The sequence below is a fragment of the Mustela lutreola genome, chromosome 2, assembly GCF_030435805.1.
Source record: "Mustela lutreola isolate mMusLut2 chromosome 2, mMusLut2.pri, whole genome shotgun sequence".
In the NCBI taxonomy this organism is placed as follows: domain Eukaryota; kingdom Metazoa; phylum Chordata; class Mammalia; order Carnivora; family Mustelidae; genus Mustela; species Mustela lutreola.
This window is the reverse complement of record NC_081291.1, coordinates 16,413,956-16,555,631: the sequence shown is the minus strand read 5'-3', so window position 1 is coordinate 16,555,631 and position 141,676 is coordinate 16,413,956. Positions and strand designations below refer to the sequence as shown.

Sequence of the window (141,676 nt, the reverse complement as noted above, 5' to 3'; positions counted from 1 at the left end):
CAAGATTGTTAGCAGCAGCTTTATTTGTAATAACCTCAAACTGGAAAACATCCAAAATGTCCTTTAATGAGTGAATGATTCAGCTGTGGTCTGTCCATGCCATGGGGTGCTACTTAGCAATTACTAGGAATGGACCAGTGATACATCCAATTTGGATATGGATCTCAAAGGGGTATCCTGGGGGAGAAGAGGGGGAAGAAAATCTCAAAACATTCTATGCTCTATGATTACATTGGTTTAACATTCTTGAAATGAGAAAATTACAGAGATCGAAAACAAATTAGTGGTTACCAGGAGTGGGGGATTGAAGGCGGGGGGCACTCAGTGTGATTATCCATAGAAGTAGTATTTTTGTGGTTTGTGGTAATGGAACAGTTCTGTATCTTGATTGTCATGATGATTTCAAGAATCCACACTTGCAAAGAAAATGATATCAAAATGTTACATAATTTAAAAAATGATCATAGGGTTGTACCAGAATCAGATTCCTGTTATTGTTATTATACTACAATGACCTACTATGTAACCATTGGAAAAACTGAGTGAAGAGTCCTTGGACTTCTCAGTACTTGCTATTCACTATCTGAAATCTATAATTATTTTACAGTACAAAGGTTTTGAAAAGCTTTTAAAAAGAATAATAGTTTTGGAATCAGGTAGACCTATTTTTTTTTTAATCACCTTCCTTTCCCCCTAAGTTTTAGCCCAAACTTTGTCTTTTTTCTTTACAACTTTTCCACCCTCATACTCAACACTTCACTGGCAACTTCCTCATTGCAAAACGGGACTGAAACTGCTTGGTACTTGTTGCTCCCAACTGATACAGTAAGAGAAAAGAAGAAACGAGCCAAAGATTACACTTTAGAGTGTAATCCAACTCTTTCTCTCCAAACTAGAATGTCTTCAATGGATCCTCATCTTTATGACAAAATTCTCCCTTTGGTTCAACAAATTCTTATAAAGCACCTACTATGCATTAGACAGTGTTGTGGGCACCAGGAATAGACTATTTGGTAGATTTTATTTGGTTGAACAATGAAAAAGCCAAAGTCCCCATCTTCATGGAGCTCCCATTCTACTAGACGGTAGGCATAGGAGACAGACAAGAAACAGAAGAAAATTATAGCAGGGTTAGAGGACAGAGAACAGCAGAGTAAGGGGCCAGAGTGGCAAGCCATCTGATGTGCTTGTCAGAGGAATTGCCTCTGCTTAGACGATGACATTTGGGGCAGAGGCCTGAGGGAAGTGAGGAAGAAAGCCTTACATCTACCCTGGGGAAGAGCGTCCTGGGCAGAGAGAAGAGCAAGCACAGCGGTCAAGGTCAGGATGGAAGTATCCTTGCAGAATAGCAGAGACACAATGTGGCTAGAGCAGGGTTTTGGTTGGGGGGTGCATGGTGGCTGAAGAGGGATGGACTCAGAAAGGTGGTGGGACCAGATCTGGTAGGGCCTGGAAAGGATAAAGGGCAAGCCACAGGAAGCTTCCCATGACTTGACCTTTTCCACCAAGCTCTCCACCTTATACCCTGCAGTCTGTCTGTCCTGTTGTTACCACAAACACCTGTTCCACTCTTGCCTGGCCAAGCAAAGATCCACCTGGACATGCAGTCTTTTGGGAGACTGTCCCTGATACCCATGCTACGTGGGGCACCCTTCCCTGTGCTTTCTTAGTGTTCTACAGCTGGATCCTACAAGACCTCTCATCTCTGGGACAGGGAAATTTCTCTCTAGGCTGGTCACATTTGTGTTCCCAGCCTCTGGTGCGGTGATGGTTAATAACAGACACTCACATGTTAGAATGAGTGACCATTTGGCCCCTCGGGCCTCTCCTGAGCAGATAAGCAGGGCCCTAGTGCATTCCTCTTTTGATCTCAGCAATAGCTCAGTCTGAATCCTTCCTGTGTCCCAAACATCTGTACCTGGCTCTTGGTTCAGACTCCACGTAGCAGGGTGTTGCCCTGGGGAGGAATGGCCCCTATGTATTGGTGCAATTTTGGGGTTTGTTTGTCAAATAAATTTAAGAGGAAGAACAGAAGTTACTGTGTTAATCAATTACTACTTTTCCTCTTTGCTTCTTCCAAATTTTGTGTTCTCATTAGCGTGTGATCCTGTTCTGACTCGATGAATCATCCGAGATTGGATCATTCCTTTATTTCAGCAAAGGCATGAGGATGAAGCATGGGGATGAATGGATCTGTTCATGCACAGCTGTTCAAAATGCATTTTAGATCTTAACATTGTTCATATTTTGACCCCAAAACTTCATTTCTAGATGTAATCCTAAAGAACTAATCAGAAATATTTGTACAAGAATATTCGGTGCTGTGGGGCATCTGGGTGGCGCAGTTGGATCAGCATCCAACTCTTGGTTTTGGCTCAGGTCATTATCTCAGGGTTGTGAGATAGAGCCCCGCATTGGGCTCTGAGCTCAGCAAGGAATCTGCATGAGAATTTCTTTCTCCTTCTGCCTCTGCACCGCCCCTGACTCGCATGTGCACACTCTCTCGCTCTCTCAAATAAATAAATAAAATCTTAAGAAAATAAAGAATAGTCAGTGCTGTGCTAGCATTCATACTGAAAAGTTGGAGACAGCCTAAGTAAGTGCCTGGTTAAGTAAATATGCTGTCCTCATAGGACAAAACTATATGTAATCTTTAAAAATTAGCTTGCATGATTTGGCTATAGAGAAATACGATGCTATGCTAAGTGAGAAACAGTTTGATTTCAATTTTGCCCCTCCCCCTTCACAAGATTGTAAGTGGTTATTGTTAAGTGGTGTTATTATTGGTGAAGTTTTGCTCTTCTTTTTGTTGTAAATCTATAGCAGCCAGGTCTTTTTAAAAAATGACTAATGTTTATTATGAAATATTTCAAGTATTTAAAAATACAGAAAACAATCAAGTTAGAAGAAATGCATTAGGTCTCATTAGAAATGCATTGTGTCTCTCACACAATAAAAAATTAATTCCAGATCCATTTTTGTATGTAAACAGGGAAAGCAAAATGAAGAAACCTTGAGAATAGAGAAGACGCTTTAGGGTCTCAAGAGAGGGAGAACGCTCCTCAACAAAACATGTCTTGTTTAAATATTGCTGCCCAATGAACCAGCCCAAAAACGTAAGAGTGTAACAGCCATTTTTAATTGTCAATGATTCCACAGGTCAGCAGTTTCGGCTGGGCTTAGCTGGGCAGTTCTTACGGTCTTTGCTGGGCTCATGCAGGCAACCATGGCCAGCTGCCAGGTTGGCTGGGAGCCGGTTGTTGGCTGGGGCCACTGGGGTGACAGGGCCATCTATCTCTTTATCCAGTAGGCTAGCTTGGGTTCATTCACATGGCAGCTGGCGGAGCTCCAAGAGGGAGCAGCACCAAAGTCCTCGGTGCTCAGAACAGCCTCAGCATCATCACTTCTGCCATCTTCCTTTGGCCGGGAAGTATGGAGACTCAAGGCTAGAGATAGCTTGTACCTCAACAACAGGAGGAACTGCAAAGCCGCACTGCAAGGACATGAGTACCTACACTGAAAATACTACAGCCATTTATGCAATCTATCAAGAGAAGTAAAAATAAACAGACCATCAAGGGCAAGATGGATACAGTTAGATACATTAAAATTTAAAACTCCTGGATGGAAAAGGGTACCTTGAATGTATGTTACTTTCATAACCTTAAAACAAAGTTAAAATCAAGATTTCAGGATGCTATACCAGACCACATTATTCTAAAAAAAAAAAAAAAAAAAAAAAAAAAAAGCCTGAAGAAAATATCTATGTAAATATTTGAACTTCAAATTGGAGAAATTATTGGATCAATAATGTCATTATATCTGGATACTTTCTCTGCAGATAGGTGTATCACAAGACTAAATGAAATAGTAAAACCCACTTCCTACATTTGAAAAACTTCCTTCCCCAGAAAATTGTTAACCCAGGGTCTATCTACTATACATAAGAAGGAGTGCCTATTTGAAATTGCATTTATCTTTTTTTAAAATTTTTTAATTTTTTTATAAACATAAAATGTATTATTAGCCCCAGGGGTACAGGTCTGTGCATCACCAGGTTTACACACTTCACAGCACTCACCACAGCACACCCCCCCCATGTCCATATGAAATTGCATTTATCTTAATTCTTCTCCTTTCAGATACATTCCCGAACCAATCACCAGAATCTCCAGAGGAAGCTCTCTTTTTTAGAGAAGCAGAAAAATAGAGGGAATGGATATTTTCTGTCTCCAGGAGAGGGAAGAGCAAGGAACTTTGTCAAGGAACAGATGAGATGGAGGGAGCCATGATCTTTTTTCCTCACCTAGTACTGGAGACCCCAACCTCACCTGCTGGTCTGACTCTGGATGCACCCCAAACACCAGACCACCCCATGGCCACTCTGAGGCCAGGTATGAACAATTTGAGATCAGACTGTGTAACGAGTCATCCTAGTGGCTTATGCCCCTTAACAGCGTGGGGAGTGGGGGATGTCCTTGTTTCTCAAGGACGTTTGCACAAATGCACCTCTGCAGCCAAAAGCTGCTGGGTGTGTCTGAATGACTAGAAGGGAAACTTCTGGCTGAGAAATGCAGCCTTGGTCCCAATCTGGTTCATCTCCACAGCAGGGAAAAAAACAGAGAGAGAATGGGGTGGGGGGGGGGGGCAACCAAATCTTCCAGATGCTTCTGTTTCATCTGCCCTCTCTTGAAACCACTGCAGCAGCCAGATTCCTGGAAAGAGCCTGCTTTAGGTTCAGAGACCTCTACGTAAAGAACACAAGTGACTCACCTCTGACTCTGAAGGGCCAACAAAGGGGACAGCTGAGAGCTGATGTGGTCTCTTTACCCAGCTGTGCACAGCCCCTTCCCGACAAAGGGGGATGTGACACTCATCACACCCCCTTGCTACCTGTGGGCCCAGCATTCCGGTGGGGGCCGTGGGGGGGGGGGGGGAGATGGGCAGGTGCCACCTCAGTTGCATATGTCAGGGCCCGGTTTACAGGGATCCTTGGCAGCATTGTGGCTCTAGGCCAGCTGGCCCAGACCAGCGAGCCCTTGAAGCACGGCAGGGAAGGCCTGGGAACAAGGGACGATCTGGTCACTGACCCAGACACAGAGAGCTGCTCCCAGGCACATGGTCCTGTCAGTGCGGGGCCAGAAAGTTGGGGCCCAGGGCTGGCCCTGGGAGGAGTGGGCAGAAAAAAGGGGGTGGGGAGAGAGATTCACCTGTTCAGAAACACACATGCTGGGGAACTGGTCCCAAATTGTCACTGTTCGTACCGCGTCACAGATGGCCTTCGCATCCAGCTGGTGCTCATCAGTGTTGGGGGCTGTGAAAACCCTGCCCGCCCCCCTCCAGAGAGCCTTCTCCACAAGAGTGAGAAGAAAAAGGAAACCATTTTATTATTGAATAGGCATTGAAGTGGATTACAGTGCGGTCCACCACCATTACAAAGCCAGAAAGAGAGCATGCCATTTTCATGGCCACCAAGCAGCCACGATCCATTAAAAACAGGAGTCCAAGGCTCAGGGTAACTGGCCTTCCCACAGGAGGGCCTGACGGCACCTTGTGAATCTCTCATGGTTCACCTGGGTTCACAAGCCCACGGCGGGAGCTGGGGTGCTCTAGCTGATCGTCTCTGCCTCTATGACAAACAGGTGGTTACCCCTTGCTTTATGGTGACAGGCAATGTCTGACCACAGACACTGAGGTTTGCATTTCAAAGAGATGTAAGATACATTAAGCCCTAAATGAGTATGCTGGGGTTTGAAAGCTGGCAAGAAGTTTGCCAATATCGGAGTGTCTGGGTGGCTCAGTGGGTTAAAGCCTCTGCCTTCAGCTCAGGTCATGGTCCCAGGGTCCTGGGATTGAGCCCCACATCAGGCTCCCTGCTCAGCAGGGAGCGTGCTCCCCCCATCTCCCCGCCTGCCTCTCTGCCTACTTGTGATCTCTATCAAATAAATAAATAAAATCTTAAAAAAAAAAAAAAAAAGAAGAAGAAGAAGTTTGCCAATATTTACCTACCTATCAAAGGCACAGGGGGAAGAATTCACAAACACCAGGATCCCCCACCCCACCCCCATCTGCACCCCGGGAACACTCTGTGAAAGGGAAGGGAAGGGTCTCTTTCCCTTTCGGCTACTAGGAAAGGTCAGTTTTAAATTTACCTTTACATGGCTGATGGCAAGGTACTGAGACATGGGTGAGGCACGGGCCTCCTTCCCCCAAGTTCTGGGAGATTTCACAGCCGGCTGCCTTCCGCATTTCCAGAAGCAAATGACTTGCGAAGCATGTGATGACCAACGGCTGACACAGGGGAATTTCTCCGTGAACTGGGAGGTGGGAACTGCTTTCTTACAGGAGAGACGGTTGCCTCTGGTTTGGTTAGCGGTGATGTTTTTTTCCAAGAAAATTGCCAGGTGCAGTTCGGTGTCATCTCTGTGAACAATGTCTACAGTCCTCTGTGGGATCAAGTTGCTGAGATGCTCTGGTGGGGGCTCTGTGGCCCGGAAGTGCCTGGCCAGGTGTGAAACCGACTCTCATCACAGAGCCAGCCTCAGAAAGACCACTCCATGGGCCCTTAGAGGGTCTCTTTCTGTGGGCTCAGAGTCCCCGGGGTGGGGTGTGCTTTTTGACATTTAAGCCATCTCACCTTTCTGCGTGAAGTGTGCAGTCATTTCCAGCAATAGGAAATTGCAGACATTTCTAAAGTGGCTTCTACAAACCACAGACATGCCCCAACCTACCACCTTGAATCATGGGTGTCATGGAGACCACCATGACCAAAGCAGGGGGAAACATACTCTCTCACGGACGTGGGGTGCACCCACCCGCCAACCCAGATAGCCCCTTCCCCAAAAGAAAACAAGCAGATATGACAGCACAGACACTCATAGACCCCAGGGAGATAATATGGCCGTAGGGCTCCAGAAACAAGAGGATGTATTCAGAAGCAGCAGAAAACCATCATTCTGTCCTTGGTTTCTCTGTGTTAATTTCATACCACTTTAAGACCCAATTCAAACACCTCCTCCTCCCTGAAGTCCTCCTGCTTCTCCCAACTCCCAGCCCAGAGCCCGCATTTGACCTCATATATGGCACTCTCATATAGCTGAATAACTGAAGGACAGAGATACATTAACATTTTCCTGACTTCAAAAGCAAGGAATGGTCATTATAGAAACATCTGGAAAAGCAGGAAGAAGAAAATTGAAATCGCACATATTATTCCCCCATCTTGACAGACATTTTCTTTGTCCTGTGCATTTTATAGATACTTAAAAAAAAAAAAAAAAAAAGTAAGAACCAAACTGAATGTATTGCTTTATCAGCTGCTTTTATCCTCTTAATCTTACCATGTGCGTTTTCCTGTGTCCTTCTAAGGCATCATTTTGTTGATTACGAACCACAGTTTATTAGGGGCAATAGAGCAAAGCGATTAAAAGTGTGAGCTCTGGTTTGATTGCCTGAGTTGAAATGCTGGCTCAGTGACCTTAGGCAAATTACTGAATTTCTTTGAGCCCCAGCTTCCTTATCTGTAAAACGGAGATCTTCCTCACAGCAGGTGCCAAGAAGAAAATGAGCACTGCCTACAGTTTTTTTGTACAATATTTATTAGAACATAATATGTGCATTTTATCAGCTTATTAACCTTTATTTTCATAACAACATGAGTGTCCTTTCTCTTTACAAGGAGAGGCTAAGAGAGAAGTGCATCTCTGGAAAACCATGGGTAGGACACAAAGTGGTTTATTGATGACTTATTTTTAATATTGAAAAATCAGGGAAAATATCCAGCAATTAGGAAATAAGTAAATTATGGTATAGTCAACAAACACTCTATAGTTCTTGAAATGATCTCTGTGGATAATTTCCAATGACACGGGATAAATTTTATGATGGACTAGTCAGTGAAGAAAAGCATACAAAATTGTATGTAGCACAAGATTTGGGTGATGTGTAATAACACATGATAATATATTATGGTTGTCAATATGGGAAGAGATTATAGGCAATGCTTGGTTCTTCTTTGTACTTGCTGCGAGTTTGTTTTTATCCTCAATATGTTGGTAGGAAGGGTTTCTACTCTAGAACCTGCCCTTCCCCATCTGCTGCCTTACAGCTGGGGATTTCAGTAATCCTTTTCAGAATCTGTGCACTTACCTTCCCATCCACAGCCTCCAGCACCCCCCACCCCCCACCAACTCCCAGTCATACTATTTCTGGGGGGAGGCCACTTGATGATGTCAAGAATTGTCCAGCTCTGCTTTTGACAGCACTTTGTATAGTAGCATACACTGTGGCATTTTCTCCTTTGTTGGTTTGAGACCTACCCGCAAGTGTACCTCTGTCTGTTTAAAAAAGAAATAAAACAAAATAAAAACCTTTGGTGTTTATTAGATTTGTAGGCAAGGGAGAATTTCAAATCTGTTTCAATTCCCACACCTTCCCTGCCACATCCTATAATTAATATTGGAAAGCCCAGACCCCTCTCACTTCCCTCTTTCAATGAGAAGAATCCCTTTTTAGGTGGCTTTATTTTGTTTGGTTCCCTTTGTGTGTCATAGCTGTTTACACAAGTGTACTAGCCCGAATGGGGTCTTGATTTGACCTATAAATAAACAGGCGCATGAGCAGGCCACTAAGCAGCTTTCTCTTGATTACGATGGGACCTGGTGGGTAGGCCAGCCTAAAGAGTCGGGCCCTTGCTGTGGGTCTAAAAGGTGACCCCCGGTCCGGGGCCGGAAATGATGAAATGCAGTGACATCAATCTGGTTACCTAGAGACCTAGGTTCTAGTTCCATGTCACTTACCTATCAAGTGTGCAACAGGAGGGGTGAGGGGTTCATAATGTCAGTGTCCTCAACTGTAAAATAAGGGGGTTGGCTCTGATGTTTCCTTTGTTTCCTTTCGGGTTTTAAAACTTCATGAGTCTTTCTCTAACAGGAGAGTCAGGGAGCAGGTATGGAGTGGGAGACCGTGTGACATGGAAGAATTTGAAGATCTTAATTGGTTTAGGAGGGTTTCGTTAATAATGCAAGTAACAACTACCACTGATGGGAACCATTTATGTTTCTGGACCAGAAACACTTCTTCTTCTTCTTCTTCTTTTTTAAATTAATTAATTAATTAATTATTCATTATTTTTGTACCACACCCAGTGCTCCATGCGATCCGTGCCCTCTATAATACCCACCACCTGGTACCCCAACCTCCCACCCCCACCTCCCGCCCCTTCAAATCCCTCAGATTGTTTTTCAGAGTCCATAATCAGAAACACTTCTTGCTTGTGGAGTTAATGCTACCAAAGGAGTAATTTTGTCTGGAGTATGGACGAGGAGCTCAGACCAGAAGCACAGAGTCCCAGATTATAGAACACTACTTTGAATTTTTTTCTTTTTTTTTTTTAATTTAATTTTAGGGGCGCCTGGGTGGCTCAGTGGGTTAAAGCCTCTGCCTTTGGCTCAGGTCATGATCTCAGGGTCCTGGGATCAAGCCCCGCATCAGGCTCTCTGCTCAGTAGGGAGCCTGCTTCCCTTCCTCTCTCTCTCTGCCTGCCTCTCTGCCTGCTTGTGACCTCTGTCTGTCAAATAAATGAATAAACAATTTTTTAAATAAATAAAATAATTTTATTTATTTTTTTCAGTGTTCCAAGATTCATTGTTTATGCACCACACCCAGTGTTCCATCCAATACGTGCCCTCCTTAATACCCACCACCAGGCTCACCCATCCCCTCACCCCTCTCCTTTCCAAAACCCTCTGCTTCTCAAGGTCCACAGTCTCTCATGGTTCATCTCCCTCTCCGATTTCCCCCAATTCACTTTTCCTTTCCTTTTCCTAATGTCCTCCCTGTTATTCCTTATGCTCCACAAGTAAGTGAAACCATAAGATAATTGACTTTCTCTGCTGGACTTATTTCTGCTGAGTGAGTGCAATAAATGATTATTAAATACATTAATAGAGGCACGTCCTAATTAGCTATTGCTAAGGTGTGCTAATGTGTAACAAACCACCCCAAATGGTGGCTTACAGCAAAAGTGATCTCGAGTAGCTGGGCTAAGCAAGGTGTTTCTTGCTTTGTCTGTCATGCAGTTGCAGAAAGACAGAGGCCAGGCCAGGATCATCCTGCAAGGTTCTTCATTCACATGTCTAGAGCCTAGGAAGACTGAAATAACCAGAGTTTCAATCTATTCATTCCACCATCTATGGATCTATCCAGCCACTTAAAAATCTAGCGCTTCATTTCTGGATCAATCTACCTACCCACCTGCTTATCTTTCTATGAAGTTTCTCCCCAGAGAGGTTTCAGCACAGCCAGACCTCCTATGGCACATGGAGCCTCAGAGTCAGTGTCCTAAGAGAGACCAGCAGAAACTGCATGACCTTTACTGATCTGACTTTGGAAGTTGCACAGCACCACTCCTGTCACATTCTGTGCATTAAAACAGTCGTAAGAGCTTCCCTAGGTTGCAGAGAAGAGGACACAGACTCTACCCCTTCCTGTGAGGAGCATCACAGGTATTTCAAAACCACCACAACGTACAAGGACGAATTAATCAATATCAACTAATATAACATCAATATTATACATGTACAAAATGAAACCTACAAATTCTGACAATCATGCAAATAATATGCTAACAATGAGGCTGGAAAAAAATTTTTTAAAAATAAACAAAAGCTGGCCTAAAGGGCTAGGATTTACAGCACCAGTGGGGGAGGGGGGTTGAGTGGTGGGGGTGGGCAGGGTGTGGGGTGAGGGTGGAGGCTAGATGCCTCTGCCCACTCTCCAGCTTACACTGAAGCCTGTTGGTCAATGCCTCCTCCACGGGTAGAGAGTGTGCAATCAGCTCTTACTCACAGAAGAAGAAACACTCCCCAGTTACCTCAGTTACAACACCCAGCCTGGTATATGTAAATGATAAAGGCTGCCCCAATCACCATTCACACAGGAAAATAAAAGACAAAGACCAAGGTAAGTAAACAGAATACATGAACCTCAAGGAGGTAGAGCTAAGTAATGGAAGAAAACTTAAGTAAAAACCCCAAACTCTAATGATCCTCATGGAGAGTCAAGATGATACATCCATAACACTAAAACAGTCTATTTAAAAGGAGCCCCAGGGTACCTGGGTGGCTCCATGGGTTAAAGCTTCTGCCTTCGGCTCAGGCCATGATCCTGGGGTCCTGGGATCGAGCCCGGCATCGGGAGCCTGCTTCCTCCTCTCTCTCTGCCTGCCTCTCTGCCTCCCTGTGATCTCTGTCTGTCAAATAAATAAATAAAATCTTTAAAAAAAATAAAAAATAATAGGAGCCCCACTTGGAAACTCAGAGCCTGTTTTAAATCCCTTTGGAGGGGCAGCTGGGTGGCTCAATGGGTTAGGCCTCTGTCTTTGGCTCAGGTCATGATCTCAGGGCCCTGCGATGGACCCCTGAATTGGGCTCTCTGCTCAGCGGGGAGCCTGCTTCCCCCTCTCTCTCTGCCTGCCTCTCTGCCTACTTGTGATCTCTGTCTTTCAAATAAATAAATAAAATCTTTTAAAAAAATCAAAATAAATCCCTTTGGAAATGTACTTTTAAATTATTATAATAAATTTTATATTCTATTAAATAATTTATTATAAAATAATGTGTATTATTTCAAATAAATTTTAATTTTAATTATTTAAGATAATTATTAGCTTCATTATTATAATATACTTCATGCCATTAAAAAAAAAACAAACAATAGAAAGATGACACTGAAACATCAAGAAGATCTTGCAGAATCAATAGTAAAATAACAGTGAAGTGTGTAAACCTGGCGATTCACAGACCTGTACCCCTGGGGATAAAAATATATGTTTATAAAAAATAAAAAATTTTAAAAAATAGTAAAATAATAAAAGGTGGATAATTGGAGAAAAAGAGACAGAAAGGGTCAGCGGAGATGGGCCAACATTTATGGGACAGGGGCTTCAGAGAAGGAGGAAAGTGGAAATGGAGAGCAGAAAATTATCGAAGAAATAATGCCCCAATTGCATTATAATGGGAATAATGCCCCAATGGCATTATTTTCTTCCCAGTGTGGAAGAAAGGCAAATGTTTCAGATGGACGGACCCCAGGGACCCAGCAAAGGGAACAGAGAATGATCCACAGAAACCACCTCGTGGAATTTCACAGCTTGGATAACAAAGATGATCCTAAATACATTCAAGAGAGACAAGAAACAGAAAGCCAACGGAAGAATAAGAACAATACTGGCATTATCCTCAGCAGCAGCACCTGATGTTGGAAGCCAATGGAGCAATGACCTTCAAAGTTCAAAGGAACCATTTTCTACCTACAATTTGACATCTTGCCAGACTGTCCATCCAGAGTAGAGGAGAAATCAACTCTTGCTAGACATACAAGAACTCAGAGAATTAACTCCTGTATATTCTTTTTTTTTTTATGCTTTTGCTATTTTATTTTATTAATTTATTTTTTATTTATTTTCAGCATAACAGTATTCATTATTTTTACATCACACCCAGTGCTCCATGCAATCCGTGCCCTCTCTAATACCCACCACCTGGTACCCCGACCTCACACCCCCCCGCCACTTCAAACCCCTCAGATTGTTTTTCAGAGTCCATAGTCTCTCATGATTCACCTCCCCTTCCAATTTCCCCCAACTCCCTTCTGCTCTCTAACACCCCTTGTCCTCCATGATATTTGTTATGCTCCACAAATAAGTGAAACCATATGATAATTGACTCTCTCTGATTGACGTATTTCACTCAGCATAATCTCTTCCAGTCCCGTCCATGTTGCTACAAAAGTTGGGTATTCGTCCTTTCTGATGGAGGCATAATACTCCATAGTGTATATGCTTTGTGGAAGTAAACAAAATTACTTGATGATGTGTTACCTAAGAAAGAGGAAGACAAGAGAACTTTAAAAAAAAAAAAATTAAACCAGCCTAAAAATACAATTAAAAGAAACTCAAACTTCAGTGCAGATGTGCAGTTGGCTTCACTGGAAGTCCATATATTTAGGAGTACCTAATAAATGATAGAATCAAAGAGGTGGAGGGTATATGTGGTATGAAGAAGGCATGTACTTCTATTGCCAACCAATTAAAAACTTCAGAAAACAGTAAGCTGTGCAAATATATATGTTTTATTTATAATATATAATGTATATATATATCATATGCATTTATATATTAGAATATAATATACATACCTACATCATGGCCCACATTAAAACCGACCCCCTCCAAAATCGTGATTTTGTATAATTGATGGAGTCTAAGAAGACCCACTTGACCTTGACATTGGAACAACCCCTTCTACAGATCTCACCATAACACCTGCTTCTTAGAGAATGGTATTAGCACTATCTTTGTACTTCACATAGTACATTTGTTTCTTCATTGGCTTTCCATGATCAGAATTAACTTATTGACAAAGCATGGGGGACACATTCACTCAAGAGAATGTCTGTTCTATAAACTTGACAAGGCAAAAGAAGGGGGATAAATGAGAGAGGGTGGGCAGCAGAAGAGAGAGAAGAAGTGGACGGAAATAAGGAGTATTTGTTACCTGTCTGACACCGTGAGGAGCCAAGAATTATTACCTGCAATTAGCGGGTCAGTATATATAAAATCATAAGGTTAACCATCAGAAGAAATAAAAATACACACCTATCAATGATTTGGAGGGGGAAGAAGAGGGTTCATAAGTGAATTAAGTTATTCACCTGTGACAGCTGGAAGTCTGTAGACAGTGCTTAAATTTGCCGTGTGAAGCCATGAATGGAGTATGTTATTTCACATTATCAGTCAAGGTAAGTACCCCCCAAATTAGAAATAGAATCAGTGAAAAGAAGTACCAATCAGAAGGAAAAGTAGTAAAGGACTGGGGAAGATTTACTTTTTATAGCATTCTATACTGTTGGAATTTTTATTTCCCACCTGTATTTTAATAATTAAAAAGCAAAATAAAAAAAAAAAAATACCAAAGGATTTGAAAGTAAAAGGCACTGGGTCAAAAAGAGATAGTGTGGATGATTTATTTCCCTCTGTTTTCCAGTAGACTATAATATGGTTTGTATTATTTTCATAATGGAAAAACTCATAAAGAAAAGAGAAAAATAGTTAATACATTATTCTTATCACACGGTGCTTAGAAGTTGCAGGAAATGTCCAGGGGCAGGGTGTTGACCAAACAAAACAATTCACCTGAAGTATTTGTTGTGTGATTCTCAAAGACCATGAAGGCGGGGCTAGCTGTGTGACCTTGGGCAAGTTGCTTGACCTCTCTGGACTTCGGTTGCCCACCGCTGAAACACAGAGGAGCTGGCTTTAGTAGTTCTCAGGTCCTGTTCAGCTCCAGCAGGTTATGAATCGCTGAATCTAGCAACTGTGAGCACTGCCATAGAAATTGTGCGACCCAGGCAATCCCAACTACAAAAATGGCTGGCTTCTACTTTCTGAAATCATTGCGGGACTCTTGCTCACAGGAGTTCCACTTGAAAGCTAAAGCTGTCTCCAGTAGAAATTAAAAGTCCACGCTAATCTTTTTTTTTTTATATATTTTATATATTTATTGGACAGAGAGAGAGAGAGGAGGAAGCAGGCTCCCCGCTGAGCAGAGAGCCCGATGTGGGACTCTATCCCAGGACCCTGAGATCATGACCTGAGCCGAAGGCAGTGGCTTAACCCACTGAGCCACCCAGGCGCCCCAGTCCACGCTAATCTTAACCCTGCTGTGCAAACGGAAAAAAGCCAAAGGCCTCACACACGGAGAACAGATGACATGCCCCTATACCCTGCTAAAGCCCTTGAGAAAACCTGTAATCATTTGGGTTTTGGCCAGCAGCAGAGGGGAAAGCAGTCTTTGTTTTGCAAGAAAAGCAGGAAATGTGTTGAAAGACAAAACCACAGCAGAACTACCACATCAAACTGAAGAGGCAGCCTCGAAACAGGAGGAAATCGGGCACCACAAGAAACGCAGAGGGAGCCAGATCCCGCCGTCATGCCTCCCTGTTTGGCCAGGAGATTGGCATTTTATCCAAAATGAAGTTCTGCCTTTAATACGTTATGAACAACAAAACAGAAACAGAAAGCTTGTAGTGGGCCCAGGCAGCAAGTGGCGGTCCTCTGCTTTCTGTAACTGCAGGAGCTGTGACAAAAGGATACCCACAATCTTGGGTCCACGGTGGGGGCGCCAGCAGCACAGGGAAGCTCTCAGATTGTCCACTTCAGACGGCTGGGTCAGAAACTGCCTTTTACTAAAATCCCCAGGTGATGGCATTTAGGCATTACTGTTTGAGAGGTGCAGACCGGGAAGCTAGCACATGCCTGCCCCTAAAACTGCGGATTTAGCGATGCACAAGGTCAGGTACCCGAGCCCATGGCAACCCTCCAAAGAAGATTTGTTATTTTATCATTGTTATTACTCTATGTACAGATGAGGAAACCCAGGCCAACTTCAGCAGCGCTGGGATTTCCTGAAAGTCTACCCCATGCTCGGAGAGAAGACTTGTCCAAGGTCGGAAGGGAGTCCAGGGCAGAAGAAGCAGGGCTTGAAATCAGGTCTCCTGGAATCCTAGATTCATGTTCTTAACCAGTGCTTTCAGTAACCTCACTAGCACTGGATGCCCTTGAGTGATCCACTCGAAGAGCTGCATGCCGTTGGTAACATGGCAAGAACCAGTTTCCAGAATGCCGTCCTCGGGAGCTTTCTTTCCACCTCTCCCCTGCCCATTTGGGCAGGTATAGATGAGCTAGGAATCCGGCACCAGACGGCGTGACCCTCCCAGGCAGTCAAGTCTGAGTCACAGAAGGGCTGAATGTGACGGCAGCCCCAGAAACAAAGCCTAGAAACGTCTGGGTGGGTGTGTGTGTGTGTGTGTGTGTGTGTGTGTGTGTGTGTGTTTTTAAACAGACGGCCAAGGCTTCTGGGAAGGATGATCTATTTTATGATGCCTTAAGGTTTGGTGTGTGTGTGTGTGTGTGTGTGTGTGTGTGTTTTTAAACAGACGGCCAAGGCTTCTGGGAAGGATGATCTATTTTATGATGCCTTAAGGTTTCAGAATGACTGTGGGCCCCCTCACCTACCTCCTCCAAGCTAATACCATCATCTGTCCTCTGACACCCTTTGGTCTAGAGACAGGAGTTTGGGGTGGAGGTAATAGCAGCTCATAGCACCCTTGCTTTTCAAGAACGTGGGCCCCAGGACAACCCTAGTCAGGGATCCCCAAGCCGGTCATGGTAAGACTTGGGGAAATGGAGGGTTTTCTGGAAAGTCATACATACTTTTCCTGGAAGCAGGGAAGGGACAAGTGGGAGAGCCCAGTGGCAAGCAAGCTTCCCAGCGGATTCATTCTTCAGCCGCGTTTTCTCAGTGACCCTGCATGGAAATCATCTTCTCTATCCACAAGAATGAGATTCAGCTACAAACAACAAGATAAACACTAATAATAGTGGCTTAAGCCAGCGCTTCTCAAACCATCATGGGCACATACACGAATCACCTGAGGATCCTGTTAAAATGCAGATTCTGATCCAAAAGGTCTGGGGCAGGCTCTGAGCTTCAGGATTTCTAACAAGCTCCCAAGGGGATGCCCAAGCTACTGGTCCACAAAGAACACTGCTTCCACAAGATAGAAATTTACACCTCACTTGGGTACAGAACACCTGGGAGGTGACCCCCAGGCTATGGGGGAGCCAAAGCAGCATCAGAGGACTCTGACCTCTCTGTTTTTCCATCTCAGCGTGGGGCTTCCATCCGTCCGATCACCTCGTGATCCCAGAGGGCTGCTGGAGATGCAGCCCACCTATCCGTGCTCCAAGCCAGCAGCAGGAGCACATGGGAGAGGGAAAAGCCAAGCCAGCTTCTCGAAAAGATTTTACTGACAGACCATTCCTTCCTCGTCATCTCTTGGCCACCCTGAGCTGCAGAGAGGCTAAAATTGGGTTTCTTTTCCTAAGAAAGAAGAAGAGAATTGGTAGGGCTGTTGGGCAATTACAATGTCTGTTCCATCTCATCATTTTGAAACCGTAAGGCACAGAAGCAAGTGAACTTAGTAGCCTCTCTGTTCCAGCCGTTACTCTGAGGAGGAGGAAGCCGGACTCCACTGTGCCTTGTCTGGGTGGCCGGTGAGCCCTGGTTAGGAGCCACAGTGAGAATAATTGAAAAAATGCTGGGGCAGCAGAGCAAGAGGGAGGATGAATGGAGCAGAGTGGACTGGACTCTTCTATAGTCTTGCTTCTGAGCATTAGACCTATCTTGTACGCCAAGGGGTTGGCTTTTTCCCCTGGGCCTGACTCCAGCCGCTCTAGGTTCCCCTGGAACAGAATTCCTTTCTGCAGTGTTCTAGCTAGAATCTTCCAACCTCTCTCCCTGCTCAGAAAGAGCACCACTGTGCATGCTCCAGCTGAAGCCAAGGGCTTCACTCTTGGCTCATGCCAAGGACACCGGGCCTCACCCACACCTGGGTGCCTTCTCTTGCTTTGAATAGAACGTCCTCAGTGCTAAAACCTGCCTTAATCACCAGATGCAGTTGCTGCCAATTCCTTGATGCTTTAGGTATTTTTCTTCATTCCCAATGTCCCCTTCAACTGAAACTCCCTGGCCTGTAGCCTGGTCCACCCACCCACCTTGTTCTGGGATGACAGCTGGATGGGGTACCCACCAAGGGGACCAGGAGTGGACACCCCACCATAAACTGCTAGTGGTTCATGACACAACCTGATGCAGAGGGAAATGACCAAACCAAGGAGACAGCATTAGCTAACCCAATCAGAGTCTCTCACCAGGAGGGGGGACATGGAATTATAGGACAGAAAGAGGCAGACGTGTGATGGCCACTGAGTCTGGTTGATAATGCCACCAATTCCTACTGCTCATGTCCCCAGCCACTGGAGCCATTAGGTCTGTATTTCTGGATGTCCAAACTGATTGCATTTCATCTGCTTGCCATCTTGCAAATCCAGAGATTTGCGAGCAAGCCCAGTTGACGTGCTTTTCTATTCACCTAGTGAAAATGACCCATGACCCATGCCACACAAGTTTCTTGTTTTGGTGACTGTCCTGCTGTGCATGTATCCGTTCCTGACTGAAACTGCTCTTCCCACTCAGGAAGCTGTGCTAAACTATTCTCTGTGCAAAGGTCACCACTGATGGGGTCAAGGGTGGGTATCAACCCAAGGGAGCCCAACCATAGGTTTTCTAGTTGTGGCAGCTAGCTTGAAGGCAAAGTGATTTTCTAAATGTAACAGTAGCTCAGCTGCCCAAACCGAAGCCCAATGACATGGCTAAAACAAATGTACATTTACTTTTTTCTCATGTGAAGTCCAAGCTGGTAGGGCTGCTCTATTCTGCAAAGGCGTCAGGGGTCCAGGTTCTTTCTATCTTGTTGCTCTGCCAACTCTGGTGTGGCCCTCACCTGTACTGTCCAAGATGGCTTTCCACAGTGTTTCCACTTTCTGCCAGATGGGAAAGGAAAAATGAGCCAGAGGACATGCCTCTTCCCTTTAAAAGCACAGCCTGGAAGTCACATAGATAACTTTCACTCGTATGAATCACTGGCCAAAATGTAGTCACGTGGCCACATGCAGGTGCAGGGAAGGCTGGGACGTGTTAGTCCTAGGCTAGGCAGCTATGTGTCTGGCTAAAAGCCCAGAACTAGATCATATGAGAAAGAATGAACAGTAGGGGACATCTCCCAGTGTCTGCCAGTCAGACCACCCACCTCTGAGATATGGGGCTGGAGAAACCAGAGACAATTGCCTTCCTAGGAGTAAGAGGAGAGGGAGGGCACATGCAGCCATGAGGTCATGAGAGAAGTCAAGAGCATGGATGGGCCCCAAACCACCTGTGACACCAGACACTGCTGTCCTCTCAGGAAACCCCCTTCTCTCAAGGGATCTGGGACACTCCGAAGTTTCTATTGCGTGTCCAGAATATTCAATCCTGTTGGAGATGAGGTCCAAGCAATGTTGTCATAGTGGTTCCATTCTACAGATGGGAAAATGAAACCCTAGGTTCTTCCTCAGCTGTCCTGGGGCCCCCAGACCTAATTAATCAAAGGAGAAAAGATGCAGCAGAATCTATTTCTTTTGAGCTCTTGATCAATGAGATAGAAACAAACCATTAACACATGATGCTATCTGGCTTCCTCTGTGTGGAAAGTACAGATACAGATCGAGAGGGTCCTGCTTGCTGAGCCCACAGCTCAGGGTGAGTCAGCCGTGTACTGCATCAGTAGCAGAAACGTGAGGCTGGGTGTTCACATGGGCAGAGAGCACCAGACACACGGGCCTCACTGAACCTCCACACTCTGAGGCCTGTCTTGGAGATCACAGATGGGTTAGCCATGGTGTGCACACTGGGGTCAGGGGACGCACAGGAAGGGAAAGTAGGGTAGCGCTGAGGGAGTAGAATTAGTCTCAGGTCCTGGGGGGAGGATATCCCTCCCAGGAGGCAGAATTGGTTTCTGACGAGGATGTCAGAGTGATACCTCGTGAGGCAATACAACCTTTGAAAATAAGAGACCAACATCGCTAATCAGGACTTCATGGCTCTACAACGTGCATGAATTAGATGTGGGCAAGCCCAAAGGTGTGTCCACCCTGTGAACTCCAAGAGTGGACATCTACCTGACACGCGTCCAGAAGCCAACTGCACTGCGATACTGGGGTCTCTGTTTGGGCCTAGATGGTCCCCAACAGCAAGCGCCAGAGGCCTGGCAACATGGGGCTCCCACAAGGAGTGAAAGTTTGGTCCTGTAAAGCAACTGCTGACTGGTGATGGTGGACAAATTAATCAGAAACTTAGCTCAAACCAGTATGAGCTAAAAAGGGAATCTGTGGGCTGCATGACCAAACCACACAGTGCAGCTGGACCCAGGGAGGACCAGATTTAGAGATTCATCTGTTGGGAGGACTTCCTCTCTCCACGTACATCTCTGTCTGTTTGGATGTTATAACAAAATGCCGCAGGCTGGGTACTCTGAACAGCTGGCATCTTGTCTCTCACAGCCCTGGAGGGCGGGAAGTCCAAGATCAAAGCACTGGCATGCTCACTCTGGGTGAGCACCTGCCTCCCGGCTTGTAGACAACCAATTCCTCACCTGCCCTCTCGGGAGCTCCGCTTTGCATGAGTGCGTGATGGCGCAGAGAAAGTAAGCGCTGGGCTCTCCTCTTCCTCTTCCTATAAGGGCACTAATTCCATCTTGGGGGCCCCATCCTCTTGACCTCATCCAAACCTACTTGCCTCCCAAAGGTCCTGCCTCCTAATACGCCAGTCACCTTGGGCATCAGGACTTCAACATGTAAATTTGGTGGACGGGACACAAACCTTCAATGTGTCACAACCTACATCTCCGATTCTCTCTCTGCCACCTGGATTCATTCTCACAAGTTAGCTGACCCCACAAAGCCAATGTCCCCCGGGCAGGCAGCTCTAGACCCAAAACCCAGCCAGGTGGCCATCTTCTCCACCACTGGGCTGAGACAACCGGGAGCTCTCCTGATTGGCTTTGCAGACCAAATGCCCTTTCCTGGCCAAGCACTTTGGCCAAAAGGATGAGGCCCCTGTGATTGGCCGAGATGGGTCACTTGTTCACGTGGTCACTGGCCACAGGAAGGGTTGGAGTGGGGAAGCAGCAGTTTGCGTCTGAAAGGGTGCTTGTCATTGTAGGCACTTCAAGCAACGCATGCGGGTTCCCAAGGGGGCTGGAAGTGGAGGGAGATGAAGTGGGGCATGCAGAGCCCTAGTTAGTGGCCCTGTTGGTGAGTCCATGTGAGATTCCTGGTCGGGGGAGTTGGGGGGGTGTGGCGTGGAGCAGGAGGCTTAGAAATAATTCAGGCCACTTACTTTGCAAGGGGCAGAAATCTATGCCATGGCATCTCGTAAAGCCAGAAAGGCTATTTATTCATTAATATTAATATAGAGGCCCTGGAATCTGCAATTGACTTTAAAATGTTTCAGCACCAAAAGCATGATCCAGTTGGGAGTCTGTGCCATTTCAACTACCTCCTCGAGGAGGCCAATTGTCCCAACCAGGGCAACTCCAGGGGTGGTCATTTGAGTTTAATCAGAAGCCCAGAGGACTCCCACAGTGCTTCAGCTGTGTTTCTGATCAGTGCCAGAGGTGTTGCTAGTTTGCATAATGTATAGAGGGATGCGTTCTCATTGGTGAAGCATGGAAAAACTCCACAAACATGCGGACAGGGTGCTAGAATCTAGTGAGGCTTTCCTCCTTCCCACTTAGGAATGTTGCCCAGGGCCTACACATGTAGCTGCTGATTCTGGAGGGTGTGGGCCAACCTTAGTCTCACCAGGTGGCTGGCCAATCCCACTAGTAGAGAATTACCACATTTGCCTCAGGTGAGACTTTCTTTCATGTGCCCTCTTGTTGAAGCGCCCTAAAGAATGGAGAGTTTGGATTTCATCAAACCCACAGGAGGTGTCATGGTTGATTTGTGCCTACATGTTAATCAGTGTTTGTTTGGAGGGAAGAATTCACTCTGAGACTTGCATTTATGATAACCTGGAGTGTGAGAAGGAGCTGGCCTTTGACTCCTACAATTAATGGTGGCTGCTAATATTAACCAGAGGAACCTCATGGTTGTATGCGACCAAACTGGGAAGTGAGAGGTACGCGTGCGAGCACAGAAGCCCATCAACTTTCATCAGGAAGATCTGTCATCCTTCAAGTCTCAGAGTCCCAGCTGGGCTGGAGTCCAGTGCAGGAATCCAACCCCCAAAGATGTGGAGAAGGGTCTTGGGGACAAGGCAGTGCCCATTCATGGTAAGTGTGGGGGATGAGTAAGCTTCCTTGGGGGAGAGAGAAGGTCTAAGAAATGAGGCCAAGACTGGGCAGCCAGAACTGGAGCATGGCTAGAACCAGATCAAAAGGCTCCAAGGATGTGAGCCTCATGGTCTGGGCTGCAGCCTTCTTAGGAATCTGGCAGAAGGGGACTTGGGGGTGATGTCGGCTGCAGAAAGGGAGAGGCTTCAGAGATGGGGAACCAGGCCAAGCTTGCCAGCCTTCTATCCATTCTTGACACCCTGGAACCACTACAAGGAAATACAGAGAGATTAAAACTCATGATGCTTCAGTCTTTATCAAGAACTTTGAATCATCCCCCTTCATTTTCACTGATCAGCATTTTCAAGGTCATTGCAAAGACTACAAAGCTGGCATGAAAGTTACTTTGAGAAGTTCACTATGCAAAGGGTAGAGAGGGAGATTCTAGCCTGGACTTTGAGCTGCAAATTTTCTGCAGAAGGAAGGAGTTTTTCCAGAACATGAAAGAGGAAGAAGGAGGGTAGGGTTGGGTACTGTGGGCCAAAGGCCAGGGAAGAAGAGAGAACATACCACCATAGCCCAGAGGAAGATTTCAAGGGACTTGCTGGACACATACATATGAGGTTAAGTTTCCCTGGTCCTTCTTTCACCTCACTGAAATCTTGAGCAAATTCCTTGCTGCTCATTAAAATATGTGCTTCTTCTACTTCCCAGTGTTAGAACTGATCTAAGCTGGTTTAGTCACATACAATCATGCAGTTCCTTATGTCAGTACCAACAGCTGTCATTATTTAAAGGAATTGAAAGTCACCTACCGCCCTGTAACCTCATACCAACTCCAAGAGTACCATAAAAGCAAGCGTCAGAATGAATTAAGCCCTGAATGCAGACTTCTTTTTAGCAAACAGGCAATGCTTCCAAGTGCAGGGGGATCATTTGGGGCCACAAAGAGGTGGTGAGAGTACAAGCAGGGACCTCAAGCAAAACATATCCTAGTGAGAAATTACATAAATGGATTTTCTTGTTTTGCTTTCAAAATCCCCATGTGACCTGACTTCCCAACCAGCGAGGATGAAATATGATAAAACATGTGCCTCGTGCACTGTGAAGTATTTGCAGGTATAAATATGGGATGTTGCACCTCCCAAACCAAGGATTTTCCCCCAGAGTGTCTACCAGGAAGATCTACCAAAAAACCCCACTTCCATGAAGATACAAAGGGAGTTGTGGGAGGGACAGGCCTCATCTGCCCAGCTACAGGTGCAGGGATGAAGTCCAGTCCAGCAGGCAGGACTGGGGGTCTACATGGGGTCCAGCCAGCCATGTACCAACAGGGGCAGAACTCAGAGCTCAATGCAGAACACCCCAACATCAGTGATCCTCACAAATCCAAGAAGATGGGCAACATGTAGGAGAACACCTGAGACAACAGTGGGTCATAGGGTTGTAGACAGTGGGTCATAGGGTTGTAGACACTGGTGTGAAATTTTGGAAGAGGAGAGGACTCCAGCCCTGAGCAGGAACTAAAAGTAACAGTAATAAGAGTGGGTTCTGGAGGGACTGAGCCACTGGAGGTAGAGACTAGGCACAGAGAGTGAGAGGAAATCCAGTTACCAGACACCAAGCTCAGGTCAGGACACACTGGCCATACCTGAAGCTTAAGCCTGGGGTGTTGAGGTAAACCTCCTTAAATGCCCCTTCTAAGGTCAGGATTAATCCCAGAAATAGAAGTATTTTAATTAGGATGCACTTGACTACAAGTAATCGGAACCTGAACAAAATGGCTTTGACAATAAGGAGGTTGTTGACTCTCAATATGGGAAGTTCAACAGAGCAGGCCTGGGGCGGACCTCATCCAGCAGCAGCAACTCTACTTTCTGGTGACTTTCTAGACTCTGCCTCCCTTGGGATGGTGGCTTTGTTTGCAGCTTGGTGGCCAAATAGCTCCTGCCATACTTACCTTGGGTGCGGACAGAGCAACACCACAGGGTGAGCTCCCTTTGGAGCCATAAGCCTTGTGGGAAGAGAAGATACCTTAGCAAAATCATTCTCCTGTTAGGAAGAAGAAAGGAGAATGATGTCAGCAACTACCAGAGTTTGCCAAGAGCAGGACGGAGAACAGGTGGTTAGGAGACTGGGATTCCCAGTGCTGCTGTCCCCTCCGACCAGCTATAGGGTCTGGGGCTAGCCACTTCAGCTCTCAAGTCCTCCATTTTCCTCATCTAAAAATAAACTGATTAAACCAAAGAATCTTTAAGACTCTATCCAGCTTTCAATAGTCTTTGATTCTATGAAACAAGTTGTGCAGTACTCAACACAGGCCTTTGAGTATGGGAAATGACTGTTGCCCTTTGTGGAAGATTATACCTTCTAAAAATGGCCACAGAGACTTACGGGACCTTGCCACTCTGCCATCAGGAAATGGAGTCTAGTTCTCATCCCCTTAAATCTGTGATAGCCTGATGGCTCAGTTATACCCAGGGGGCCATGGTAATATATCATTAATGAAATGTGGGAGAAGTGACCCTGATGACCTTCCCAAAAGGCTATGTGGATGCCACTTCTCTCAGAACACTAGCTGCAGAGGAATCCAGTACCATACAAGAAATCCAAAAACCCTGAGACTGCCATGCTGGGGAGGATACATGTAGGAATTCAGCTGAACTTCCAGCCCACAGCCAGCCTCAGCTGCTAGCCGTGTGCATGCCGCCATCTTGGGCATCCAGCCCAACCTGACCTTCAGATGACTGAAGCCTCAGCTGAGATCATATTGCAACCACATGAGAAAACCCACAGGTAAAGGGTCCAGATGAGCCTTTTCGGAATTAAAAAAAAAAAAATCATAAGCAAAATCAAATAGCTGTTGTTCTACACTGCCGTGTTTTGGAGCGATTTATTATGCAGCAATAATAACCAGAATATCCATATGGAGGGGTGAGCATCAGTGAGCCAAAAAAGATTTAGGGTCAACTCCAAGAAGTTGTTTCTGATTGTTGCAAAACATTGACAACATCTAATTTCTTTTTGTGGCTATTTAAGAAAATAGGTGGAGAGATCCTTTGAGAAATGATCTAGCAGAGTCTAGCCAGAAAGTAGTGACAATGGTCCTTCCCATTTATGCAGCCCACTGTAGTTCATAAAGAACATACCAACTCATCTAAGTGTCAGAACTAAAGGCTAAGGCACAATTCAACCACCATCTTGGCCTAGCCTCCCTCCTGGACTTCCTGAGACTGTGACTCACCTGCTTTCATTAGAGAGAACATTAACGGATTAAAAAAAATAAAAAACAAAAAACCTCCCTCTGGTGAGCACCCATATGCAATGAGGACATTGCCAGACACTCTCCTAAGTGTCCCCAAATTGTACCCTCATATGGGACAACAACGAGGGCTGGAGGCCCCTGAGCTATCAAGTTTCCCAGTTGTCCCCCAATCTTTTGCTCCTCATGGAGCTTCATCTAATGGCCTCAGGGTCCAGCCCCAGTAGCCCCCTTTGACAGCTGTTTTCAGCAGCTGCTGCCTTGACTCTTAGCAGGTGCATCCTCTGGTTAATGGTTTTCTTTGCAGTGGGTAAGCAAACAAAACCTCACCATGACTCTGTAAGATGGGCATGGTGGATGTTATTAACACCACTGTAGCATTCAAGATGGCCCCCAGTGGGTCACTGTGGTATTCACACCCTTGAATAGGGTTGACTGGTGTAACAAATAGCATAGTACAGAAATGACAGGGCTTGACTCCACAGGCTAGGTCCTACAAATAGTGCAGCCTCTGTCTTGTTGTCTTAGATTGCTCACTCTGGAAGAACCACCCATCCTGTCAGGAGGACACTCGGGCAGCCCTCATGGCCAGGAACTGGGGGGCTGCCGGCAGCCTTGTATATGAGGCATATTAAAGGCCGGTCCTCCAGCCCCAGTCAAGCCTTCAGGTGACTGTAGCCCCATTGAATATCCAGGCCTCATGCCATGAAAGCTCATGAGCCCAAACTTCCCAGCTGAGTGGAAACCCAATTCCTGAGCCACAGATACTGTGTAAGTTAATCAGTGTTTGTGGTGGAAGGCACTAAGTTTTGAGGGAATTCTTTTTTAAAAGTGATAGATAATTAATATAAACATCAGCTGAGAAACTGAGATGTCCGGCGGCTAGCCCAAGGCGGCACAGCTAGGGCTGCCGCAGAACTCAGGAGAACCGTCATCTCGTGACTGCTGATCTACATGGCACAGGTCCTCTTACAGCTTCATGATTCAGCTCTTCTCTCTGTGGCCCCAGAACTAGGAGAGAGGAAGTTGCAGGCACAGCACAGTGACCCTGGCTAAGCATCCTTGGACCCACACGGCAACTCGACCTGGAATCCAGGGCCCAGGATTCCTGGATTTTTTTCCCCCTTGCATAGGGTGTCTGTGATGAGGAGGACACAAGCCAGCGACAAGGCTGTCTTCTCACTGGGGAAGACGCACACATTCACACCTTGTTCTGGACTTCAGCCCCTACCATAAATACCACTACCCCGACCTATGAGGCTGTAGCTCTGCTGAGTTTTGGGAGAGGAGGCTTGTGCCTCGACTGTGACTCGGGGTTGGGCTCACCTCTCCATTTCCCTGCTGCTGATTCATGTGTCTGCTTTCGAGAAGTCGCCACAGCAAGGGGCATTTTCAGTTCCTATATGAATCACTGGCCATATGATCACCAGTCACCCCTCTGCAGGCAGGACAGATGGGCTATGTGAGCTCTCCATAGTGGCCTGGCCTGGTGGTCATGGGGTCAGCCAGTGGCCCTCTGGCTGGCCGTTTCCCATCCTTCCGGCTGGATTGGATGTATCCCCATCAGATCTACCCTGGCCATTGGATAGGACTGGGATTGGACAAGTCAAGAGGGAAGTTAAGACAAAAGAACAAGGAGGGCTCAGCCATCACAGCTTGTTTTCAGGGTCTCCAATCAGGCCATCAGCTGTATAGAGGGGGCCCTCTATAAGCCCTCAAGTATGGACCAGAGGAGTAGGGTTCCTAGCAGGAAGCAGGAAAATGCTCAGGCCACAGAGAGCAGCCCCTTGGAGTGCAGGAGATGCGCAGGAGGGAACCAGGGAGAGAACCTGAGGTGGTGACATTTCACAGTAAAGGACCTTAAAGGCCCACTGTGCCTGTGTCCCCTTGTGGCATTCAAGGGCCTGCAAGATAGAGAGGAAAAATTAACAGAGTGTAGGACACTCTGCTTCTAATCTAAACGCAAGATTCCATCACTTGGATGATCTTGGAAACGTTGTGGGTCAGTCTGGGCCTCAGTTTCTTCATGAGTCAAGTCAAGCAAATGGTTTTCAAACTGGGTTCCTTAGAACCCGAGGGTTTTGCAGGGCTACCTAGAGTTTGCCTTTGGGAAGGAGCCTTTAAGCCAGGACCGTCCAATAAAAATATAAAATGAGTCACAGATGCAATTTTAAGTTTTTCAGTAGCCACATTTTTTAAAAATCTAAAAATAAATAGGAGAAATTAATTTTAATCTAATGTATCTAAGATACCGTTTCAACATGTAGTCAGTTTACTACATTTATTAGTAGGATGTTTTATATTCTTTTTTTTTTTTTGTACTAACTCTTCAACATTTGGTGTGTAATTTGCACTTAAGCGCGTCTCAGCTCACACCCATCCACATACCCACTGCAAAACACCCAGGGTTGTGTCCTGGGCCTGTGAAGAGGGAGGAATGGAGGCTATAAGAAGCAAAGACTGCCTCCTGGTGGATACAATGGGAAAGTGCATGGAAATGCCCAGAGAAGCCATGTGTTTTGGGGGTGCAGGTGCCTTGGGGGTGAAGGTAGGGGAATCCAGCAGAGGTTGTGAATTCATTTCACCTTTCCTGCACCATGAGATTCCCATGACATCTAGCCAGGGTCTCAATTTCTGGGAAAATGTCTTTGGATTATGAACTAGCACACGGATTACCTTGGTCTGATTTGGGATCATGAACCACGAACATGAGTGAGGGCACTTGGGGAGAGCTCACAGAAATCAGAGAAACAGGACAAGGCCAGACTCCTGAGGAATTTGGAAGTGAGAACTCATGGCCGACCAGCTGCTGGACTATTCTTTCAAGGAATTTTGCTGTGAAGGGGAGGAGCTTCCCAAGGGTGGGGCACAGACTTGTGGGTGTTTTAAGTGGGAAAAAGAATATTTGGAGAACAATAGAGGATGCAGAACAATTGCCCTGATCAGATCAGAGGAAACAGAGACATTCAAGAGACAGAAGAGCAGAGCTGGGTAGGAATAGACCCTGGAGCCAGCTTGGCTGCTTCCCAGCTATGTGATTTTCAACAAGTTAGCTACCTCTCTGTACCTCACGTCCCTTGTCTATATAACATATAGTACCTGCCTCTTGTGTTTGCAGTGAGATAAGCTGTGTTCGAGGTGAGGATTGACATATGTGAAATGTCTAGAACAGATGTAAGAAAGTGCCACATACTAGCTACTGGGATTACAAGAGTTCCTTTAAGGAGCAATATTTTCTGTGAGTGCTCACAAAAAGGTCAGTCTCTTCCCCCGATGAGCGGAAGTTCAAGTGGAATTACGTGGCAAGTTTGAGTATTCTCTACTCAGAAGTGACAGTATTATTTCAATAGAGGGCAGTGGCCAACAGTGAATTCTCTAGCATCTTCAAACTAGAACTGCCAAGAAGTCCAGCTTCCTGACCTGGTGGGAACATTGAGAATCTTTGGGACATTGAGAACCAGGGCGCCCCCCACCCCTCATTTTTACCAATATGGAAGCTTTCCTCCTCCCCAGGGAAATATGTGAACTTACCAGGACTCTCAGTTCTATTTTTTAACTTTGATGTTGATTATCAATGATCTCTTTTTTTTTTCCCCAAAAATAGCGTTTACCATTTGTTGAGACTCTAAGTGGCAACCAATGATCAACATCACACCTAACTCATTGACTCTGTAAGATGCGTGTCTTTTCCATTTTACAGCCGTGGGAGCTGTAGGCTCAAGTGTCCTCCAAACTTGCTTAAATTACATGATTATCTGGAGTAATTGTTTTACTTACAAAATCTGAGCCCCTGGGCAGTGGCTCTCAATCTTGGCTGCATGTGCAGGAGAGGGAGGGATGGAGAAGGGAAGCGACTTTTTAAAACGTCCTGGTGGTCCAGCCCCCCCCCCCTCCAGGCCAATCAACCTGAAATCTCTGGCTGTGAAGCTCAGACATCAGCATTTCCAAACTCCCCCAGTGATTCGGTGTAGCCCAGATTGAAAACCACCAACTCTGAGGATGTGTTCCTGGTTTTGGATCTGACTAGTCCTCAAAATCATGCCTGAAAAATGGGATATATATTTATATTCTTAAAAACCCCAGTGTGCATGCATTTACTTTACCTGAATGACACTGTGCCATAAATATAATCTAGAATACTTTTTTCTACTCAGCCATGAGTACTATTTTTTTCAAACTACAGCCATGTAGCTGTCGTAAATCTATTTCCGGTTGCTGCTTCGCCTTGCTGGATGTGCACGGACCAACATTTTATATATCTACTCCCTAGTGACAGACCCCTAGTTTCTCTCCAATCGTTGTCATCAAACGCCCATCAACCATCCATCTCCCTGCCTGTTTCCTTATGGCAGGTGGCAGATTTTCTCTGGATGAGGACCCCCAGAGTGACACTGGGGTATCAGAGGGTATTTGCAGCCCTAACTCCTCCCAGCTGCTCCTCCAAGTGTTACGTGGGTTCACATTCCCACCAGCCTTGCCCCAAGGGTCCTCACCCTCGTGTGAGGCATCTGGGGTTCTGTTTGGTTTTCTGTTTTGTTTCTTTAATCAACTTCACAGAGATCTATAATTCCCATATGATAAAATGTACTCATGTTAAGTGGACATTTCCACATGTGTATACCGGTACACCAGTATACATGTACACATGTGTGTACACCACCACCAGTCAAGATATGAAACATTCCTGATGCCCCCCCCCAAAAAAGTGCCCTTGTAATGTCCCACCTGCCCAGACAAATCACCCACCCGAGGCCCCCACTGATTTGCCTTCTGGGAGTGTAAATTAGCATAGTCTTTCCCAGAATTTCTATCACTGTAGATTAGTTTTGTATTTCCCAGAGTTTCCCTTGTTTTGCTCAGAATATGTCCCCTTTTGTGATCCTCAGCATACCGTTTGCGAGAGACACAAATATTGTTGCATGTATTAGTAGCTTGTTCCTTCTCATTCCTGACCACTATCCTAGTCCTATGACTCTACCACAATCTGCTGGTCCATTCACTAGCTGATGGACATCTGGTTGTGTCCAGTTTGAGGGTATAATGAAGAAAGCAGCTATGAACCTTTCTGTCCAAGTCCGTGAGTGCGGAGCAGGGCCAGGACCAGGTGGAGGCAGCTAAGGTGCCAAATTTCAGCAGGCACTCGCTCTCAGAATCAGGATGCTGCCTGTTCTGCCCTTGCACAGGTCTGAGAGTGAGAGCCTCCTTAAATATCACACCCTCAGCTCCTTGCTCACCTTACTCTGGTCCTGAAATTGGGGAGCAAAAGTTTTTGTTACACAGCAGGGTTTTTACTGTCAATTAAGAGCTCAAGAGCAAAGCCAGAGTCTGGGTTTCTCCCTGTGTAAGCCAAAAACCCCTACCACGCCTGCCCCACCCCACCCCCATGTAGGTGATGAGCTCACCTGCTGAGCTCATCAAATGGGCAGAACCCCGCCCCTTCCTGCTATCTACCCCATTGGAATTTCTAAGTCACCAGCCTGGAGACCTGCATGTCTAGTACAACAGAAGTGATACACAAATACTATGAAGTTGTAAAACCATGGCTGTGGGCTAAAAATCATTATTGAAGCTTCTAAAGCTGAGCAGGGACAGGATCATCGCTTGTTCTTTTGTTGAACTTGGAAGTAACCGAAGATTCACAGGAAGTTGTAAATATAGCAGAGAGAAATCCTGCCTAATCCTCGTTTTCCACCAATGGCCTCATCTTGCATCGCTACAGTGAGACATCAACGTCAAGGATTTGACACCAGTACGATGTGTGTGGAGTTGTGCTCTGTTGCAGATTGTAGTTGTGTGTCGGTGTGCACATTCCTACAATCACCCCCTCCATCAAGATGCAGACCTGTTCCCTCGTCAAGCCATCCCCATATCGCCTGGCAACCACCGATCTGCTTTCCATCTCTATCATTTTGTCATTTCAAGAACGGTATGCAAATGAGCCTGCACAGCATGTGACCTTTGGAGATTGCAGGGTTTTTTTACTCACTTTAAAACCCCTGAGATCTGTCCAAGAAATTGCATACACCAAAAGCCTGTTCCTTTTTATTACCAAGTAGTAGCCCAGGGCACACAGTCGAGCCATTCACTCACCCCTTAGGAGACATTTTGATTGTTTCCAGTTCGGGGCTCTTAAGAGTTCATCTTCTGTAAATATTCATGTATAGGTTTTTGTGAGAACAGGAGTTTTCATTTCTCCAGGATACATGACCGAGAGTGTGTGTTCAGTTTGGTGAGACTCTTCCATACTCTTCTCCAGAGCGTCCGTGTCCATTCACATTTCCAGCAATGTACGGAAGACCTAGTTTCTCCACATCCCTGCCAGAATTTGATATTGCCACCGTGTTTGCTTTTATCTGTTCTTATAGGTATGTGGTGGTACCTCATCATAGTTTCAAAGTGTATTGCCCTCACGGTTAGTGATGTTAATTGTCTCTTTGTGCTGATGTTTGCTCTCTGTACACCCTCTTCAGTGATGTCTCTTCAAGTCCTTTGCCAATTTTTTACTGAATTGTTTGGGATTTTTTTTACAGCTGACTTTGAGGATCCTATATATATTCTAAATGTATATATTCAGAATCCTTTGTCTCATATGTGGTTTGCAAGTATTTTCTCCCAGTCTGGGGCTTATCTGAACAGGGTCCTTTGCAGAGCAAATGTTTTTCATTTTCATGAAGTCTCATTTATCTGTCTTATTATTACACTTTGGTGTTATGTCTGAGAGCTCTTCACCAAGCTGTAGGTTCCCAAAACCATCTCTGTGTTTTTATAATTTTACATATACATGTACGTCCATAATACATTTTGAGCTAATTTTTGTATAAGGTCCAACATTTAGATTGAGGGTTCTTTCTTTTCTTTTTTCTTTTTCTTTTTCTTTTTCCTTTTCTTTTCCTTTCTTTTCTTTACTTTTTTTTCTTTTTCCCCTATGAATATCCCATTTCTCCAGCACCATTTGTTGAAAAGATGAATTCCTTTTGCTCATTTGTCAAAAAATCAACTAGCCATCTTTGTGAGGGGCTATTTCTGGATTTCCCGTTAGTCTTTGTGTCCACCATTCTGCCAGTAGCACGCAGTCTTGATTATTCTAGCTGCATAGTAAATCCTGAAATAAAATGGGATTTCTTTCCCATTTTGTTCTTCTTCAAAATGTTTGAGCCATTTGACTTCTTTTGCTTTCCATATCCACTTTAGGATAAGCCTATGTATGCCTACAAAAAAATCTTAGGGCATTTTGATAGGAATTGCCTAGTATCTATATCATTTTGGAGAGAATTGACACACTTTTCCTGTGGTGAATCTTCCACCCCATGAACATGGTATGTCACTCCATTTATTTAAGTCTCCTTTGTTTGATTTCATCCACATTTTGTAATTTTCAGGATACAATTTCTGTACACGTTTTGTCGATTTAGGTGCAAATATTTCTTTCTCAAGAGAGAGAAATCGTGGGGTGCCTGGGTGGCTCAGTGGGTTAAGTCTCTGCCTTCGGCTCAGGTCATGATCTCAGGGTTCTGGGATCGAGCCCCGCATCAGGCTCTCTGCTCAGCAGGGAGCCTGCTTCCTCCTCTCTCTCTGCCTGCCTCTCTGCCTACTTGTGATCTCTGTCTGTCAAATAAATAAATAAAATCTTTAAAAGAGAGAGAGAGAGGATCGTAAATGATATTGTACTTTAATTTTGCTTTTGTTGTGTTTATTGTTAGTGTATAAAGATACAAATAATTTTTAGATGTTGACCTCATATCACGCAACTTTCCTAATTCCTTTATTATCTCAGGACTTGTTTCAGTCTTGTTTTGCTTTTGGATATTCTCCAGCATTTTCCATGCAGACCATCATGCCATCTAAAAAATGAGCACAGTGTTCTTTCTTCCCCCTTCCAATCTGTATGCCTTTTATTTTCTTTACTTGCCCTACTGTACTGCCTAGGGCTTCCAGTACTATATTAAGTGTAGTGAAAGCAGACACCTGTCTCATTCCCAATCTTAGTCGAAGCATTCAGTCGTTTACCATTCGTGTGGTGTTGGCCGCTGGTATTTGTTGTAAATATTCTTTATCAACTCAAGAAAGTTGCTCCATCCCTAGTTTTCTGAGAGCTTTATCATGAATAGGTGTTGAATTTTCTCAAATTCTTTCACTGTATCAGTTGTTAGGATCATGTGATTTTTCTTCTTTAGCCTTTTCTATAGTGAATTATACTGATTGAGTGTTGATCCAACCTTCCATCTCTGGAACAAACTCCATAATCTGTTTGTTAATATTTAAAGATTTTTTTCAGTTATATTTATGAGGAATATTGGTGTATAGTTATATTTATGTATCTATTGTACTGTTTTGTCCAGTTTTGGTATCAGAGTAATACTGATCTCACAAAATGAGTTGAGAAATGTCTTTTCTTTTCTGGTAGGGATTATGTAAAATTAGTGTTCATTCTTTACACATTTGGAAGAATTTGCCCTTCAAATTATCTGGACCTGAAAATTTATTTCTAGGATTCTTTAAGTTATAATTTAAATTTCCTTAATAGTTATAGGCTATTCAAGTTATTTGTTTCATGTTGGGTGAGCTATGATAGCCTGCACTATGAAACCAGCCTGCTTCATCTAAGTTGTTTGTAGGGTTTGTTTGTAGGATTTGATTACTATCTTGTGATGTCTGTTCATTTCTGATATTAGACATTATGCATTTCTTTTTTCTTTTTTTTTTTTTTTTTGGTCAGTCTTTCTAAAGAAGTATCACTTTTATTAAACTTCTCAGAGAACAAAACTTTCTGTTTCGTTTCTCAGTTGTTCTTGTGTTTTTTTCAATGTTATTAATTCTGCTCTTTATTTCTTTTCTTCCTTCTATTTACTTTGAGTTTATTTTTGCTTTTCTTTTTCCAGGATCTTAAAATAGCTTAGATTTTTTTTTATGTGAGAGTCTCTCTTTTCCAATGCAAGCAGCTAGAGCTATAAATATCTCTCTCAGTGCTCTATTACTAACTCATTTTTATTCCATCCAGTGAGTTCTTTTTATTTTCCTTGAGACTTCTTTGATCTTCACATTATTTTTAAGTATGCTGTTTCTTTTCCAATAACTCCCTTGATGAAAATTTTCAAGCACAAGAAGTTGGTTTGCTACTTTTATTATATTCTTTTCAGCCATTGATCTCGTAATAAGGTTGTGCTGGAATGAGAGGCATGTCTTCATTACTGAAGGATCCCAGAGCTTTGTCAGCTAACTTGTGTTGACATGGAAACATATATGAACCCCCCACACACACATGAACACACAAACGCACACATGCCCATAGTACACTCATACCCATACCTAATCAGCAGAGCTCATTTTCAAAAACAAGACTAGTATAAGACACCATGGTAAGTGAGAAACAGGAAAAGGAAGCAGTTTAGGGAAAAGGTATCAGGTCAGCATTGCATTTCTAAAAGAACTAGGTCAAACCAGAAACCTCCAACGGAAGTATCAGAAACATGTCAGAGTCTGCGTTGATGGTAGACAAGGTGTATTTCTTGTATATGGGTGATACCTGCCTTCAAAATCTAGCCCCTTCTCCACTCCCCACCATCGCTGTCCCCATCAATGACAGGTCAAGCCAACTTCCTCTGCTTTGAAAAATTGAAAGGAAACCAAGACATTACATTTAATACAACATTGAAATGGAAATTCCAGTAACTAAAGATGTATCAGGGAGAAAGAAAGCTATGTCCTGCAAAACAATTCAGTGTGTGACAGATAATCATGCCCTTCTCGAACGGCCTGCCCTGAGGATATTTATGATTTTATGCAACAGAGGTAAACATATAAGTAAGTCTTTCCCCACCCATCCAATAGCTACTTCTGGTTTCCAGGTTTCATGCTTTCATTCCTTACATTCAGTCTATCTAGAACTTCAAGTGACTGAAGCTTGATTGTACATTTGCATATCTAGCAGTGTCTAGGATACCTCAGCAGCTGAGCCATGAAACTAGATCTCTGGGCTCCAAGCTCCCAATGTGCAGTAAGGGGAGACAACTTCACCTCCCCATACAGACCAAAGGCACCCTATCAATTTAGACCAGGGTTTCTCAACCTTGGTGCTCTTGCCATTTGGGTGATTTTCTTTCATGGGAGTTTGTTCTCTTTGGCAGCGTCCTTGGCCTCCACCTTCTAGATGTCAGTAGCTTCCTCCCAGTTATGCTAACCAAAAATGCCCCCAGACATTGCCAAATTGCTCTCAATGAAAGCCACTAGTTTAGACATATGCCTCCTTTTTACCTGCACTGGATGCTGTACACAGCCATGATGTCTGGTGCCACAGCAGCCAGTTTGCAATCATGAGGAATGATTCTCCAGAGGCACTGAGATAGAAAGGGCCTTGGCTCCTGATGACATTGCTGGGTTGCTACAACTTAGTATTACCTTCCTATGGGAAATTAATAGCCTCCCATTGCTGAAGCCACTTGAGTCGTGTGCTTTGACACTTGCAGCCAAAGGCATCCTAGTGAATCCACTGATCACCTTATCCCTCTGCTTAAGACCTGTCCCTAGTTCTCCATTCAGGATAAATTTCAAAATCCTTAGCTTTCCCTCCCTCTCCTGCCTCATCTCCCATGGCTCCTGCCAGGACACCATTTTCTCCTCTTGAGCCATAATTAGAGTCCTTTGAACCAGTCTTGAGGCTTCCTGTCTCCTGAGTTCTACATGTGCTGGTCTCCAAATGCCATGTTCTTCTTCCTCTTCTCTCTCTGTTCACTTTTACTCACCTTTCCAGACTTAGCCCATGCCATCACCTCCAGGAAGCCTTCCCTGAATCTCCATGTGGTAGTTTTGAAACAAGGACCTCAAATTATTTACCACTTCACCATTTGAAGGGCATCACATGTTTCCTCTGCCAGGGATTTGGACCTCTGGGACTTTTCATACTCTGAGCACCAAAACAGTGTGCTGATTGAATAACCCAGGTGGAGTGTTATTCAGTGACACACAAGGTGATTTTTTTTTAAGTTTTTATTTGAATTACAGTTAGTTAACATACAGTGTAACATTAGTTTCAGCTGTACAATATAGTGATTCGGCACTTCCATACATCACCCGGTTCTCATCACAAGGGCATTCCTAAATCCCCCTCACCTGTTTCCCCTTTTCCCCATCTACCTCCCATCTGGTAACCAGCAATTTATTTGAGCAAAGGGGAAGAGAGAGAGACAGACAGACAGACTTTTGTGGTAAACAGAGCTAAACAGAACTAAATGCATTGGGCAACCCAACTCAACCCAACCAGCTGATCTTGCTCATCTTTCAAGCCGCAAACCCTGACAGCCCTACCTCTTATGCACATACCCTACTCTGTTACTCGTGGTCCAGGATATGCGCTATTACAGAAGCATCCCCCTGTACCTGGCATTCAGCCCCCTTTCCCTGGATAACTTCCACTCATCCCCCTGATCTCCCTTCGACATCACCTCCACTAGGAAGCCTTCCTTGCCTCTCCAAGACTGGTGTGCTCAGACCCTGCCCCTTACATCACACTTAACACACTGCACCCGAATGTCCATCTCCATATCTGTGAGCCCAGGAGCATCTCAAGGGCAGGAAGCAATGTGTTCCTTTTGGAACACCCAGCACCTAGAAAAACCAGGGCTGGGGCCGCTGGGTGGCTCAGCTGGTTAAGTGTCCAACCCTTGATTTCGACTCAGGTCATGATCTCAGGGTTGTGAGATTGAGCCCCGAATCTGGCTCTGCACTATGCATGGAGGCTGCTTGAGATTCCCTCTCTCCCCTTTCCTCTGCCCCTCCTCTACTTGCCCATGTGTTCTCTCTCTTTCTCTATCTCTCAGTTAATTAACTAAACAAATATAGAGAGAATAATGCCAGGGCTGGCTGCAAAAATAAATGCTCATGGCATGATTGGGCCAGAGGTGTTGCTGAATATGTTTTACTCTGGTCCTCCGTTCAGGCATGCATTGAGATCTGACCAGACACTCAAAGTACAGGTTCCTGCCTTGTACATACTGCTACCATTCAGGTAGCTGGAGCCTGCAGCTGCTGAGCACTCTCTGGGCATTGTTTGAAGTACCTAACTCATTTACTTGATTTAATCCTTATTACAAGTCAGTGAAGTTGATGCTGTCACGATCTGCCATGCATACAGGGGAACTGAGGCGACAAAATTACATGGCCCCTGTATCCTGAGGTCTGAGTTTGAACCCTACAGTCCCACTCCAGAGCCCATGATACTAATCTCTACACTTCCTGACTTCCTTCTTCTGACCCACCTAGACACTTGTTACAAATGCAGAGGCCAGACCCGCCCCCCATAAAGAGCTTGTCTCTATAGACCTGAGCAGTGCCATGAGCCCCACATAATGCAATTTCCACACTGACTTCCCACTGAGAAACAATGGCTGTGCCCTGGGAGCATCAAGGAATGTCCAAGACCCGACAAGCTGTGGCCCTGATGTGCCTGTCTTGCTGCATCACAAACACAATCTGTACTTACTCTTCTCCAAACTCTATGACCGCTACCAGGAATGCTGTCACCACCACCACCACCACCACCACCTACCCGTGTGTGTTTAAAGAGCCATGAGGGGGTGAGAAGAGGGTAGACTTCCTGCTCAGAATGAGCTGGCAAGTGCCCCTCACCCCAGGGGCAGCCCCACACAACCCCTTCCAGAGGCCCTGGAGAGGCCAAGAGCCCTCAAGCTTCTTAAATGTCTGTTGAGTCCTTGGTACTACAGAAGACCTTTGGAAGGTTCCATCCAGAACTCCTCACGCTGTCAGAGCACATCCGTCAGGCTCCAGTCCTCTCCCACACCCCATGGCCACCCTCTGAAGCTCCTCATAGACAAATCCTGGTGATTCTAACAGGGCTTTGCTCCACCTGGGACAGGTCCGACAGGGTTGGCCCCAGCCAGCTGCCTACGCTTCCCCACAGTGACAGTGAAACCGTCCAAGGAGGCTCAAGCATGGTCGGGTGGGCACAGCAGGCTTCAAAGGAAAAGGGCCTCCACCCGGGAGTCGGTGATTTCCTTGTCACCCAAGGTCAAAGGGGCCATCTGATGATGGGGCAGGTGACCCAGGACAACACAGCAGTTGGAGCTCTGCCACAGAGCAAGGCAGGTCTGCACTTGGGGGATTTCCAGGCAGTGTTACAAATGGAAGCTAAGTAGAAAAAGTAGCTCTCTGCAAGCCACATCAAAGGTAAGTTGGGGGAGAGTTAGCAAGACTTCTGGTGGTGACAATCCTCGAGGGAAACCCAACAGTGTGGGATGGGTGAAGGTGAGATGGAAAATCAACCTGGGGATTTCCCCCTAACCAATATTATGTATAATGACTCTTGCTTTGTAATGAAGTACCCAGATAGAGAGGCCAGAATAAGAGCTATTTAATTCTATCTCATAATTTTGTGGCTCAAGAATCTGAGAAGGCTTTCTTTGGCATGTGGCTTCAACAGAGACCCCTTGGAACTATTGAGCTAGTCAGCGAGCTTCTCCAGGGCAGCTTTCCTCACAGGTCTTGCCCTCAGCAGAGAAGGCTGGATACCAGATGGCTGAGATCAGTCGGAACTACCAGCATCACACATGCGGCCTCGCCAGCATGGTGGCCCCATGCAGCTGGACTCTGTAGGTGATGGTTCAGGGTGCCCAATGAGAGGGACCAAGCTGGAGGCATCCAGGCTTCTTATAACCTAAACATCCCAGAATGTCACTTCTAGCACATTCTGTGGGTCAAGCAAGTCACCCAGACCAGCCCACATTCAAGGAGAGGGGAATTAGACTTCACCTCTCAATGGAAGGAACCGTAAAACATTTGCAGCCATATTTAATCTCTTATACTACAAAAGCACTAGGAAAGGCTTGCTAGGCTCATTGTGGGGATTTTTACTCCACACATTTGTGGAACTTCTAGTATGTTCCAGGCACTGTTCTAGGCCCTGGAGAGATAGAGACACAAACAAGACAGAAGATGGTCCTTGCCCTCATGGAGAGTATAGTCTAGAATAAAGTCTAGCAAATGGTTACACAGTGCTTGGCATGTGGTAAGCACTCAGTAAATGTTGGCAATTGCATTATGATGATTAAACAAGTCATTATTGGATAAAAATGTTGCAATGAGTAGAGAAATGCCTTGGTACAAAAGAACACAATCAACAAAGAGCCTGACATGTTCAAGAGGGTGAAGTTTAAACCAAGGAGGGGTGGTACTGAACTAGGAGAGAGGGAAGCAAGAGAGTCTTAATGAAGAGGAAGCATCATGCATGGTGGAGTGCAGTGGGCAAGTGCAAGCGTGCATCAAAGGAGTCTAGACTGGGATGGGTTACCCAAGGCTCTGAAGGGGAGTCTACCATTCATCCCTCGAGGTCTGCCTTTCACCTTCTGCCTGCATGGGTACCAAGCCACCCAGCTGGAGACAGTCTGGAAGTTCCCACAGAGAGGTGGGTGGGCCTTCTGAATGCTGTCAGCCTCCTCATCCTGCTCCTTGCCCCAGGCCCTATTATTCCTCCTGAGAGAAGGATGGCCCCATGCCAGACTTAAGACCCTCAGATGGCCCTTGAGCTTCTCCTCCCTTGGAATCTCAAAAGAGGATACCAAGTGAGGATCAGATGTACAGGAGATTTTGGGGGGGGGGGGATGTGAAAGGATAAAGGGAAAGGGAGCAAGGGGTTGGCTGGGAGAGCCCTTAGACCACAATGCAAATGCTTCCAGTGGGAGACAAATGATTTCACTGAACCAGAAGTTGAGATGACCACCTGGCCACTTTGGAATCTTCTTGCCTCTGAGTCAAAAAAGGGCGTTACTGTGCTGGCAGGGTGATTGATCCAGGCCCCCAAGAGGAAACTGATCTACTGCACCAGAGAAGTAAAAAAGAATATGTCTGGAGTACAGGAGATCAGATCCCTTAGGGTGTCTCTTATCATGTATTACCAAGTCCTGTGATTAAAGTCAGTGGGAAACCACAACAACCCAATTCAAACAGAAATGCTAATGGTCCAGGTGTGAGGTATGAAAGTTTGGGTCACCCACCAGGCAAAGAACCACAACCAGCTAAGGGACTCGCTGAGGGCAAAGGGAATATGGAACAAGTAGTAGAAGAATATAGCTGTAAATGCAAGCTGTGCCCATGTGACCAGATACAGAAATGAGAACTATCATTATTATGAATATTTCTTCCTTGTTTCATTATGAATATGTTTATGTACATATATATGTTATATACACATATATTAAGCAAATATTTTTGTTCTCTTCCCTCTCCTGCTCTCTTGTCTGCTAACAGGAGGTGTCATATTAATAATAATTAACTTTACATTGCGTATTCAAGTTACACAGGATCAAGGAAAAGAATGAATATCACCCAAGGACTTTGCAGCCTGTCTGGGGGAAGAGTTCCCATTTTCGCAGCTGTATGCAAGACAGTTGTAAGACGTCAGGTGAAAGTATGACTTTATGCTTATAAATGTATGCACATTTGTCATTACAAATGTATATATCAGTAAGTGTACAACCACCTCACACGTACCTCAATTTTTACCAAAGGAAAAAACTCTGGAGGGGACACTGGTCATGGGTATTTAGGCCTCAGCCCAAAGGAAGTGAAAAACGGCCAAGCACCCTTTCCTCTTTTTTGGTAGAAGTAGGAAAGGAACCTGTACACTGCACGTCCCAGAGAAATGACAGAGTTCTTGACCACTCTGTCCCTGAACGTGGAAATCGGGGAAGTAGTATTTTCTATCTGAAGTCAACTAGCAAACGTGCTCTGTACAGGATGAGATCTGTGGGGACTGAACTCAGAGGATGTCTATAAATAGCAGGACTGGGTGTTTGAGTACCTATTTCTCCTTCCAAGCAAAATGAACCACCAGGTGCGATGCTCAAAATTCTGCTCGCAGAGAGGATTTACCTTCATCCCTGTCATCCGGGGATGTCCCAAAGAGAGATGCCACCATTTATGGGTGGTACCTGCATGTCATGCAGAACCAGCTGTAAACCAGACATGAGGTTTTTTTCTTCTTCATTCAATGGGTCCTAGGGAACTGCTCGTGAGGTCATAGGTGTGTAGCTAGAGAGAGAAGGCAGTGTAGCCAGAATAAATAGGGGCCATGGGCATTTGAGCTAATTCCTCATATGACTTACTTTTGCCTTCAGGGACTGCCTGGGCCTCATCCCATATGTACCCCATCCACTAGATGACTTGGTGAGTCAAACATAGGTAGAAGGATTGCTTCTATCGGCAAAGAAGACTCAGGAGGATTTAGGGATTCTATACCCTCAGCTTCTTTGAGATCTTCCTATATGTCCCCATTCCAATTATCAGAATCCCAGGACATCCCAGCCAATGCCCTCACTTTAACAGAAGACACCTTGTAGTACTGTGGACTTAATTTACATTGTAATTCAAACACTTGCAGGTTGAGAGTTGTTCGGTGTTCAGAAATCTCAGGCTTGTGGCTGTAGGAAATAGAGTTTCTTTAAGGATAGATGCAGAAGGGCACCTGGGTGGCTCAGTGGGTTAAGCCACTGCCTTTGGCTCAGGTCATGATCTCAGGGTCCTGGGATCGAGTCCCGCATCGGGCTCTCTGCTCAGCGGGGAGCCTGCTTCCTCCTCTCTCTCTCTGCCTGCCTCTCTGCCTACTTGTAATCTCTCTCTGTCAAATAAATAAATAAAATCTTTAAAAAAAAAAAAAAGGATAGATACAGAAGTTTTCAGGTCATTTATGCAGAGCTTGAGCTGGTAAACCCAGAGCTCATCCTTTTCTTTGCTCTCTTTCTCATTATATACCTTAGTTTGACTATAATGTCCTAAGATATCAAATACATGATCTCTAAAAACGTCTCCTGTATATGTATCTGATTAAGAGTATACATTAGGGGGCACCTGGGTGGCTCAGTGGGTTAAAGCCTCTGCCTTCAGCTCAGAACGTGATCCCAGGGTCCTGGGATCGAGCCCCACATCAGGCTCTCTGCTCAGCACAGAGCCTGGTTCCCTTCCTCTCTCTCTCTGCCTGCCTTTCTGTACTTGTGATCTCTGTCTGTCAAATAAATAAATAAAATCTTTAAAAAAATAAAAAGAGTATAGATTAGTGGGGCACCTGGGTGGCTCAGTTGGTTAAGCCTCTCATTCTTGATTCTGGCTCAGGGCATGATCTCAGGGTGGTGAGACTGAGCCCTGCATCAGGCTCTGCATCAGGCTCTGCACCGGGCGTAGAGCCTGCTTAAGATTCTCTTTTTCCATCCTCTCCTCCCCCTCCCACTTAGCTACCATTTTCTTGTTGTTTGACTGTGAGCAATTGACTTTACATCTGGGCCCCTCTACTGGCTCATGGGTAAAATCTGAATGTTGATAATGTCTTCTTCAGAGTGTTGCTTGTGACAAGGTCAATACTTGCCAGAATGATAGTGGCTCCCTAAACAGATGTTTCTCTGTGTGTACCCTCCCACTGGATAGGTGAGAGTCCCAATTACCTTAGACACCTTGCAGTTATGGAATCAGAGTCTCCAGAAGGGTGTCTGAGGATCTCTATTTCCTTCTTGCTGGCTTGAGCTCCATGCTCCAGAAGACACCAAGGAATACAACTTAGGAGAAACTCTCTTTTTCCCACTCCAAGTTACAGATGCCTTCGTTACCTCATTTCTTTAGGTCAGTCATTCCAGCTTTTGGCTGATTATCAGCTCCCAAGATTCACCTGAAGAGTCATGTATATAGACTACTGCTTTAGACCGGCCAGCGCTTCCTAGGATGAACCAGGAGAGTTGTGGGTCACTCACCTCCACAGGGAGGAGAAGGCAAGATGTCATCATGACTCGGTATTTGTTATTGCCGACTCAGCAAAAGGGGGACACCCCTGCATGTTATGCTGATAATGAAGACTTGTGGAGAAATTAAAAAAGGAAGATTCTATTGATGTGGCTTCTTGAGAGGCTAAAAATCTCTAGATTGTGACTTCAAGCGAATATAACATGCGTGTAAATGTCCATACTTGATTGTGTTTTTAAAAGGACACTTTAAAAGGGAACACAAGAAATTAATACAAGTGTTTGGGGCATGGGATGGATTGACAGTAAGATTTTTGCACTGCATACATTTGGTTTTTTTAAGCTTTTTCACTATTCATTTGAAAATAATTTCAAACAGAAAAATTGGCAAGCGTAAGAACCATGCAAAGGGGCACTTCCAAACTCTTCTCACAGATTCACCTATTATTAACATTTTATCCCACAGGTGGTATCATGTGCATTCAGTCCAGGCCTTCCTGTCTGAGTTATGTGAAAGGAAACTGTAGAACCTGTTACCCCTACATACTTCAGGGTGCACTTCCAAAGAATGGGAACATCCTCATACATAACCACATTGCACTGATCAACATCAGTAGGCTCTGTGTTAACCTAGCCCTTGTATCTAATCTACTTATGGGTGTACCGGCTTAGTTGGTTGATGCGATCATGTTCTTCATAACACCTTTTCCTCTAGCACAGGATCTCCCAGTCTAGGGCCCCGTGCTGCATTCAGCTGTCATGTCCTTTATCTCCTTTAATCAGGAACTTCCTCAGCCTTCTTCACCTTTCTTGACATTGACATTTTTGAACAATAGAGCTCCCTGCTTTTTAACAGGACATTCCTCATTTAGATCTATCTGATGATTCATCATCTTCAGATTCAGGTCATGCATCCCTGTCTGGATACTACAGGAGCCATGTTGTGTCCTCCTCCGGACATCATATCTGGATGTGATATGACGTCACTTGACGTCCATCTGCCCTTCACTGGGGATGTTAAATCTGATCATTGGGTCAAAGTGTTGTCCGATTTCTCTGCTGTACAACTACTATTGCTGTCTTTGTAACTAATGAGTAGTCTGTGTGGAAACCATTCAGAACCATGCAGATATCCTGTGCCTCATCAAAAATGCCCAATCCATTGGGGAAATTGGAAGGGGAGGTGAACCATGAGAGACTATAGACTCTGAAAAACAACCTGAGGGTCTTGAAGGGGCGGGGGGTGGGAGGATGGGGGAATAAGGTGGTGGGTATTAGGGAGGGCACGTATTGCATGGAGCACTGGGTGTGGTGCAAAAACCATGAATATTGTTACACTGAAAAGAAATTTTTTAAAAAATGGAAAAAAAAATGCCCAATCCTGGAATTAGCCACCATTGGAGGTTCTTCCCTGAATTAGCCTTCTCTCTGATGGCTGTACAGTGATCTTCCAACCCCAACTCCACCTCCACAGTTCCCTACTGACCTCTCCCATAAGCAGAGCCCTCCCCACTCACCTATTTACTTACCTACTTATTATTAATATAGAGGTGTGAATTCCTGTGTTTCTCAATATAGATCTTTGATTTTTTTTTTTAAGATTTTATTTATGTGACAGAGAGAGACACAGCCAGAAAGGGAATGCAAGCAGGGGGAGTGAGAGAGGGAGAAGCAGGCTTCCTGCTGAGCAGGGAGCCCGATGTGGGGCTTAATCCCAGAACCCCGGGATCATGACCTGAGCCAAACTTAATGGTTAAGCCACTTAGACACTTAATGACTGAGCCACCCAGGCACCCCTGGATCTTTGATTTTGATCTGTGATCCACATTAACTCCTGTGACTCTATTGCCTATTCAATGATAATAATAAGACAAATTTAATTTTTAAAAATAACTTTGAGGCACTATTATGCAGTGACATACTGTGACATTCATGGAGTCATGTCTTCCTATAACTCTTGAAGCTAAGACTATTTAATTTCCTCCCAAAGATCTAACTTTGCTTTAGACTGTGGCATAACTAGAGGGACCCCAAGCTCTCTAGCCTCAGTTTCAAATGAGATCATGCTAACCTCAAAATCCAGATTACAATGGCTCTGGCACACACTCTACTCCCCTGCCCCCCAGGACTTCAGAACCATCCTCCCCACCCCCTAAAGACAACTTCAGTTAATGATGAGGTTCCTGAAGTGGTCTCCTGTGTTGTCATCCACAAACTGTGGTGCTCATCCCTTCTAACCCTTCCATGAGATCCTTGGCCTCTATGGCTACTCAAGGTGGCCCTCTTCACCTCCATGACTGAAGATGTTCCCCATGAATGTACCATCCAGTGAGGCCAGGATGCACTTCCAATGGTTCTTAAAGCTTCAAGACCTTTGAGGTACATACGCTTATGCCTGATCTTATGTGGAGGGTCTCAAACAGAATCATCTATCTTATACTTGGCCCAGTTAGATTATAGGAACCAGGGGATCTAGAGTCAGCAGTTCCTGTTACAGAATTTAATTCCTGCCAAGAGTCCCACTCTGATGCTGATGCCAAATACCTCTGCCGATGCTGGTCTCTGCCCTGAATCCCACTTCCCCACAGATGGGTCCAGACTCGAACTGTGGTAACCAGGCCTCTGTCCACTTTGTGCTGTACCTAAGATTGGACTTCCCCTTCTGTCCGTCCAGTCTGCATGAGCTGGAACTCAGTTCCACCTTCGTCCAGCCTGAGAAGTATTTCAGAACTTTCTGTTTAAGGCAAAACCATGACTTCTTTTTCACACTAAAACCAAACATGAGGAATTGTGAACTCCTTAGTTTCAAATTGTGTCTTCATATTTAGGGAATAAACATTGGTTAAACACTTCCTATATGAGTCCTCTTGATAATTACCTACTTTGGCAAAGAGCAATCACACACACCCATAATTGGCCAATAAAGCTGTGGAAAAAAAATGTCTAGCTAAAAATAATATATAGTTTGAATCAAAACAACATGATACTTCTCTACTCCTTTCAAAATGACTAAAACTTTTAAAGCCAGTAACATCCAATTTTGACCAGGTGCATGGAAATGGGGACATCTGTACACTATTGTGGAAATGTAAATAAATACCACCTCCATAGAGGGCAATCTGGCAATATGCACCAAAATGTAAAATTCACATACATTGTCACATACACAAAATGTAAAATTCACATATGACCCAGAAATCCACCACTTCTGAAAAATCCATCCCATAGAAATATCAATACAGTGCATTAAAGGTATAGCTTCAGGGATGTTCCCTGTATCATTGGGATAATTTTAAAACTTGGAAGCAAACCGGGCGTCCGTTGACAGGGAAGTAGGTAAAATATGGCACCACAATGTGGTGGAACGCTTTTCAATTGCTAGAATAAAATGGGCTTGGAAAGATGTTCGTGCCACTTTGCTGGCATAATATGATGGGCATAATATGATCCCATTTTTGTAGAGAAAATCAATACAACCAACAGTGGTTCTTTGAAAATTTTGATACAACCAATAAGTGCCTAGTCAGACTAAGAAAGAGAGGATTCAGATTATTAATATCAGGAACAAAAGAGGAGACATCACCACAAACTACATCAACATTAAAAAGTAATAGGGGAATATTATGAACAGTACTATGCCCACAAATTTGATAACCTATGGACCAATTCCTTCAAATATACAACCTGTCAAAACTCACACAAGAAGAAACAGACAATGTGAATAGGCCTCTATCTACTAAGAAATTGAATCAACAATTAATAACTCTCCAACACAGAAATCACCAGACCAGATGGGCCTGTGGGTGAATTCTACCAAACATTTAAAGAAGAAATTACATCTATTCCCTATAATCTCTTTCAGAAGATAGAAGCAGAAGGAGCACTTCCAAACTCATCCTGTGAGGCCAGCATTATCCTTATATAATTTATCACAAGAATTAAAAATGTATATATAAATGGGTCTTCATCAAAATTAAAGACTTTTGTTTATGAAAGGACACTCTCAACAAATTTAAAAAGTTCTCACAAAATGGGAGAAGTTATTTGCAAATCATATATCTGAGAAGACTCTAGTATCCAGAATATATAAATAATGCTTACAATTTTATAATAAAAAGCCAAATAACCCAAACTTGAGAAAGGGGAAGTTTCTGCATGGACACTTCTCAAGGAAGTACCCAAAGGACCAATAAGCATATGAGAAGATACTTAGCCTTGTTATCCATGAAAGATATGTACATCAAAATCATGGTGAGCTACCATTTCATACTCTGTAATTTAAAAAGGAAAGAAAGAGAGAAAATGAACAAGGATTGGTGAAGAAAGGGGGAAACTGGGGCCCTCATGCACTGTTGGTGGGAAAGCAAAATGGTACAGCTCTGTGAAAAGCAGTCTGGCAGTTCCCCCAGAAAGTTTAAACAGAGTCACCATACACCCCTGTAATTCTACTCTTGGGTATGTAGGCAAGAGAACTGAAAATACATGTCCACACAAAAACTTGTCCATGAATGTTCAGGGTAGCATTATCCATAATAGCCCCAAAGTGGAAACAACCCAAATGTCCCTCAGCTGATGAATGGATAAATGAAATGTGGTGTATCCATACAGTGGAATAGTATTCAACCGCAAAATGGAAGGAAGTAGTGATACATCCCAGAATATGCATGAGCCTTCAAAACATTATACTCAGTGAAAGAGGCTCGTCACCGAAGGTCACGTATTATAAGATTTCACCCAGAAGAAAAGTCCAGAATAGGCAAAACCATAAGGACAGCAAGTAGATTAGTGGTTGCTAGGGAGGATGGAGGGAAATAGGAAAGGGACTGACTGCTAACAAGTATGGGATTTTTCTTGGGGGGGCTGGAAATGTTCCAGAATTGAATAGCAAGGATGCTTGTAAATATTGTGAATATGTTAAACAGTACAGAATTCTACAATTTAAAGTAGTAAATTTTTTGTTCCATGAATGTTATCTCAATTTAAAATCATCATCATTAGGGGTCCTGCGTGGTTCAGTCAGTTAAGCATCTACCTTTGGCTCAAGTGATGGTCCCAGGGTCCTGGGATCAAGCTCCGCATCCACTTCCCTGCTCATCGGAGAGCCTGCTTCTCTCTCTCCCTCTGCTGCTCCCCCTGCTCGTGTGCTCAAGCGCATGCTCGCTCTCTCGCTCTCTCTGTCAAATAAATATATAATAAAATAAAATCGTCATCGCCATCATCATATGTAACTGGTATGCTAATAAATATAAATTTTACTAAAATACAGATGCAACTTTTAAAAAATTTATCCTTTAGGATTCCTTGCAACTCCAAAATTACCTGACCCTTTTCTCAGGGGGACCCAGGGGCCCAGATGACCCTTAAGTTGTGAACCACACCTGCCTTTGGAGATAGGTCAGGTGATCAGCAATGGGGCCGGTTCTGACAGGAAGGCTTGGGTGGGAGTGGGGAGGTTGAGGGTGGGTCAATCCGGGAAGCCAGGAAAGGGAGAGGAGGGATTAGCCAAGGCTCCCTGCCTCCCACTGAGACTAAAGGCAACTGCAACCGTCTTCCCTTTAACCTTCTGGGCAGGGCAGTGTTTCAGTTTCTTGGAGCACAATGTGCAGCAGAGAAGTGCCATTTCTCCCTCAAGACGCATCTAAAGAGGTGTAGATCTAGGTGAGTTCCTTTACAAACACTTCTAACTTGTGTTTTCCTCTGATATTAATAGCATGTACCAGGGGGAGAGCTAGTAAATATGCAGAGTCCTGACCCCTACTTCCAGAGCCTCTGAGGCCCTATTGTCTGCGGATTTCCCTAAATCTGTATTGCTAAAAACCTGGTCCAAGCACTTTGAGTAGACCTATCATGTACATGCTTTTCTTTTTCCTCTGCTGAAGAAAGAAAGTATAGGGGGTTATCTGGTGCCTAGCCTTTAGGTCAGGCATTATGATCAGTGGTTGGATAATTTAGATCTGTGTTTCTCCATCCAGAAGCATATTGTGGACTGGAGGGGTTGAGCAAGCAGAGACAGGGAGGGAGGGCAGTGACAGGCAAAAGGGGACCGGGCTCCTAGAATATAACTCACAGTGGTTTGGGGGTTGGCACCATTTTGCCTTGTGCATCCCCAAGACCTCCCAACCCCAGACCAGAAGCGCCTATGATATTTTGTGTATAGGAATGATTAATCACCAGAAGAGTGAAATAGCTTTTGTAGATGTCCAATATCCCTTTAATTTCTGATTTGCTCAGAATTTACATCATGAATAGGTATGGGGTTCTGTCAAATACTTTTCTGCATTGATTAAAAAGTGTCACGTAGCTTTTGTCTTTATTCTGTCAATATGGTGACAAATTGCTTGATTTTTAAAAAGATTTTACTTTTTTTTCGAAAGAAGAGAGAGAGCAAGTGAATTGAGGAGCAGAGGGATAAGCAGACTTTCTGCTGAGCAGGGACTCCGAAGCTGGGTTCAATCTCAGAACCCTGAGAACATGACCTGACCCAAAAGCAGACGCTTAACCAACTGAGCCACTGAGGTGCCCCAAATTACTTGAGTTTTCAAATGTTAAACCATTCTCATATTTCTGGAATAAACACCACTTTGTCGTTAATATATACTCCTTTTAAAGTAGATTGCTGGATTTGACACGCTAACACTTGGTTAAGGAATTTTTGCGTCTATATTGATGAGTGATGCTGGTTTTGTAGTTTCCTTTATTGTGATGTTTTTGTCTGGTTTTGGTATCAGGATGATGCTGGCCTCCTGAAATGATTTGAGAAGTGTTCTGTACTGTACTTCAGATTGTTTGTAAAAGATTGGTATTATTTCTTCCTTAGAAGTTTGACAGAATGCACGAGAAAAAAATCATCTAGTTCCGGAGTTTTCTTTGTGACAAAGTTTTTTTTTATAGTTAATTAAATTTCTCCAATAAAAGTAGGACTTCACAGATTTGCTGTATCACCTCTTTGTCAGCTTTGGTAGGTTGAATTTTCAAAGAGATGTGTCCATTTTATTTAAGTTGCTGTATCTAATGTAAAATTGATCATAATATTTCTTTGTTAGTCACTTAAATCTACAAGATCTGTAGCAATGCCCATTCTTCCATACCTGCTACCCAGAATTTGTGTCCTCTCTCTTTATGTTCTCAACCTAACTAGAGTTCTATTAACATTTAAAAAAAATTTTTCCAACAACCGGTTTTTCCTCTCTTTTTATTCCCTATTTTTTATTTCTTCTTTTATCTGTATTTCCTTCCTTCTAATTCCTTTGGGTTTAACTTGCTCTTTTGTTCCCCTAGCTTCTGAGTCATTGATTTTAGATCACTAATTTTAGACCTTTCTTTTTTCCAATATAAGCATTGAAAGGTATACATTTCTGAGTATGCTTTGGTTGTGTGCCATGAATTTTGATAGGCGTTATTTTTGTTACTATTTGGTTCCAAATATTTTATAATTAGCCTTTGATTTTTTTTTCCTTTGACTCTGAGTCTTTAGAAATATGTTGTTTTACTTCCAAATTATTTTGGCTTTTCCAGATATCTTATTGTTATTTGTTTCCACTTCCTTTGGGGCCTTTCATTTAGTTTGTCTTTCTTTTCTGAGATCTATCTTTCCATTCATTAGGGATATATTTTCCTTTAGTCCTTTTAGTCAGTCCCTTGAGCACAGTGAAGAGAGTTGCATTTCCATGCTTATTTCATGAATTCCAACATCTGGGTCATCTCAGGGTCAGTTTCTTGATGGGGTTTTTTCCTTTTGAGGGTGGACCACGTTCTCCTATTTCTCCACATGCCGAGTGATGTATTGTAGCCTGATCATTACAGATGCTATGCTGTGCAGACCAGATTCTGTTTTATTCTTTTGAAAAGTAATCATTGTTTTATTTGTTGTTTGTTCTATCACCCAATTAAAGTGGCCAGCTCAGACTCTAAACTCTGCCTCCCATGAAGTAGGCAGCAGCTCAATTTCAGTTCACCGCCTCCACATTCACAGGGGCATTCATGGTTCAGAGGTCAACCAAACATTTGGGCAGAGTAAACACACAGATCCTGAGGTTCTCACTATCTAACCCTTTCCTCTCTGCGATGTCACCTCATCCCCTCTCCAGTGGCTGTGATTGCCCTAAGCTCAGCCCTCTAGTTTTTCAAGACCAAAAAATTGTGACTTTGCTACTGGAATTTTAGCTGCCCCTTATAACCGGCTCCTGCACTGAGGCCAAAGCCAAAAAATGGGAATCCCACCTGTGCCATTCAGTTGCTCTCCTTTTTCAAATGCCTGGTCCCTTCCAGTATTCACCATCTTTTGGTTGCTCAATAGTGCCCAGAGGAAGGTTTGGGGCTTTGGTTTTGGTTTCTTTCCCAGGGTTTATAGCTCTTATCTGTGGAATGGTTGGTCAAATCTTAGCTTACTCAAATATTATTGAGAAATGAAACCCACTTATGTTATCTTTTCCATGGTAAATAATTCAGTACTTGATAGCCAGGCAAAGCAGGAACTAGAAAGTCCTCTTAACAACCCATTCAATCTGCGTTATTCAGGACCACAGATCTGGAAAAAACTAGGTAAAGAGGGAGAAATGGAAGTTGAGTTGATTGGCTATTGGCTCCCTGCCATCCCAGACCAGCCTGAGGACTTTCTTTATTCTGGAGAGTTGAGGAGAAAATGTGAACTCCACTCAACGTAGAGACCTGTGATTATCTTATCTTGGCGATGCAACACAAATCATCAGCCAAGGAAGCCAAACCAGCTTTCTGTTGTTTTGTTCTGTGTTCATGAGATATGTTACAACACTGAGATTTTGTCAAGCTACTTGTTTTTAGTAAATTGCAATAAAAGAGGGACAAGATATCTTCTTTGTCAGGATAAGTCACTTAATTTTGAGAAATTTCTAACCACGCAGCTGGGCTGATGATATTAAGAAGATGGGTCAGCTTACACTGGCCCTAGGTCAGGAGAAGATGAAAGCCAAGCAGCAGACTTTGGGGATCACCTGTATGATATGAGGGGTGCTTATAAGGCTCCATCCCAAAATATCTGCATTTCCAACTCATCACACTACAGGAAATCCCAGACATTTTTACGATTTCTATTTTCCTTCTAAACTATAAGCGTCTTATAGATAGAGACTATTTATTAGTTATGTTTCCACCCAAAAGCCCAGCATCTGTCACAGGGCCTGGCATATGTCAGAAGTCATCAAACACAATTGGATTGAATCAGATGAGCCCCTCTTTAAAATGTAGACTCCCACTTTCTAAATGTCAAAAAAAAAAAAAAAAGAAAGAAAAAGACAAGAAAAGACATGGACAGAATTAAAAGCTAAGAAGCACAACAGGTTGACAGTACCAAAAAGTGCTCTTAAAAATTCATAAGGAAGGGGTGCCTGTGTGGCTTAGCAGGTTAAAGTCTCTGCCTTCGGCTCAGGTCATGACCCCAGGTCTTGGAATCGAGCCCCATATCAGGCTCTCTGCTCTGCAGGGAGCCTGCTTCCTCCTCTCTCTCTCTGCCTGCCTCTGCCTACTTGTAATCTCTGTCTGTCAAATAAATTAATTAAATATTTTTTTTAATTTTTAAAAATTCATAAGGAAAACATTATTAGTCCAAGCAAAAAAATGAACAAAATTCATAAATACTTTCAAAATAAGAAACATAAGTGGACAGTAAACATACAAAAGCTTATGTATTCCTCTTTGGGAATCAAAAGAATACAAAAGAAACCAACTATATGTAATATTTTCAACCATCTTCACTTTGGTGTTTGGAGACATGAATTGACTTACTACCTAAAATAGGACATGTCTGAGACGCCCCCTTTTATTCCTCCCATCCCAAACTAGGTAAGTGAGAAACTTGGGCTGCTTTTCCCTTTCTCCTCCTCCAAGTACAAGACAGGAGAGCTTAGGTTTGGCTCCCGGCTGGGCTCTCCTTCCTGCTTACTGGCTTTATACTGTTGAAAAGGGCACTTCACCAGTCTGAGCCTTGGGTTCCTCTTCTATAAGGTAGGGGTGGCTGTGCCTTACAGACAGTCGCAGGATGGAAGGAGCAGGGGAATAGCCTGTGCTAGTACAGTGTCTGGCTCTTAAGTCACTCCCTCTCCTCTTCCTGGCCTTCAAGTTTCATAGTTTCCCAAACCTCACTAACTCAGAGGATTGAATCAGTGTGACTCAATACAGTTCTCTTAGCTACTCCCCTCCGACAGGGCACTTAGCTTATTGCCATTTGTTTGTCTCTATAAGATGTTCTGTAAACCAAACTCCCATGTGAGGCAGCCTTCTGCTCAGAGAGTTAATCTTCTGTGTTAGCAAGTGTGTGAACCAGCCTGATGCCATCTTGGACAAATCTGCCATGATGACCACTCTGTGACCTGGAGCCCTTTTGAGCACAGTCCCCCCACATACCACCACAATCACCATTCTTTCCTTTCGTCTAACCACTTGCATAATAAATTAACCTTAAGTATATGCTTGGAACATAAAGGTCTTGATCTATTCTGGAGATACAACAATGACAGACAAATATCCTCAAACATTTCCTCCTAGTCATCACCCATTATGCACTCCCCAGCCTCTAGGGCTGCAAAATCAGGTGTAACAGGAGGTCTCAGAGTGCAGAGATACACTCATCTTGCAGCAACCCAAGACACACCTCTGTCCATAAGCCCCTTTAATAAGCCATTTCTTGGCAAACTGGACTTTACTGGCCTTTTTTCTTTGGCCTCATGGCTCCTTTGGCCTTTGGAGGTCACTCTGCATATACTTCCCTTTCAAGGGACATCTGTGTTGGTGACGATTTGGTCTCCCAGAATCTCAGTGTTCATCGTAATCTTGAGGTTATTTCACACCTGAGTTTACATGAGAGATGTTTCCTCCTTTCTTTTTAGACCTGTTTCAAGAGACAGCAAGTTTCCTGAACAATCCTGATATCAGAATTTCTTTACTTTATGGAAGAAAGGAAAGGAGGCAGCAGAGGAAGTAAAGAAGGGAGGGACAGAGGGAGAGACAAAGGGAAGGAGGCAGAGTAAATGCTACTAGATATTTGCTAAATAAATGAAGGAACAATTTGGGGGGGGGGCATTAGCTCTATTTTTTAGATGACAACCTGAGGTTCAGAAAGGTTAGATAGCTTTCCCAGAAATACAGTAATGGGGCTCAAATTTGACCTCAGTTCTTTGACTCCAATTCCATTGCTCTTCCTCATACACCTACGGGAAGAAGGGTCTAGCTTAGTGCTACTCAAATGCCAGTCTCCAAGGAGAAATGGGGTGTATGACAGAATGCAAATGAATGCACCACTTCCTTCATCAGGAGAGCTTTGCTAAGAAAAAAAAAGCCTGCCAAACTAAACAGAATGCTTAGTGACTTACGTGTTCTGGCAAAGTTCCTAGTCACCTTACAGTTAAGTGACCATAGGTAGCTGGACCATGGACCACACACTTCTTATGTAATATGGGTCCTATGGATCCTAACCTAACCATGTGGTCTGAAACTCTACATCTCTGTCATTTCAGATGCTTTCTTTGTCTAGATGGAGCCCTCAGGCACCCCAGAGTCCATCACCCCTTTTGAATATGATCCTCAGAGCTTATTGTGTGAGAACAAGACCTTTACCTTTGCCACCATCAGCACCACCATCCTGTACCTCCTGGTGTTCCTCCTCAGCCTGGTGGGCAACAGCCTGGTGTTGTGGGTCCTAGTGAAGTATGAGAGCCTGGAATCCCTCACCAATGTCTTCATCTTCAACCTGTGCCTCTCAGATCTGGCGTTCTCCTGCTTGTTGCCAGTGTGGATCACGGCGTACCACTGGGGCTGGCTGCTGGGGGACTTCCTCTGCAAGTTCCTCAGCATGATCTTCTCCATCAGCCTCTACAGCAGCATCTTCTTCCTGACCATCATGACTATCCACCGCTACCTGTCGGTGGTGAGGCCCCTCTCATCCCTGCGTGTCCACACCCTCCAGTGCCGTGTGCTGGTGACCATAGCTGTGTGGGCAACCAGCATCCTGTCCTCCATCCCTGATGCTATCTTCCACACAGTGCTTTCTTCACAGTGTCAGTACTCAGAAAGGAAGGGGTTCCTAACCTCGGTCTACCAGCATAATGTCTTCTTCCTGCTCTCCATCGGGATTATCCTGTTCTGCTACGTGGAGATTCTCAAGACCCTGTTCCGCTCTCGGTCCAAACGGCGCCCTCGGACAGTCAGGCTTATATTCACCATCGTGGCAGCCTACTTCCTTAGCTGGGCTCCCTACAACCTGCTCCTGTTTCTGGAGACACTGCTGAAACTTGGGGTCATCCAGAGCTGCGAGTTCAGCCAACAGATGGATTATGCCATGCTCATCTGCCGCAACCTTGCCTTCTCCCACTGCTGCTTCAACCCAGTGCTCTACGTTTTTGTCGGGGTCAAGTTCCGCAGACATCTCAAAAGTCTGCTCCGGCACTTCCGGATCTGCGGGCAGCAGGCAGCCAGCATTCCTCATCACACAGCAGGCTCCTTCAATTACGAGGGTGCCTCCTTCTATTGAAAGGGAGTTCAGTGGTGCCAATGGAGGTAGACAGAGCTGCTGGAGTGGGAGCAAGGAGAAGCAGGGCAGGAAAGGGCATCATGGAGGGCATGCTGGGGAATGCCATGGCCACCTTCCACAAGTAGGTCCTTCATGTCTCCTCTTCTGCAGATAGTGGCAGAAACTGGAAACTGTATATTTCCATCCAGAAAAACATTTCTTGGATTCTGAGTTCATCATCCATTCCTTCATTAATTCATTCCTTCAGACATTGCTTAGTCCAGAAGGCTCTGAAACTTGGAAGGATTCCCAGAAAGGAATCCCTCCAAGGCTTTTTGAGGGTCTGAGGCTCCATGTGTGTGCTAATTGTATAGATGCAGACTGATGGTAGATGGTCTGTCCCCTGCTCACCTGGAGGGTTGTGCCAGCTGACTTTGGAGGGGTTGGCTCTGCACTCCTCTGTGACTGCTGGGTGAGACTGTTTCACTCGGCCAAGATAAGCATATCCTCAAATAAGCAAGTCAGAATGCAATCTGGATCCTGAAGACCCAACTAGACAGGAGATACATTCCATATCATAGCTCTAGTGTATGCCACATGAACTAGCACCTGGATATTCAGCCCATAAATAATCTTTTGTGGAAAGAATGAATGCAGTAAGTGCCACCTTCTGCATGAAGCATTTGTTTGCAGGACATAAAGATAAGGAGATACCATCATGACCCTCTAGGTACCAATAGTCCAGCTCTGAAGGTCCAGAAAACTAAACATCCTCCTCGGCCAAGGCAACCAGGGTGAAGATTCCTACATCTCATCCTCTTTGGATGGATATCGAGCTGATACTTCAGATTCATCAGTTTCCACCTCAGATGTTCTCCATCTGCTTGGCTGATGGCACCAGCTTCCCCCAGCCACCGACACTCCAAACCCACATCATCTCTGAGTCCTGCATTTCCCTTCCCTCCACTCCCACAGCCAAGTCCTGTTGCCTCTGCCTTCCCCATGTCCCCCAGAGCTGTTTCTGTCCATGTTCATTGAATGCCCGTGGTTCCATCCCCAAATGATCTCACTTCCTCAGCATCTTCCACTCCTCACCTCTTTCCCCACAAAGTGTCTTCTGAATGGACACCAGGGTGCTTCGGAACCCTTTGTGGATCCTCACACTATGCAAATAAAGCCCAAACACCTCAGCAAGTCTTTCAGGGCCCCTGCAATCTGGGGCCAATGAACGTTTCCATTGTTATTCCACCTTCTGCCATCCCCCCCATGCAGCTCAGGATCCAACCACACAAAAAACACACCCTTCTCCCATCCTTCCAGACACCCTTCCCCCAGTCTCCTCTGGGTCCCCGTCATGTTGTCCCCAGGGCCTGGAACACCTGTCCTCCTACTCCACTACCTACAAGCCCCAGCTGAAAGGCCAACTCCTCAGGAAGACTTTCCCTATCTGAAAATCAGAAGAGCACTCTCTGGTGTGCTGTGGCACTCCGCTTGTCCCCTCTGAAATAGTATTTGTCACTCTCCACCATGTGTCATAGTTACACTTGTGCATGTCTTATCTTCCCGCCCCATTGGAATGCAGAGTGCCTGAGGTCTTGCACCCCGGGTCCTGCACCCTGCCAAGGGCCCTGGTGTTCTAGCACGATGTATTGAGTGGGAGCAAAGAATGACAACTGTCATTATTTTTCTAATGTATGCATTTGGGGGACCCATGCCTAGGGAACACAGTCGAGCTTTCTTGCCCCAGGCTGCTGGAGTTACAGTAACCCTTCCTCCCTAATCTATGCTCTCAGAGCACCATGCTTATCCTTCTCTTTGGCAACATCTATACTTGACCTTGCTTTTTAGTTAGACGTACACATGCCTGCCTCTCACACTGTCCCATAGCATCACATCTCAGGACATAGATAAAACCCATCTTCAAAATGTTCCCATACCACACAGATCTGGTTCCAACCTGATTTAGCTCTGGAGTGGGGCCTTTGGAAAATCTCCCTAGGTGATTCTGACCTGCACCCCAGTTGGGTATGGTTGGCTGTAAGTCCTTGAAAATGAGAATTCCGGATTCTTCCCACAGTCCCTTGGGCAGGACTTTGCACACAGCAGTCACTCCGTCTATGCCTTTTGAATAAAGTAATTACTGTTCCAGCCTTTGGCTGGCACATAGAGAGCACATAAAGCATTCACCCCTTCAGCTCCAGCTACGGTTTCAATGATGCATTTGCAATTGGGTGGCCAGCCTTAGAAGCATTTTATCTGGCTGGGGAAGACTGAAGGTCTAGTTTTAAAAATTAGACCAGTAACACCTGCTGGAGAGGACTGGGTGGTGCGCCAGTGAAGGACAAAGCTCTCATGGTCTTGCCAACTAATAGGTGGGGACATCACTCAGCACAGATAGAAGAAACAGCAAAAGGAAGGAGACAATGAGTAGTTGTGGGCTCAGAGATAAGTGAATGGACTTCTGGTTAGGATAATCATTCGGTGCCCCTTTCAAACCTAATATTATTAAAATTTTGTTCAACTTTTATTCAGAGGCAGGCTGAGTCCAGGGAGGGGAACGGCAGAGGACTGCAGCTCCAAAACCAAAGCTGCATGTTCTCAACCCCACTCTTCCCAGAAGGCAGGTTTCAGGGTCTTCCCTTACTACCAGAGCATGCCTTTTGAGAGGTTCACTTCTTCATCTCCTTACCCCATCCCATTCCTTCCCAGCAAAAGCTGCTCTGCTAAGTATTTCTTTCAACACATTCAGCCACACCCCTGAGATCCTGTCACTAAATACACTCGTGTCTAACTCCTTACATTTCTAGTGATTTTTGTCATCCCCAAGAGTAGAAAGTGGAGCCTCTTCTCCTAATGTAGTTCCTTGGGAATCTAAGAGCAGAGGCCCAGAGAAGCACAGATGTGAATGGGAAGACAGAGGGACATCCTATCAGAGAGGGAACCATGAGTAAGACTGCCGAAAAATACAATCAGAGAGCTACACATGGGTGGCCACTCTCTACATACCTTGACCACACCCTCGTTGGCCACAACCTTCTGCTTTCCCCCTCTCTCCACCCACAGAACCACGGTTCGACCTCAGCTAGACTCTTGTGGGCCTGTCTCTCCCCCTGTAGTCAATCAAAGTGCCCTGGATACTGGGCTGCAGATCTCCTGCCATGCCTGGCACATAAAACATCCACAGTGGTTCCTAGAAAAGATGTCTTAACGGCATTTCTACCTCCCTGCTCTCTCGGACAAAATCAGGAAGGGAGGAGGAACCTTGCTGGTCTTTGAATGGGAACTTTAAGCCCAGGGCAGCCCCAGACCTCAGATGACTCTAGCCAGAGTAGAAGTTCCTCAAAGGCACAAGCCTCCTGCTGAAACTCTAGAACCTCCCTTGGTGCCCCACAGGGTTTGTGGTTGGTTGAATAAGTGGATTGGAGACCATCTTTTTGGCTTTTTCCTACTTCTGTTTTTTTTTTTTTTTCCTTTCCACACTTGCTTATATTACATCTTCTGGTCAACCCCAGGTACCACCAATGGCTTCCCACGAACTCTTCCCTAGAGTCCATCAGTCCAGACATTGCCTGTTTTGCTGACCTCCTGATAGCTTTTATTTATGGAACCTACCTGGGACAGGACAAGGAGGCCCACGAGTCTGGGAAAACCCAGCAGAAGAGACCCCAAAGCAGACTATCTATCTGAAAAGGCTCTCAGGATCTGAGCCCTGGACCCAAACCCCAAATCTAAGCACTTTTACTGACTCACTGTGACCTTGGGCATCTCAGACCCTCAGTGTCCTCCTCTGTAAAACTGTATAAATGCCAACAACACAAAGGCAGACTACCCACATGATGGAGGTGCACATGAGGTCATACGCATATAAGTAGTTGCTTTGCCAATGATTCAGCTCCAAATAGGAATTACTATTGTAATCATCTCACAAAGACAGAAAGCATCATTGTATCACATGCACAAATAAAAGATTTGCACGGACGCACCTCTGGCTGTGTTCCCCTTATTTCTACCCAAGGTCATTATATAAGACGCCTAAAAATTCTCTGCTTATTGGGGATCTGGGTTAGGATTTAGGGTGCAGGGAGGAATACAGGAGGAGGATTGGAGATAAAGTGTGGAACAAATCTTGTATGGCTCTGGATGGTGGGAAATTGGTTCTTTTAGGCCTTAGGCAAAATTGTCCAGGAGGCCAAGTGTATCTTGAGTGCTCCAGGGCTCATCTCTCTCCTGGCCTGACACCTTAGTTCGCTATCTTCAAGTCCAAGGTTTGTTTGTTTTTTTTTTCCCTATTTTATGACCCATTGTGTCAGAACAAGGACTTTTCAGAGATCACCTTTCCAATCAGAAGGAATGATACACTTCCTGCTGGGAATTTTGGGTATCCTGAAAACTTGGTGGAAGATATTTTGCAGGTTTGGGGGAAGTTTGGGCAGGGGGTAAGGCTTATCCTGAACTCCACTCTCTACCTTGGGGCCAGCCCAGATTTTAGGTCCAAGGTGCCTACAACCCCCTCTCCCACACACCCATCCCCTCCACAAAACAGAGTGTGGCCGGAAGGACTGAAGGACAATAGCAATTTGGTTCCTTGATTTGCACCATATCAGAAAATCAGACTTGAGCATCACTCATGGTTAGAGAAAGGACATGGGCAGTGGATGGGCACTGGAGAGTTGCAAGGATTAGAGATGGGGCCAGAGGTGAGAATGGAGAGGGTATGCAGACCTCCAGAATGTTCCTTGCCACATATGGAGGCCCACTCTGTGTGAAGGCAGCACAAGCCCGTGTTTGTGGCAGGGGGAGGGTATAAGACCACAAAGACAAATTAGCTCTATTCTCAAGTTGGCCAGCCTCTGGTCATTTGGCCTGTTTGGGGAAAGATTTCCATAGTATTACTCTAGGCCTAGGGAATTGCTGGTCCTCTTTCCAGATGACTTGGATGAACCTTCTGGACTCAGAGAAAATTACAAGGCTCAATTGTCCATGCAATTGGGAATGTCCACCTTAAATACGTCACCTTACATGTGTCATTAAAACTATTTCAAAGCACTTTACAACAAACTATGAGAGTTTGGAGAAGTACCCACCTGCATCTTTCTCCTCACTTCGGTTACAATTGGTTCGGCAATCTGCCTCTGATTTTTTCCAAAAGTGAGGATAAAATGAGTTAAAAAAAAAAAAAAAACACTGAACATTACTAATTTCTCAAAGCGTCTTCTGTTTACTTAAAAATTAGAGGAAACCCACAAATACTGGTCTCTATAGGAAATCACACTCACTTTTCTGGCTGGATCTTTAGCAAACCACTTCCCCTCCTTATTTATTCAACATAACTGGAGAGGTTTAAACTCAGTTATCTCTAAGATCCCTTCCTATGATTAAAAAAATGAAGTGTATGGGTGTATAATTTCATAAGTTGCATTTCCATGGGGTTCTTTAGGGTATACAAACCTGTAGCTTCCGGCATGTATGGGTTGAACTGTGTCCTTCTCTTACTCCCCACCAAATTCTTAAGTTTAAGTCCTAATTCTCAGTTCCTCTGAACATGACCTTCTCTGTAAGGGTAGTTACTACATATGTAATGATATAAAGTGAGGCCATATAGGTGAGGGTGAGCCCATAACCCCTTAAGACTGGTGTCCCTATAAAAATGAAAATTTGGACACAGATCCAGACAAAGGGAGAATGCTGTGTGAAGACTGGAGTTATACTATCAGAAGTCAAGAACACCAGAGATCAGCAGCAAGCACTAGAAAACAGGAGAAGCATGGAACAGGCGCTCCCTCGCAGCCTTAGAAGGAGTCAATCCTACAGACACCCTGATCGTAGACTTCTGGCCTGGAGACCTGTTTAAGTCACCTAGTCTCTGGGACTTTCTGAAGGCAGCATAAGCAGGCTAATACAGGGCACTGATCTCCGTGGGTGTGCAGGGAATTCTCGTGCATCTCAGAGCCCCTTGTGAGGTTTCAGTGACTACCCTGCCCACACAGAATATCGCATCTGACCGAAGACGCCCACCGGAGACTGGAAACAGATTTTTACTGAGATCTGTTCGGTGCCCGGCCCAGACATTCTTACATCTCACAAGCACCTTGTAAGGTTTTTGGTTCCCGCTTAAACCAAGGAGGGTATCGGGGCTCAGAGAGGTCACACTCCAACATTCATAGCCCCAGTCACATGGGGTCAGTGCCTGAGGCAAGAGGTCACAGCCCCAAGGATGTAGGGTCACAACTGTAATCCAGTGGGGTAACAGCCTCTGGCACAGGGGTCACACCACTCAGAGGACAAAGAGTCATGGACCTGAGCATGAGTTGTCACAGCCCCAAGGATGTGAGCTCACAACCCTGATCAAGTGGGGACAATGGACTCAAGCACATGGGGTCACGACCCCAGGAACATGGGGTCAAGTCTTCTGGTATGTGGGGTCATGACCTCTTCACTAGGGCCACAACTCTGAACATGTGGGGTTACAGTCCAAATCATGTGGGGTCACAATTGTGAGGATGTGAGGTCACAGTCCTGAGAAAGTCGTATTAAAATCCAACATTATAATCTCTCCCATCCATAACGTGTCACAAAACCCTTCAGACTGTGGTCAGAACGATGACTTTCCAGTTGCCATCTTCCCCCTCATTCCTCTTCCTTTCATAGTTTTATAACAGGAAGAATGGAAATCACTTCCCTGCCACCCCACAAATCAGCTAGCCCATCCATCTAATCGCTGACTTATCTATACCTAGTTAATTTATAAAAGAGCACTAATGACATGCCATACCCTAACCTTAAGTAAGAAATCTATTTGCTTTCCTAGATTTTCCCACCAAGGCAATGCTGGGGCCATAGCAGCTGACTGGACACCACTAGCTAAGTCCTGGGAGATAGAAGATATTTCTAGCTGAATGGTAGGAACAAGGGCAGCTAGAGTTAAGGAAGGACAAGAGACCGGGCTTCAGTCACGGGCTGAAGTACCCCGGGTCCTGTCGCTCTTCTGTCTTGTGTCCACAGCAAACGTCATGAATGAAGAAGGCGTTTTGTTACCTGGAGCCCAGCCTCAAGATGACTCGCAACTTACAAATAGAAAATCGAACGTATAAATAGAAATCGGACTGAGAGTGAGGGAGAAATCAGGGGTGGTAGTTTATTCATAAACACTTAATTTTGAGCACTGAATTCCAATAGGTGCCGGTGTTAGGAAGTGAGGGGATCAAAAGATGCGAAGCCCAGCAATACATGAATGCTTTCCATTTAGCCTGCCCAAGGTATCAAAAATATTATCGTTTCAACTTGTAATCTGCATAAAAGTAGTAACACGCTAGTTCGCATTATGTTTTTCATACTAAGTCTCTGGAAGTCAGGTGTATTTTGCACGTACAGCCCATGTACGATTCAACACGAACTAGCCGCGTTTTAAGTTCTCAAAAGCTGCACGGGCACAACGCTGCTTTCAAGGTGCCACATAGGTGACCTGCGGACACAGGAGCCCGCGGGAACTGCAAGCCTTAAGCGGGAGCCGGTGGGACCGTGCTCCCAGGGGTAGTTGCAAACCTCAGCCCTGCGGAGCAAACGCAGAATCGCAGTCCGCCCGGTTCTGTGGGGTCCGACGGGACTTGTAGGCATCGGCCCTGCAGAGCATGACGGGAGTTGTAGTCCGCGCCCGCCTGCGGCGGCTCTGCGTATCATGGCGGGCCACGGCGCGCTACCGCACTCTTCCGCTGGGCCCCAGAAAGTTTCGCTTCTGCCCAGCCGTGGACCCACGAGCGCGTAAGTGCCGCGGGGGGCCGTCCGGACCTTGGGGGAGCCTGGGCCGCTGTCGTCCCCGGAGCTGAGAACTTCCCTCCGTACGCGGCTTCTCACCTGTTGCCCTCACTGTCCCCGCCCATCCCGGGTCTCCCCGAGACCCCGCCCGAGCCCTTGCCCTTGCCCAGCTGGCCTGGGAGGCACCTCGGGCCGGCGCTTTAACTAACCCTGGAACCCAGGCTGCCTCTGGTGGTCAGTTAGAAAGACAGACCCCCCCCAAACTCCAGGTCCAGGACCTCCGATGGCCGAGGGGCCGCCCCGGAGCCCACCATACGGGAGTCTCAGAACAAGCTTTGGATCCTTTCGTTACAGGAGGACAGGTCCCGGAGTTTCTGCTTGCGTTGTCCGGGAGGCTGCTGACCTTAAAAAGCGAAGTTCCTGACTTCGCTGGGCCGGGACAGCCCAGACCACCTCATTTCGCCCTTCCAAACATAAGGGGACAGTTTGTTCATCCCTTGGCCCATGCTCTTTACCTTGTGTCCAGGTGCAGGACCGTCGAGGTAGCCTCCAGTGATCTTTACTGAAAACACCTGTGGATTTGGGCTTGCGGTGTGGCTGCAGGGGACTTGGGCTAAATAAGAGCCTATTCAGAGCCTAGGGTCGGGGTTGTTGTAGGGGGGAGGGCTGGGTTTTATTTTTGTGTAAGGAAAGCGGGTGCGGTTGACACATTAACCACGTGGCTCCCTGTTACTGCACATGTGTCCGCTGATGCCTCTTTTCATTCTTCAGGGCTCCCACTGGTTGCCCCCTCTAGGAGAAAATAGAGCACTTAAAGAAACTGCTGGTGTTGGCCGCAGGCTCTTTCTCTCTGCTTGTCTCACCGCAGCAGTTTCCTTTCCCATAGAGAAATGGGTCAGGGGCTCTTTGAGGGCAGAGGATCAGGCTGTAATCTTCTCACTGCCCTCCTGCCCCTGCAAGCCCTGTGGTCTCTGTAGCAAGCTTTACTCTCCCGCCATCTGCCTAATGCGGCTTTCCCTGTGTGTTGGTGCTCGGAAAATGCCGTCTCGCTGAGGTGTAATGCTATCTGTGGCTCACACCTTCCCAAGTGGGCCCATGTTGAGTGGCCCCGACTCGACCCTCCCTTCTGTGACAACTACTGTTGATCGGTTACTGAATTCCTTGCCCATTCGTGGGCCATCGTTGTGATCACTCTGGAAATCACGGTTGATTGTCTCAGTGAAGGGACGTGGTCCCTTCCGTGATTACAAGGATCTGAAACGGTTCTTGCTTTAGGAAACACGTTTCCTGCTCCTGTTAATAGTGTTCATCTTTGTGTAGTGCTCCACTTAGCTTTTAAATTGTTTTCAGTATTTTATTAGGAAAACATAAACATTGCAAGATTTGTGTAATGAACATATGCCCACCTGTTAGAAGCCACAAGTTGTATTTGACTTTGATTATTTTTGTAGTTGCTTTGGAGTCTGTCCTCTAGCTGCTTGGATGGTCTTTGCTTCTTGTGGCTGCTTTTAGGGCCCTTTGAGGGTGGACAGAATGACTCCCACAGATGTTTGTGATGAGAGGAGTCACCCCGAACAGATAAGATCAGAGCATCTGGTGACATTGACCCGTATCCGTCACAGAAGCTGTGGGCTGCTGCCTCCAGAACACATAGTAGGTGCCTGAGGAATGGCAGTCCCTCTTCCTTTAGGGGAGAGGTTTGGCTGTGGATAACCTGTACTTTCTGGTGAATCCAAGGACGACTTTGGTGACTCAAGACTGGAAGGTCTTTAAACACGAGGCAGAGGAAGCATGTGGTCTTGCGGTGAAAATCACTGATGGGAGCTCAGAGTTTGGGGCCACGTTCCCCGGAGCAGCCCCAGCACGCACGGCAGGTCAGGTGCATTGACTGGTGCGTTGACTGGTGCCTTGTAACGAGCCGGACGCCACCCGTGAGCAGAGAGGAGTGGAGTTTGGCCTTGTGGGCATCTGCTCATCTCCTGCGGAACGTCACTGTGCTGCTCCAAGGATGAACAATATTCCCTCTTTGTGATCTTGGTGCCAGATTTTTGGAGTTTTTGTTTGTTTGTTTTTGTTTTTAAAGCTTTTGATTGGTATAAGAACCTGTGGTTGAAAATAAATCAGTAGGGTGGATATGGAAATGTCTCCATGGGCCTGGATTTAGCCTCTGGCTGCTTCTAGACATACTGTTTGTCACCGGACTGCCCCATAACACGAGCTCCAGCCCCAGAGCACATGAGCTCATGGCTTTTAGGTGGAGGATGGTGGAGCCGTGCTCAGTGGGCCAGGAGGTGTTTTCCCCTCTTCCACACGTTGGCGCCAGTCAGCCCGATGGTTTGTGTGACCAGCAGTGGTCCTCCCTGTTCACAAGGGGCTTTGTGGCATTTGAAAGACACCAAGTGCCTGCTTCTAGTTTGGCCCGATCCTGTTGGCGGGGATGAGGACGTGTACATCAGCGTGGTTCGGGGCGGATGCTGTGGTCTGGTTCTGGGGCCCCGGGGCAGGTCTGGCTGGCCACCTCAGGAGCCTGGGGTGCTGCGTCTTTGGCCCGGGGCAAGCAACCGAGTTAGGGGAGCCTGTGGAATCCAGAAGAAAAACGTGAGGTGAAAAAGCAATCCAAACAAGCCATTAGCATGCAGGGGGTTAGGCCAAGAGGAGGGTCCCATAGGAGCTCCGGGGTGGGCTGGACAGCTGAACTAGATGTGGTGGTTTCACATGGAGCCAGCAGGATTTCCTCAAGCTGAACCTATAGCCCTGCGGGCTGCTTCCAGGGTGCCTGGAGCCTCGGTCAAGAGCAGGGAGGGGGCACTTAGAAGCCTCCGCCTAAGTTAGCCACTGGGAATGTCTGCTTCTCTCCTTCCCCGCCTCTCCCTTAAGGAAGATAAAGGGTAATCTCCCTACACTGCCCCCGGGGGAAAACCAAAACCAAAAAACAGGGGAAAAAGAAACCCCCACCCAAGATAGGAAAATGTCAAATAACTTCCCCAAGATAGACCGATTTCCTTAAATTGCCTGGTAAGAGTTTGGTGAACTGAATACAGCCCCGGCTCACCCAGTCACGGCACGGTCTTTATCACATTACCGCTTGCTTGTGAGGGAATGGACATTTCACAGGACTAGTCTGATTCCAAAATCCGAGTAGAGTGCAAATAGGCAAGCCTCGGTTCCAGCTGGTGAAAGAGAGGACAGTTTTCTTGCCCATGGCCAAACTCCAGTGTCAGAGCCATCCCGGGTCTGGCTCGGGCTTCCTGTCTGCCGGCATAGCCCCACCCCTGCTCTGTCTGTACCCGGATGCTGCTCTGGTACCCAAGGGCACAGCGGAGCTCAGACCCACTAATACCTCTCCCACCCTGGGGCTGTTCCTGGCCAATGGTTCCAGATCCAAAGGCCCAGGGATGCAGAGAGGGAAGGGCTTTGCGAGGGTTGGGTGAGTGGAGGGAGGTGGCCGGGGGTTATCCTTGTCCGGATATGGGTGAAGGAGGCTTCTGGGTAAGGCTGCCTCAGGCCGGAGCTGAGGGGCACACTTTCTCCCATAGACACACTTAATCTATCCAGTCCCTAACTTACATTATTCCATTCCTTCTTGGGACAATAATTCCGTACTATTTCCACAGTAATGACGATAGACTGTATGTAATTACAACCTGATTTTTTTTTAAAAAAAAGTGTTATTTTAGTGAACATAAAAGTAATTTATGTCCAGGAAAAGAAAATGGAAAAATCAGAGAAATCGAATTTTTTGAAAATTTACCCATATTTCCTACCATAGAAGGATGGTTAGCCCTCTTTACCTGTTGGTACATTTCTATGCCTAAAATTTAGTTTGGTTTGTTGGAGCAAGAGTCTCTGTTTCGGTTTTGTGTGACTGACTCATTCATTCATCAAAGAATTTATCGCGGGTTCTCCATGGGTCCGAGCTGTGCTGGGTGCTGGGGAACTGGTGAATAGCAGTGGCGCTTACAGACAGGTGGGAAGAACAGGTTAAACAAGAAATTACCATACTGGCAAACGGCCACAAACGCGGCAGAAAGGCAGTGGGGCTTAGAATCATGAGTAGAGTAGGATCTGCTGCCTTCTGTGCTCGCTCACTTTTCCTCAAAGCCCTTCTCAGGCATCTAGTGATCTCTTAGTCGCCTGTCAGCTTAGTAGGGCAGATGCTGTCTGTTCTTCCCTCAGGAGCTTGGGTTTCTTCAAGGCCACGGCCCACCAGCCTTGCTCACTCAAGGCTGTAGCCCCAGCCCCTGACTCAGGCCTGCCACTTCCTCGCAAATCCTTCTTACCCGGCTGGCAGTCTCTTAACACGTTTGGGTAGCATGTGCCATTAAGGCCATGGTTAGTGGCCAAAGCATATTCTGTCAGGGATTTAGTTTGTGATCCGTCACTGGCTGGACTGACCCCCCCCCCCCTTGATACTCGGGTCAGGAGAGTCTCCCAAGCATATGGTTTTGGAGCCTGTAATTTTCTCCCAAAAAAAAAAGAAATAGGTGCTCCAGCTGACTTCCCAGGTGTTCGCACACCTGTTCTGGAGACTACCCAGAGTTCCACACAGTCCCTCGCCACCTCCTGGATAGTTTCTCTGGGCCTTCCAGTGGCAAGACCCCAGGTATGGATGTGTGGCTCCTTCCAGAGGAGCTGTCCCCGCTTCCTAAAAAAAGGCAGCTTCCCCCAGGCCCCCAGAGGCAACACCTCCCATCCACAGGTCTCTCGACCCTGCCTTCTTGGACCGGTGGACTGGACCTGGAGCCGGTTCTCTGTATTCCAGAGGCAGTGACCAAGAAGCCTAGAATCATTGGTGAGAGGGCAAGAGCCAAGAAGAGGAGGTTCAAGAAAAGATGGCAGAGGCTCAAGTCTCCCCTCCCTTTATGAAAGGAGATCGCAAGCAAGGAGTGTGTAGGAAAAAGGACCCAGGCATGCAGTTGGTCAACACTTTAATTAGATCTGAGGGGTTGAGTCACCTCCCGAGCCTCTGTTCACGTGTGCTGAGATGTCTGCCTCTGAGCTGGCCTCTTACAGACTCCTGAACACTCTCCTGGGTATCGTCTGGAGGCTCTGCTGAGGGCAGCCTGCCCGGTGACCGCTCCAGGGCTGAGCCAGCAGAACTGCCAGGCCTTGGAGCTGCAGGTACCACCAGCCAAGGGCACCCCGCGCCCCGGAGATGGCAACTGGATAGATGCTGTTGGGTGTGCTGAACCAGGCAAAGGCAAGGGACTCTTCCAGAAAGGCTTTCTGCCCGGGGCTGATCGGAACTGTCTTTGTTCATATTCTTTCTTGGTCTGGGTGGAAGTGGGTGGAAGTCACTGGTCTGCTTGCCCTTGTCTGGGACTGGGGGAGGAGCTCGACTGTATGGTGTGGGGGTTGAGGGGGGCGGGGGAGATGGGGGTACTTCTCAGCTGTTAGGTTAGGAGCAGGTACAGAAAATTCCGAAGACAGAACACAGTTGTCTTCCACGCCCCAAGCCGCCTCCTCCCCTTCGGAGCCTTCTTCCCTTCATGGGACTTGTCAGATGCTGTGCTACTCCTGCCAAGTCGATTTCTGGGCAACATTACAAATCGGAGTCATTAGCGCCAGAGTATAAATAAGTTTACAGGAGTCAGTTGGTGTCTTTGTATCTTAGTTTGGGGCTGAACTGCTCTCTCTATAGTTAGGGCCTCTGGGCAGGTGTAGGAGGAATTTGGCATTTGGGGAAGGTTCTTTGCCTCTAAACTAAGACTAAAGCTGTGACTAGGAACTCAGGCGATAGTGCCAAGTAACAAATAAGAGTTTTTAAAAATGCATTTAGCTCCTTGTGCGCTCTATCAGAATATCGGATGCTTTTAGACATGCCGGATGAGCTGCAATGTAATTTGAGTTGTTCCCCACGCTTTTAGAAAATGAATCTCTCTGGTATTTGAAAGAGCTTGCCAGAGACAGGCGAGGGAGGTTTTGACAGGTCCTGCAGGAAGGACCCTGGGTTCGCGGAGGTGATTTGCTCTTTGGGGGGTCTTGGGAGGTGTGGGAGTCCTGGAGTTATTCCCCTAGTGCCGAAGCAGCTGTGGCCAAGGCGGTGTGGACAGAAGCTCTAAGTGTCTCCTGAGTTAAGAGAGCTGTTTGCTAATGGATTATCTGGATGGGGCTGCTTCTGGCCTGAAGTCTGTGATCTCTGTGATACAATAAGAGATAGATATTTGGTATTTGGCTCAGGTTCCCGCCACAGAGCTTCTGGAACCCTAGGAATTTCCCGAGTAATGGGAGTGTCTTTTGTTATTCATAACAAGCCTCTTTTCACCGCACCTGAGTTTATGCTAATATGGCCACTCGGTGGGCCCCTAGATAGCTTTGGGATGGGGCTGGTTGCCAGAGGAACCAACCACGTGGTTAGAGATTTGGCCCTTTTAGCCCCACCCAGACCTCTGGGAGCAGAGAGGGGCTGAGGATGGAATTAATCTCCAACGGCCCCGTGATTAACCAGCCCTTCCCCTGTAATGAAACCTCCATCAAAAACTCCCCAAGTGATGGGGTTCTGAGGACTTGTGGTTTAGCGAACAGCTGAGGTGCTGGAGGGTGGGGGCCCCTGAAGGCAGGGAAACCCCACACACCTCAGACCAAACCCCCTCCCCGCCCCAAACTCTGCATCTCTTCCCTTTGGCCAGTCCCAAATTGGATCCTTTAAAATAAACTCATCATAGTCGTGTTTTTCCAAGTGTTGGGAGCTGTTCTAGCAAATTATCGAACCCAAAGAGGGGATTGTGGGGACCCCCAATTTATAGCCAGTTGGTCAGAAGTACAGAGAGAAGCAGCCTGGGTCTTGTGACCAGCGCCTGAAGCTAGAACAGTCTCGTGGACAGAGCCCTTGACCTGTGGGGTCTGCCCAAACTCCAGGTAGGTAGTTGTCAGCTTGGAATTGAATTAAAGAACACCCAGTTGGTGTCCGAACTGGTTATCTATGTGGAAGAAAGCCACAGTGTTGGTGTGAGGACCATTGTAGACAAAAAAATCTCTCATCCCTCAAAGGATGAGTTTTATCTCGAGACACAAAGACGTTGACCATGGTGTGCCTTGTTCTGTGCCTTTCAGTGGTTACTAATAACCTCAGACCCGGGAGGAGGGGAGCAAAATGCCAAGAGCCATCCTTCCCATGTCCAGGAAAGTAGCATCCTGACGGTAGCCATGACCTTCCAAGGAAGCTTGATTAACTTCCCGAAGCCCTGTGAGGTGGGGCCCACAGCCGCGGTGGGGAAGGCCACTGGGACCGGTAGCCCCAGCAGCCAGCTTCCTAGGGCGCATTACCTGGGTGGTGACTCAGGCTTTTTGGAAAACCAGCTTGCGTCATCAGCAGCTGGGCCCAGCTCACCCCGTGACCTGGGAACTTGGCATAAGCGGAGCTTATGACTCTGAGGGTCAGAGGGAGGAGGGAGAAGGCCTCCCGGGAGCGTGGGGGACACACGGCCTCCTCCCCAGAGGCCAGCAAGCCTCGAGGATCCCGTTTCTGCCTGTTGAGGCCCATCAGGCCAGGATGCTGCTTTGGTCTGCAGGCCTTGTCTTCATCCTCCCCGGCCTCAGAGAGGGCTGGTTTCCACCGTCGGTGCAGGGCCCTGGTCAGAGCCTGGGTAAGGCGGCTCAGGACCTGTTGCTGGTGTTGCTCCCTGTCCTCTTCCACATGTGTGGGTCTCCCCCAACTCTGAAGTGTGCACACGGACCAGGGGGCTGCTTGTGAGGACTTGGGGGGTGTGGCAGCCACCCCCCCAGGCTCCCCCAGATCTTGCCTTTGTAAGAGTAGCCTGCAAATGGAATCAGCGAGTTTGTACCCTTTCAGGCTGGCTGTTTTCACTCTGCAGAAAGCATTTCTTGCATGGATCCTCAGCCTTTTTCTAGGCCAAGTACCCATCACTTTTTATTCCTGTCTTGGTATGGACCTCTCCTGCCATGTCCAGATAGCTGGATGTTTTTTTTTTCTTCCTGGCCACAGCTCAGCTCCTCCAGGGCTGGACGGTGCCTTGTGTGCCTCTGTGTCCCCAGCCTGCACCTAGTTAGCGCTTGACAGAGTGTGGAACTGGGGCAACTGTGCATTGACAGCGAGGACCCTCGACTCTCTCTACCTCTCCGGGAGGTAGAAGCCCTGCAGATGTCTCTGTAAGGCCCTGGCTGGTCCCTGCTTAGGCTCTGTGCTCAGCCGGTGACCTGGAGAGACGCCCAGGAATGGGCAGGCTGCTTCTCGAAAACCACTCCCACCCTCAGTTTGGTGTCTGTGCTGGGCAGCGTGCTTTCCCTTCCAAGGGGGGCTTTGGAGGGCTCTGGGTGGAGCCCCTGCATCTCTCAGGGCTCCGAGTCAGGAATTCCTGGGAGTGTGGTGTCCGTGTGTGCCTGTCTCATTCCCCCTCCGCCAGAGAAGCCTTCTCTTTGGGCCTTGTTTGCACTGAATCACGGCTGAGTGGCTTTGTTAGTTAAAAATAGGCCTTGGCATATCCGCCCAGTGACAGGCCCTTCTTGCTTCAGGCCCACACTGGAATGCTTATATAAATATTTGGAGGAACTTGAAACCCGGGACCATTTCTATCCCAGAGTCTTCTCTACTGGACTCCTAAAGCAGGAAGGATAATATGGCAGCAAGAAAGTGAGGGCCTGCTTGTGTTGGAAGCACTCAGGGTGGCGGCACATTATTTGGGAGACGCTGGAGGGGGCGGTTCTGAAGCCAGTGGAAGTGGTTGGTCATTTGCAGTAGTGATGGCGGCTCAGGTAGAAATCACAGGGTTTAAATCAGAATGTCCGGGGTTCAAACCACAGTTCTACTTCCTGGGCCATGGCCTTAGACAAGTCACAGGACTTCTCGAACCCCGGGTTCTCCTTTGCACATTATCTACTGCACAAGGGCGATTGTGAGAGTAAAATGATCACCTGTGGCAAGAACCTAACAGGGCCCACACCCAGCACACAGTAGGTCCTCATGTGGTGGTGGTGGCCCCCTTAGCCTAGCTAGCGGTTGTCACTGTTCAGCATTGCACAACCTTGCACCAGCCATCCAAGGAAAGAACTGGAGGTTCTAAAGAGGGGACACAGGAGTGTCCGAGTGCGTCTCCAGACTTCTCCCCAGTGCCACTCGTGTCTTGTCACCTCCATTGGTCTGCAGCCACTACTGTGTCCTTAGATCACTTTAGCAGCTGCCCGAGCAGGGTCGGTAACTCGGGACTCACCAGCTGCAAGAGGACTGTAACCAAGCTTAAAATAGAGTCATGCCCCTTGCTGGACCGAGGGCTGCGCCGGTCCCCAGTGCAAGCCGGGCGGTGTCTACACAGCCAGGCTGAGCTGGACTCCGGGCATCTGCTTCCCCCACCAGGCAAGGCCGGCTTTCCTTGATCCCGAAGCCCCAAGGGCCCTCAGCCTCCTCCCTCCCCCGCCACCCGGCCAGAGGTTACTGACCCAAACAAGCTGGGGGAGGGCACGGGGCCGAGCGTTGGGGAGACAGGGATCTGGTGGTGGCCGGCATGGTGGGCTCAGCGGCCCTCTGCGTGTGGGTTGGGCTGGTTCTGGCCTTGGTGTGTGTGTGTGGTAGTCGGGGTGGGGGGGGGAGCCCTGGACGGCATTTCTAAAGGTGGAAGGAGAGTGAGGCCGTCCTGCCTGAGAGGGTGGAAGAGGAGAGAAGCTCCGAAGCAATGAGTCACACTGTTTGGTTGACCTTGCTGCTTTTTAAGCCCCAACCTGGGTCATTGTGTCTGAATAGAAGCGTGTCAGAAGCCAGCCGAAGAATGCCCACTGAGCAAGGCCCCCACGGAAAGGTTAAGCCCTGCCTATTGAGGGAGGACGCCCAGATGGGGCGACTTTGTGCCCAGAGCGGCGCGCCCCTTCCTGCTGTTGTCACGTCTGTGTCTGTGACTGCCTCCTCCGCGGTCTCCCTCTCCCCTCGTGCAGGTGCCACCATGGAGTCTGACCACTGCTGACCGGACCCAGGCAGGAGGCGCACAGGGGAGAAGGGTGACCCGCACCTGTCGCCATGGCTTCCCCCATGGCAGAGAGCCAGCTCCAGAGAATCATCCGCGATTTGCAAGGTGCTGCGGTTTGAGGGGCGGGAGGCACACGGGGCTCGGGTGTGGGGGAGCTGGGGCCGTGCGCTTCCCGTCGCTCTCTCATCCTTGTCACGTGGGAAGTATGGGAGCCCCAGGACACAGCGCGTGGAAGCATTTGGGGCTCGGGTGTCCATCCCGGGTGAGGCTGGGAGAGCTGGGCCGGTGCTCCTCTCAGGGCGCTGCGAAGCCAATTTGTAAACAAGATCCAGTGCCCTTTTTGGGGTCTGGGTCTGCTTTCAGTGTTTGTGCATATGTGTGTTTTCAAGCCTCCTGTTAAATCTTCAGCTGAATCCTGAGCCCTTGGGCCGTCATGGAGTTGGCTCCTCTGGGGAGGCGTGTTCTCCTTCCTCTGAGCAGAATGACCAGCACCCGTCTTTCTTGTTTTGCTGTCCTCCCTGGTCCTGGCAGGCGGACAGCCTGTGTCCTGTGATGCACTGTGATTCCGGGCCTGCTGCCTCCCGGACTTCCCTGAGCTCAGCAAACCCGCCGAGACTCGGAGCTCTCATCTCGCTGGAGGAGGGCGGGGCAGGGCAGGCTCTCGGGATGCAGAGGAGACTCAGGAGGAGAGTCCAGGGTTCGAGGTCACCCTTCTAGGTGATGTCCCAGGGGTCAGAATTCTGGCAAGTTTCCGGCCCACACCACAGCTCACCAGGGCAGGTCTGTAGGCCTCTGTGGAGCTCCAACACGTTGGCTACCAGACGGTGTGAAGGTGACCTCCTCCTGGGTGTCCCAGCAGTGACAGCGTACTCTCCTGACAGCCTGAAGGTCCAGGTTCCTACCTGCTCAGGTGCAGTCTGTCACAGCCAGGGCCACCAGCCGCTTCTCCTTCTGCAGGTCAGAAGGCGCCAGGATGAAAATCACTCCCAGGCTTAGCTCCCCATGTATATAGCCTCTGGGGCCCTGACCTGCAGATAATCACATGGCATTTCCCAGGCTCCAGGCCCTGTCCTGCACATGCCTTACGGATAACGACTTATGGGGTCCTCACATTTGGTCCGTGAGGTAGGAACCATTACCCCAGTTCTGCAGAGGCAGAAACAGGCACAGAGAGGTTAAGTGACTTGCCTAAGGTCACACACCCAGTCGGGCAGAGCTTGGGTTTACACACATACCAGGTGCCAGAGTCTGCACTCTTAGACCGCACCAGCCTACTTTCCAGCTAAAATATTAGCTGGGTTTTTTTCTTAAGTCTACACATACGGACGCACACACGCATACACACACACACGCCGAGACGGTGAAATGACAGTCTGCCAATCTGAGTTCACCTCTGGCCTTGAGAAATCTCTCCACAGAGTAAGCCCTCTCTCCTGCCTGTCAGTCTCTGGTTCTCCAGCATGACTTTGGGACCCAGAGAGCTTTACTGGGAGGGAAGAGAGAAGAAGAGAGGACCCCTTGCTCACACTCCTGATCCAGGAAGGAAGACATTGTTCAGGTGCCCTTTTCTACCCCACGTCCTGGCTGGTCTGGTCGTCCCCAACATCCCAAAGCCATCTCAATGTCCAGTACCCAGCCCACTGAGCGCTTTGACAGACCGCTTCTACAGGGCCCTTCCCTTGCATCTGTTGGTAACTGTCTTCGTGGGCACACCAGAAATCTCTGGCACAGAGCAAGGGAGTGGCACATCCCTAACTGAGGTGTCCTTGGGCAGTGCTTAGCCTTCAGGTCTCTGCAGGGCAGCCCGCTCATCCTCCTGGTGACAGCAGTGACGACAACCTTGGGGTCAGCTCCTGGCTCCACCTTTTAACCCTGGAAGATGTTGGACAAGTCCCATCACCTCCCCAAGGTCCCATTGCTTAGTTCACATGCTAGATCAGCTTGATAACACCTGCTTCTCAAGACTGTTGACAGACGCAAGTGTATAATTCACAGAGAACTCAGATTATTCATAAGTAACGCATTTGGAACGGCAGAGATTAGAGCTGAAAACTTCATATTTCATACTCAAGGCTCCTTTCAAAATTGCAAGAGTTCCCAGTTCAGGTTATGAGGGTTAACCCCACTGAGGATGGGGGAGGAAGGCTGTGCATCCTCTCTGGTCCCTGACCACCCCCCTGTCCCCAGCTCTTGATGTCAGTTGCAGCAAACACTTCTAGAGGGTGCCACTGGACAGCAGTCAGTTGGTATAAGAATCTGTCCCAAGAGCCTGTCTTCACCATTTGCTGACCTCTGCCAGAGAGGTCAGTGTTGATTAAATTTTAGCAGTTCAGGTTCAGTGTCAGTGCTGGGCAGGTCTGCTTTCCAGCCATGGTTCTAGAGCGCAGGGACGGGTTGCTCCTCTCCTTACGAGCCATCAGAGAGCAAGACGGTTTGGGGCAGCATGCCCCAGCCATCTCAACCGGGGGCGCTCTTCTCAGTGTCTACACCAAACCCAGCTTCTCACTGTCCCTCCGTGCCACAGCAGAAGCTGCGAGTGACAGCCAAGGTGGTTTTCCCTCTATTCTGGACAGGGAGGTCGGTTGTCTTAGAAGTGGAGATGCGGGCTCCGGAATCAGAAAGCCCTGGAGGAACCAGGCTTTGCATTTCAGCTCTGCCTTTTGCATCCCATGGTTTTTGGCCAAGTGCCCTGACCTCTCCCGGAATTCCTTAACGGGATGATGTTATCAGCCTTCACCAGTCTCCAGTTGTACTTTCTCCCCCCACATTTTAACAGCTCTGAAACTGGGATTATCTTAAAACCAGCTGTGTATTGGATTTGTGGAAATACAACCATGCCCACCTCACCAGGGCTGTATTAAAGGAGAAAGACCTGCAGAAGCCTGGCCCCTGCTGGGCACTCAGCTCACGGAAGCAGGTGTCACTGTTGTCATTCTGGGGATTGTTCTCGCTCCTCTTATTTGCACCTTCTGGTCTTCTTGAAGCCAGGATGTAGCCTGTACTGAGCAGGAGGGTTAAAGTGAAGAACAACAAGCCGCGTGGCCAGAAGGAAGGTAAAGCTCTCTGGACGTCAGTGTGAGGGACCTGCTGAGTGGTTCGTGTACATGGCGAACCTTCCTTGACCAAAGGCTGCACGCAGATTGCACAGCCTGCACGGTGGACCTGCAGGGAGGACCGAGAGATGGGCCGGATCAGGGGGCCGTGGGAGAATACTGTGAGCTCTCAGCACACCTGAGCACCTCTAGGCTCAGCCTTCCTTCCTTCTAGGGTCACATCCCACTTTCTGCTTCCCAGGTGCTCTGCCGTCACTGACCGCTTGCTCCCCCTGCGTCCCCAGGTTATTCTGCTTCTCTCTCTGAAGCCAGTTACGTGTTCCTGTTTGTTGTCTTAAAGATGCGGTGACGGAGCTAAGCAAAGAGTTTAAGGAAGCAGGGGAGCCCATTACGGACGACAGCACCAGCCTGCACAAGTTTTCTTATAAACTTGAGTATCTCCTGCAAGTAAGTTGACTCCTGTACCATGTTGATTTCTGCTCTGTTCTCTTGGTTCCCTCTCAAGTGACTCATGAGCATCAGGATGTGGTTCAGACAGCTCCGGGAAGCCAGGAAGCCCTCCCGGTTAGACTGAAAGTCGGAGCAGCCCCGGGTTGCTTGGAGCTCAAGCCTCCTGAGTGTGATCCTCTGGAGAATCGGAATGTTGCCCCTTAGCATGGCTCTGGGCTTCAAGAATGCTCTTTACAGATTTAGACCATCTTAAGGCAGGTCACAAGGTAACAGGCTAGCAGAGATCGTAACTTTGGGGCAGTCACCCCGTCACCCACTCTCCAGGAGTGTGTGGACCCTCTGAAGATTATCCAGAAGCTCCCGTTTTAGAGCCTTGCTGCTCAGAGTGCTGGGGTCCACAGATCAGCAGCATCAGCATCCCCTGGGCGAGGGTGAGAAATCTATTCTCAGTGCCCACCCTGACCCGCTGAATCAGAATCTCTGAGGTTAACCCAGGAAGTTTTGTCTGAACACACTCCCCCTGTAATGCTGACGTGTGCTTGCTTGAAGGTGCACGGATCTAGAGAGCTCTGTAGAGGCGGAAAAATACAGGCAATCACAGGAGGCAGGAAGGAAATGGAACGAAACATTAACAGAAGTTATCTTAGGAAGGGGCTGTTCGCATTATAATTTTTTTTCTTCTCTAGTCTTGTCGGGATTTTCTAACATGTATGTATCTTAACCTCCATAACCAGAAACAAACACTGTAAGATGTTACGTTGTAGAAAGACACACCTTTATCCTTTTGAACACCGGACCTGTGCATCCCAGCACACTCCAGTCACAGCCCAGCAAAGCCGGCTAGAGAATGAGCGCCTGCTGAAGGCGAAGCCCCGACGTGTCGAGGGACTCCCTTCTGTCTTACACTGGGACATGATTTATGAACCTTTTCAGTTTTCAGTCGGCCCATTTTGGTTTTGGATTTGAAACAGCTCAGCTGACATTAATTGGGATTTATTACATATTTGGGTATATTACAGTGTTGAGAGTTTTAAGTAGCCAGGGTAAGATGTCTCAAACTCATTTCCCTGAGTTGAGATAAGGGTGACAGTCTTCATGTTGTCCTTCAAGACTTTCCCCTCAAATGTCCTCATCCCGTGTGAACAACGCCTCTGGTGGTCTTCTACCCTTTTCTGTGCACCAAGGTCCTTTCAAGAGATAGTCTCTCCTGGGGGGCTTTTACTTCTGAATCCCGCTAGCTGTGTGACCCTGGGCCAGCTGCTTAACCTTTCCCAGCCTCAGTCTCCGCATCTGTAAATTGGGGTTTGAAACACCCACCTTTATCTGCCAGCCAATAAAAATGGCGCCAGTAAAAGGACCTCGTCCAGGACAGGGTGACTAAGAAGCTGTTGCTGTTCCTGATCATTTAAATGGTGGGATGATCAGCTGCAGGCGTGGCCCTCCTCTCTCTGTCCCCCGGTCTCCACAGTTCGATCAGAAGGAGAAGGCCACCCTTCTGGGCAACAGGAAGGACTATTGGGATTACTTCTGCGCCTGCCTGGCCAAGGTGAAAGGAGCCAATGACGGAATCCGATTCGTCAAGTCGATTCCGGAGGTAAGCAGAGTGGCCAGGTTCCTCGCATCTTCCTCTCTCTGCCTTAAGCATCTCTTGCCCAACCCGTGCCGCAGCGGGCTCCTTGAGGAGGAGGGTAGGGAGCGGACGGCTGATGAGGGAGTAAGGAAATCCGGGCGCACTCCGTGCCCAGTGCTCGCTCAGGGAAGCCACCCAAGTGAGCACTCGCCAAGCAAGGGGTGGCTCGGTCCTGACGGGTTCAGGCCACGAGCACGCGCCGTCTCAGAGCGGACTGCTCACACTGAGGCCGTTCGGGGGGCCCGTCGGGGGCCTAGAGCACGGGACGCCTCTGCCTTTTCAAGAGAATTCGTTCCTTAGATAAAGTGCTTAGAGTTTACTGGGTGCTTCCCCTATAATTTGTGCAGGAAACTTGTGTTTATAATGAAGAGAGTGATGTGCGCCATCAAGGGACTGGTTACGCTAAGCAGCTCCCCACATTGAGCTCTGAACCCCTTGAGCAGACAGCCAGTGCTTTGCTGTTTCAGAAAACTCCAGAACACATTCTCCGCACTCTCCTTCCTCTCTCTCTCTCTTTCTCCTCTCTCCCTCCCTCTCTTTCTCCCCCCTTCCTTCCCTCTCTTGCCCTCTCTCCTCTTTCTCTCTCTCCTCCCCCCTGTTTCCCTCCCTTCCCCCACCCCTTCAGCCTCGTCCCTCTGGGAGGGAAAAACTGTGCACCCTCAGGAGTGAGAAAACCCCTAGATTTCGGGCAGGAGGCCTAAAGTGTTTCTACATTTCATCTATCTTTTCAGCATCTTGTCAGTACGTTTGGAGTCACTTTAAAGCCCTTGGCTGGCCTCCCACAAAGGCCGCCAAGTCAGGTGCTCTGCGATCCCTTCTCGCTCCCTGCCAGCTGGAGTCAGCTGGGTTTCTTCTTATAGAGCAGGACGGCCTTTACGCGGACAGTGAGGGCCGAGCATTTCCCACCCTCTGGCATCTGAGAAGAGGAGGAAGGACCTTGGCTGTGAGGAGTTAGTTCCTTGGATTCCTTTAATGTCCATGCAGCACCACAGTCTCGTGAGAACTTGCCTAGTAGGACCATCAGGTCCCTGACGTAGAGCGTTTTCATGCATCACACACCTGGAGAGGGGTGTCGTCTCCTCTCCAGAAGTCTGGAAGAAGTTCTTTTTTTTTTTTTTTTTTAAGATTTTATTTATTTATTTGACAGAGAGAGATCACAAGCAGGCAGAGAGGCAGGCAGAGAGAGAGAGAGGAGGAAGCAGGCTCCCCGCTGAGCAGAGAGCCCGATGCGGGACTCCATCCCAGGGCCCTGAGATCATGATCTGAGCCAAAGGCAGTGGCCCAACGCACTGAGCCACCCAGGCGCCCCGGAAGAAGTTCTCAATGTCACTGTCCTGTCTTCCACTCTTCAGAGCAACAAAGGCCTTTGGCTTTATGGCTTCAGACAGCTGAAGTCTGGAATAAGTTTAGTTTGGTCCTCACGGCCCAGGGTTACAAAATGCTTAAATCTCCTTTTCACAGAAAGCACAGACCTCTAGACAATCCGAGGCCAGGGAAACTGACTTTTCGAAGCAAAAAGCACTCGCTGCTTGCCCAGACAGCCCTGGTTCCTGGTGGCCACGTGGGCTCTGCTTCCCACAGGCCCCAGTTGTCTCGTCCCCCTGAAGGCTCTGCTCTCGGGGGCTCTCTTGGGTGGAATGACTTGGAAGGGCACTTGGGCGCCAGGGCTTCTGGGTACTCGGGCCAACTGTAATAACCAAGTATTGTCCAGGCCGCCAAGCCAAAAGGTAGAAGTGAATGGATAAGAAGCCTTTCTGGGCCCCTCAGGCCTTCATGGGGTGGGAGGCAGCCTTTTGGGCTAAAATAACCTAAGGCTATAATCAGCCACTTCTGGAGGTTCGGAAAAAGCCCAGCCTGAGCTGTGCGACTTTCCTCCAGATGGACCAGGGTCTGAACCACGGTGCGGCTTGGTGTCCCGCTCTCGGCGCAGTGATCTGACTGAGAGCAGAATCCGCTCTCATGCGCCCTGCAGACTTCCTTCCCTTTGAGGCTGTTGGGTAGCTTCTGGGTATTGTGCAGATGAGTTTGGGCCAGATGCCAAAGATTTACTGAATTGGGTCATGAACCTGGAGCCGTGATGTCAGAACAGCAAAACTAAAAAGCTGGGCAGTATTTTCACCTGCAGTGCAGAGGAGCTGTTGATCCCCTCCCCCCAAGGATGTTTCAAGATACCTCTTCTAATAAACAGCTCCACTTATATGTACACATGTCAGATCGGTTTCCCTAATAGGGCTGATTAAAAACATGGCCCAAATTGTTTGGCACTGAAAGTCTTCATGTTCTAAATGCTGTTACAGTGGCTGTTTTGCTGTTAAGGACAAGCCCATTCCTTGGGAGCTCATGGACATGGGCTGTCGTTGTCTGACCAACACACTTGGCCCCACAGCACCTTGCCTAGCTGTTCTGCGCTGCCCTGAGTTTGCTGGACATCACCACTGAACACTCCATTCGCCCTTGATTATCAGTGGAAAAAAAGAATTTGGATGTGGAGCTGTCCTCACGATTCTCCCAAGGACGTGTGTCCTGACCAGGTCTCTGCAGACAGGCTATGACGGTGTTTCTAAGGCCTATGTGTCCGGCTGCCACCAACCCACCCACTTCCACTCCTAGGTATCCTGACCATGCCCCAGACTTACAGAGCACACATGGAGACCCGGCTTACAGCCTCTCTCTTAACTCATGATATTTCACACCTTTTTATTTTTTTAAAGCAACTTCATACTGTGGTGTCATTTCCTTGAGTCAGCAGTAAGGAGGCCTACAGCTCTGAGCTAGAAGGTGCTATGGCCTGGGATGTTTACATCTTCATTAATATGTCGGTGCTCGGGTCTGTACCACACGTTTCCTGTCTCAGTGCAGTGCCATGATTGGTTTCTCGATAGTGTGGGGTGTTAGGACCATCAGTCCCCCATCCCCAGCCACCAAGCTGAACATTTCTAACCTCTGAAGAGGCAAGGAGGGTATATGGGTCTTTACTTATCCGACCCAGACTCCGAGACTGACAGAAATGAGAGATTGAGAGTTTTCAAATTCCTGCCCGCTTACCTTGAACTTCTGGGTCCGAACCATGGGAATGAGCCCTGTTTGGCAAACTGGCTGTGTGTGCCCATAGTTGGCAGTCTCTGGCCAGCACACCCCACCTGCCTCCCAGAAGCTTCCAGAAGCCTCTATAGAAGCCACGTTTTGGCACGATGAGATGAGGTTTTCGATGGCAGGCCTGCATCTGGACCCTCCTGTGTTGTCCACCTGAAACAGAGCCACACCCATTTGTTCTTTACCCCAGGGTGACTGGGCCACACCTTCTGACTAATGCAGCGAGTTGGCACCCCTTAAACGAAACCAACCCGGAAAGCATTGGCACCTACAGATTTTACTGAGGGTTTCAGGAGAACACCGAGAAGGCTATCATGTATCCATCAGAACTTCTTAAAAGTCCCCCTGATGCACCCTTGCCCTTGACCTCCCCCCTCCCCTCTCCTCCCCCACACCCCCGGCCCCCACACTGGGGCTCTAGCCAAGCCTCTTGGCCTCTCACCCTGCCCCTCTTCTCCCATCACCTAAAAACAAGCCTGGATGTTAGCCAGACTGAGGCCATCTCTTAATTTAGCTCACTTCTGATGCGAGGAGCCATTCATTGAGCTGCCTCGTTTTATTCTAAATATTCCAGATTAAATCAGACAGTTTCACATGCGACGCTAAGCCCAGAGCTTCTGACGGAGCTGGGGTGGGAGAATGACATTCCCTGGAGCAGCCGCAGAAGTTTCAGGGCCTCTGGTGAACGGGTCCCCCCTTGCCACCTTTACCGGAATCTACAGGTTCTTCTCAGGTGGGGGATAGCAGCAAGTCCGGCTGCTGCAGGCCTCGCCGTCCTAAGGCCACGTCTGCCCTTGGCGTTCGGCCAACAGCTCTTCTTTTCAACATTGCCCACCTTTTCCAGCTCCGAACCTCTCTGGGGAAAGGAAGGGCCTTTATCCGCTACTCCTTGGTGCACCAGAGATTGGCGGACACCTTACAGCAGTGCTTTATGAACACCAAGGTGACCAGGTAAGGGCGTGGCGGAGCTGGGGTTTACCCCATGAGCGTGAGGGGGCCCCCAGCCATCCTCAGTGTGCGTGGGGTGGTAGCACGTCTTGTGCACCGGGGAAGACAGGAAGCTCAGGGGGCCCGAGTGCCTTTGTCTAGCCCCACTGATGCCGGGTCACAGAGCAGGAGCCTAGATCCAAAGCTCTGAGCTCCTGATGCAGGTGGATTTCTCTCGCGGGTGGCATGCCCTCCGTGCTGGCCCTAATGAAAGGATAGACCCCGTCGGCCACCACGGCCCTCACCCAAGACTCCATGTCAACGTCTGCTGGGTGTGTCGGGGCTCCCCGGACGTTGCAGTGGGCGGCCAGGTTGGAGCCCAGGTGGTTGGTGGGGTCAGCCTTTGTGTGGCTGGTGCTAAAGTCTGAGTGGGGGAGGAAAGGGGGCTTGAGAATGTAAACGGGGCATCCCACGAGGAGCTGCAGCTCAGGCCCCTAACAGCCAGCCGAACCTCTTTCAGGCTCCCTGCACCCTTTCCCAGCACTGCCTCCCCTCTCCCCAGGGAGTGTTCTTCCAGTTAATCAAAGAAATCCCTTGTGGATTGGAAAAAAAAAAAAAAATACCGCTCGTGGGGGAAAACACTGTGTTTCGTTTTGTCACCTTGAAATTGATTTGCATAAAGACCTATCTCTCGTGCGTGTGGCAGCCTCTGTGAATTCATGTGAACTGAGAACCTTCGCATGTTTGATCTGAAGGTTACTTCAGACGTTTGGTGAGAACCATCCCCAGCCGCTTGACGTCCAGGGTGGCACCTTTCAGGGGCGCCAGCCAGGCAGCTCTTGACACGCACAGCGGTGGTGCTGTTCCCACTTCTTGCTGCTTCACGTGGTGCAGCGCCAGCAGCTCAAAGTGCGGCTATTCCGTTTCTTGGCTTGAAAACTGGTGTCCGGACGGTCCTTAGCCACAAGCTCACCGGCGTGTATTGAATCCTCTCGAAGGAATAGAAGATGAGGTTAACATTTCACAGAGAAAGAGTTCTTTCCCCTGTAACTGCCCCTTTCCTGGCACATAACTGAGATTTAAATTTTCTCGTCTCCTTTTTGGGGACTGGATAGGATGTCGATAATACACGAATAAGCATCTAGTTCATTTCAGTGATTTCCTTGAAGAAGAGCAAGTGTATTTGAAAGTTACACGCTCCCACAGTGAACATCAAATTGGGGTGTGTCCCTGTCTGTCTGAATCTCGTTAGTAAGGAGTGAGAATTTGGTAAGGCAGAGCCGTATCAAATTCAGTCTTTGCTTTCCTTTGTTATTGTTGTCATCAATCCCTTTTCCTCCTTCCCTGCAGTGACTGGTACTACGCGAGAAGCCCCTTCCTGAAGCCGAAGCTGAGCTCCGACATCGTGGGCCAGCTCTACGAGCTCACCGAGGTCCAGTTTGACCTGGCGTCCAGAGGCTATGACTTGGACGCTGCCTGGCCAACGTTTGCCAGGTATCTTGAAGAATCGCTTGGTTGAAAACACGAGGGAAAGAGATGTTCGAAGTTCTGAAGGTTGCCGCCAGTCGATGCAAAGCGGTTCAGTCACTCAGTAGATTACAGAAGGCTTTGCAGTTCTTACACCTGCGACCTGCGAGTTTTCTAGGCTTTGTTGAGTCTGACTAACGATAACATCTGAAGGCTCCAACCCGAAACTCTCCTAACCCTCCTCCACGGCCAGGTCTATGAGTCAGTGGAGATGTATATGCAAATCCCGAGGTTTCTTAAGTGTGTTGAGGGACTTGGGGGTGGCAGCGGGGGAGCCAGTGGGCTTTTTCCTGGTCGTGTTCTTGCAGGGTTCCTCAGAGGCCTTGAGGCCAGTGGGAGAGGGAGTCACAGCTCCCCCACAGAAGGGTAAGCGCGCTCGCCTGCCACGCCAGGAGGGGGATGGGAAGGGCAAGCTCAGACATTGGGCGACTTGCGCACAGTTGCCCAGTACTGCAGGGCACCAGACTCGAGTTCAACTCCAGTTCAGCACTTTTTTTTCCGAGAGACGGAGAACGCGCCGGTGTGCATGGGCGTGTGTGAGAGCATGTGTGTACATGCACATGGGTGCACACGTGGGGAGGGGGGGAAGCAGAGAGGAAGGGAAGAGAGAATTCAAGAGAGAATTCAAGTTGGCTTCATGCCAGCGCGGAGCATGGATCTCACGACCCTGAGATCGTGATCAAGAGTTGGTCACTTAACCAACTGAGCCACCCAGGCGCCCACCAGTGCGGCATTCTTTGCTTTGCTTTCTGTTAATACAGGTTGTTTTCAGTGTCTAGTTTTGTATTTTTTTATTTTGCTCTGTGACGAAAAGTCCTAAATCTGATGGTGCCATGAGCCGACCACTGAGATGAAAAGCTAACATTCTGCCGTTTTTACTGCACGTGTCCTTTTTAAAACTTCTTCATTTTGAATTCGTTTTATAATTACAGCACAGTTGTCCCCAAAATGCCACAGAGCATTCATCCAGCCTTCACCCCGACTCCCCAGTTCTCAGTACTTTGCTACAACTGTTTAATCACTCTCTCTTTAAAAATACATGTTGGTTTATTCCCTAGGCCATTATAGAGAAAGTTACAGACTTGATTCCCCTTGACTCCTCAGGATTCACTGTGTACTTCCCAAAGTCAAGGGCACCCTCTTATGTATAAGCTCAGTGCGGTTACGAAGATCAGGGATTTAACGTGGATACATGCCACCAGTTTACAGATTCTTTTTTTTTTTTTTTTTTTTAATTTATTTATCTGACAGACCGAGATCCCAAGTAGGCAGAGAGGCAGGCAGAGAGAGAGGGGGAAGCAGGCTCCCCGCTGAGCAGAGAGCCCGATGCGGGGCTCGATCCCAGGACCCTGAGATCATGACCTGAGCCGAAGGCAGAGGCTTTAACCCACTGAGCCACCCAGGCGCCCCCAGTTTACAGATTCTAAGAATCATCCCAGTAATGTCTTTTGTACTCCAGGAGCCCGCCCAGGAGTTAATGCCAATCTCTCCGGTCTTCTTGAATTTGGAACAGTTTCTCAGTCTTTGTCTTTCACGGTGTAGATATTTTTCAAAAGCACAGGCCAGTTACTTTGTAAAATGTTCTTTGTTGGAGTTTGTCTAGGGCTCCCTCATTGTCAGATTCAGGGTGAGCGTTTCTGGCAGGAGAACCCAGATGTTGTATCGTCTTCAGCACAGTCCAGAGACCTGATGAGACAAATCATTTGTCTCATCACCGGGGCCGTTGCCTGTGACCATTAGGTAAAGGTGGTGTTTGCCAGATTTCTCTAAAGTTATTGTCTCTGCCTTTGTAATCATTAGGTTTCTTTTTTTTCTTTTTTCTTTTTTAAGATTTTATTTATTTATTTGACAGAGAGCACAAGTAGGCCAAGAGGCAGGCAGAGAGAGAGGAGGAAGCAGGCTCCCCACTGAGCAGAAAGCCCGATGCAGGGCTCGATCCCAGGACCCTGGGATCATGACCTGAGCTGAAGGTGGAGGCTTTAACCCACTGAACCACTCAGGCTCCGCAATCATTAGGTTTCTTATAGGAAGATACTTTAAGATTAGGTTAACCAACTAGGGCTTAGTCGGTTAAGCATCTGCCTTTGGCTCAGGTCATGATCCCAGGATCCTGGGATCTAGCCCCACATCGGTCTCCCTGCTCAGTGGGGAGTCTGCTTCCCCCTCCTCCTGCTCGTGCTCTCTCTCTTGCACTGTGTCTCTCAAATACGTAAATAAAATCTTAAAGAAAAAAAGATCAGGTTGTTACCTCGCTTTTTCCTTAGTATTTATATACCCACATTTGTATGTATTTTTGTGAGCTCTATGCCCAGCGTGGGGCTTGAACTCACAACCCCAAGATCAAGAGTTGCATGCTCTGCTGACTGAGCCAGACAGGCACCCCTGTGTATTTATTCATTTATAGCAGAGTTGACTCATGGATTCTTATTTTATTCCGTGTGTTATATTCTGTCACTGTAATCATTAATTTGATGCCTAAATTGTTCCTTATTTTGCCAGCAGAAGTCCCTTCGAGCTGGTTCTTTTGGGTTGTTTTTTTTTGGATGTTGTCATGTCTGATACCATGTGTTTAGGAAATAAAAGATCACAAATCCAAATAAAGACCCACCCCACTTTCATGCTCTCCCCTTTAATTCCTGTCCAGAAGTAATGACAGCCTTGTAGTTGCCACACATCATTCCGGAGTATCTTTGTGTGTTACCGAGTGGGTATCCCTGCATATTTTATATACATGTGGTTTTATTTTGTATGCATTTATAAATTTTGCATATATCGAATCATAGGTAGCTCTTCTTTTGCAGCTTGCTTGTCTCGCTGCATGTTGGAGTTTTTTATCAGTGTTTGCATGGATTTCTGTAGCCGCAGAGAGCGGGTTGACCAGCCATTGCCCACAGGCTGGTGTTGGGGGGTTGGGGGAGTGGATCAGACAGCTTCACCTGTTCATTTACCTGTTGTCCACGGTTGCTGTCATTCCGCCACTGGAGCATGTGTTGGGACTGAGACCAGAAGGCGCACAAGCATAAGATATGTCCTGTCTGGCCCTTTGTAAGAGAAGATTGTTAACCCCCAATGCAGAGCGTTCTGTTGTACAACTGAATGCCAGCTTATCTGTTTCCTGGTGGTACAAAGTTAATTAGGCTGGGTCTGCTGCCCCCAAGCCTGCTGTCACCTTGACTTACCAGACTGATGGCTGCTTTTCTCTTGCTAGAGACAGTGAGACTGTGACAGGCACCCGAGGGGGTGAGGAAAATTTCTGCCCTCAATGGGGAAATGATACATCCACTTAGTTCTTCCCGGGCAGCAGGTGAAAAGGCCTATTATGTTCAGACTTAGCAGTGGAGCTGTCAGCTGCAGACCAGCATAAATGCGATCTCTGGTAGAAGCTGATGGGTTTTTGCCTTTTTACACTCTTTCCAGGAGGGCGGTGCCCCCTGCCACGACCTGGTGCCTTGTGATAATCAGGGCCTCTGTGCATGCTTACGCATGCGTGTTTCCTGCTCTGATGCAGTCTGTCTGTGCTGTGGCCCTGCAGGAGGACGCTGGCCCCTGGCTCTTCAGCTTACCTGTGGAAACCTCCCAGCCGCAGCTCCAGCATGAGCAGCTTGGTGAGCAGCTACCTGCAGGTAAGACCAGCAAGGCTGGGAGTCTCCTCACCAGAATGCCGACTGGGCTATGCCCTGGCCTCTTGCAACTCGGGGCGATGTGCTCAGATGCCTTTTTTTTTTTTTTTTTTTTTTTAAGCTTTATTTATTTATTTATTTATTTATTTGACACAGAGAGAGAGAGAGACAGCAAGAGAGGGAACACAAGCATGGGGTGTGGACAAGGGAGAAGCAGGCTTCCCGCTGAGCAGGGAGCTCGATGCGGGACTCGATCCCAGGACCCTGAGATTAGGAACTGAACTGAAGGCATATGCTTAATGACTGAGCCATCCAGGCACCCCTCTCACACACTTTTTATTCCAACTCGAGTAATATAAACCCTCTGTTATCTGTGTTACTTCTTAGAGTCCAGGTTTTTATGACCCAATAGAACTTGGGCTTTTTAATTTTTTTTTTTAAGATTTTATTTGTTTATTTGACAGACAGAGATCATAAGTAGGCAGAGAGGCAGACAGAGAGCGGGGGAGGCAGGCTCCTGCTGAGCACAGAGCCCAATGGGATGCTTGACTCCAGGACCCTGGGATCATGACCTGAGCTGAAGGCAAAGGCTTTAACCCACTGAGCCCCCCAGGTGCCCCGGAACTTATGCTTTTTAAGAATTAAATTCTATTAGAAGCTTTTCAATTATTTTAAAGGAAGCAATTTAGCTCTTGGGTTAGAGGCAGCAGAGTCAAATGCTGTCACGTAATCCTGGGCAGACCGCTTACCTTCTCGAAACTTCAGTGTTCTCATCCCAAAATGGAGGTCCTAGAAGTCATCCTAGCTCAAAAGGGGACAGTGCAGATCAAGTGAAAGAGCCCTTAAGGGCTTGATGCCGGCAAGTAAGGAAAGTTCATGGGAAAGGCAAATTTCGTTAATTGTGTTATAAATGTATCATAGGCGCATATAGTTTTAAAGGTCAGAACAGTGCAGTTAATTGACAAAAATACAACAACTAAAAGTAGTAGAAGCATTAAGAGTGGAGAATAAATTGAGCTGGAACCCTATTTTGTGGTTGAATCACAGCAGGAGCTGTAGGTACGGTGCAGTGGCGAGCAGGAGTTTAAATGTAACGTAATGAATCTAAGTGCCATTGTCCGCTATGCTCCCGGCGCTCCAGGAGGCTGGATGGGACGTGTGGGTTCTGAGTACCCGGGGAGCCTGCATCTGTGGTCTTGTGTTCTGACCTCCTTTGGCAGGTGCCTCCAACAAGGCGCTTCTAGCCTTTCGAACAGCTCAATAGGCTCGCTATTTAATGACTTCTCGTTAAACTCTAAAGCTTCTCCCTGTGGCCGTGTAGCTTCTGTCCCAGACCCACTTGTGTATTGTTTCTCCTCCGCAGACTCAGGAGATGGCCTCCAGCCTTGATGTAAGCAGCCCCCTAAACAACGAGGCGCTCGAGGGCTTTGACGAGATGCGGCTGGAGCTGGACCAGCTGGAGGTGCGGGAGAAGCGGCTGCAGGAGCAGATGCAGCAGCTGGATCGAGAGAACCAGGAGCTGAGGGCGGCGGTTAGCCTGCAGGCCGAGAAGCTGCAGGCGGAGAGGGAGAGGGGCCGCGCCGCTGCCGAGGACAAGGCCCGCCTCACCCACGTGGTGGCCGAGCTCCAGAAGCAGCGGGAGGTCACGCAGGCCGCCCAGAGAGCCGTGGAGGAGTTCCAGAAATGCCTGCAGGCCCTGGAGCTGGGGGCAGCAGAGAAGGAGGGGGATTACCGCTCGGCCTTGCGGCAGCTGGAGTCCATGCTGGAGCCCCTGGTGCAGGAGCTTGAGGCCGCGCGGGACCCGCTGGGCAGGAAGAACCAGTGTTCGGCTGATGTCCCGGACCGGCTGGGTGCGGCTGAGCAGAAGGCAAATACGGCACCGGACGCAGAGCTCCTCCCCGGGAACTCGGCCCTGGAGGTCCAGGAGCTGCGGAAGAAGCTTCAAGTCCTGGAAGGAGAGAGCTGCAAGGCGCAGGAGCTCCACAGGCAGCAGAGTGCCCAGCTCGAGCAGCTGGCCCGGGAGCTGGAGCGGAAGGAGGAGGCCCGGGCTGGCCTGGAGCGCCTGCTGAAGGAGATGGCCCCCGTCCAGGAGGAGCTGGCCGGGAAGGGGCAGGAGGCCGCCCAGCTGCGGCGACAGCTACGGGAGTCTCTAGGCCACCTGAGTTCCCTTGAGCAGGAGCTGGCAGACGTGAGGGAGGAGGAGCGGCAGCGGCGAGAGGAGAAGGAGCTGCTGGAGCAGGAGGCCAGGTCTCTGGCGCGGCAGCTGCAGCTCCTGGAGACCCGGGTGGCCCAGCTGAGCCAGCTCGTGGGGGACCTGGAGGAGCAGAAGAAACAGTTCATCCGGGACAAAGACCACCTCAGCCAGAAGGTGGGGATGCTGGAGCAGCTCGCCGTGCAGCGAGGCCCAGATCCGCCCACGGCAGGGGAGAAGCCCACTGCCCAGGGTCCCCCAGACTCCAGCCTGCGACAGGTCTTTGAGAAGCCAGAGGAGGAGCAGAGAAGCCCCCAGGAGGGCCAGACAGGTGACACCCAGATGCAAGGGAGCGGCCAGGAGGAAAAGCTCCAGCAGGCCAACAGGGAGCTGGAGAAGGAGCTGCAGAATGTGCTGGAGCGCAACCAGCTCCTTGAGGGCAAGCTGCAGGCACTGCAGGCTGATTACCAGGCCCTGCACCAGCGGGAGGCAACCATCCGGGGCTCCCTGGCCTCTCTGGAGTCTGAGCAGGCCAGCATCCGGCACATGGGGGACCAGATGGAGGCAAGCCTCCTGGCCGTGAAGAAGGCCAAGGAGACCATGAGGGCACAAGTGGCCGAGAAGGAGGCCGCCCTGCAGAACAAGGAGACCGAGTGCCAGCAGCTGCAGGAGGAGGTCGGGCGCTGCCGGCAGCTGGCAGAGGCCCGGGAGAGGGAGCTCAGGGCTCTCGAGAGCCAGTGCCACCAGCAGACCCAGCGGATCGAGGCCCTCCTGGCAGAGCAAGGCCAACGGGGGCTCGGCGCACCTGACGACAGTGCACACCAGGAGCCAGCCTCCCCGCTGGCCCTGTGTCAGGCCCAGGTGGAGACCCAGCAGGGGGAGGCCGGGCGCCTGCCAGCTGGGGTGCTGGACCTTCAGGCCAAGCTCCAGGCAGCCCTGGGTGACCTCGAGAAGGTACAGGGCCAGCTGAGCGTGGCCGAGGCTGCTCTGAGGGAGCACAGGGTCCTGGTGCAGCAGCTGAAGGAGCAGAACGAAGCCCTCAAGAAGGCCTCTGGTCGGGAGCCGCTGCGGCGCTCGGAGCAGGAGAGGACTGAGGAGGAGGAGGAGGAGGAGCGGTCCAGGACAGAATCTGGCTCCCAGGAAGCCCGGCTGGAACAGGCAGAGCCGCCAGAGCAGCTGCCCAGGGCCAGCCCAGCCAACGACGAGCCCAGCGTCCATAGCTGCATGCAGCTCACCGAGAAAAAGCAGGCCGAGGAGGCCCTGGCCCGCGCCCTGCAGGAGCTCCGTGATGCCAAAGAGGCGGCCTCGAGGCAGCGAGAGGGCCTGGAAGAGCAGGTGGCAGGCCTGCAGCGAGAGAGGGACGGCTTGCAGGAAAGGCTGAAGGTGGCCGAGGAGGCAGCCCGCGCCCTGCCCAGCCTGCAGGCCCAGCTGGCCCAGGCCGCGCAGCGGGCCCAGAGCCTCCAGGAGACCTCACACGAGGAGCTCAATGCCCTCAAGTTCCAGCTGAGCACGGAGATCATGGACCACCAGAGCCGACTGAAGGTAGTCCTCCCTCGCCTGGACTCCCCCGGGCTGCAGTGGTCTCCTGCGGTGCGGCCTGACCGGTCCACGAGGGGATAGGCTGTGCCTTCAGCCACGTGGCGCTTGAGGACCCCAGAATGTACTGGGCGGCTGGGCAGACGCGGCAGTCCTGCTCTGTAGGTCCCAGCGCCCTTCCCTTCCCAGGGACCCTTCAGGGGCCCCTGTCTGGAGCAGGGCCCTAGCCCAGAAGCCTAAACTCAGTGCGACTGCAGACTGGTTTGGCCCATACAGAGTGGCTGTTTTACATCAGTGGCCAGCTCTTAACGAGCTGGGTGTTTACACAGTAGTGTGGAGGCTCTCTCTGAGCTCTCAGGAGATCTTAAAGGCTCTGCCCTTGTTCCCACCCTGCAGAAATCACCAGGAGCTGGGTGGTGGGGGCCCCTGCAAAGGAGGCATGTGTTTTCCTTACGCTCGTTTATGTATGTGCTCAGCCCTGTGGGCCTATGAGTCTGTCCTAGACCCTCTCCCAGTCTCTAGAACCTACAGCAGGCCCCATCTGCGAGTCTCGTCTGTGGGTTCTCTCTCCCTTCAGGTGCCATCCCGGTGGGAGGTGCTGTTGTGGACACTGGCTCAGTGCGTTTCCACAAAGCCCTTGGGGTAGACAGGCTTACAGGAGCAGTGCTAACCATGGGCCTTTACTATTGCACGAAGGGAAAGGGGTAAGGTTGGCTGAGAGTGAGGACATAAGCAGGACGGCCGTGGGGCCTTGGTTTCCAGAACTTACCACTGGGCCGTTAGCACTGCAGTCTGCGCTCGCTCCCAGACACACAACCATGGCATTTCTACAGATGGGCCTCCAGTACTGTGTCCCACCCCGCGCGGCTCTGTGTGGCTCGTAGGGCCCTCTTTCCTTGGCGGAAATTGAATCCTAAGTGTGAGGACCAGGTTAAGTCTCTTCAGAAACCTGAAAGGATGTTGTCCCCAGTCAAGCCCAGAGCTTATTGAGTTTGGTGGAAAACAGAGAGCTTGTTTTTACCCATCTGGGGGAATGGAGCTGAGGGGGTGTTCGTGCAAGGACCCCACTTCCACAAGCCCTCTCTCGTCTCCAGACTGCCAGTGAAGAGTGCCGGAGCCTCAGGGACCAGCTTGAGGAGCGAGGCCGGCAGCTACAGGCCGCCGAGGAGGCCGTGGAGAGGCTGAAGGTAGGCCCCCGGGGGTGTGCTGGTCGGCGGCCTGGCCACCTGGGCAGGGAAGACTGGCGTGCCCACCTCTGCCTGGTCGTTCCCACCCCTAGGGTGTGGGCCTGTCGGGAAGAGGGGTCTGGTTTGGTTTCTGCTGGACCCTTGAGGGCCGCATGCAAGACTCCCAGTTCCCAAGCCAGAGCACCCATCCGTTCCCTGGTGTGGACGTCTTGAGTGCACCTCTCTGGGCCCTCCCGCCTCCCGGACACCTGGCTGGGGCCGCCAGATGTGTTTCTCAGCCAGCCAGGCGGAAAGGATATAAAGTGTCCTTCTTAGCTGCCTCCGCTGGTATCCCTGAACCAGTGGTCCTGAACCGTGGGGGCGCAGTGGGGGGTGCTGCCTGTCTCCAGGGAACCCCGCTCTCCGCCACCCCACCTCCGCCCCCACCCTGAGATTCTGATTCTTGCTCCCTCAACCTCCCCTGCCCGCTTGACAGGATGACAAACAGGAGCAGGTTACTCAAAGGTTCTCGGGCTCCTGAACTTAAAACCACCTCCAGTTAGAAGTGACCTAGCCAGTGGGGGCGGAGGAACCCCCACCCCCACCCCCAGTCCCTTTCTGGCCGCGGCGTGGGCTCTTGTCGGCTGAGCATCCTCTCCCCCCGTCCTGTGCCAGGCCGCCCAGGTGGATCTGGGAGAGCAGCTGAGCGGCGCCAGCCAGCGTCTTTCCGAGAGCCAGGCTGCCGTGCAGAAGAAGGATGAGGAGGGGGCCGCCTTGCGCGAGAGCTTGGACAGGTTAGTGCTGTGGTTCCACCCACGCGGCCCCGGTGGTGGAGGCTTCAGGGAAGGGGGCGTTTGGCACAGTCATTTAGAAACTCAGCTGCTCATAGCGAGTTAAGGAAGTCCTCTTGCAAGAAAAGCCAGACTCGGGAGGCGCCTTGCCAGATACACGCCACACAGCCTGCCCCACACGCCCCTGCAGGCAGCCGCCAAGCCTTTCTGGATGCTCTTTTCCTGCCTCTGGCGGGGCACGTTCCTGCTTCAGAAGAGCTGACATGAAATACAAGTTGGACTAGAATAGTGGTAATGATAACAGCAGATACTGAAGTAGTGCCCCAAACGGGCCAGGCACTGTTTTAAACACTGGCATCGATTTGTCCTTTTTTACCTCCTAACTGTCCTTCGGGGAAATTATTACTTGTCCCCATCATATAGATGGGGAGCGTGAGGCTCCGAGGAGTTAAGTCACTTTCTAAGCGCCTGACAGCGCACGGGTGACGCGGGGGAGGAGTGCTACCCGGGCCGCTTGTCTCCAGAGTCTGTTTCCTCAACAATGACCCTTAAAAAGCACAGACAGATACTTCTTTGTCTGATCTCGAGTGAGGGTGCCCATGTGTGTGCACGCGTGTGTGCGTGTGTGTTTTCCCGCTACGAGCTGTGACTCTTCCTGGTTTCCTTTGTGAAATGAGAGGCCCCAGGGCTGGCGGTTGGGGTCGGGGGAGGCCTCCGAGGTCTGTGCCAAGGGTGAGCAAGGGTGCCCGGCACCAGGCCAGCCGGTCTGCCTGCAGACTCTGCCACCATGTTTGTGTTGTCACCCTTCACCGCCTCTGCCCTCCCCGTGGAGTATGGCCCTGCTTGTGCAGCCCCAAGACCTCCCTGAGACCCTTCGTCTTCGGGCTAGGGGGCCACATGGAGTTATAAGCATGAGCCCAGCATTCGGTGAGGAGGCCCAGGCAGTCAGGCCAGGGGTCCCGGGACCTGGTGTGTGCCCCCAGCAAAGACTATCACACCAGATTGTCCCAAGCCTTTACCTTGTGCGTGCAAGCCTCATGGCCTCCGACCAGCTGGCTTCCAGGGTGGGTGCAGGCTCAGCAGGAGATTAGGGTGTCCGCTAACCCAGATGCACATTTCTCCTCGTCTGATTTCTTCCACAATTCAAACGCTATAGGGCTCTGGCCGCCCAGGTCATAATCACGTGACAATATAAGTAGCAAGAGCCTCCTAAAAGTTGGTGGCATTTTTTTTTTAATGCTACAGCTGGGCATTTTTTTTTTTTTTTAATGCTACAGCTGGGCGCCTGGGTGGCTCAGTGGGTTAAGCCTCTGCCTTCGGCTCATGTCATGATCACAGGGTCCTGGGATCGAGCCCTACATCAGGGTCTCTGCTCATCGGGGACCTTGCTCCCCCCCTCTCCCTCTGCCTGCCTTTCTGCCTACTTATGATCTCTCTCTCTGTCAAATAAATAAAATCTTTTTAAAAAATGCTACAACTGTGCTTATTCCTAAGATCTCCCAGCTGTTGTCTTAGCTGCTCGATGTTGCATAACCTGCCGGCCCTGGATTGGGTGTGCGTGCGTGCGTGCGTGTGTGTGTCTGTGTGTACACCCATGAGATCACTTTGGTAAAGAGTGGTTCATAAACAACCTTCAGGCAGCTTTCTGCTGGGTGGGAAGGCGGGATTAGACACAGATATCTGGCTTAGTCTCCGCAGAGCCCTGTGTCTAATGGAGCTTTTACAAATGCCCTGCTGGATCTTGGGGTTCGTAGAGCATTCCTGGAGCACCAATGCCCTCAGGGACAGGGGAGCGGGCAAGGGCAGGAGGACCGTGCTGCGTTCGGGCAGCCCCTTGGCTGTAGACTGAGCCGAGGGAACAGAGCCCCTCAGGCCTCTGGACTGTCGGGTCAGGACCTGGCAGTGCCCATCGAGTGCCCACCGGGTAGCCTAGCACCACGCCCTGTGCCCAGAGCCCCAAAGGCACGTGGGAGACGGGTCATCGTCCATGTGGTCACCTCCAGGGAGATGCACCTGTGTTCTTTCTAGCCCAGCTCCATTTCCTCTTGCAAACCGCCCCCATCATCGGCCTGTCCACTGCAGCCTTCACCTTCCCCCATAACCTCAGCCCCTGCCCCAAAACCAAGGTGCAGAGTTCAACTCACCTGGGGTGCTCCTAGCGGCCTGAGGTCACCTGCTCTCCCAGAAAGCCCGCTGTGTTTGGTGGGGGGAGGGGCGTGGCATGTGAAGAGGGTGGAGCTGCGAGAGGAGTTTTGAAGGCTGGGCCTGGGGATGCACAATCTGGTAGTGGGTCGTGCCGAGGGGCGCCCCACTGTGAGAGGGCAAAGGCTTGGAGGGCAGCAGGACCCCTGGTCAGGGGTCCGAGTTAGCCCAGAGGCACGGGGGAAGCTGGACACAGTGGCTTATCGGTAAGCTTCCCACTTCTCCACCAGGACCCAGAAGGAACTTGAAAAAGCCACGACAAAAATCCAAGAGTATTACAACAGACTCTGCCAGGAGGTGACAGACCGGGAGAAGAATGACCAGAAGATGCTCGCGGACCTCGATGACCTGAATAGAACCAAGCAGTACCTGGAGGAACGGCTGATCGAGCTGCTCAGGTGAGAGTCAGCGCCAGCAGCTGGCTCGGGGCCTCCCCGGAGCTGGGATTTCTCTTGAAAGACATGCAGCTGCGCTTGAAAGGCCTCTCGAGGGAAATGGGCCCCGTGTCTGCCTGTGTTGCGTCATTGAGGCCCTCCTCCAACACAGATGGGGCACGCCCTGGCCCTTGGCTGCCTTGAAGGGTGGATTTCACTGTTCCCATCAGTGCTCATCTGAGTTAATGCTGTTGTACTTGCTGGGGCATTATTTTCAAAATCTCTGTGTTCTTAGCCACAGGCATGACAGTAAGTGATGTCTCATATCTTTAGGAAGCTCTCTTGTCCCTTGTCCCTCTTTCCTGAGCTCCTTTCCCCTTCTCCTCCCTCCCGCTTTCCCTGGTACCAGGCCTCACACTCTCCAGTGCCCACAGGTAGCAGGCAGTGCAGGTAGCAGCGTGTGAGTGGGGCCAGGAGGGCACTCAGGAACTGGAGGACACGCGTGCTGTGCTCCTGACCCTTGTCACCACACGGGTGAAGGGCCCAACTTCCCAGATGGCCTTATTTCTGTGAGAGTATAATTTTTTCTAATGAGGCTCTAGATCAGATCCATACGCTGCAGGGGAAGTATGTTAGGTTTCTCTTACTTAGCCTGTGATTTGGCCACCATCTCACCAACTTGTTTTTTGTTTTTTGGGTGTTTTTCGTTGCAATTTACTTTCGAGGAAGCTAGGTCATGCATCTGGCCGAGTTTCCCACAGCTTGGATTTTGCTGATTGCATCCCTGTGGTGCCATTTAACATGTTCTTCCAACCTCAGGATGTCTGTAAATTGTTAATTTGTAAATTGTCAGTTTAAACCACAGCAGTTGTTCCCCCACCCCAGCCTCCGGTTAGAATCCCCAGGGGAGCTATTAAAATGATACCCATGACCAGACCCTACCCAGACCAAGCCAGCTGGAACTTCTCAGAGTGAGACCGGGGCATCAGTGAGCCAGCGTCGAGAGTCGAGATCCGCTGCTCTACTAAAGGCTGACTTGGACCCAAGTTCAGCATTTTCTCAAGAACGCTTCATAGAATTGGTTTACAGTTTGGGCCTTGCTTTCAAGAGCCACGTAAGATCTGATGAGCTCATTCTCTGCAATGTTGGCAGCCATGGATAAGCGATGTCTAAAGCCACTCATTGATTTGGGATTGCCAAATGGTGGTGTTTGCAAGTGTGAGGCCTCTGCCCACGTGTCATCAGTTTTCAGACTTGGAACTCAGGGCATCTATGACCTCTGAACTCAGATCTCTTCCCGAGGTGTGGGATGGAAGGACCCTGGTCCTGACAGCGTCCCACATTCCAGGGTGTGGGTGCCTGGCCTCCAGGAGACAGGGTGGAGGGGCTGAGAATCAGCCAGGAGGATGATGCTGGACCAGGGTGTGAGTTGTCCTACTTGCTGACAACTTCCAGCATCCTTGAAGAGCCAGTCAGTTCCTGGCTTCTGGCCTGGCTTTTGAAGATTGATTTATTTGAGAGAGAGAGAGAGAGAGCAAAAGCATGGGGAGGAAGGGCAGAGGGGGAGGGAGAAGAAGGAAGAAAGAATCCCAAGCAGACTCCGTGCTGAGCTCAGAGACCAGCACAGGTTCCATCTCACAACCCATGAGATCAGGACCTGAGCTGAAACCAGGAGTCTGATGCTCAACCAGCCGAGCCACCTGGGCAGCCCCGTCCCAGCTTTTAGTATTTAAGGGGAGAGCTCTGTGGATTGGGAGTCTCCGGCTGGTGATGGCATCAGTTTCTCACAGGACTTCAGTGAACCTGGTGTTGGTCTTCGAGACTGAGGTGCTCCTGGGCCTACAGTAACCTTAGGATGGTGGCCAGGGCTCCGTCTTGGAAAGAACAAAGCCTTCCCAAGTCGGAAGCCATAAGCCTCGAAAATGACCATGAGCAGCAACACAGAAGCCTACACACCTGGGCACTGGTGCATCGGCCACGTTCTGACGCTGCCAGACCTTTCTGAAAAGCCCCCCCTCTTCCTTCAGTCTTGCCTCCTAGAGTAGGTACCATCTCTCTGAGGAGCAGGGGCAGTTAACATCCCATCAGACTCTCAGGTGGGGCAATTTTTGGTCTCCTCCACCGATCACTTGTTACTTAAAACCTAAACCCATAAAGCTTCCGGAACACATTTAAGATTTGCATGGGCAGTGCATCTGTGGTCCTTGGGCTCACAGCACTCAGGCCATCATGTGACCGTGACAACCTGTTACAGCTGCTGCTCCAAGTGACCGAGAAACACTGTCCCTTGGACGCCTGAGCAGCATGTGACCCTGGTGGGCCTACATACATCATGGGCATCCTCTGCCCTCACTTGCGCGCCATCAGCTGAGTCTAGGAGTGATGCAGGGGCCAGACGAGGCCTAGAGTGGGGGTGTTTCCAAGGAAAGTCAATTTTCCTGCCATGTCTTGGGAACTTTGGAATCAGGCTTTGGAAATGAATCAGGGATCATCCCGTTGTTCTCACGGATTCTTCTTTTTTTCTAATGCGGCTCTGTCTCAGGGACAAGGATGCTCTGTGGCAGAAGTCAGATGCCCTGGAATTCCAACAGAAGCTCAGTGCTGAGGAGAGGTGGCTCGGGGACACAGAGGCAAGCCACTGTCACGACTGCAAGCGAGAGTTCAGCTGGATGGTGCGACGGCACCACTGCAGGTCAGCGGGTGGGACTCAGCCCCGAAGCAGGCGCCACCGGCAGGCGTGGGCCCTGCTGCTGGCTTTCTGGGAAACACACTTTGCCATTCGGTCCTGAGGGAACCAAACGATGGGGCGCATTAGGCAGGGTCCTGGCAGGACATGCTGGGATCCCTGAAGGGGAAGAAGATTTGATAAAGGGGTGTGGGCAGAGTCAAGGGGACCCACAGGGCCGTGGAGCACCCGGAGACCAGCAACCCTTGGCTGGGGGACTGCGGACAGTGGAGACCTTCCTAGGGCCCAAAGAACGGTAGACATAAATAAATCTCATTTGGGGCCAAGTGAGATGGAATATCATCCGCACAGCCCAGGTGGGTCTGGGGTCCCTTGGAGCCTCAGCCCCCGAGGCGTGGAACAGTACGCCTGCATTCCAGTGGCAGAGAAGGTGGGCTCAGCCACGTACTTTATCCCCCTGCCTCCCAGGACCTTGGGAAAGAAAACATCTCCCAGGGCCTTATCAAGATGGCTTTATTGGAATCTTATCAGACTGGCGGGAAGGCCACACTCCTCGGTGAGGGCAGAGCTAGGTCTGACGAGAGCCATATGGCATCTAGAGCCCAGTGCAGATTGTGGGACCCACAGTGCGTCACCCTCACAGCCTGTGCTCCTTTCGCCCCAGGATCTGCGGCCGCGTCTTCTGTTACTACTGCTGCAACAACTACGTCCTGACGAAGCACAGTGGCAAGAAGGAGCGCTGCTGCCGAGCCTGCTTTCGGAAGTTCAGCGATGGCCTTGGCTCCCCCGACAGCACCAGCTCCGGCACCAGCCAGGGGGAGCCCAGCCCTGCACTGTCGCCAGCCCAGGCTGGGCCCCAGGCCGCCAGAGGCCAAGGTCAGGCTCCCACTGCTGCCCTCTGTGTTCTTAGGTGCCACCCACCCCGCCCCCCACCACCACTCCAGTGTGCCTAGTTAGCTGTAATGAGCTGAATTCATGGTTTTCCAAACGGGCATTAAAGAGGAGCTAAAAATGTATTATACCAGTTTGAGACTTTCTTTTTTATGTAATTAGGCTTGAAAGAGAATTGTAAAGGGAATTCATTTCCTCCTGGTATGAGTCAGTGTTATTTAATTTGAGGTCTGTGTACCTCTTAACTCACATGCTGCCAGTGGAATGTACCCCACACCTTGGGAAATACTGTCTCCCGAGTCTCACCCCAATACCCAGCCCTCCTGCCAGAGTAACCAGAGGCCAAAGTTGTGTGTGGAAGTGACCACATCCTTCACCTTCTCCCTGTGGCTCACACGATCCCTCAGGGACTAAGGAAGATGTATTCTCCTCATTCTTTCCTCTGCTCAGTAAGAGCAAGTGGGATCTGGTTCTGTTGTTCCTACTCCCAGCACAGGCCTGCAGAGCAGGCCAGGCTGTCCTCAGCATGGACCAGACTGTGGATGTAGAATACCAGGGAGGCAGAGCCAAGACGGTAGGGTCTTGTCTTTGCTCAAACATCCCCACTTCCTGCAGGTGGTCCCTATGGACTTTTCCTGACCTCTGCCTGAATTCAGGTCAGCCAGCATTCAGAAATCCTGTTAGTTACTCTTTTGTTTAACTGGATCATCCAGGAAGTTGGCAGATGCCATTATTTATATTTGGTACAAAGAACAGGGATGGTGGAATGTACTGGGCGTAGTATTTCTGTATCTTCTTCAAACCCATTTTAAATTCTTTTTTTTAATTATTTAAGTTTTGAGGGTCCTTTATATGTTCTGGATGGAAGTTATTTATCACATATGTGTTTTACAAGTACCCTTTTCCTAAGTAAAAACCTCTTTTTTACTTTCTTTCAAAGAGCAGAAATGGTCTTTAAAATGCAGACGGTTTTAATTTTGATGAAGTCCATTCCATTTTTTTCTCTTACGGATCAACTTTTTTCTTTTCTTTTTCTTTTGCTTAACTCAAAGACACAAAGATTTTCTGTTTTCTTCTAGAAATTTCATAGTCTTAGATCTATAATCCACTTTGAGTTAAATTTCTATATATGCTACAAGCTATGCATAGAGATTTGTATTTTCCAACACCATTGGTTGAAAAATGGTGTTCTTTCCTCAGAGGATTGCCTTTTTACCTTTGTCAAAATCAACTGGGTTTGTATCCAGACTTGCTGTCCTATTCCATTTATCCATGTGCGTTTTCTCTCACTGATACCAGACTGTTGAGATCACCATGCTTTTCTAATGAGTTTTAAATCAAGTAGAGCAGTCTTCTAATTTTGTTCTTTATCAAAGTGTTGGCTATTCTTGTTTTTTTTTTTGCTTATCCATATCAATTTTAGAATTGTCAATTTCAGTAAGAAATCCTGGTGAAATTTTGATTGGGATCACGCTGAGTCTCTAGAACAAGTTGGGAAGAATTGACATGTTAACAAAATTGAGTCTTCCAATCCATGAACATGGTATAGCTCTCCATTTACGTCTTCTTTGATTTTTCTCCTGATTCTCATTGTGCCTTCCTTCCTTGTCCTTCCTTCCTTCCACCAGCCTCAGAAGGCAGGTTCAGAAGCGTGGCTGGGTGAATGAAAAGAAACCAGCCCTTGGTCCCCTTTTTCAACCTGCGTCTCAAGTCCTCCATCATACAGGCCTCAGACAAGAAGGATGTTCCATCTAAAGCACAGCCTGTCCCAATAGTCCTGTGGCAGGGCCAGCTGAAAGCTTGTAGCTTGTATGAACTGCTCTTGGTAAAGCGTCCAGGAATCTCCTCCCTGACTCACCGTCAGATGTTCAGCAATGGCAGGGTGGCTCTGTGCCAGAGTACTGAGGTCACTTGTTTTGATTTCTGACATTTCCTGTCTCCTTGTTTTTTTGCCTTTCTTTGTCTTTTCTTTTTTCTGTCTTCCTTCTCTGCCTTTCTTTTACCTCAGGCCTGCCATCACATTTTCCATGACACAGGCAGGAAAGTACTTGTAAGTGGGTGACCGGCACAAGAGTGTCCAGAAGGCCTCCTTCCTCCTGAGGGGCCTGCAAAGTTAGATACCAGAATCGCAGTGCTTGCTGCCATCTTGAGCAGAGAGGGGTTCTTGCCCATCCCCCTTTGGATGGAGGTAAAAATGCAGGTCGGATAGAATCTTGCGTTCAAATAGGCATGATGGATAAGTCACATCTGTGTCTTAGGGAGTGAGACTCAGGAGCACAGAAGTGTGTTTACTCTTTTTTTAGATTCCTGCCCGATAAGGATTTGACAGGTTGTTGTTTTTTTTCTTCTAAATAAGAGGCCTCAGAGAATATGTAAGAGCTTGAAATCTCTTTAAGGCCCAACTGAGGAGCTTAGGAGAAACCTTGTAGTTCATCTGGCAGTTTCACCTGTAGTCCGCACTACTTTCTGGAATGTCCTTGCCGCCATTTCTCTCCCGCCCAGACAGAATAGCCATAGGTTGAGTGGGCCCTAAGGGTGTGTCCCGGTGGCCCGTCCCATGCAGCCACAGCCCCTCACCTCCCAGGGCGCCCTCCCCATCCTGTGCTTCATGGTATGTGTCTCTTCTCTCCCCATCTGCCTCCGTGACCCGGGCGTAGACGCCGACTGCAGGCCGCCGGACGATGCCGTGTTTGACATCATCACAGACGAGGAGCTGTGCCAGATCCAGGAGTCCGGCTCCTCCTTGCCCGAAACACCCACCGAAACTGACTCCCTTGACCCGAACTTGCCTGAACCGTGAGTACACCTCACCTTTATTTCCTACGTGCTCCCCGAGTGCCTTCTGACTAAAGGACCAGGAAAGTGAGAGTTTGGAAGCAGCATCAGCTATCTGTGTTTAAGGGAAAGTGCCTCCGAACAGTGCTCAGAACCGTTCTGGAGACTGGAAGGCCAAGGTCAGGGTATCAGCAGGGTGGGCTTCTCCTGGCACTTCTCACCTTGGCTGGCAGATGGCCACCCACTCACTTCCTCTTCACGCCGTCACCGGTTGTGTGCGCACCCTGGCGTCTGTCCGTGTCCTGAGCGTCCGTTAGTACTTACCCTCCGCCGGCCGTCTCATCTCTTTTCCAACAAGGCTTCGAGGGATGGAATAACCACACAAAGTGCCACCCCATTGAAACGTTGAGATTTTGTGCCCGGGGACCTGTAGGGACAGGCCAAGTCCCCTCCCCACATGGCAGCCTGGCTCAGTGTCCCTCAGCCCCTGGTGTTCAGGCTTAAATGCAGTTTCTACAGCAAAGCACTGGCTCTTCAAAAGCCAAGAAAGAATTTACCCGCTTTGCCACCGTTGGGGAGTTTGGTGATGCTCTTGCCAACACCCACATTGAGATCTCTGTCCCTCTCTTCCTGCCCAGAGTTCAGGAGGGCCAGGATTAATCAGGATTTCTGCTGTGTGGGAAGAGAGACATTTAATCCTCATGAAGCTCTCAGGGCAAGGGGGTTTAGGCTGAAGGGTATCCCTTCACTCTCCCCTGTTCTCTGACAAGAGGCGACTGAATCCGTGTGTTGTGGCCTCACGGAGAGCGCCAACACGATCACCCAGCCCTTCAGCCCCACGCACTGTTGCTTCCGGAACTTTGGGCCTCGCCTTTTCCCTCCCGGAAGCCCTGCCTCCCCTTCTGAAGGCCCCCACCCTCCACCCACCACATAGCCTGCGACGTTCTCCTGGGGGCCTGCTCTGTGCCAGCGGCCCCGAGTCAGTCTGCCGCCATCACCTGGTCACCGTACTCCCTGCTGGGTGGCTGGCGGGGAAGGGAGCAGGGCCAGAGCCTCAGTGACCCCCCTGCAGCTCCCTGTCTCCTTCATCCCTCACCTTCCCCTTTCCCAGGAAGAACAAACCCAGAAGGCTCTCTGACCGCTGACACATAACTGTGTTTTGGTGCTGGGAAATCAGGAAGTGTTCCAGGGAAAGGAAACTGCCAGCATGCCGGCCTGCGGCCTCCAGGGTGGATCTGGGGCTGGCGGACAAGAGCCCGCAGGGCCTGCACTCCATCTGTCAGGGACCAGTCAGCTAAGGGCCTGCACCCTCACACACCGTCTTTGTGCGTTAGAGAAGACCCCAGGGTCTCTGGCAGGTTTCTCGTACGTTCCTTTTCTTCGTGAGTTGAAGACCAATCAGAAACACCGGGACTCCTGAGAAAGCACGAGTGGTCTAGAGCCCCGGGTTTGCGTAAGCCTCCCTGACAGGACACTTCGGGAAAGAAATGAGCAAGTCCAAAGCAAGAAGTGAGCCAGAAGGGATTAAGTGCCCTGCGTGTCCAGATTCCCGAAGGAAAGCAGGCTGCTTGGCAGCAGTGTTGTTGAAAATGACTGTCAGGCCCCTTCCCTGAGCCCGCCGCGTCTAGATGTGGTCCCGCTCAGTCGCTGTCCAACCTTCCAGGCCAGGGATGTAATGCCTCAGAAGCCTCCGGAGGCCAGATATGCTGCTCTCGGTCACGTGGCTATAAGTGTCAGGGCTGGGCTTTGAGCCCAGAGCTCCTCCCTCCATTTAGGGGCTGCAGGTTCGTTGTGAAGAGTTCAGTTCTCTTCCCGGGGTCCCACTTCCCCATCTGCACGTCGGAAGCCTGCCCACCCCCCCTTGCCCATGTCCACTCCTCCCCATGTGGACACATTCTTAGGCTAATGAAGTTCTCTGCCTCGGCCCTCCCAGCAAAGGGAGGGGACAGAGGGAGGTCCCCACACTCCCGAGTAGCCGCCCACCTGCGAGGATGGTGGCAAGAAAGAGAAGCACTGCCCTGCCCCTGGGGAGAACAGCTGGCTTTCTTCCGAGCCCTCCAGGCACACCTGTTCGCACCTGCTCCCGTGCTCAGCCATGCCCACCCTGAGCCTTCTCATGGACCATGTGGTCCGTCTGTGCATGAGACTCAGGTGGCAGGACAGACAGAAAGAAAGCTCTTCTCGGCCAGTAGCAGGGCTGGGCCTTGGGTCTCTGGGCTTCTGCTCAGCCTTCATCCTGGCCTGGCCTCTCCTTCTGGTTACCAGACAAACAGACCATGTGACATCAAGCGCGGAGTCTAGGGCCTTGTGCCTGGGATACCTTCCACAGAGACACACTGGGTCTGTCATGCTCCGCGTGCATCGTGGTGTCGGGCTGAGCTGTGTGCCCTGTCCCCAAGGAAGACCGCTCGGATGCCCATTGATACTGAGCCAAACTTATAGAGACTGTCCCTGCGCCTCCAAGCCCCTTTGCCAGTAGTTGCCCTATGAGCAGCGATTCTCGGTCCCCGTGCTTTGCGGGGGCTCTGGTAGGTTTGTCTCCTGTCAGGAGATGTGATGCCTGCATCTCAGAAGCAACACAAGAACAGGACATGGTGAGGATGGTTACAGTTAGAAAGCTGTCTGTGCTTGGGGTAACCCAGCATCACCCCCTGGGTGAGGACTACAGAGCTGGAGGTACGTCGAGTCGGTCAGCTGTAGGAAACCTCTGCTGGCCCGCAGAGGGGCTGCTCCCTGGAGTCCTAGCCCTCGCTCTGCTGGGGGAGCTCCAGCAGGTGGGCCTCTCTCTGAACTAGTGTCCTCACCAGAAAAATGGGTATGGTAGCACCAGGCCTCACCCAGAACAGCACTGGGAGTTACCCCAGACTGCAGAGGACCGGGTTCCCAGAATGGGCGCTGCCTTGAGGGGCCGTTGATGGAGAAGGTCAGAGTGAGCACCGCCTCCACTCCTGGACCCCGTGCTCCCTGCCCTTCCTCCACCCTGCCGCCCACAGGGGCAGCTTCAGCCCTTTTGTGCCTCCGTCCGGAATGCCTACCGAAGTCACCTGGGCTTCTGGCTCCCAGGCAGCCCCTGGAATCGGGGTCCCCATATGCTCCCTTGTCTCAGAGTATGTGGCTGTCCAGGGTCTCTAACCCCCCCCAACTCCCACTGCCCCACAAAATGCTGGGAACGTGGTGGGGGAGGAGCTTCCCTGAGGCCATCCTCAAGGCAGCCCGGCCCCCTTCTGCAGTCCCCCACCTGTACCCCATCGTGTGCTGGTATGTGTGTGAGCACAGTCAAGAGGAGGAGCCCAGCAGGGCTGAGGCTGGGAACTTGTCCTTCATGGGGCTATTAGGTGAACAGAGCAGTCAAGACATAAAATGTGCTCTATCTGTAAGCTGTGTGGGCTGTGCCTGCCTCTGTAGGCAGCGGTGCTGGGTACCTAGCGGAGGCCTTGGGAAAATCTCTACTCTCAGGGGTAGCAGATAAGGGCCCAGAGATACAGGCATGATGAGTGACCGAGGATTCAGAGAAGGTAAAGGAAGATTCCATGGCCGTGCTGTCCTGGGTTTTCCTAAGCTGCAGAAGGAGGGGCACAGCCTTTCTGCAGGGAGCCTGGAGAGGGCATGTAACACAGGCCCGGGATGGGGCATGGCCTGATGGGCACCTGGTTTTGTTTAGCTCAGCCTGGCAGGCCCCTGGTTAGGAAGAAGCCAGCAGGCCCCGCAGCTGCCCCTCAGTTACTTTGGACCGGCAGCCCCCAGCTTGACTGTGCAGGCCTCATGAGCACTCCTAGAGGGAAGGAGGGAGTGGGGGGGGAGGGGTGGTGTGGATGGTGAACGGGCTTTGGGGAGGCAGAGTGCCATGCCCAAGGATGCACAGTCACCGAGCCAGCGGCCGGGTGACCCCAGAGCCCTGGCGTCCCCGTCACATCACACTGCTTCCCTTGAGGGCTGCAGGGCCCCTGGCTTCCTGCCTCTTCACGTCCTCCTTTCCAGGGAGGGCCTCTGTCTCGTTCTGGGGAAGCCAGGGGCTGGGGGCCCCACTCTCCGCTGGGCTAAACCGAGGATGAACTCACCAGGTCTCCCACTTGGAGACCATTTATGTTTTGTCCCCGGTTGGTTTTTTTGTGTGGTTTTTTGTTGTTTGTTGTTTTGTTTTAGTTTTTGTGGTTTTTTTGTGAAGCCAGTTTCAAGACGATAAAGGTCAGCCTTGTCACCATCGAAAGGGCAGACTTTGTTGAACGAGAAGGCTCTCGGTCCACACGGCCCATGGACACTGGAGGCAGCTGCTCCCGCGGGAGCATTTAGGCGTGAGCGGGAGACAGTAGGGAGGGTCGCGTGGGCCTGGCTAGGCCCGGCCCCTTGCACTGCTGGACCAGGCTATGGGGCACGTCCCCCACGGCACCGGACGCACGAAGCACACACTCCCGCACCTTGCCAGCTCATGGAGGATGACCTGCGGCCTCGGTGTGTCGCTGGCTCATGAAGGATGACCTGCGGCCTCGGTGTGTCGCTGGTTCATGGAGGCTGACCTGCGGCCTCGGTGTGTCGCTGGCTCTCGGGCCGCCATTGCCATTCTTGCAGCCCCTCCCCCCGCCGAGCACACACTGTGCTGAGCACGCTTCGTGCTCTTAAACCCAAGTCCCCCGCACGCCAGCCCCCAGAGGCGGGCGCCAGGACAGCCCACATTTCACCAAAACAGAAGAAGTTAAAGGGACTGCCGACCGGTCTAGCCAATGGGTGAGAGCCGGAGCTGGGATTCCACTCTGGTCAGTCGAGACCCCAGAGCCACACCGCTGAGCCAGGCCCGTGCCCCCTCCACGGCCCTGTGCACCCGCTTTCACCATTGGCAATTGGTTCTCTCCATTTTGGTGAGTGATTTTGGGAAGCATGAGCCAAAAAAAGCAACTTTGCCTACTGAACAGATTGCTAGGATCTAATATACTTAATCAAGTATGTGACATTCCAAATGGCCTTATCCTGTGACCATATCACGGAGGTTACACGAACGCACTTCACAATTTGGTCAGGAGGTTACGAGCCAGAGAGGAAGAGGGAACACTGGTATATTCCATTTCCTTGATAGAACAGTTAAAGTGTACAGTTTTAACTCATTTCCTATGCTTCGAGCCTCCGGAATAATCACTTTCCTGTATGTTCCACGCATACCACATTAAAGTAGAACGTGCCTGAGGATAAGCATCGTTTAGAGACTTTTAAAAAGGTTTTATTTCTTTGTCATGAAAATCATATACTCTTTGACACAGGCATGTTTGTGTTCTATATACACCAATAACGTGATTTATATATGCGAGAGTGTATCAGGCATTGAACTATTTGAGTTTTTTTAAATGAGCAAACCCATCAAAGAATCCATTTCAGAAATGCCGCTTAGACTCAAGATCGTCTTAAACTCCGCTTTGCACATTTTCCTAACCTTCTCTGGACCCCTGGATTCCTCAGCTGACTCATTTGTTAAGGGCCCATTCATGTTCCCTGGGGTCCTTCCCTCTGGGATTAATCAAAGAGAACATAGGCATCTCTATCAAGTCTAAGCCTAAGGGGAGGCAGAGCCCATCTCATTTGTGTCCGGTGCCTACTGACTTAGGTCCCAGCCGTGTGGCCCCGCACTTGTTTTCATGGCCTCCCTAATATCCCTGCTTCTTAGTGGCCAGAGGAGTGCTCCAGACTGGGGAGCCCGAGCCATCACCTGCCCTCAGCAGCTGTGTGGCAATGGTCCCCGCTTCAGCCTTCAGCCCCAGTCGCCATGAAGGAGAACCTGAGGTCTTAAGGCTCGCACATCATTCCCTTGGAGCCAGCGTTCTTGGGCATAGCGGAGGGAAAGCCCTTCCGGTTTTTAGAGCTTCCCCCCAACACACACTGAGCTTCAGGCCTGGGGGTCTAAAGGAAAGCGGAATGTGTCCATGCCCGAGAAGCAGCGTCCCACACCAGCTGCCGGGTTCGGTGACTTCTCCATGAGAATGCACGAGCCATAAACTCCATGAGAACGCACGAGAACACGAGCCATAAACAAAGCCTTCCCCATTGCACCCAGAGCACACAGCCGTGCTCCCGAGAGCTCCCCGGGCCTGGGCAAGGCCTACAGCTGGAACATGCTGGTGGCCTCCACGTTGTGAGAGGCAGAACAGGTCTTGGAAGCCTCCTCGGAAGACTTCCATGGACCTGAGACCCCCAGGTAAGGGAGGCAGCCAATGTCCCTCATGAGTTTCCAGAAGTTCCTCCGAAACTTCAGGCCAACAAAGGCATAGAGCACGGGGTTAAGGCAGGCCCGCAGGTAGGCGACAGCCTCTGTGATGATGATGGCGTAATGGAAGCTGGTCATGGTGGAGTACTCCCAGTTCGTGCTGCGGATGAGCCTCACAAGGTTGAAGGGCGTCTGGGTCAGTAGGAACACGGCCACCACCAGGAAGATGATCTTCAGGGACTTGTGCTTCCGGAAGCCTCGGGCGTGAAGCAGGGTCTTGATGATGACCGAGTAGCACACCATCATGGCGAGCAGGGGCAAGAAGAACCCCAGCGTCATCTGGGCGACGAGAACTACAGTGGAAATCTCTTCATTTTGATAGCCACAGACAAGCTTGTCGAAGTCATGGACGTTGCCGTAGATGATCTGCGGCAGGGAAACCAGCAGGGAGACCACCCAGATGAGCAAGCACATGGCCTTGCCCCAGGCCATCCTCCTTGCCTGCTGGTTGTAGGCCTTGGTGGCCCGAACCACCGCAACGAAGCGGTCCATGGTGATGCAGGTGAGAATGAGCATGGACGTGTAGAAGTTCAAGGTGTAGATGCCTAGCAGGGTCTTACACATGACCTTGCCAAAGACCCACTCGTGGATGCTGGCGTAGGCCCAGAAGGGCAGAGTGCAGACGAACACCAGGTCAGCCAAGGGCAGGTTTATCAGGAACACGTCAGTCAGGCTCTTCAGCTTCTGGTAGGAGACGTACACGATCAGCACCAGCAAGTTCCCCAGCAGGCCGCAGATGAATACCACCAGGTACACAGAGGGCAGAAAGAACTTGCCGAACTCCAGGAAGCCCTCGTGCCCCTGGCTGCTGTCATTGGAAGTGTTGAAGAACACAGGGTCGACGTAGTCATCCTCCATGGCGCGCGTTCCCGTGAACGCCTGGGAGGCAAACACAGCAGTTACAGGCGGGGCCCGGCACAACCCTCCTGCTCTCCTGCAGTCCTGTTGCCCCACTTTTAGGGAGCAGATAGTCCTTTCCAGAACCCACCTATGTTCTGCTCAGCGACAGCACAGTCCTGTGTACCAGAGACAGCTAGTGCTGAGGGGGTGGTTGATCCAATGGCATGAGGGACCCTCAATTAGCCCTTTAATCATAAGGCTCGCACCCACCTGGGAGAAAACATATAACCACCCCATGCACAGCCCAGAAAATCCGGTGCCAGCTGGTCTCAAAAGCAAAGGTCCCCATGTGGTAGGATTGGAATGGTGACCTTCTGGAAGTACAGAACTGCTTTGTGGTGGGCAGGCTTGCCTTCACCTGCCCGTGCTGTGCCTCGCTTTCTGTTAAATTAGAATCCTGAACTGCTCTCTGTGGAAGCTAAGGTGCTTATCCCCCCACTCCAGGGCGGGGGGGGGTGGGTCTCCATTGAGGTGACCTCCGGAGACCAGAAGGGGTTTGGAGGATGACCAGAACTTCTCTGCCTGGGTAGACAGTCCATCCTGTCTCTTCTCGCCCTCCACTGCCTGGATTCAGGTGTGCAAGAAACCAGGCATGGTGGCGGAGCCAGCCACAGCCGACCACAGCCAGCCCAGCCTGCCCCTTACCGCCTGGCACACCCTGTTCCACCACCAGAGCCTGGCTTCTGGAAGACTTCCTCATCTTCGGGAATCTTTTGAAAGGAACCCTTTCCCAGAAGGGAACATTACTTTAGCTGGTGTGACTGGCAGCTTAGGCCCAAGGGGTCTCCTTTAACCAGTGGAAGATCTGGTTGAAATGGGATGCCAGATGGGCTCCTGCAGGGGGGGCTGGGTCCAACCTCACAGCAAAGTTTGTAGCAACAACCCGAGAGCCGCCCTTCCTGCCCAGGGCTCCCAGCCTTTCAAGGCCATCCCTTCCCCACGACTGTGCTGAGGACCACAGACAGGACGTGAGGGTGAGGTGCTGTGGCGTGGGAGCAGGGGCAGCTGTGGCAGGGCTTCGGGCCACTGGTCTGTAGAGACTCAGCCCACAGTGCGGCTCACCACTGGTCACCCAGGGCCATATCCTGCTAGAACCTTAAGAAATCTCCAGAAAAACAGGCATTTGGTCTAGCAAAGTCAGAATGTCAACTGGCCAGACGAGGGCCTGTCCAAGGAGAGATCACGTTCTCCTTTCTAATCTACTCGAAGACTTTTTGTCCTGCCTGGAGATGCTGTCAGCCTTGGCACTGCCCCCTCGGTCCTCACGGGGACAGAGCGCCCTTCTCTCCAAGGAAGGACCTCGCTTCTGGGATGCGACTGCTCAGTGAAAGGTCCCTGCTCTTAGACCGCAGGATGTGCGATGTGGGAGCGCGACAGGCCATCCGGAGTCCTCAGGCCCCACCAGCTCTGTGGGCTGCTGGGTTAAGTAGGTCAGATAAGGGCATGTTTGTGTTACTGCTTCATTGCTTGGACAACAAAACGAGCGGCTTTGCTCGCCTTCTGAGTAATATCAAGTCTCCATTCCTGCCTGACTTACTCTTGCCTGTTTATAAGAAAATCCTGTTACAGCTGCTGCTGGCACATTAACAATGATGTTAACTGGCTTCCCCAAAGGGCCCATCAGGTCCATAACTTGTACTAAGTTATGTTATGCTGGACAGATTGAGGCCGCACAGTTCTGTGCAGATAGACTAAAAATTAGTTTCCCTGTGGGGCGCCTGGATCTGTTAAACATCTGACTCTTGGTTTGGGCTCAGGTTGTGATCTCAGGGTTGTGAGATGGAGCCCCACGTCCGACTCCCCACTCAGCATGGAATCTGCTTGGGATCCTCTCTCCCTCTGCGCTTCCTCCTTGCTCGTGCGTACTTTCTCACGGTCTCTAAATTAAATGGGTAAATCTTCTTTTAAAAAAATCAGTTTCCTTCTAGACATGTTATAATCACTCATTTCTTTATCTTTAATAGCCAAAGTCCTATGTTGATCTATGCAGGGTTCTTTAATTTAAAAAAGAAGTAATATATTCAACTTTGGAAGCAGTGCAAATGTCTAATAATAATAAATAAATTAGCAAATTGCAATTCAGACATAAAATAGAACACGACTCAGATGTTTAGGAAGTGCTTTAGATGGTTCTGGAGAAAGCACTACATGGACACGACTCCGAGCAGCGGAGGCACAAAGTCAATGTGCACCGTTAGCCTTGGCTGTTACTGCCACAATGCACAGGTGACCAAATGGGTATAAAAGTAGTCATGGTGCTTAACTTTGATCGCAAACCCTTTGAGAGACTCCTGAAACTGCACACATTTTCCTCAGAAGTAACATGCCTACCTGCCTTTCGTTCCGAGGGATGCCTTTTGTCCCTTTGAGTCCCTCTTCCACGTATTCTGTGGACCCTTGTTTAAGAATCCACGATGGCTGGGCGCCTGGGCGTCTCGGTCAGTAAAGCATCAGACCTTTGGCTTCAGCTCAAGTCATGATCTCCGGGTCCTGAGATCAAGCCCCACGTCGGGCTCTCTGCTGGGTTTTGGGAGCTTGACATTCCCTCTCTCCTCTTCTCTCTTTGCCCCTCCCCCCCAAAATTAAAAAAAAAAAAAAAGAATCCACGATGTTTTGTGATTTTGATGATGTATATATTTATATTTATATATTTTAAAGTAGGTTCCATGCCCAAACGTGGGACTTGAATCACGACCCTGAGATCAAGAGTTGAGCTCTACCGGCTGAGCCAGCCAGTAAAAATGAAAAAAAAAAAAAAATGCCCAGAGTTTATCAGCAGTTTGCCTCTAGCTGTGAATTCGTGAGGATTTATTTCCCTTCTCCCTTTATGTTTGTCTATCTTTCTGAAGTTTTTGCAGCGGTCTTTTGACTCACATTGGGAAAAGAACTGAGACAATCATCTGAGAGCCTGTATTCTAAATTATAATGCAAAAGAAATGAAAACCAAGAATCAGAGATTATTCAGTGAACAGATGTGGTGAGTGGCTAGACGCTCCTGTCCCCCTAGGAGGGCAGTACCAATGCCATCAGCTTATGAGCTTTCTGTGCCCAGAGCCATGCTAAATCACTTCACAGTTCTCGGGTCGTGGAGCGGAGGTAGAATTCAAACCAAGAGCAGCCTAGCCCTAAAGCCTGGGCATTTTTCCCCCACACTACACCGCAGGCAGGGATCAGAGGACCCCAGCAGCCTGAGGTTACTACCTGCCTTTTAACTCTATAAACAAAAAGATAAATGACTCACCGGCGAAGAGACTCTGTCAGTTTGTCCTAGAAGTGAGCTCGTTCGAAGCAGCAAGGTCTGCCTCTGTCTCTCTGTGATGTGGTCCGTGTTTCCGTTGACTGCCTTCTGAGAGCCCTTGGTTGGTGATCGTAAGAGACCCAGCCCTACCCACCCCTGCCTTGTTCATCAGAATCCACATGACCAGCCTGCATCTGTGTAATTTGGGGGTCAGAGATAGGAAGCGGTGGCTTTCACATCCTGCGCTCCCTGCTGCCTGGCTATGGACGTAATCACCTGTCAGGACCTCAGAAGGTTTTTATTTGTAAATGAAGGAGGGCAAGAAGTAGGTCTGGCTCAGGCAGCCCACTGAAGACTCATGGCATTTGTACCGTGACATCGTTTTCTTCACTAATCATGTCTCTTTGGAGCCATTGGGACCTGTCAAGCTCACAAAACCCATGTTGTGCCCCAGGTTTGGGGTATGCCTGCTGCTCCCGCGTGACAGCCCCGGAACCTCACAGCAGCCCTGCAGAGTAGGTACTGTCCCCATTTTACAGGTGGAAACACTGAGGGCCCTAGCCGAAATGGACAGCCCCGCATGCACACAGCTAAAAAACTGGCACTTCCAGGAAACAAACTGAAGTCTCTCTCGTCTCCCGAGCACCAGAGTGCTGCTAGGGGACAGGTCAGCCAGGTGGACACCTAAACCCACATGACCCGGAGTCCTCTGGCTCCCTGAGGCTGTCCTCACTCTTGGAACACCCCAGGTACTGACCACCAGGTGACAACACAGTTCTAGTTGTTGGTCTCCCTGCCCCAGGAATGCTGATGCTTCTGGGGAAGAACGCCCTGGAAGGCGGGAGCTAGAGGGACGCTGAGGCAGGAGCCATGAGACTCTGTAGAGTGTGCACCTCTGGACAGCTGGTAGGTGGACGCAGGGGCCGATGGACGATGAACAAGTGAACGGGCCGAACCAAATGCTGCAGGGCAGTGGGCCAAAGCACCCATCCTCTGAAAGAGACCTTCTAAGGCAAGACACCCCTTCAGAGTGAGCCACCCTTTCCTTTTGGAACCTCTTGTACTTCGAGAGATGAGCTTTTCTAGGGACAAGCCAACTGTGTCATTTGGGGTCAGTTCCAGAACAGAGTTAGAACAGCCTGAGCCTTGTCAAACATGATCACGTGACCAGGACCTTGTGTCTTGGAAGGACAAGTACTCCATGGGAAGCAACGGGTGTTGCCCTGGCCGCCTCCATGACCATGTGTGGGCTCACGGGGTGGGGGTGAGGGGCAGGTTCGTGTGTCTGAGAAAGCATGGCTGTATTTGGCATCACCGTTCTCCAGCGGAAAGTTCTCCACTGGAAGGCTTGCAGCCAGACCGCAGGAGGAGGAGGGAGCCACTCACCCTCTGGGGGCCAGAAGCTTATTTCAACCACTTCACCTAGTGCCAGTGTTATCTTCTTATCCGCCAGTTCGTAGCGCTTGGTGTTTCAAGGGCATTACTTTTCTTTGAAACAAAACTCTGAACTTGTCAAGGGCAACAGCCCAGTCACATATCTTGGATTTCCCCTGGAATACTTAAACGTTTTCTAACTAGAACTGGGGGAAGGCTAGATGGGAAGCAGCAGCCACGCCCGTTGCGGGTTTATCTTGAAGTCAGAGTGCGCTGACCTGCCCACTTTTCCAGAACCCCTGATGTTCCTGATGCAGAGCCCCAGGCGGGACGTCAGTCCCAGGACCCAGGATGGAGGCAGTTCCTGCTGCTGGCAGAAGCCTTGGTGCAAAGCGCTGGCGGCTGATGGGGGCCGTGGAGGATGAGTTTGGACCAAAAGCCTCAGAAAAAGAGCCCAACCAGAAGGCAGCTCTGACCAGAGCTGGGGAGGCGCGCCCCGTGCTGCCTGGCTCTTGGTTCTGAGGCTGGGCATGTGGGCTTGGGTATTGTGGTCAGACCATGGTTACTAAGTACTCAGAAATCAAAATACCAGAAGTGCTCTTCATCACTCCGGTTTTGAAAGGCAAAAAGGAAGCCAATGACTGAAAGAAAAACTACCAGGAACTTACTTTTAAGAGTCGAATGGGAAAACGCCCCCAGAGCCCACAGAGAGTGGGCACCGTCCCACTCAGTGGCCCTTGAGTCCCTGCATTGTGGCTGGTGCCACTGAGAAGCCAAATGGTTGGCTTTTCAGAAAATTGTGATGGGTCTGAGTTCAGGTGGCCCCGTGAGGCTGGTGGCTGTTGTACGGGGCAGGGTGTTGTAAACATAGAGCCATCTGCTGACTGCGCTGGCCCCTGGACCCTGGGTAGTCGGGCGAAGCAGCCCTTCTCACTGTGCTGCTTGGCGAGGCCGAGGAGCAGCTGGAGCCCTCCGAGGAAGGCGGTCACTAAGACGCGCGGGCCGGGGTTGCTTCCTAGGCATCCTTTCTTCCTCTGCCGACCCAACAGCCTAGGATCTGCCCCTCCCCACCCCCGGCAGTCTGCAGGGCTGACGTGGTACCGTAACTACATGAAGAAGTAGCTGAGGCATTTCAGTTTGCAAGAGGGAGCTGTTGTAGATTCCAGCCATGGAGACAGGGGACCCCGCCCCGTCCCCCGTGACCCCTCATCCAGGCAGGCACAGACCCCTGCGCTGCATTGCTAGGGACTGGCTCACCATCCGCCTTGTCCGCGGACAACGCTTTATCCCCACGTGGTTCTCAAGTGGAGCCTTGTTTATGTCCTCTGTGTGGGGACTTGTGGGACAGAAAGCCAGCTCACTGTCGAGGATGTAATCTGGACGTTGACTGATCCTAGACAGTGTGAGGGGCAGGATCTGTGGGGGTGCCGGGATGACCAGCCCCAGATGTGTGCGCCCCAAGACTAGGTCAGCTCTCCTGACCCCGGGCTCAGGGACGGGAGCTCAGCAGGAAAGGGTGACATGCCATCAGCGGTCACCATCGGCAGCTGGAGGCTCACATGGCCAGAGCAAGGGGAGGAAGGAAGGGCGCTGTGGGCGCACAGAATGGGTCTCAACGTCTCAGGAAAGCCACCCAGTGGCAACAGAAGGAAATGGTGCTGGCAGGAGAGAGGGTGCCCCCTAGTGGCCGTGCTTTTGTTCCCCGTCCTTCCCAAGCTAGTTTTCCGTCTGCTTTTACCTGACTACCCAGGGGCGTGCATGGGGACACGAAAGCAAAGCAGGAGCCCCGTGATGCAACACTGCCCCTGACAACACACAGTATACTGTTGCTTAGGCATTTTCTATTCAACTTCTTCTAGTGTGGGTCATGGCTTCCTAAATTGGTTTGTGACCCACTCAGTGGGTCGTGACCCAAGATTCGAAAAGCCATCGAGAAGAAACCCCTGTGCCTCTAATCCTTACCCTCGGCACACATCACCCACCCACGCCCGCCTCGCTGGGGGCCTCAGCCAGGGCCGGGAGAGGCTGGGGACCTACCCTGGGAAGCACCTACTTACAGGTAATGAGGGCTTGTCTGTCATCATGGCCAGAGAGGGGGAGCTGAAGGAGGAGAGGGGGTGACGGGTTCCGACATCTTTTCTCTCTGTGCCGGAGAAGGCAAAAGAACCAACCACAGCTTCAGAGTCTGTTCCGTCGAATGTTACTTACCTTCCTCTCATACGGTGTTTGCAAGGATGAAGGCAAGTGACCTGAGGCAGGCCTAAGTGGCCTTGGGCACATCTTGGCTCCTCAGGCTCCCATATCCATGGCCGTCAGTGGGTGGGGGGCGGGTAGGTTGATCCCTTGATCAGCGTCTCACACTGATGTTCTGTGATTGTGTTTCTCCTGGGAGAAGGAGGGGGGATCTGGAAGCCCGTGGTCTCAGGAGCCGTGGGAGGAAGTGAGCAGGGAGGAGGTCAAGGACCGGGCTGGGGAGGAAGAGGAACCACGGCCGGGCTTGCCCTCAGTGGCAGCGGGCAAGTCAGGCATGTTCTTGGTGCGCGCTCCTTGGGAGGCCTGGAGAAGGCCAAGGGAAGAATCCTTTGGAACCTACTGCTTTTTTCAGGCCAAGCATTGAACTTGAAGCAGAGCCCGGAGTCCATCTGATTCCATCTCCTCCACGTAGAGAAGGGAGAACCTCAGAGGAGGGATGGGCACCTAGAGTCACCATTAGTCATAAACCCAAGACTGGAACCGCCTGGGAGAGAGGACGCCACCAAGAGCCACATGGCCTCTCCTGCCCTCGGGAGCCCCAGGGAGCTCCAGCTGGACAGACAGAGCCCCCAGGGCTCAGGGCTCCCTGTGCTCAGCCCCCGAAGGGTGGGGTGTTTGTGAAGATGGGCTTCCCCACTTACTGTGGGCTGAAGGGGACTGCCCAGACAGGCCCAGCCAGGCAGTGGGGTGCCAGTGGGTGTCTGGTGATCCCGTAGCCCTGGTACCTCCCCATGCCAGCCCTCACCACCACCCCCTTACAGTGGCGCCCTGACAGCAGAGTCTCACCCCCCAGTGGCCTCAGCATGACAGCAGATGGGAATGGGGCAGGGACAGGGGAGCTGAATGGCAGAGAGACTGCTGGGCCTGGCAGAGAGCAAGCATGACATCAGGCCTGGTCCAGTGACACCCTGTCTTGTGCTCAGTGCTTTCCCAAGAGGACAGAGGCCTCTCCCTGGGCATTACCCGTCCCTCTCTGGGCATAAAGACCCTGTAAGTCTGTGGTGGGTGTGCCGCTGCTGATCCCGTGTCTGCCACTCCATGCAGGGCTTGGGGGAGTCCTTATCCTTCAGGGACCTGGCCTCCGTTCTCTCTTTGGCTTTGTCAGCATTCCTCTGCCCTTTTCCAAATTTCCACGTGTTTCTTAGCACATGGCACTTACACTGTTTGGTTCGTGCAGGTGGCAGGGGCCGAGCCGCTCCATGCCAGTCCTGCAGGGTAGGGATAGCTCAGCTGCTGCCCACCCCTACTTCCAAGTGATTCTCAGTCTGGGGGAGACAGCACCCGAAAGAGCTAAGTACGGCCCGGCGTAAGGAGGGCTGTGACAGACGGGGGCCCCAGGGGTGAGTGGGAGGGAGGAGCAGGCCAGATGGGAGCGGGCTGCAGGTGGCCACGTGTCGGCCCCAGTCGCGGCCCCAGACTAGTGGCACGGGACTGTACCTGCCAGCGCACTGTGACACAGTGACACATGGGAGATCTTCCTGCCCCCACAGCGGAGTGACAGCTGGGATGGGCTGAGGGGAGCCTCACTGAGTTTTGCCCCCTCTGCTCTCCCGCTTTCTGCCACCACACGGAGGGTCCCCGGGGCCTCAGGTGGACATTCGGGTTCTCCTGACTGGGGAGCCTTGGGCTCAGACTCAGGACGTGGACTGTGGTAGATCATCTGTAGCCTCTACCCGCAGGCAGGTTGGACACTCCAACCCGTTGAGGGCAGTGAAATACGAGCAGTGGGTACTGGGGACCCCTTCCCAGCAGAGGTGACAGCTGCCGCTCCAGGCAGAAGCTCTGTGAGCAGCAGCGGCCACTGGGCTGTCCTGAATCTCTGGTGTCCCCAGGGATGGTGTTAGGTTAGGTCCTGAGCCCATGCAAGCGCAGGAATTCACCGGGGAATCCTACAGAGCCCGTCCCAGGCTGTGGGTGGTGCGCCACACAGTCCAGACAGCACTGTCATATTCCAGCAGAAGTCACGGCTGCACTCCCAGGGGAGCCATGAACTTGGTGCCTAAGTGGGTGTGAAGGTGGTGGAGGCAGAGCCGTCTGAGCACGAGGTCTGGATGCTTGCTGCTGGCCACCAACCTTTCCTGGGCTGCTGTGTGTGTGTGTGTGTGTGTGTGTGTGTGTGTGTTGCCGACTGAGAGCGTTTGCCAAGGGGGAGGGCATGCCGGCATCAGTGTCTAGCACAGACCCGGGCAGACATCTCTGGGCACCACAGTGGGAGGGGTGGGGCTGGACTGCGTTCACTCGAGTTCCCTTGAGGGCCTCAGAGGTCCGGCGAGTGTCTCCGGGGCTGATCTGGTGAGAGCCCAAAGGGTACCTGTCAGGGGAGGAAGGGAGGGAGGCAGGCACATTGACCTTCCCCAGAGACATGTGGGGAGACCCCTCTAGGGCAGTTGAAAAGGGGTTATTGTGACATTTGGGAAAAAGCTACACTAGGTGGGAGATGTTCCTTGTTAACAATTGTCCATGAGGCAAATGGTTTTTCTTTTCTGGACTCCGTTTCCTCTGACCAGGCCTGGGGCACTCGAGCTGGTTGGGCTTGAGGCCCCTGAGATCACATAAGCCCACTGGCCGAGCCAGCGTGGGCCTTTGGATGGATGGTGAGCTCGAGTCAGGGTGTGGGGCACTGGCTTGCGTCTCCAGAGCTGCCTGGGCGCCCGTGTCCCGTCAGTGAAAAGGGGGGACTGCAGTCGCCTTCCCAGAGTAAGCAGTTCAGTAAGCGTTTGAAACGTTCCATGATGGACTAAACACGAGCACTGGAGTTCAAATCCAGTAGATGTCTTTGCTGCCGGGCCTCCTAGAGCCTCAAACTCATGTTGCTGTGTGCTGGGGCTCTCTGAGAGGGAGCATATGGTGCCCTCCGCTCCTGGCCCTGGTGTGTCCCAACTCCCACCTGGATCACGGTCGGAAGCAAGTCTGCGCTGCTGACTGGCCCCGCTGCTGGCTGTCCATGCAGCCGACCGTGGGTGGTAAGCGAGAGAGGCCAGGTGGCTTCGTCCCACTGCTCGCTCTTGGCCCATGCCATTTCCTGGGTGTGTGTCCTTGCTCCCCAGAGATGGGCCAGAGCAGGCTTGGCTAGTCCTGGCCAGGCGCTGGCCAGGCAGGACCCTGGGACACTGCTAATGGCATTCCACTGGCGTGGGACAGGAGGGTGGCCCATATAAGTTGCAGGCAGCCCCTCCCCATGGCCACGGGAAAGACCCTAGAGACCTCGTGCTAGCCCTGTTGGCTTCTCCCAGTCCTGCCTGCTCAGCCCCGGCCCCTCTGCCCCTACCTGCTGGACCCTCTGCCATGGCCTCTGGGACTGAAGGACCCTGAGCATTCTGAGTTTGGCTACGCGGCTCCAAGGCTGGGGGCCCCTAGGATGTGGGACTCTGAGTGCCAATGGCTAAATGGCTGTGTGTTCTTGTGGGTGACATTCCAGGGACACCATGTCAACCTCGCTAACCCCTGAGGACACTGAAGACATGCCACCAGGACAGGATGCCGAAATCTGCTTGCTGAAGTCTGGAGAGCTGATGTAAGTGACAGGTCTCCGAGCAGGACGCCCCAGGCTGTCACTCTAGGGGAGGAGGAGCTGGAAGCACCCCAGAGGCTCTGACTTGGCACCAATGGTGACTTCATGTCTGTTCTTTTTTCTTTTTCTTTTTTTTTTTTTTGTTTAGTACAATTTATATAAGGTAAATTCCCTCTTTATATGCATGGTGCTTAGATTCTGACAAATAATACAGTGTAATCACCCATCGTCCTGCCAACCTCCAAGCCCAGCTGGCTGCACATCCTAGTTGTGCCAGAGATGGGAAGGTCCCAGGTCCGGAACAGAACAGTGTCGCCCCCATGTGGCCACAGTGAAGAGCGAGAGCAGGTCCCTCACCCTCCGAAGCTCCCCGCGCCCCCATAGCCATCCCGTCCTCACACCCCCTGTGCCTTGTGTGCTGCTTTTTTGAAAATAACTTTGGTTTGTTCTCTTATTGTAAGAGCAGTACTTTTTCATTGTTAAAAAAAAAAAAAAAAGAAAGAAAAGAAAAGAGAGACAAGCAAACCGCTTCGGTGTAGAGCTCTCCAGTTTTTAAAAATAAGTATGTACATCATTTTCTATACAAAGAAAACGTTCTGCATCTTACTTCACAGTCTTTTAAGACTTACAACTGTGTATTTTCACGTATCCTGTTCTTTCTCTCCTGGGTTGTGTCTAAAGGCTGCATGATGGTTTAATAGTCACTGAGTAGATTCACCGATACCGAGCACCTAGGAGGCAGAAGGTATGGTCTGTTCTAGGTCCTTGGAGTACATCAGTAACAAAGATCCCTGCCCTCATGTTTAGTTCATATTCCAGCAAGGGTGGACCATAGATGTAAGTAAACAAGTGAATTACATCGTGCATTACAAGGTGCTATGGCTCTGGAAAGGAAACAAAGTAGAGTGATCTTGAATAAAGTGGCACTAAGGAGGTAAGACCGTAGGGAGGGAACAGCATTCAGGCAGAGGGAACAGTTGGTACAAAGGCCTTGGGGCAGAATGGTATCTGCCATGTTCAAGGAACAGGGAAATGGCCAGCGCAGCTGAAGCAGAGAGAACGAGAGAAACTGAGTCAGAGAGGGAAGGGGGCGCCTGTCACATCAGGCCTTGTTGACCATTGTGAGGACTTCGGCTTTTAATCTGAGAGAAGGGGGAGCCCAAAAATGAGGTTTGGAACAGAACGATGACTTAATGTAATTTACATTTGAAAAAAGATCATTCCGGTTGCCATGTGGAGAATGACTATGGAGGGACAGGGCAAAGCAGGGAAACCAGTAGAATTTACATTTTTGATGTGAGTTCTGTAGACAGTGGGCTCCTTTTATTTAAGATTATATTTGAGGCGTGCCTGGGTGGCTCAGTTGGTTCAATATCTGACTCTTGGTTTTAGCTCAGGTCATGATCTCAAGGTAGTGAGCTGGAGCCCCATGTTGGGCTTCAAGCTGGGCAAGGAGCCTGCTTAATATTCCCTCTCCCTCTTTCTCTCCTCCCGCTTCCTTCCCCACCCCATCCCCTGCTGCACTCGTGTTCTCTGTCTCTCAAAAAAAAAAGATTATATTTGAGCAGAGATGGCAAACCCTTGATTTATTTTTATTAGCCTCTCCTCTGGGGAGACTGAGTATCGTCCTCCCAGTGAACAGATCAGGTCTAGAAAGGTTAAAAAAAAAAAAAAAAAAAAAAAGGAAGGAAGAAAAAGAAAAGACTAGAAGCACAATCCAAGGGACTGAGTGCAAAGGGAAAATTCTGGAACATGAAATTATAAAATGGCCCAGCATCATTGGAGACTTCTGTCAGGATGACGGCTCACGTGGCCTTGCAGTAAGATTTCCATCTTACAAGAAAGACCTCTTTTCCAAAATGGGCCCTTCTGCCTACTCTGAGATTCTTGAGAATCGTGAACACTGGGCAGGGCTTTTTGCACCATAATCAGAAATGAGGCTTCGGTGAACCCATGGGAAAACGTGACATCGAACTAAATTTTCACGAAAGTGGAATGATTTTTGTCAGGGCTGCTCTGTAGAGCGTTCTGGGTGTTTTCATCCTTGGCTTCTCTTCCATTAGCATAGTCCCGGGGAATATTTCCACCCATCTCCACAGCTTCAAAGGCAGACGGAACTCTCAGCCCCATGACTTACTTGCTGTGCAGTCTTGGGCGAGTTTTGTAACCTCTCTGAGCTTTAGTTTCCACTGCTACACGAAGGGAGACAGTAGATTTTGGCCGCAAAAGGCAGTTTGGTGTAGGGGACAGGTAGTGGCTTCAGATCCGACCTGGGTGGGCCCGAAACAAGTTTCTTAATCCGTTTGGATCTTGGCTTCCTCGTGTGAGATGGGAGCATCGAGCTTTTTGACGCAGCCGTGGAGCTGGTACATGAAGCCTGCAAGCAGAGGGCCTGGCAGGCCCCGGCCACCACCTTCCCGGTTCAGAGCTAAGGAGGTGGGACTAGCCCAAAGCCACACCACCACCCAAGGCCGCGCTAGCGTGCACTGTCCAGGAGGGGGCGCCGCTCAGTCAAGAACAGGCAGCTACAGGGGGACAGCCAGTTCACTCACTCCCAGAGCATCCTCTGAGGCCTTCCTCACACCCAGCAGCAGACGGGCAGAGGAGGAACCTCAGGCTTACGAGGAGGTGAGCCCCACAGCAGACAGGAAGCAGAGCAGGTACTGGAACCCATTTAAGAAAAGCCAGGGTGACCCTTGGAAACTTCCCGCAGGCACAGATTTCCATCGAAAAGAGGGATGGCCGAGAGGGCAGGAAGTTTCTAGTGATGGGTGTGCTTCCTGCCCGTGTCAGTTAACATAGAGGGCAGCCTGAACCTGGAGAGAGGAGACGGCCAGCTGGGCAGCTGGAAGCTTCGGGAGGGCTCTTGAAAGCTAAGGCCTCTAGCCGCTTCCCATGCGTGGGGGCACAGAGCACCTCAGGCCGGCCTTCACCTCCGGCCGCCTTTGGGGACATGCCAGCCCCACGCAGGCAAGGATGGTCATCCCCATGTTTGACTTCTGTGTCCCCAGTGCCGGATACCATGCCCAGCACCTGGTCAGCGCTCTCCGTGGATGGGAGCTACACATCCCGGCTTCTCCCATAATCAAACACATCGAACAATGTTCCCCTCCCACCTCTGAGCCACAGGTGAACTTCCCAGCGGGCTCGGGCACATTGCCCGTTTGATCAGGGCCCTCTCTGCATTTGGATTTTAGGATAAAACTACCTCTCACGGTGGACGAGATCGCCAACTTTGGGGAGAGCAACAGGGAGCTGTTCGTGCGGTCCAGTACCTACAGTGTCATCCCCATCACCGTGGCCGAGGCAGGCCTCACCATCAGTTGGGTCTTCTCCTCCGACCCCAAGAGCATCTCCTTCAGTGTGGTCTTCCAGGAGGCAGAGGACACACCACTGGATCAGTGTAAGGTAAGCCGGCTCCCCACAGGGGGCTTGGGCTGACCTTTCCAAGTGTAGGGTCGCAGCCAATCCTGCCTTCTGCTGGGCAGGCCTCACCTGGACTGTTTGGGCTACAGCCATGAGAAGGACACGTGGAGAAAGCAGGGGGACAAGCCCTCTGGGCTGTATCCCATGGGGCAGGCAAAGCACCTGACCTTAGCCAGCTTGAGGAGGGAAAGGTCTAGACGATGGACAGTGCTGTCCTCAGGTCTCTGAAGGTTGCTCCTCTGTCAGACAGCTTCTGTCTGACTTGGGGACAGATCACCAGAGGATATAGATCAACCGAGTCTCAGGGTCATTTTGTTCACAGAGCCATGCAGAGCAAGAACAGGTCACCGTGAAGGGTGTCGTGAACTTGGGGTGTTTGGCATCTCACCTCAGAGACACCTGGCCATTGTGCACTGGGGCGGTGGGGCTCGAAGTCGTGGTGGCAGATCCCAGTCCATAAAGTCCTAAGACAGTCTAAACATGAGATGCTGACGATGGCCTGCACTGCAGGTCCCAGTCTTGGCTACATGTTAGAAACACCCACTCCCAAGGCCACAGCCACACCACTCCACACCTAGAGGGACCTGGGTGAGTCTGGTGAGCAGCCAAGGTTGAAAGTCATGGGCTTAGCTCGAGGGATTGGGAGCCAGAGCAGAAAGGATGGGGTGGGGTCCAGAGCCCAGAACAGAAGGGCGAGCAGGACTTGGCAGGTGGCTGATTCAGTACGAGGGGAAGCAGAGCTCGTTTGGGTGGAAACTCGAGTCCCATTTGAACCAGTGTTGGTGGAAGGACTGGTGAGGCCAGCCAGGAGCTTAGGGTGGACATCAGGCTGCTGTACCGTGTAGAAATGTCCATGTTCCAGCAGTGGCAAGAAGCAAAGTGGGGGAGAACAACTTGAAGTCACGTGGAAGGAAACTCCCATGCAGTGTGCGTGAGGCTAGCCCTGATTCCCTCTGGCGTGTGGGCCGCCGGCTGCAGGGGGCTCGGCCGGGGGCCTTTGTCATGCCACCTGCCCACATGTGGCTGAGCCCTGGGCCTCTCCCCTTGCTCAGTCACTCATGGCCCTGGGAGATCCGTGTGGTTCCTACCAGGATTTGGGCCTCAGAGACCTGGAGGAGGAGCCTTGCTCTTCAGCCTTCAGATGGCCTCTGGGAGTCTGGATAGCCAGTGTGTTTCTCAGAGTGGCCGCCAGGGGGCAGAAGGCACCCATAGACAGGGCAAGCGAGCCTGGTGGTCAGGTGCCGTCGGCCTTCAGCCAGCCATGGGGTGGCTGTTTCTCGTGCCTGAGGAGCCTTGGGTAGACATCAGCCTAGGAACCTGCTCCCAGAGCCACATCCTCAGCCTCTGTCTGGGGGACTCCGCCAGGATCCCCTGACCAGCCTGGGTCTTACAGGCTTACGTGCAGAGAAAGTGACAGCGCTCAAGGGTGTGATTGTGGAGGTGTAGACACAGGGGTTTTGCCTTCTGCTCAGAGTCACCTGCCAAGTTCTGCTCAACCCTGGGCTCTGTTGGCACCTGTCAGAGCTAGGAAGAGAAGGGACAACGTGGCTCTGCTCTTGAAGAAAGAGCCCTCCCCTCGCCCCCAGTGAACAGACGACCACGGTTCCAGATAGTGTCGAGCTGAGGGTGGCCAGGCACCCGGGGAACAGCCATCAGGGGAGGAGGCCTTGGGCCAAACCAGGAGCGTAGAGGGAGCCGCACGGATGAGGTCAGCCCGTCCCCAACAGCGCCCAGCAGACACTGCCCAGCCCCCCAGAGCCACCTCCTCTCCAGAATGCTTCCTCGGTCAAGGTCGTGCCTCGGCACTGAGATTAGAAGCTGGGAATTTGGGAAGACCCTTGACTAAAGAGATGTTCCATCCGGGAGTTGAGGGTACGCGTGTGCCAACCCTGTCCTGAAGCCTGGGGAGTGAGTGGGGAACAGGACCCAGGCCCTGCCCTCTCTCTGGGCAGAGGACCCATGTTTGGCTGGAGAAACTCAACAGCCCATCTGCGGCCACAGAGAGTCAGAGGAGGAACCAGGACCGGGAGTAAGAACCTTAACTTTGTGGTTTTTTTAGAGAGCTTTTTAAAGATAGAATTTATATACCAAATAATCGACCCATTTAAGCCATACGGTGTATTCACAGCGTTGTGTAACTGTCGCCACTCTAATTTTAGATTATTTTCATCACCCCCCCCCAAAGAAACTATCCCCACGAGCAGTCACTCTGCAGCCCCCAACGCCCAGCAACCACCCCCCTCTTTGTCTGTGTAGCCTTTTGTGACTCACTTCTTCAGTCCAGCATAGAAACCTCGCTTTGCACCAGAGCCCCGGCCCACAGGAGCCCATCCAAGTATCCATAAAAGCAGCTTGGGCTGTCTTGCAGACCCGTGGCATGAATGAGGGCTCGGCCGTGGAGGCCCCGGAGGCTGGTGGGAGGTACTCCCAGAGCTCAACCAGCGGGGACCTGCCTCAGGTTTATTCCAGACACACACCCCCCCCCCCCATCTTCTCCCCACCACCTAGGCTGCGTGAGCTTTGGCACCAGAGATGACCTCATAGATTTTGACCATGGTGAGAATACCAGAACTGAGATGAATGAAAAGTTTATGGTCTAGAATGTTCTAAAGAAATGAAACACATTGTTGTAGACATACCCTCTTCAGGCGACCTGCCTAACGAGCTCTCGGTTGTTGCTTTACAGTCAAGGTAGTAAATGCCAAGGTTGAGGGCTGGGGTGCCCAGATGCCCCTGTGTAAACAGCAAGACTTCCTGTCCAGCAGCTCCTCCCCACCTGTGCTTGCCGAAGTGCCCAGGCTCAGCATTGTTAGGTTACAGACCCAGGAAGCAGACCCAACCTTGCAACCTCCCAGAATTCTCAGCCCCAGGTGGAATTAGAATACAACAGAACATCAGTAGAATGTAATGAGACCAAGCATAGAAGGGGCTAGCCCCAGATCCCACCCAGAGTGCATCCTCAGGTATCTTTTTCCCCTCCAGGCTTGTCACTGGCCCTTCCAACTCCCTCACCACCACCAGCTCCCAGCCAGTGCAAATGTCCTGTGGTATCGGGAACACACTGCTTATGCTCTCTCCTGTGCCTGTGGGATCTCCCTTTTGATGTGTTGCTCTCTCTTTGACCCATGTGTTATTTAAGAGTGTGTTCTTTAGGGCGCCTGGGAGGCTCAGTGGGTTAAGCCGCTGCCTTCGGCTCAGGTCATGATCTCAGGGTCCTGGGATCGAGTCCCGCATCGGGCTCTCTGCTCAGCAGGGAGCCTGCTTCCTCCTCTCTCTCTCTCTGCCTGCCTCTCTGCCTACTTGTGATCTCTCTCTGTCAAATAAATAAATAAAATCTTTAAAAAAAAAAAAAAAAAAAAAAAAGAGTGTGTTCTTTAGTTTACACATATTTTTGGTCCAGAGATGTGTTTATTTCTAATTTAACTCCATTGTCTTCAGAAAACAGGCCATAGAACTTGAATCCTTTTAACTATGAGGTGGGTTTGTGGTTTGTTTTTTTTTTGTTTGGTTGGGGTTTTTTTGTTTTTTGTTTTTTTTTGGTGGCCTAGAAGATGGCCTACTGGGTGTTCCCAGCACACTCGAAAAGCAGGTGTGTCCTGCCACAGTCAGGTGGCATGTTCCATAAATGCCACTTGGGCTGAATTAGTTGATACTATACTGTTCTCCGAAGCTTCCATCTTCTTACTGAGTTCCTGTCTGTCATTCCATCAATTATTTAGGGGCATTGAAATATACAACTGGTCATTGTAAATTTATCTATTTCTCCTTGGAATCCTACCTCTCTTGGCTTCATGTTTTTGAAGCTTTCATTAGGGGCATCAGTGTGAAGGGTTGGTCCATCTTCCTGATGCATGCACACCTTTGTCATGAAGTTACCCCTGGCCACATCCCTTGATATAAAATCTATTTTGTCTGATAGTAGTCAATCCAGCTTTCTTTGGATTAGTGCTACCACAGTGTATCTTTTTAACATGCTTTTACTTTTAACCTATTGTGTCTTTATATTTAAATTGTCTCTGCTTATGGGCATGATGAGGGTTGGGTCAGCCTGATCGCCTTTGCCTTTTACTTGGGATTATAGACTGTTTATATTTAATATGCTTATTGATTGGTTAGGGTTGAGTCTGCCATCTTACTGTTTGTTTTCTGTTTGTCCCCTCTGGTGGTTGCTCCCTTCTCATCGGAAAGTGGTGAGCCGAGGCAGGTGTGGGGCCCACCTGTTCCCTCAGAGATCACTGTCCTCTGTTGCCTGATGTCCAGTGTCTTGTACATTCTGTCTCTTTTTGGTTATCTCTTGGGAGAGTAAATCTTAGGTCTTCTCCAATGTCTCTGAAGATGTTTTTCCCTTTGCCTAGGACAGCCAGGCCTCTCTCGAACTACCCACCTCATCCAAGCTGAACATCCCTTCCTCCAGGATTCCTGCGCCTCTCTCCCCTCCTCCCCCAGGGCTGGGGTGGGCTCCCCTCCGAGTTCTGCCCCCACAACACGCTCACTGTTAGAACTGAACGTTTTTTTCGTCTGCTCTCTCTGTTAAACCACAAGATCTTTGAGGTCAGAACCTTTTGTGGAAACTTAACTTCACGTTAGGAACCCTGTGGCCAACGTGTAGGGTTTCCAGAAACGTGCCTCTGTATTCAAGCGTAAGTTGAAAAAGCCATCACATCGTTAGTAGCATTTTGGATTCAGTCATTTTGTTCAGGGTAAAAAAATGTTTAAAGGGAATAGGTAATGGAATTTCACAAAGCTGTGTTTCTGAGGAGGGGGCAGCACTTAATTTTGTAAAGAATTAAAATGCTCACTTTTGGGGCAGCACACTACGCAAGGAGCTCCCAAGTTGCTCGGTGTTAGCCGTGGTCTGCAAAGCCTCTGTCTGTGTGACCTCTCACGTGTAGTCAGCCTACGTGGGCGGCTGAAGGATGCTTTCTGAGACCAGACCCACTGGGGTATTGATCACTTCTAAAATGTTTCTGAGTTTCAGTTGGCTCTGTCTTATTTCCCATTTCCTCATTTCCTGTCAGCCAGGCACCCGGCCATACCTTTAGTTTTATACAGTGTCTTAGCTGGTCAGCAGGTAGCAGACGTTACCCTCGTGAGAAAGACTGGCCATCCAGAGGACAGACCCCCCCCACACTCACACAGACACACACACACACACACACACACACACACACCCGGCCCCGTCCATCACTCACCCTGCGCTCGGCTTTGCCTCCCAACAGTGAGGTCCTTAGAACATGTCCTGAGAAAACAGCTATTTCCTGGAACTAATCTCTCATTCCTGGGGAAGGCAGAGGGTAAATAGGAGGCTGAGGCTGATGCCTGGAAAGATGAGAGGGCCGTGGGGCCCATGGACCTGCAGGGGGGCGGCAGGAGAGGCAGCCTGCTGGGGCCAAGTGAGAAGCCACAGGTGGGGCCGGGTCTGTTTAGGCCAGAGCGGGCAGGGCTCAGTGGCTTCACAAAACGCTTGTGAAGAGACGGGAGTGGGCAGGGGTTCTGCCTGTCCTGTGAAACACCCCTTACCCCGGGCAGCACAAGGCCCAGCAGGAGCCAGACAGATAGATTTCACCTCAAATACACCCCGGCTTCCTGAAGCCAAAAAAGGCCTGCTCCTCCAGGTGGTGGAACATTCTGGCATGGGCTGTGGTCAGAGGAGGCTGGGGACCACTCCTCTTGGGGCGCTGAGGGGTTCATGATTCTGAGTGAGGCCCACAGCCTCCTCCCTTACCCCAGGTCATCAGCAAATGCAGGGAATGTAGAAGATCCCCCCCGTCTTGGGGCTGATCCGAGGTACCACTCCTACTCCTGGGCTGATCCCAGCATACCCCCCCACTCCTGGGACTGATCCCAGATGTACCTCCTATTCCTAGGACTGATCCAGGCATATCCCCAACCCCAGTCCTGGGACTGATCCCCGCCCCAACCTTGCTCAGCTGCGATGTCAGACAGGAACTCGACCCTCCCTGAGCCTAGTTCTGTCCCCAAAATAAAGGGTCTGCCCAGAGGACTCACAGGCCTTCTCAGCTTCTGTGACACTTGTTCTGATGTGCTCTCCCTCCCAGGTCCTTATCCCCACGACCCGGTGCAGCTCCCACAAGGAGAACATCCAGGGCCAGCTCAAGGTCCGCACGCCAGGCATCTACATGCTCATCTTCGACAACACCTTTTCCAGGTAGGGCCATCTCACTCGTAAGCATCCGGAAGAGTTCACCTGCCACCTGGCTGCGAGAGCTGGGGTGGACGTTTAGAAGAGACTATTTAATTATCAGTAATTTATTATTAATAGCTTCTCTTTTTTTAGAGCCCTATACTGTGGTGGTCTAGTGTCTGCTACCGATTTATTGAGACACAGGCTAGTACTTACAGAGTCTTAGCACATGTCACGTGAGTCCCCGACCCTCCACTCTTACTAACTCACTTAAGCCCCACGGCACATCCAGGTGATAGGAACTACTGTTCCCTTCATGGTGCCGCCAAGGGACTGAGGACCAGGGGCTAACACCTCCCAGGTCACACAGCTGATGGTGGTAGAGCCAGGTTGGAACCCAGAGGGCCTGCCTCCAGCCTCTGGATTTAACCACTATGCCCTCCTGCCTCTCTCGGATGTCTGGGCTCTGACTGCCCAGCCCAAAGGAGGGGCTCCGTAGAAACGTGGAAGGAAAGAAGGAAGAGAAGGCTAGGGTAGGGTAGGGTAGGGTAGGGTAGGGAAGGGGAAGGAAGGGTAGGTGAGCGGATGGGTGCGTGGGTGAGTGGGCAAACAAGCAAGAAATGAAGGCCAGGACTAGAGCCGTGTGGGGGAGGCCCTAGGCCTTCTTGTCGTGGCAGCGGGAGCATGGTGCACGGTCTTGGGGAAGTGCTGCATCGAAGCCCCAGATCCAGGTCCAGGAGTGAAGGCCTGGGGGGCAGGAAGTTGGGAATGAAGACAGACAGGCTGGAGGGGACGCCGAGGAAGGAAGCTGGGGAGAGGAGCCCGTTGGTTGAGATCCGCCGGGAGCCTGGGCCCCCACTCCATGGAGACATGAGACGGGGCGGTTAAGGTTGCAGGGACCCATCCCTTGGGTAAAGACCCACCCAAGTCTTCTGGCTTCAGCATAAGCCCTTTGTCGGGGCCGCCTATTTTAGGAGCCCTGCCTGACCAGCACCCAGCCACATCCCTCCCTGTGTGGGGCCCTGAGCTAGTGCCCACATCCCCCCACATGGGGCACTTGGCTTTAGGCAGAGTAACTGGCCGGGGTACTCTAGGGGAAAGCTGTGCCACCCCCCTCAGCACCGCCCGGCCTTGAACACCTAGGGATTATGGCCAAGGCCATCTGCCAAAGGAGGGGCTGAGAGAAGGCGCTTCCCACTTTCCCCCTCTCCCGCTCCTCCCCTGCACATCCCCATGAGCACAAACATACCTTGAATTTGCTGGACTCGTGGGGCACAGGCCCAGGGTATCCAGAGAGCTGCCCTCAGAGCTCCAAAGGCCCCAGAGCCCTGTCTCTGCAAAGGCAGTGAGCACTGTCACCACATCACCGAGATTCCCGGCGGGCTGTCGGAGAGGCCGAGGGGAGGCGCATTCAGGGCAGAACGCCATCCCATGCCCCAGGCAGGCTCCTGGTTCCCACCAGAAGCAGCCATGGTGCTGTGACCCACCCCGACCTTTCTCCGTGCTGGAGATTTCTAAACCATGGATGGCAAGATGGATTTTGGTGCCCAGCGGGGCTGAGATCCATACTTGCCTCCTCCAGAAACCTCGTGACAGAGTCCACTCCCTGCACCGCTCCCCTGCAGTCCCCAGGTCCCCCCACAGCTTCAGAGTAGGTGTTCGTGTGTTTGTGTACCAAACCCCAGGGAAGGTTCCCCAGACCTAGGCTAGGCCTGGGGAGAGCTCTGCTGGACAGACAGGAGATGGGGCGAGGGGCCCAGGCCTCTGCTCCCCCAAAAGGCTCCCCGACCAGCCCACAGGCACTCAGCCCCCACACACGCCCAGCCAGGCCCCAGAAGCCACCGCCGCCCCCCGGCTTTCGGCACTCCCAGTGACACCCTCCTTTTCCACTTCTGTTTCCTCAGGTTTGTCTCCAAGAAAGTGTTTTATCACTTGACGGTTGACAGGCCTGTGATCTACGATGGAAGTGACTTCCTGTAGCCTCAAGCACCTGGATTCTAGATTCTGATAGTTTCACTTTATCCACAGGAAACACTACTCTTGCTCACCTGTCACATAAAGCACTAAAAAAAAAAAAAAAAAAAGCATCGGCTCCGTATGTGACCCATGTGTGACTCTGGGAGACAGGCCTCCGGCCGCCCCTCAGCACTACGCCGTCTGGAGCGCGTGTACTCGGCACTGTGCACCATCACTCTTAGCCCCCATGGCTTTTAAGGGCTCAAGCAACGTTTCCCAACTGTCCTCACACCCAAAGGGACACTCTGCCAAAGGTTTAAACACTCAGGAACCTTCAGCCTCTCCCGGAGCCATGCTGGTTTCCCGGCCTCCCATGGAGAATTGCACAGGCCGGCGTCAGTGATCCCAGCTTCTGCCCGTGGAGAGAAATGCCGCGCACTCTGCCCAGCGGGGGCTCAGGGACCCTGGGTGACCACGAGCCGGGATGTCCTGGCCAGACCCTGGGAGTCCTCAGGCTGCAAGGCCCTCTTCCCCCGCAGAGGAGGCCACAGGGCCGTCAGGAGAGTCAGGGCGCCTGAGGTGGGGGGAGGGGCTCTCCCAAAGCCCCCACCAGCCTCTTCCGTCAGGCTCTGTCCCCTCCTGCCACACTAAATTTAGGGTTACTCCAAAGCACAGCAACTCCGGAGGGGCCTCTAGGTGCACTTTCTTCCCGGCCCTTCTGTCTGGGATGTCCTGTCCTCACACAAAGCCCTTCTCTCAGGCAGGCCCCTCAGTAGTTGAAAACATCGGCCTAGAAATCAGAACCAAAGATGCTTGGGGAAACCGAAGCCACCACACAGAGGACACGTCCTGCAGCGACTGTCTGCGCAGACAGGCGACACCGCGACCACAAAGCAGCCCTGAGTGTGGCCCTTAGGACTCGCTACTGAGCTCCTGGGCTGTCTCTGTTTGTCATATAAGAGCTGCTGCCTCGTCCGCAGACATGTTTACTAATGATCCTAATCAGGGTAAGAACCACTTCCAGACATCCGGGCCTTCTCAGCAGAAGTCTTCGGTAACTCGAGTACAACAGGCATAAATCATGGATCTGCTTGGAGTTCACTGCTTGGTCCCCACTCCCCACCCGTCTTCCCCAGCACCCCGTTTGCCCACTTCCTGTTGTCTGTGGCCCTTCTCTCCTCCCGCCGCAGGGAGCTCACCCTCCATGGCCTCTTGGGGCCGGAGCCTGAAGGCTCGGACGCTTCACAGGTGAGCAGGCCATCAGATGACGGGGCCCACTTCAGCCAGGGATGAGGGAGCGCGCCGGGCAGGGTGTCTTGGGATCTGAGCCCATCCCCCAGCTGGTCTCTGGTGACCAGTCAGGTCCTACCACATGGAAGCTTCATTCTGTCCCCCACAGTCCTGGTCAGGCTGATGTTGAGAGCTCCAGTACAGGTCAGGGCCCCCAGACCGGGTCAGGCACAGATGCCGCAGCCACCACCCAGCAGAGGCGACTCGTGGGGCAGGGGTGGGGGGAAGTAACCTCCATGATGGGCTCAGAGCTTCCCCTCAGATAGGGGGCTTGGCCACTTGCAGTCAGCTTAGGCAGAGCGGAGGAGGGGGTCGTGAACAGAACCTTCCGGAGAGATCAACGCTGAGAGAAGCCAAACCTCTCACGCTCTTTCCTTAGCACAACCAGCCACCTCTGGCAGAAAACCACCAGGGTCCTTGCATCTCCCAGTGGCCAAGGCCTTGACTGTGCTCAGCAGCAAGGCAGGCTCCCAGAGACTCCCTGGCCTCATGCATGTCCTCACAGGTGTGCCACACGGCCTGAGGATTGTTCCAGAGCAAGTTATCCCGCCTTGGAGCCCACCCTCTCCTCTAGGAAGGGTAATCGGGATGCGTGGTTTACCACAAGAAGGAAACTAGTAGAAGAGAACCCAGAGCAGTCTGGGGTCTTGTTTTGAATGCTTTCCCAGGATGCCGTGGAGACCAGCCAGCTGATGGTGTCCTCACCATCCTGTGCAGCTAACTGCTCCTGAGTTTCCTGCGAAAGGCCTGGAACATTCCATCCAAGCCCCCCGGTGAACCTCTGTCACTCAGCCCGGCAGGGGACCAACTACAGCTTAAAAACCACTCGGCTCTTGCGAAGCCGGCCCAGAGCCACTCCTCCCGAAGAGCAGGGGCCCCTCGTGGTGTGTACCCCCTGGAACGTTGACTACAGTCGTTCAGAGGACTGCCTGCTCCCCCAGCAGTCACGTTCTGACTCCGCAGCCTATTTTCGTGCTGGACCGACTCTTTTTTCCCCTCGGTACTTTGCCATGCGAGCTCAGGTTTACTATGCATTATGCGACTAGCGTGATTTGTACGAATAGCTTTATTTTTATCTTAAACAGTTTCCCGGCTCCACTGAGGTTTTTTGGGGTTGGGATACTTATGTAAAAAAATGCAGATGACAATGAAGATCAACTATTAACTCTTAGTTAACTATTAACTATTAGTCAACTATTAACTATTAGCCCCAGCCAGTAGACGGAATTATAATAGAAATCATCAATGGGACCCCAGATCACTATACAACACAAAACAAAACAACAAAGCAAAACTCTGGCAGCCCCCGCTGGCCCAGCTCTTTGAATAACAGCTGCTCGCTTTACAACACTGATCCCGCTGTCTTGTTCACCTCTGTCTCAGGGGCCACTAACCAACCTTGCCTGAGAACGTGGCCGGAGCCCACTGTACTCCAGGTCAACTAGACCAAGAAGGAATCTAGAACCAAAAAACCCTCCAGGGTTTGAAAAGTAGAAAAGGAAAAGCCACATAACGTAACTAAAAAAATCAAGGGGAAGGTTTTTCTGAAAGTCTTCAGTTCTCCCCTCTCTGTGTGGGTAAGCCATTCTAGACTCAAATGGAAGGAAATCCCGATGGGGGCGGGGGTGACGTCTCAGAGTGCTTTACGGGATACTGGTTAGATAGATGTCTGCTGATTTATAAGTTTTGGGGGGAGTTTCATTTTTTAAAGTCCACCTTCATAACTACAAGTGAGATCCCTACCCCTGGCTCCGGGGTTGAAAGGAAAGCAGAGACGCGTCCGCGATTCAGAGAACCAGGGGTCGCCTTGCCGAGACCAGTGAGCCAGTCAGTCATGTTTACAAAACACTTAGCAAAAGACATTTCTTAGTGGAAACCTGGAGGGTTGTTTTTTTTTTTTTCATTGCATTGTGATTCTTCCTAGGAGACAGGAAAGACTGAATTAATCATGCCTTTTCCCTCCTAATCACTTTTTTAAAACAATAGTTTAGCTTTCAGGAGACATGGCCAATGAACAGGCTTCGTTAGAACCTCATGGTGAATCTTCTCCAGAGATGCTCCTGCCTCTGGGGGACGCCGCTGAGCAACATCCACGCCTCCCTTGGGCGGCCTCCGAATCAGAATCCCGCTTTCACTGATGAATCCTCAGTTCTCAAGGCCTTAGGGGATAGTGGGTCTGGGGACCTGTTGCATTCTTACCTGCCAAAGAATTACCCAGAAGCACATCAAATACCAACACCCATCTGCGCAGTGGGGGTGAGAAACTTTTGTATCCCAAGACATATTCCTTTCTAAAAGCATCTGCTGCACCGTTTGGAACAGTTTTATTTTTAACCTCAGGATTTAAATAAAGCAAACACTCTGACATTGGGAGTAGCCTTGTCTTTAATTCCACCGGGACAGAAGGCCCATTGATCGAGTCACTCAGGCCTGGCGGGGCGGGGGGGGGGGGGGGGGGGGGCTCAGTCGTTAAGTGTCTGCCTTCGGCTCAGGTCATGACCCTGGGGTCCTGGGATCGAATCCCACATCACTGAGCGGGAAACCTGCTTCTCCCTCTGCCTCTGCCTGCCTCACCCCCTGCTCATTCTCTCCCTCCCTGCTCCCCACCCTCTATCAAATAAATAGAATCTCTTTGTTAAAAATTTTTTTTTTACCTAGGCCAGACTCGGAGTTGAGTTGCCCTGCCAGAGTATTGGCTTGTACTCTGGCTACTTGGAAGGGCTCAAGCCAGCAGATACTCAGAGGTGACCATGTGGCCCGGGATCTGGATCCTTCCCTGTCTACCCCGAGGTCAGTGTTCAGACCCACTGGAACCAAGGTATTGTTATCAACCTACTGCCCTCCGCCACCTGAGCTGCCTGGCTCTCCTGGGCTGCTCACAGAGCGCCGTGAGCAAAGAGCACACTGCTGACTTCCCAGAACAGTGAGGTCAGGGGGAAGGTCATGGACTTCCTCAAACCACCCTCAGTCGATCTGTGGTACAAGGCTCAGCAAGACCACCGGGCCCGGGCAGCCAGCCGAGGAAGGAGTCACATTCCCACTGCAACTTAGTTACTCGGGCTGGGTCAGCAGAGACCAGACACAGACCCAGAGGCGCAGGACGCAGTCACTCCTGGACCAGTCAGCCTGAGCTCGGCCTAGACGGTCCATCCACACTCGCCCTACACCCCGCATCCGGGGATGACAGGGACTCCTTCGCTCGAGTGCCTCGAGCCCCACAGAGCCCCCCCAGGCCCCTTTTCCTGCATCTCCCTTCTCCCTCCGTCTCCCTGTGCCCAGATTCTTGTGCGGCCTCTCCTTGAATCAGGCAGGCAGGAAGAAGGGAAGGACCGTGTTTCCTTCTTCATCTCCTCTCTTCCCTCACCCCCACCGCATGGAGCGCCACACCAGACACAGATGCGCTCAACAGTGCTCAGCGAGGATACTGGTCGGTCCCCAGGCTGGGTCAGCTATAAGGCTGTCAGTCGTCCCATTGGCCAATTCGGCCAGGCACAGAAGTTCCCAAAACTCACATGGCAGAGAAGGGCAAAGGGCAAGCCTGCAGGGGGAGGTGCGGGGAAGATGCAGGGGAGAGGTCTCTCGATCCTGCCCCTCCCCCCACCCCGTACCCCGTTCATGTACTAATGATGCCCTCAAGTTGAGCCTCTTCCTGTCTAGTGAGCCAGTTGAGGTAATGGAAGACTGGATTATCCAGGGCCCGGGACAAAGCAACGGGAGCTCCTTAGTAGCAGAACGGTCCTGCCAGAGACTGGTGGCCACGCAGGCTGGAGGCCGGAACAGGAACCAACAGAGACCCACATGGCTGAGTGTGCTGCACTGCGGGCTGGGACCTGGGGGCCTCCGTATCACAGCCCCCACTGCAGTGGCCAAACCACGGAGTGACCAGAAATGACCAAAGTCTGCCCCAGGCTCTCCAGAACCCACACTCAATGCCAAGAATCCAGCCCAGTGTCTGCAGGCTCCGTGGCCCTGGGACGCGCCTGCGCCTCCTGGCCGTGCTGCCCAGCGGGGCTGAAGGCTGTAGAGGTTCCCCAGGGGACCCAAAAGGAAACTCTCAGCAGGTCAGCCCTTTCGGTTTGAAGATGCGTGGGAAAAATCTGGTGAGAGGAGCTTGCCACCCACACACCTCTGAAAAGCAAAGAGATGGGTGAAACCTGTCACCCAAGATGAGCAAATGGACTTTTCTTTTGAGAGAGCAGTTGAAGCCAAAGCCATCAGAAACCACGGGGTGAGCACAGCTATTATGAAAGCCATTCAAAGTGGGTTAGGGTTGACAGAAAGGTCAGCCTTCTACGTTTCCCACACCGGTGGTTTCTGGAGGATGGTGAAGCTGAGCACGAGTGCGATCGCCAACCTCGGGCCTTTGAGGTCCTTCCCCCGCCCCTCCCCTGTCCTCACACGCTTCGGGGGGGAGAAGGGGGCCTGGTGTGACTTTCTCCTACATCCTGGCACAGACTGACTGCGGTTGGCTGTGACACGGCTGCCCCACCTGAAACCTGGAATCGACTGTCCTCTTAGCTCAAAAACAAGCAAAGGGAGTCAGGCATCGACCCACCTGACACGTGTGAGTGTCCTCACTGAAAGGAAGGCCTCAGTGCCAGACCAGGTTTGGTTTGGGGACCGGGGCTCCCTAGAATCATCAAAGAGAAGGTGATGTCAGGTCGCGGGGGGAGGGGGGGTTGGAAGGGGGCGTCCCCAGCTTTCTGCTGCCAAGGAGGTCTTTGAGTGAGCCTGGAGGAGAGAAGGAACCTTCCCGGGGAGGCGGGAATGGCCATGGGCCAGGTCAGTGAGGCAGGCACTGTCTTCCCCCCCAGGAGGAAGGAAGGGGTGAGGGAGGGGTGCGGGGGGCAGAGGCTAAGAGAGCAAAGAGGCGGGGCGAAAAGAAGGATGCGTGGGAGGGGCCTTCCCGGAGGCCTCAGGGAGGGCCGGGCAGGAGTCTGGGTTAGCAGAAGTCCCCTTTCTCATCCGAGGAATGGCACCATGTGGAAAACAGCAGCATCCATGTGGCCAAAGCCAACCAGGACATCCAGTGAAACAGCATTTTAGTGGAAGCAAAAGCTGGATGGTTTACCAAACACAGAAGGCGGTGGCTGCAGACATGGCAAAGGTCGTCGGGCCTGTACCTCTGGCTCGGGATTGGCCTCAGGACTTCCCATGTTCTCACAGAGAGGTCCTGAGGCAGGGCAGCCGCCGCTATCCCCACCACCCGCCCCCCCACCCCCGCCACCACCATGAGGCCTCTGCGTAAGAGACGCGTCCATGTGGGGGGGCCAGAGGTCTTTGTAGAGAAGGCCATTCTCCACAAGCTGGGAAGCCCCCCACCCCCCAGAACTGCGGGGTGTTCTCAGAGAGAAGATCACACGTTCACACCCATCTCAAGTCCGGTTCATCAGGCTGCTTCCCTCACAAGTCACTGAGCAGGTCCTTGAGGGTCGCTGCCGTGTCACCGCTCTGGTTAGACCTTGAGGAAAGGGGTAAACCAAGCTCCTGGATCGGTCCCCAGATTTGATTCCACCAGGCACCCTTAAATCACGGAACCAGGACTTCTCCCTCCACCCACTGGGCCAAGCACTGCGGGGGTGGGGGGGAGTGGGGGAGGCAGAGGTGGAGATTTCGTTCTTGGAGAAGAAGCTGCTTCTCCACCAATACGTGAAAGAAAACTGTGCTGAGCTCTCGTGACCATGATTTCACTCATGGCTGGCATCTGTCTCCAAGGACATAGTGCTAACCGGCAGATCATTTCTAAACAGAAAAACATTCCCTCCCCCAAATCCAAAGTGGTCCCCCTCCTGCCCAAAATGCAAGGATTACAGGAAGAAATAGGAGTTCGGTACTGATGGATGCACTTTGGAGGAAATCAGGCCAAACCTGGGCTCCTCACCGGGCCCATCCCCAGAATTCAGAAGGCCCGTGAACGTGGATGGGGTGGGGGAATGCCCACTGTCCCCCAACTTAGAACTAAAATATAGCTCTTCCCTCCATCGTGAATACAAAGACCATGTCGCCCTAGTATATGTCAGCAAGACCTGTGATTTTGTCACCAGTGAAATGGACAGATATTTTCCTACCTAACGAGAGCGATGACTCTCAAAATGTCATCGCCACTCTGACAGGGTGGTGTCATTAGACCTGCTCATAGAGCCTAAGTGATGCATTAATAATCAAAGGCATGTACGCGGTGCCTGGGTGGCTCAGTGGTTTAGAGCCTCTGCCTTCAGCTTGAGTCATGATCCCAGGGTCCTGGGATCGAGCCCCGCATCAGGCTCTCTGCTCGGCAGGAGCCTACTTCTTCCTCTCTCTCTGCCTGCCTCTCTGCCTACCTGTGATCTCTGTCTACCTGTGATCTCTGTCTGTCAAATAAATTTAAATTAAAAAAAATTTTTTTTAATTAAAAATAAAATAATTTTTTTTAATTTTTAAAAAAGGCATGTATGTTACTCATACACCTGTTCTAATTTTTAGAGAATTGTACCTCAACTGACATTTTCTTTGTAATCCTATATGTTTTATTTTATTCATTTTACAACATTCTGAGAAGGGGGCAGACGGCTTTATCAGATGCCCAAGGAGTACATGAGAGGGGGATAAAAAAGATTAAGGAGGGACGCCTGGGTGGCTCAGTGGGTTAAGCAGCTGCCTTTGGCTCAGGTCATGATCCCAGCGTCCTGGGATCGAGTCCCACATTGGGCTCCTTGCTCGGCAGGGAGCCTGCTTCTCCCTCTGTCTCTGCCTGCCTCTCTGTCTGCCTGTGCTTGCTCTCTCCCCTTCTCTCTCTCTGATAAATAAATAAAATCTTTAAAAAAAAAAAAAAAAAAAAAAAGGTTAAGGAACTGGCAGGTCTTTGTGAAGAAAAAAAAAAAAAAAGAAGCAAATCAGCTCATCATAGCCCTGGGTTGTTAGTAACCGTCGGTAGGAAATACAGTCAATCTCACAAGCTCTGGCCCTACGTCACCCCGAGACCTGGAGGGGGGTGGTGGCTGGGAAGGCTGAACCGTTTATAGAGCTTGTCACAGCTGCTGCACTGTGCTGAGATGACGGTGGGAGCAGTTTTCTCTAAAACCATTTCATTTTACCAGAATGCAGATTATCCAGTGATTTAAAAAAAAAAAGAAAAAATACCTCTTCCCTAAAGCAGGGTTTGCTGTGGCAGTCCTTGACCTTCACACCGTCACTGGGCGCCACCCTCCACACAAAGGGCTGGATGGGTTATTTACTCTCACGATGATTCCGCATAGCAAGCAACCTCAAAACCAGTGGCCTAGACCCGAAGCCCTTATTTAGCTTCCCAGACCTGCAGGTGGACGCAGGCGTTCTTGGGGACTGACGCGTGCCAATAGCTAAGGTCAGCAGCCCATCATCCGAGCTCTCCCTGTCTGGCAGTCGGCTGGCTATCGTCGGGTGGCGACTGGGCTCCCTCTTGCATCTGTGAGGGGGTGAGTGCAGGAGGGGCGAGGGGGACGCCGGCTGGTCTACGGTGGCCTTGGCCAGGGGACCGTGGTATGCTCCTCATGGTCTTCCCCACCCCCAGCAGGATGGCCAGGCTGGTTCAGGTGAGGACTGGGCAGGTTTCCAGAACAGTCAAGGCACATGCACAGCCTCACGGTCTCTTAGAACTGTCCCTTCGACCGTACGCTGGAGACCAGAGCAAGCAGTGAGGCCAGCCCAGATTTGAGGCATGGGTAGAGAGACTGCTCTCAGCGGGAGCATGGCAAGGTGGTGCGGGGACCACAGGGGACAGAGACCACCTCGGAGCCTGGATATCTGTCCTTCCTGTACCTTCCCTTCGTCCCGGTCCCACCAACCTCAGGAAAACACTTGCTTTCTCCTCCAGGCACCCCAAACTATGTACACCATGCCACGCATGGGACTTCCCATAGATGCATCGTCTATGACAGCAACAGCAAGGAAGATGATGTCACGCAGGCGGTGGCTGGAAGGAGCGCATGCCCGCACCCCGGAAGACGACACAGGGGATGGTGTTGTCCATGTTTCTGGAAGGAGACACTGGAAACTTCACAGTGGCTCCCCCTGGAAATGAGGATGGGGGATCTGTCCAGGCTTTGGTGGGGGGGAGTGGTGCCAAGGTAGATCTTCTATACCATAGAGTTATTTTTATTATTATTTTATTTTTTTAATATTTTATTTATTTATTTGAGAGAGAGAGAATGAGAGGGAGCATATATGGAGAAAGGTCAGCGGGAGAAGCAGACTCCCTGTCAAGCAGGGAGCCCGATGCGGGACTCGATCCCAGGACTCCAGGATCCTGACCGGAGCCAAAGGCAGTAGCTTAACCAAATGAGTCACCCAGGTACCCCTGTTTTAGTTATTTTATTACATGAAGGCATCTGCCTTCAGCTCCAGTCATGATCCCAGCGTCCTGGGATCAAGTCCTGCATTGGGCTCCTTGCTCCGCAGGGAGCCTGCTTCTCCCTCTCCCTCTGCCTGCCTCTCCCGCCACTTGTGCTCTCGGACAAATAAATAAATAGAATCTTTAAAATTTGAAAACAAATTCACATCAGCTCATGGCTGTCTCAGTTTCCGCAATGACCAACCAAATGCCCAGTTCCTATGAGCTCGAGTCATCACAACGTTGTTAATGTTTCTCTACAGTCACCCAGAGGGGCAACAACTCAACAGTAAGAGTGACCGCATGAAGCCAGGAGTGGAGGGCCCAGGATAAAATGGAAGCCTGGGCAGGGCTCTTGCTCCCCTGCCCGGGGCCACAGTCATCCCGCACTCCTGACTCAGGGTTTCTGCGGCAAGAAAGCCACGCCTGGAGGGGCGCCTGGGTGGCTTAGTGGTTTAAGCCTCTGCCTTCGGCTCAGGTCATGATCTCAGGGTCCTGGGATCGAGCCCCACATCGGGCTCTCTGCTCGGCGGGGAGCCTGCTTCCCCCTCTCTCTCTGCCTGCCTCTCTGCCTACTTGTGATCTCTCTCTGTCTATCAAATAAATAAATAAATAAATAAATAAATAAATAAAGAAAGAAAAGAAAAGAAAAAGAAAGCCACGCCTGGATTCCAACGTGTGACCTAACCCCTGGGTCGGAAGTGCCTGGCCTCCAGTGGGGGAGACAGCATAACAGAGCACCTAGAGGTCAGATTCCAGTACCAGGAAACCATGAATGCATTCCGGCCTCCACGACCTCCTAACTATGGCTTCAGGCAAGGGAGGGAGTCGCTCCCTCCTCAGTTTCTCCGCCTGTTAAGTGGGAGATGTAAGAGTAGCTACTTCCTAAGGATGCTGTGGAGACCACATAAGATCAGAAAAGGGCCTTGCCGGGGCGCCTGGCTGGCTCTGCCGGTGGAGCAGGTGACGCTCGATCTCGGAGCTCGTTCTCAAGGGGAAATCTAGCCGGTGTGCCTCCATCTGCCCACAGAGATTTCTCGCTTAGCCTGCGGTCCCAGGATCGAGACAAGTAAGAATGTCAAGCGTGGAGGGAACTCATGAAGAGTCCAGTGGAGAGACACAGTTCCATGTCTTCTGTAGGTTTTTAGAATAGAAAAAGCCAAAG

The 141,676-nt window shown here is 50.1% G+C and overlaps 3 protein-coding genes across 8 annotated transcripts; 2 read left to right on the top strand and 1 right to left on the bottom strand.

Moving 5' to 3' along the window:
• The first annotated feature begins 48,302 nt into the window (after positions 1-48,302).
• On the top strand, positions 48,303-59,224 carry XCR1 (X-C motif chemokine receptor 1). The gene is made up of 2 exons (XM_059160690.1): positions 48,303-48,426; positions 54,255-59,224. The coding sequence occupies exon 2, from the start codon at positions 54,272-54,274 to the stop codon at positions 55,265-55,267; it is 996 nt and encodes a 331-aa protein (XP_059016673.1). The 5' UTR covers positions 48,303-48,426; positions 54,255-54,271; the 3' UTR covers positions 55,268-59,224.
• Positions 59,225-62,885: 3,661 nt separating this feature from the next.
• On the top strand, positions 62,886-138,274 carry FYCO1 (FYVE and coiled-coil domain autophagy adaptor 1). Of its 6 annotated transcripts, none has more exons than XR_009350677.1 (20): positions 67,970-68,119; positions 72,881-73,017; positions 76,306-76,412; positions 77,884-78,009; positions 81,983-82,089; positions 83,416-83,559; positions 87,125-87,215; positions 88,576-90,945; positions 92,034-92,126; positions 92,781-92,899; positions 95,329-95,496; positions 98,015-98,164; positions 98,823-99,034; positions 101,707-101,845; positions 119,255-119,350; positions 122,545-122,755; positions 128,833-128,942; positions 130,823-134,420; positions 134,823-134,954; positions 135,822-138,274. XR_009350677.1 is itself a non-coding variant. In XM_059160688.1 (18 exons), the coding sequence occupies exons 2-18, from the start codon at positions 72,963-72,965 to the stop codon at positions 130,896-130,898; spliced, it is 4,374 nt and encodes a 1,457-aa protein (XP_059016671.1). In that variant the 5' UTR covers positions 62,886-63,004; positions 72,881-72,962; the 3' UTR covers positions 130,899-134,529. The 6 variants fall into 6 exon arrangements, 2 of the variants coding, with proteins under 2 accessions (XP_059016671.1, XP_059016670.1); XR_009350678.1 differs by having other exon boundaries at positions 134,823-136,728; positions 137,135-138,274; XR_009350676.1 differs by having other exon boundaries at positions 134,823-138,274.
• Positions 107,012-112,373, bottom strand: CXCR6 (C-X-C motif chemokine receptor 6). The gene is made up of 2 exons (XM_059160689.1): positions 112,213-112,373; positions 107,012-108,950 (listed from the first exon to the last, which is right to left on the bottom strand). The coding sequence occupies exon 2, from the start codon at positions 108,927-108,929 to the stop codon at positions 107,907-107,909; it is 1,023 nt and encodes a 340-aa protein (XP_059016672.1). The 5' UTR covers positions 108,930-108,950; positions 112,213-112,373; the 3' UTR covers positions 107,012-107,906.
• Positions 138,275-141,676: the final 3,402 nt, after the last annotated feature.

Bases quoted from the DNA above. Each gene is read 5' to 3' on its own strand.
- FYCO1 (XM_059160688.1), top strand. From the start codon at position 72,963: ATGGCTTCCCCCATGGCAGAGAGCCAGCTCCAGAGAATCATCCGCGAT. The intron at 92,127-92,780 runs GTAGGCCCCCGG...GTCCTGTGCCAG, and splicing joins AGGCCGTGGAGAGGCTGAAG to GCCGCCCAGGTGGATCTGGG. The intron at 128,943-130,822 runs GTAGGGCCATCT...CTGTTTCCTCAG, and splicing joins TTCGACAACACCTTTTCCAG to GTTTGTCTCCAAGAAAGTGT.
- CXCR6 (XM_059160689.1), bottom strand. From the start codon at position 108,929: ATGGAGGATGACTACGTCGACCCTGTGTTCTTCAACACTTCCAATGAC.
- XCR1 (XM_059160690.1), top strand. From the start codon at position 54,272: ATGGAGCCCTCAGGCACCCCAGAGTCCATCACCCCTTTTGAATATGAT.